At 40.3% G+C, this 144,179-nt stretch overlaps 3 protein-coding genes across 10 annotated transcripts in view; 1 reads left to right on the top strand and 2 right to left on the bottom strand.

Annotated features, from left to right (window-relative positions):
- The window catches only part of LOC137108666 (E3 ubiquitin-protein ligase Midline-1-like), a 45,927-nt gene extending 2,939 nt beyond the window's left edge, over positions 1–42,988 (bottom strand). Inside the window, exons 1-8 of one of the 4 annotated variants that reach the window (XM_067493531.1) lie at positions 42,805–42,988; positions 16,601–17,394; positions 9,200–9,280; positions 8,754–8,849; positions 5,666–5,773; positions 4,353–4,501; positions 3,542–3,669; positions 2,306–2,449 (exon numbers count right to left, since the gene is read on the bottom strand). In XM_067493531.1, the coding sequence (XP_067349632.1) occupies positions 2,306–2,449; positions 3,542–3,669; positions 4,353–4,501; positions 5,666–5,773; positions 8,754–8,849; positions 9,200–9,280; positions 16,601–17,326 (1,432 nt within the window). In that variant the 5' untranslated portion in view covers positions 17,327–17,394; positions 42,805–42,988. Of the gene's footprint in view, positions 1–2,305; positions 2,450–3,541; positions 3,670–4,352; positions 4,502–5,665; positions 5,774–8,753; positions 8,850–9,199; positions 9,281–16,600; positions 17,395–20,656; positions 20,799–27,939; positions 28,245–42,804 lie in introns of those variants that run through there. The other 3 variants (XM_067493530.1, XM_067493528.1, XM_067493529.1) reach the window with 3 other exon arrangements.
- A 24,369-nt stretch (positions 42,989–67,357) lies between these two features.
- Positions 67,358–128,689, bottom strand: LOC137108615 (rho GTPase-activating protein 6). Of its 4 annotated transcripts, XM_067493415.1 has the most exons (15): positions 127,965–128,689; positions 115,058–115,174; positions 85,414–85,573; positions 79,839–79,910; positions 77,604–77,743; positions 77,354–77,482; positions 77,073–77,268; positions 76,899–76,954; positions 74,976–75,126; positions 74,739–74,887; positions 71,782–71,961; positions 70,840–70,931; positions 70,486–70,736; positions 70,295–70,378; positions 67,358–69,897 (listed from the first exon to the last, which is right to left on the bottom strand). In XM_067493415.1, exons 1-15 carry the CDS (start codon positions 128,457–128,459, stop codon positions 69,326–69,328), a joined length of 2,844 nt encoding a protein of 947 aa, XP_067349516.1. In that variant the 5' UTR covers positions 128,460–128,689; the 3' UTR covers positions 67,358–69,325. The 4 variants fall into 4 exon arrangements, with proteins under 4 accessions (XP_067349516.1, XP_067349517.1, XP_067349519.1 ...); XM_067493416.1 differs by lacking the exon at positions 115,058–115,174 and having other exon boundaries at positions 127,965–128,688; XM_067493418.1 differs by lacking the exons at positions 115,058–115,174; positions 127,965–128,689 and adding an exon at positions 103,061–103,453.
- Positions 128,690–131,165: 2,476 nt separating this feature from the next.
- On the top strand, positions 131,166–141,710 carry LOC137108691 (MSL complex subunit 3-like). 2 transcript variants are annotated; one of them, XM_067493594.1, is made up of 14 exons: positions 131,168–131,395; positions 132,498–132,580; positions 132,722–132,817; positions 133,112–133,206; positions 133,285–133,382; positions 133,490–133,618; positions 133,813–133,970; positions 134,124–134,282; positions 134,411–134,646; positions 134,929–135,018; positions 135,334–135,443; positions 135,624–135,723; positions 135,927–136,011; positions 139,731–141,710. In XM_067493594.1, the coding sequence occupies exons 1-14, from the start codon at positions 131,297–131,299 to the stop codon at positions 139,828–139,830; spliced, it is 1,638 nt and encodes a 545-aa protein (XP_067349695.1). In that variant the 5' UTR covers positions 131,168–131,296; the 3' UTR covers positions 139,831–141,710. The 2 variants fall into 2 exon arrangements, with proteins under 2 accessions (XP_067349696.1, XP_067349695.1); XM_067493595.1 differs by lacking the exon at positions 134,929–135,018 and having other exon boundaries at positions 131,166–131,395.
- The last annotated feature ends 2,469 nt before the right edge of the window (positions 141,711–144,179 follow it).

Raw genomic sequence — 144,179 nt, 5'->3', positions numbered from 1 at the left:
AGGAAGTTCTGCTGCTTCTCTTTGTTGGCCACCCAGAAGTAAAGAGTGTTACACCATAATGAGTACCCCCAGATGTCCTTAAATGTTACATCATCTACATTCGTGTCCAAAAAAAAAACTGTCAGCTTCACCAAAATGTTAAGAACTCCACCCCTTAAGCCCTACGCTATTTTTATTCCATCTGAAGTAAGTAAAGGTTGAGTAAAGTAGCCTGTCCCCATCACATGACCAGATTAAAACTGAGAAATATGTTGGAGGCTCGATCATGGTGCCGCTCCAGATCTCCTCCAGATGACATCATCTGATCTCCTGATGATGAACAACTAACTCCCCCAGGTGACATCTTCCTGAGGAGAGAACTACCAGGGGGAGGTTTAAAAGCATTAATATACATAGAAACTAGGAAGTACATTGAAAATTGGAGTACTCGCCCTTTAAATATACAGTATATCCTACAATGTTAATTGATGTGTGTGTTTTTGTACAATAGGTAAATGGTGCTCCTGCTTGTAAACTTTAACACTGATAAAAATAATGCAGCATATTGCAGTATTATTTGATCAAGCTTGTGCATATTAAACAAATAAAGCACATAGCAATAATAGTGAAATATCTTCGCTATCATTGCCACACATCCCCCATAGGAAATATCATTTAGGAGGCTGTACTGCACAATAATGCATAAGAGTTAAGGATGTTGTTCTTTTGTTTTCATTACACCGACACTACATAAGGCTTTTCCTGTTCTTGCTTAGTGATTCATCCGAATTGGACCCGGGGGAATTTGCTTGCACGTGACCTACATGCCAACAGCAATATCTCTGACATTATCAGATGTGAAAACAGGAGGAGGGAAAAATCACAGCCCCTTGGTGATGAGAAGGAGACAGAAATGTGAGAGCAAAAAAGGGAAAGAAAGTGGTGAAAATAGTGTCAAGTCAGTTTAATCGCCGTAAGGTCTAAGAATGCTTTAAAATGTTAAGTATTAAAAATGCAGTGTCAAAGGTTTAACCTTGGGAAGATAGGAATGAAGCGAGGAAAGACTAAATTCAGAAAAACGTGAAGCAGAAAAAGAAAGGGAAAACCAAAAGGAAGGCAGAGGTACTTTGCTGTGAGGTAAACTTGTTTAACAAAAAACAAAAAATAAAAACTTCAAAAAACAACGGATGAAAGACAGAGAAGAGGCAGTTTGATTGAACGGGAGCAGGGAAGCCTCTCTTTAGATGCCCTGACCCCATTTTCCTTCTTGTAGTTGTTGCTCACTCATGTGTGCTCGTGATTTTCTGGGTCTTGTGTGCATGTCAGAGTGTACAGTAGGTCTGTTGCTGTCGAACAAGACATTGTGTCACTGAGAGTGTGTCTGGGATGCTGAATCATTTTCAGCTGTTAGATCTCCTGCTTCAGTGTCTCACCTCAACTTGAAATGCTTCGCATGTGTAGACAGAAGGGCTTTGTACTCATCTTTTGCTGACTCTTTTATGCACAATATGGATTCTCTGCTGTCATCATTTGATGTTTGGCCACATCTGAGGGTGATAATCGCATGAAGGCTAGAGGCTTCACTTCAGGAAGCTCCACCTCTACTTCACAATGACCTGAGCTTTTAGAGAAACCCTTCAACTCTCAGCTGCCTTAAAGGGCTAGTGGCCACAAGTGAAGTAGCGGGTTAAGCAGAGCAGGTATGTTGGTAAAATGTCTGCATAACTAAGACATTGCGAGCCATTGTTGAGATGCAGGATGGTGGATGGCAACCAGGGTTAAAGGATTTTAAATAGTTCAATTATTATTATAAAAATAGATCGGGCATAATTAGCACAGACTCTGTCTTCCTGTAATGTGAACGGGCTGATCTGTCTGAGTAAGTAGCTCATTGTTAAGGTAGATACGGATTGTTTCCGAGCTGTCCGACATATTGATTTATACATGTTTTATATAAAAATATTAATTGTAGCCCGAAACTGACCTAAAATGGACCCCAAGATTGGCCCCAAGCCAATGTGCATTCATTCATTTTCAAAAAATAGAAACCCGATCTAGGGTATAAATTACACAATGGTGGAAACAGTGTCCACTGTGGCCTCATCAGATCTTGGTAATAATAAAAATAATAATAATAATAAGGGTGGTCCTATGGGGTGGCCAGAGGGGCCATGGCCACTGTGTTTTCACTCTGAGCCATTTGAAACATTTTTTAATGACTTTTTAGGACCCTTTTCTAAATATTTGTGTCCCACCCACAGCTGCAGCTCAAACTCCCTTCTCCAAATGACTATAACTAACTTTCTTGCATGGCACATAGACTTACTGGCAATGTTAGACTGTCCAGTGAAGATGGCATACTGGAGCTCATAGGACACCACCGTAAATTCATCATCGGACGTCCAGTGGACAGTGATGGTGTCGTAGGAAGCCGTACACAACTCTTCTCTTATGCACGGAGCAGTTGGAGCTGCAAAGAATCAATAAAATGAACAGCAGTTCTGTTTAAATATAGCTGCAAATTACATTTGGAGTTTTTCAGAATGATATTCAATTATTCCAGCTGTTACAACAACCAGTATCCTCAATTAACCTTGTATGTGTTCATTTGGTTTAATTTAGGAGTGCAAAGAATTCATTACACACAGGACTGAAGATGTTCTTTCCAGTAGAGTGGTAGGTTGAGCATTAAAAGTAATGCAGAAAAGAAATAATAAAATATTGAGATTAAAAGCCGCTCAGATTATCACAGTGGTGCACGTAAATATCCCAGTCCTTTTAGCAGTATCCAATATGAGTTGTTACATAAGCAGAGAAGCCAGATTTTTACGCTTGAGTATTAACTCGTGCAAACTTTATAATCTTAGTTATTTTTGTTCTATGGAGATAATAATGAATTCAATCATTTTGCATTCAAGCCATGAAGCCTGGTAGAAAGAGAGATAAATAAACAAAAACACAAAGGTTAGGTTTAAATTGATTGTAAAGCTATTTCTGTCTTTTTCTGGGTCTGGCAGTCTCTCGTGAGCCTTTTCGTCATGAGTAGTGGAGTGATTTACTCTGATTCACTTAGTCAAAGGGCCTCCAGCAAAGCCCTTTTGCATCACAGAGAAAAAATATAAGAAAGCTATTTTTACAGACCTTCAAATCCACAACGTAAGAAGCCTTTCTTTTTGTTCCCATCGTGCTCCCAATTAATATATTGAGATTTTGATGGGTGCAAATGGGATGTCAGAAATTCATGTCGAAAATTAATTTAGGAGTGAATTGGTTGGGGTCCCTTTTTTTTCAGTGTTTTAAGACATTAGAAACATCAAAAGAAGAAAAATTAGAATTTAAAATTGGACTTGATATGTAACTAGAGGCGATGTTGGCATTTTATGATCAGCGAGAAGCTGTAATAAAAAGGCTATAGATCCACAAAAGGGATATTTAGTCTGTGATTTGTATGGTGCACATGAAATAAAATCTGAACTTTTAAAAATACTGGGTTGGGATTGTTCAGTGAATTGCTTCATGTTTTCAGTAAAGTCTTTCAATCTTTTCTGACAGACATGTTTACCAGTGAGGTAATCCAGATTCTCCAGCAGCTTTTTCTCTCTGGTGAAATCAAGTGCGAAGGTGTCGAAGGTGTCCGTCAGGTGTATCTCAGGGATCAGTACTTGGGTTGATGCAGTTGCCATGGAAACCCTAGGTCAGTATCAATCAAAACGGTACAGGGTTTCATACTCAAATGTTGCATTAAAACCCCTTAGATTAAGTGAAAAGCAAATTAACAGGAAGATGATGTTTTAAAGGGATATTGCCATTTTTTTGAAGCAGTGTGGATGTTAGATTCAAAAGCACTAGTAAACTGAATAATATGAATATTGGTAAGTTGTGTACTGTTAACATAAGTTTATATTGTTTTCTTTATAACACTAAATAACCGATGAGCATGATCAACAAAATCATTTTTAGATTAGCTGACTGTTTAAAATAGACGTGCTCTGCAGTATCAAATCAAATAAAATCACCTTTTTAATTAGTGAAGCTCTGCAGATAAGATTCTGATTGAAACTCTGCCTTTGTATGAAGGACTAAAGGATAATGACTTCTTTTTATATCACTAAGTTTCTCCTGAGGATGCACATGTTGGGCATCAGCTTTCTTTTTCCTAAAGTGCCAACTTCATTAGTCAGAGAGCTTTAGCAGGGAGTAGAAAAACACTAAGCTAAATGAAAGATAAAATCCCAGTCTTCTTGACTTTGCTATTGGGGAAGTCGAGCCTACAATGTTCTCAAATTCTTTCTCAGCATCACTTTGTTCAATCTTTAACCTCTGCTCGAAGCTAGACCTTAGCTTTCCTAGCTGAAGCGTGTGGGTTGTCTGACCTCTCGTTGATGCTCTTGGCGGTCTGCAGGAAGCGAGCGTGATCGGTTTCTTTTAATGTCTGGTCGGCCTGTGTGATGAGGGCTGAGGACCTCTCGATGCACTGCTTGCAGTTGGAGATCTGTTGGGCGAGCTTCCGAAGCCTTTGTGCCTGGGAAAAAAATGCCAGAAGAAATGAAGTCTGAAAACAATGCTGCTGTTAGGTAAAATAGTCAAACCAAAAAATGCACCAAAATGTCCTCATCCAGGTTAAGGTGCTTTTGATCATTATTATAATCTGAGCTGACAACAGGAAATTAACCAAAAAATACAAAGCTTTATGGGCGTAAGGAGATGGATGGTAACATTTACTCACTAAAGTTCAAATCACCATAGGCTTGGCTGATTCTGGCATCAGATTATAGCAAAGGACATGAACCCGTCCATCACGCTAAGCTAAAATTCCTGGAGGGTGATTTCTTTTCGCTTGTGCTTGTTTCTTGTTCTATGAGGTTATGTTACCTCGTTCTCTTGCAACTAACTATTTTTAAAGTAAGTAAAATTGGAAATTCCGACTCCTAGTTGTAAATTTAAACTAACATTTAAATTTGAATGCAACTGTGTTATATCTTTTACTTTTCCTGTGACTGTCAGTTTCACCCCCCCCCACCCACTCACTTTCGAAACCAGTAGAGATTTTAAGAGACAGATTGAGGCCAGGAGCTGGATTGAGGTCAAAGGACATCATCAGCTGCTTGGCTTGTGAACCAAAACAGTGTAATCACAGCTCAAATCCAGGACATAAGGGAACAAACCAACAACAAATAAAGAAACTGGACCTTGGAATAAAGGCATAGTTGTTGGTTATGATCACTACATCAAAAAAACTAAATGTGCAGAAATATGTGGCCTATACACAAATATCTTTTCTGATGCAGTTGAAAATGTTAAAAACCAATGTTATGTGAAAAGAAATCTCTATTTTCTTCCAAGTCTCATTAGACACAGCTAAAAAAAAAATTCATCTGGCTTTCAAGTACAAGTATTGCACCCTCCCATATGCTCTGGGATCTACTTTTGGCCAGTCGGACTGTTTTCACCGTCTGTTCAGAATTTGTTGGAGGGTTACAAGATGTGAGGTTTAGGCCAAATGGCTGTAATGAAGTATTGCATGTGACACAAAAAATTGAATTACTATGATTAAAGCTGGACAATGTAAGCGTAGCTAAATTAGCATTGGTATGTGCAAAATACTGTTTGTGGTGGTAAAAGAAAAATAACAAGTGAGAGTTTAAGGTTGGCTATACATTTTAGCCCCTCTGAGTGGTCACCTCACCTTCCCCTCCTTGATCTTGTTGCCAATGAGCTGCCTCCTTTGCTGAATAATTTCAATCAGGACATCACACTCCTCCATGAGCTTGCCCTCTTGGCGGCACGCGTTCACCTGATAACCAGTTCACACACAGTATTAGATAAAAGAAGAGAGTGATGGAGGCTCGGGATGAGGAACATAGAGAGGTGAATGGTTAGTGAATCCACCCCATGGCCACCATGGGACAGGATGTAATTGAATCTGAGTATGTGAAATTGTCCAAAATGATTGCAGACTAGACTTTCAGCTAATTCTTATTATCAGAAATCGCACTTATCTAATATCCATTAAATAGGTACAAGTTATGTCATATGATAAAATGCTTCACTTTAACAACATTTGACATTTTCCCATCTAAAGGTTTTACAGTGAGGCTCATCCTTCTAACCAATTAGAGCAGGCCAAGTCATGTGCATCACATGCTGACATGAAAAGGTACCTAACAGATATTGTATATATAAGACGTCCCATCAGAATGCCGCATGGCTCTAACAGTTGCCTGCTTACAGTTACCGTTGCTCTGAGGGGCTCTAAACTCAACTGCACAAGAAAAATGGCATCCAGTTCCATTCTCGGAGGTATTTGATTTACTTTTACAGCTGGACCCTTTACAGCCTGAGCAGGCTATAAAAGTTGTCCAAGCCCAATTAAAAGACTGCAGGTCCTAACATAATGTGTAATTTCTTCTTGTGGTCATTTCCTAGTGCTCCTTTCAGCACCTTGTAAAGTGTTTTCGTGCTGCAGCAAAGCGATAGCACCGGGAGCAATGAAAGGGAGTAAGTGTTGCCAAGCCAACAGGAGATTGGACACACACACACACACACACACACACACACACACACACACACACTGACAGGTGTTTTAATAATGACATCATGGCGAGTCATTTGCCTTTCCTGCACAGAACCAAACGAGCTGGAAAAGAATTTCCTCAATATCCTCAATGTTCGTTCCTAAACAGCAGAGTGTGGTTTTCTGGACCTTTGTTGCCAACAGAAACAATTTGCCACCCAGATTACATCTCAGTAGTAACTCTAAATGAAACCTGCTGAGCTAACTGGCTTAGCTTTGCTGTATGGAGTAGCTGTAGCTATGCTGGTGCATCTTTCTAACACAGCTAATTGGTTTTGTGGACATCACTGTGACAGCTTTTGGAAAGCTTGAGATTTAAAACTGTTTACGCTGTGAGGAGCTTGTATATTTGTATATTTGTACACCAATTAGTTCACTTACTGTACACAGATCTAAAACAATGGTTTTCAACAGAACTGCCGTTTAATTTAAACCAAATGGGTTGTTTTTTTTCTCTTGCCGATATTGTTTTAAAGGCCTAAGCTCTGATTTGTTTTCACATGATTCGTTTTCTGGCCATTTCTGAGCGTTAATCTCAAGCATTAAACATGAACAAAGATGACATGCCCCAGTATTGCTCATCTCTCTGGAACAGCCACCCACCCACACACAAACACACACACACATTCAGCTACTCAATCAAGAAGGAACAAGTTGACTAGGGTAAATTCTGATGATTTAGACCAGCCACTAGCCACATTATCATACACACACAGTTTGTGACCAAAGTGCATCACGTGCCATGCAAAGATGTGAAGCAACTAATGGCTTTGAGCAGAGGCATCTGGAGAATATGATCAGTATGACAGATTGCACCCTGGCAGAGATATTAAGTGATTCATTTAACCAAAGAAGTGCAGACACAAATGACTAAAACCCTTGGGGTTCTTCAAACTTTTGTAAACTTTCTGCAGATAACTTTTAGAGAACATATTTACTGACACTATGATACTAAGGACAGCAAATTTTTTCAGCATAAAGTCTAAAATTTTCTTCTCCAAATGTCTTGGATTCATTGTCTTTGTTGCAGTTTTATTATGCAAATGATAGCGGAACCAGCTGAAACAGGAAGCCTTGAATATGACACAGTGTGATGCATGATCTCTAAATTGTTGGCCCATTTTAACTACAGCACATACAGTGACTCACAGGAACTGCACGGTTGCCACTCGCGTCATTTTGAATTTCTCTCCTACAAGTGAAGCATGAAGGCACAGTTTATATACAACATCTGGAGTCTCAGAGATGTCAGAGAGACATCTCAGCAGAGCATCTCCAGAGAAGCCTTGAAAAAGATTAATTTGATTTTAAATATTCACAAAAGCTCCATCCGTGCACAGTATAGTTCTTCTCCTGTGTGAAACACTGTTTTTAGCCCTGTCACATTTACCTCTCTTGTGGGCAGCCACATGTGTGTGCATGTCAAAGAGCTTCATCGTTTCAGCTTTTTATATATTGATGCATCTATTTTTGGCTCATCACCAGATGAATTTCCATCTTCAACGTGGGCAATGTGACTTTTTTCACCTAAAGACAATGTGCTACCATTGTCCACTCCTCAAGCTATTTTTGAGCTTTTACAGTGTGTTGTGAAACCTCTTTAGTACTATACTGTATGTGTGACCATAATGCACAAGGGAGAAATAGGTCAAGCCTTTTTTCATTTTGCCCTGCGTGAGTGCATAATTTAATCATTTCAGACTTTTTTTTTTGAGTTGAGTGTTTACTTTTTTGAGTTATTTTGTGATGATTACAGGAACACGGCGCGTATTTTATTCTGATTTAAATTTCCTGCCCATCAGAATTTGCCCTGCAGCTTAGTTCAGAGTAAACAGCTTAGTATGATGAATGAAACAAAAACAAAATATGCACAAAGCACAAATAGCAACTAACAAATCCCAAGCCTCTTAACTACCTTTCACTCTACAGAAATACAGACAGGAAATAACATCTTTTATATTCTTTACCTGTGAGTTTTAGTACTAAAATATGTTAAAGCTAATGCTAAGCTAAAAGATAATGGTGTCAGTTTTAAATAAATGACTCACTGGGGAGTGGATAACTTGCTATAGTTAAACTGAAAAGCATTTTTTATATATAAAAAAGTACATTTTGCAATAAGATCTAAACACTTATGGAACGGTGACTAATCACAGAGGAGGCAGGACAAACAGCATGCTCACAGGGCAACTGCACTCACCTCTACATGTTGACAAGTCTGGATGAGTTTCCCCATAAGCGACTCCAGCTCGTTATTTCTTTTGATCAAATTGCTCAGGTTGGAGTCCAGTGCTTGCTGTAGCAAACATACAAAAACACAATACACAAGGGGAGAGAGAGAGAAAGAGAGAGAGAGAGAGTGAGGCTAGATTTAATATGCAGAGCAGAGATGACAAAAATAAAGGAGGATAAATATGCAATGGATCTTCCCCTTTAGAATTTTGTCTGTATACAAGCCAATAAAGAAGTTGCACCACAACCTCAGGTGGTACTTCATGAAACAAGAAATGTTTCACAGCAAGTGGAAACCAATAACCAAAACCACAACATCAGAAAAAAAAACGTTCAAAATGTTTTCTCTGAACTCCTCATCTTTAAAAGCATCCCAAGGAGTTGCAGTCATCTTCTGCCTTTTAGTCGACGTACCTCTGAACGTGGGTGACACCCCTCATCCCTGCACTGTCTCCTCATCCTGTCCCGTCCAAGGCTCCGACAGTGGATCCTACACTATAGGAGAAGACGAGAGTGGGACAGCCACTCCACTGAGCACCAAGCCATGCACAGACGCAGCCAAGCGGCAAATTAGGCATCAAAAGCTTTCCCCTATGAGAGCACGCAGCCAGCGCCCTCAGCTAACGAACCGGCAAACAGGTGACAGGACGTCAGCTCTGTCCCTTAAAGCCCCTCCCCCCTTTTTTTTTTTTCTATTTCTTCCCTCCCCCTTTTGGCTTCCATTTTTTCCTTCCTCTCATCCACCCGGGTACAAGCTGTCTACTTTAGTTCCAAGACCGTCATATTATTGCCAAACCAACCGTGCTTAAGCCGCTCTGATGCCACGTCTCGACTTTCCCCTTCAAAACGGTTTTCAGGATGAATTTAGGCACAGACTCACTGAGATTTTGTTCATGTCTCAAAAAATGGTGCATCAGAGCAGCAAGGCCAGAACAGCAGAATGTCAAAGATAGGTCCTCTGGAACACAGGTATCCAAATTCATGTTACATTTGGATAAGTCCTACTGCTTCAGCTCAGCAAATTCTAATTCAAACTGCTCGACTTTAAATGAAAACACCATGTTGGCTACATAGCAAGCTAAATGTGCTCAACATTTCAACTCGTTTTAGCCGCAGCATGAACAACGTCAGTTTCCGATGTGTTGAGGATTAAAAATGGAAAACCCCAGGGAATATTAAATAAGCCACAACAGTGAACACAGACAGACATTTGTGTGTATATGTGTATGTGTGTCTGTGTGCGTGTGTGTGTGTTGCAGGGGCACTGGAGGGTTTAATAGATGGCCTTAATACGGCAGTGACACACAAAAGCAAAAGCAACATAAAGGTCTACTCAGAGATGAATGCCATGCTGTTGTCCTATTATCATCCACAAAGATAAAAAACTAAAGCTCTGAAAAGAATAGTTTTGCCCACAGTATATACCAGTGTGTTGTATGAATCCACATACAGTAACATATTCAAGGAACTCTGACATGTACACAAGGGGAGCAGCGTAGATAAGTCAGGGATTTAAAGCGTGTGTGTCTGTTATTTGTGGCCAAATTTGGACGTGGTGAGGTTAACCCACATTTACAGCGTTCATGTTGCCAAGTCTTTATGTGCAGCTGCTGTGACTTACACTAGAGCCACAATGGTGCCCGTTTCTCCCTTATTTCTGTCTCTTCTAACACTCAAATATGAGTTTTGAAATGGGCAAACACAGTGGTTTGGTTAGAGTTAGGCACAAACACCTCAGCGATAATTGAGGTTAGGGTTAGGCACTACAAAAAAGATGTAAGGGTTGGTAAAAAAAAAAAATCTGTAGGTCCTTAAGGTAACGTCGCATGAAGTCAGAAAGGAAGTACAGAGTTCACTGAGCAAAATCAATTTACTAACCAAAACCACCGGTGCAAGTTCAAAGCACATTACTCAGATGCAGTACATATTTCTGTTTACTGTACTTGAGAATTAACCAGCTAACCTGGTTCCCAAGAGTTGCATATTGTAGCTGTAACGTATCTGCATGTATGTATGTTGTATGTACCGGGAAAATGGAGAAAAGCCGTAACAGCAAGGAAAGAACATGAACTCGACACAGAAAGGACACAGCCAGCAGGTGGATTCAGACCAGGAGCAGCAGCACTTGTGCATTGTAATCACTTTAGCTGGTTAATATTCATTCAATAATACAGTAACACTTTTTTAAAGGAGCTATTTTCCTAATGAGTTCTTAACTTGTGACACTTTGATGATATGAAATTGACTTATTTTACTGGATCAAATATAAAAATTTTCTTCCAAAATCTTTTTTTTTTTCACTATGGATGAGATGGCCCGTGCTTCGCCTTTAAAAATAAACTTATAATGACAAGGTGGTACGTTTCTAATCCACAGTGATGTTTATGCCACCAACAGAGAAAACTTTCCAAAGACTCAACAGTGGGAGACAAGTATAGTGAGATCACTAGAAATGTATAAATACACTTCTAAAAATGTGATTTGTTTTCCTCAACTGTGGTCAGCTGACAAAGTTAGAGCCAGATTTTGGGAGAGAAGAGCTGGTCTCATCCATCTGCTCTCAATCAGAGGCAGATCCTCTCTTTACCTCTCACCCACTAAGAATCCGCTCTTTGAAATAAAGTCAGACATTTCTTCTGCTTCCCATCGGCTTAAAAATTAAAGTTGTATGAATCCATATTTCATACAGTCTCACCATTATGTGGAAATCAGACTTTGTCATTATGGTGCACACGTGAGTGGACTAAATCACCCTGTTTGCAATGCTGATAAGCTGAGAATGTATGAAAAGGGGATCAAAACACACTCAACTGTAGGTGGAGAGAGGTAGGCAACTCAACTTCGGAGGAGCTACAACTTTTCAGGATTTACTCCGACACTGAGCAGGATTGTGTTCTCAGGAATTCTTGCTGAACTGCCAGAAATTCACTGCATTCTCCTTTCTGTTGGGTGTGTGTGCGTGCGTGTGTGTGCCTGTGTGTGTGAAGACAGATTAAGTCACTGAGACAAGAACAAAGGCGGATGCTTAACAGGAACAAAGAAAAAAAAGGAAACAGGAAGAGGAAGCAGAGGGATAGAGACGGTTCCACCCATCTTCAGACACATCTGGTGTCTTATTAGTAAGTCATCATGGTATTGTGGGATGTTTTTGCTTGGCACGCAACTTTTTAGCTATATTGGAAATATTGTTAATGTATGTGTATGTATCAGACTGGTAGAAACAGATGTTACTTCAAGAGGAAACACAGAGAGCCTCCACCGAAAGGCAAAGCACAGCAAAGGAGGAAGAAACTACAGCAAGCAGGAACATTGCACTGAGGACGACTAGGAAAAGGTGGAGTGTGTGAGCAACATTCCAGAAGTACAGAAGTAAATGTATGTAAATTATGACTTTTATTTACTTCATTTAAACTGGTCATGATGGTAAACTTTGCAAAATGTACTAATGCTTCAAAACACGGCACCAGGTGAATATCTATGTCACTTCCACCGTGGACTGAATGCTCCCTTACACAACAAACCACCCAAAAATGAATTATGGGAAAATAGGAAAAGGCTTTATTATGTAAGAGCTTTTTATTGTATGTATGGTCTGGAAATATACATTTTGTAAATTCCAGTCTATGAATTACCATCCTCATGGTCATGGTTGTTGAAGTAACAATGGATCACACGACTACTTGTCTATTGAAGTGTTGCACTTAGTGACAAATTCAATCACTGCACTTCCCTTAAACTTTACTTTACCAACCTTCTGAATGGAAAATGTTCTTTATGCTGATTTCACCTGGCCTAACTTTAAAGTTAGTGGTTCAGATTAGCAGGTGAAAACTGTCACAGTAATGGCAGGGACCCCAATGAGGAAGGGAGAGAGAAAGTGAATATGCAATATAAAAGATGAATTAGACAGCTGGATTTAAAAGTAAATATCGGGCTTATCGGAAAGGCTGTGAATCAGATGTAATGTTTAGTGTCTGCTCCTGTTTTATTGGGCATATTGACACTTGACAACCCCTAAGTATGTTGTTCTAACTCTAGAGGACAGCTGATTAAAGCCAATGGATTACTACATAAACACAACAAACTTGATTTGAAACCAGAGCTGGCGCACGTACACACACACACATACACACACACACACACACACACACACACACACACACACACTCTACAAAGCAGCTCCCATCTTTTATCCTCAAAGTACTTTCTCCTCAGACCCAGAGCCAAGGCCCTTAAAAGCTATTTCCAGCAGCCTTCTCTGTCAATTTCCTGTGACGGGGGTAATTTTATCTCTGGAAAAGGATGGGTGTTCCCACAATAACCTCCATGACTCTTATCAGACACAGCACCACTGCCATTGCAAGAAGAAAAAAAAGCTATTCCAATCATCTGATATTCTTTTTACTTCATGTGCACAGTGGGGATATCTCAAATTCTGGCAGATCAGGGCAAACAGTGATATGCATGAAATGGTGTGGAAGATGACCATAACTGTTTTGACTTGTCAGATTCCAAAATGAAAGAAAACCATCAGACAGACAGAAAGAGGGTGGGGGGGGGGGGGGGGGGGTAATGCCGGGGTTAACAGACTAAATTAGGCTGTTCGTGACTGTGCTGTATCTGCTTGTTTAAAAGTTTTCTCTCGTCATAAATTAAAAATTGAATGTGCTGCTTTGCATAAATATTGAAAGGCAGTTGTTTCTCATGGTAATTAACTTAGGTGGAGCATTTAGTTTATCTCCTACATCGTTTCGGTCAGTCAGGAATTTTTGCCTGTTAAAAGCTTCAACTTGATCTGGCAAAAAGAAAAAAAATGAAATGTGTAATTAACCATTCATCTAGCTGAGGGATAATTTCAAATATAGCTGAGAGTTTGCTTTGTCTAAGGGCCATAAAAAGTTTACAATGATGCTAACTTGTGTTATATAATCATAATTGAAGATGAGATTACGGTTTCTGTCAAGATTTGTTTGCTTATTAAGTGTGTGGGTTCAGTACACGCTGCCAAATCTTCACTGTTATTGAAGGTGCAGCAAAAGCAACACGACAGCAGACTGTGCTGATGATGAAACTAATTAGCAAATTTATTAAACAAATGAAACATGGTGAAGTTATTTTTAAGGATTTTTCTTTATTATCCACAAACCTTCATATTATATGAGGTTCTTTCCCTGTGCCCAGAGTATATAAAGTATTAATCTGCCATTTTAAAATCAAACCATCAAGAGCTTTGGGCCTTTATCAGGTGAGCATAAAATGTGCATTTGTCTTCTGTTCTTTAGGCACGAAGAGCTGCCTGTCTGTCTTCTGACTAGTGTAAAGATAGAGAGCGAATTGGGGGACTCTAGTGTATTTTTGTGCACACACGCGAGCCTTGGAGCGTGCTCGTGTGAGTGAGCATGCTGAAAAGTTAATGAAGCAGTCATACATGCCTGCAAATCCATAATATCCTCACAAAAAATTGTGTCACAAGATAGCTGAGAATGACATAAAAAGCAAAGAAGTGTACAAATAATTTCGATCCAACAGCACACGTAATACAATACATGTTGTGACCAATATGAGCGATTTGTGATGTGATGCCTCTGTCTGCAGCATGTTACGTGTGCAGCGTGTAGAGTCTCCCATGTGCCTCCCGCCAGAGTTGCGTTCGTGTCTGTGCCAGACATGCTCACCCACGCATCAGACGTGCTTTATTTACAAAGAGCACACAGAGAATCCTACAGGAACATAAAAAATACAACTATTGCAGTGGCAGTGTGGAAAATAGCCCTTTGGCTGTCAAAAGGTCACTCTTGGACTTGTGAAGTGGGCAGTTTCAGAAGGGAGAAAATGCAACACCTTTGGTCTGTCTGGATTTGGGGGCTGTTTATTTGAAACCAAATCTAACAGAAGCCTTTTTAATGCACATAAAGTGCAGATACTGCATGCAATTTGCTTGCATAGGCAATAATTTGCAACCCGTGTTAGAAGAAATCTGCTATAGCTTCTATTTTTCTGTTATAGCACATAATTAGCCTGTATAATAACTGCTGGGCGTGCTGACCTTTGGTGCGTTACATTCTCTTCCCGTATAAATGGAGGAAGAGGGGGAAAGTGGGAAGCATGATAATTAGATGATGCACTGACCTGTAACGTTCCTACTAATTGTACTTCTCTGCTTGAATTTGCTGAAACACACGAGATGAGACGGTACAAAGACGACAAAGAACTTCAAGCCCATCACTGGAGGCAGAATAGCTTGAAAGGTGGGTTAAACTGTGCCAACCAGTAGAAGAATTATAATGACAGAGAAGCGATGGACTACTTGCACATTTATGATGACCCTCAGGAACTAATTAATGTGTGGGATTTTCCTGGTGTAGAATAACTTTTGAGCTGCTAATTTAAAATTGGTCCGTAGCAGATCAGCACCTTTGCTTTCCTGAGTACCTCAAGTTATAACCAGTGTTTTTAGTTCAGGTTCTTTCATTAGGTAAAAATGCTTTTTGAGGATTTATTACAAACTACTTCACACGTGCACATGTGGAGCAAACCAAAAAAAAAAAAAACAAGACACCTGTTTCTCCCAGGATTTACACCATGGCAGTTCATTTAAGGGTAATCGCTCTCAGTGTGAGCACGCAGTGGGTGAAAACGTTCCCTGGGTAAATGACATTTTGGAAAACTTGTTACAGATTTTCTCTCGCATTGTTCTGCCAGAACATCTATAATGTAAAACTAATGTGCAAGACAATCAGCATGGTTGAAAAATGTTTTGATTGGCTGAATAATTGTTAGAAAAATGTCTAAATGGCCGAACGTGACCCCGATAAAACACAATGTGGAGTTTGGGAGTCACATAATGTATACAAGACAAACAAAGACAAATATTACTCTGCTAACAATAGCTCCCATGAGTTTAATACATTAATCATAATTTTAAGGCCTTTTTTGTTCCAAAGATATATTATTTACTTTTCAACATATCTTGTATCTTCTTTGACACATTTATGTTTTGAATGGTCAGTGAGGGTTTTTGTAAACTTTTGAGCTGTTTTTATATACTTTTAACAGCACTTTTATTGTTCTTGAGAACAGTGCTTTCACCAGCGTGTTTTAGATCTCGTACCAAACGTAGGAAACAAAATTCAGAATGTCACCCTATAAATTCTTTCTTTGTTTATATCTGTCTCTCTTTTGTACCCAACTTTATTGAAGGGCAATACTAAATGAGTGGAGAAGCCCTTTAGGAAAAGGGTTTATTTTTAAATGGACAACAGCATCCAGTGGACATTCCAGGTAAGTACTGTATTTGTGCATCACATGCTCAAAACACACACACACACACACACACACACGCTACACACACACACACATTCTGCCTCTGTGGCCATTACCAACACACTCTAATAGCCATGCTCAATTAAGCACACCTACACCCGGCAGGCAACTGGTGCTCGTTAACCTGCAACCTCATTGAAGACACCATGCCTCGTCACTAATGACACTCCCCATATTCACTGTGTGTGCGTGCCTCTGAAAACCCTCCCGGCACACTGGCATGGTGTAGTGATTATGCTAATTGCTTAATTATTCAGCGGAGATTATAAGTCAGCGTGAGATGATAAAATTTCACTTGATAATCGAGTTAGATACCTGGGTAAGGATAATAGGGATTTTCACACAGCAGAGCGGAATAAAATTAAAGTTAAAAAATTCATCATGTGTTAGAGAAAGGAGGGAATCTATAACCTTATCAAATTAATCAAACCTCTGAAATTGGCAGCAAGCTTGAATAAAACCAGACATACTGACGTAAACTTCTTCACTTACCCTGAGTTTTTCATAGCGGTCACTCAGTGCTGCCACCTGGTGGTCCCTGTGTCGTCCAACCAGTTTGCACAATGAGCAGATCAAGTGATCATCCGTCACACAGTACATGTTCACCTTCTCCTCCTCATGCTCCAGACACTGGAGACCTCTGAGGTGGCAGTCCGCCATGGGCTCGATAAGCCGGTGGCCTGTGAACGGCTTCTTGTTCGGGTGTGTGGCTCTGAGGCACTCCTCACAGTACGACACCTCGCACGTCACACACGTTTTGATGGCATCCTGTGGGGGGTCCTGCTCACAGAACTGGCACTGGACCGGTTCAGGTGGTGTACCTGGGCTGGACATAGCGGCACTGAGAGGGACCAGGGCCAACCGGTTACTTCCTTCTTCAACAGGTGAGTTGGGCCCACTGTGGGGGGCAGCAAGTGGCAGCGGTAGAGGGAGCCCAGCGGAAGAGGAGGCACGCTGAACTCTATCAATAATATTCTGCAAGGTCACGTTTCTCTTAAGTCCTTCAAGTCCACGCTCTGGACTCAGGGAAATGACATATCTACAAGTGGGGCACTGGAAGGCGCCAATGCTCTGAATGGATTCGTTGGTAGTGCAGTGGGAGACAAGGATGCGATGGGCACAGCCGAAGCACAGGCTGTGGGCGCAGGGGAGCAGAAGTGGGTCTTCGAAGAGCTCCAGGCAGATTGGGCAGGTCAGCTCTGATTCCAGAGTGTCCATTCTGCTCAGAGGAGGCCAGGCGGGACCAGGCGCAGCGTCAGCGAAATCCAGAAGAGCCGCACAGCTGTCTGCAGGCCGGACCAAGAGATAGATATAGGAAAACAAAGAAAGAGAGAGAAAGAAGGACAAGGATTTGTGATTAAATGGTGTGAAACAGCTTACATCTCACTGCTTTCTTGAGAGGGCTTATATCTCAATGCAACAGACCACTGAGTGTTAAGTGTTTGGGTCTGTGTGAAGACTGAAGTAAGCAAATAGAGGATATGTTAATAATTAGATCTTACAAAGACTAAACATCCAAATAAAAAGTTCACCATGTTTTTATCATCACATTTAGAGATGTGACAACATTTTGGCTGCAAAACTTCCACATCTGTCCACAGATACGCGTTGCATTTCAATTTTTTCTTTGACAAAAGCTGTTGATGGCACCAGAATATTAAACAGTAATGGGAGTGTCAACAGTTGACAGAAGATGCAAACCCTCTTTTTATTTTTCCTTTCTTTGTTAAAATAGCAGGGGGGGAACCAAACAAAGATGGAGATGTGATCATTCGTGTCACTTTTAAGTGAAATGATGGAATAATTAGGCATTGATGTCAAAAGACTTACAAAGGGAAACAAAAAGAAACAGACTAGAAAACAACCACCCAGGAGTGTCACATAATGCATAGTGCCGAACTTGACACACACACACACACAAACACACACACACACACACACACACACACAGTAATTGCAACAAATCTATTTTAGACGCTAGACTCATGATCTTCCAAGTTATGGTGTGAATGGCTGATCCATTTTCTGTGCACGATTGCAGAATGAAAATACACACACTGTCATTGTCTCCTTTTCTACTTCCTCAGTAAAAACAACATTAGAGGAATATCAAATTTGTCAAATTTGTCCATGTTGAACACATTAGTGCAAGTTGGGCAATTGTATTGGTAGTGGATACTATGTTATGACAGGTATAATTTCTTGACAACCAAAAGGAAATAGAAAAAATTAGCCTAACTTTGGTTTAACAAGAAGGTTAATCCAAGGTTGAATACACCTTTAGAAGACTATAACAGCTTTTTGGTAAAAAGCTGCCTACATTACCCACAATGCCACTTGATAACCAACAGTTTAGTCATCAGAAAAAAAAAAGTGGGCTACTGACTCATGGGGGGCTCACTTCCTCTGAAGCCCAAGTGAAATCACTTGAGGCCCTCCTGATTTTTGTAGCATGCTGCTGATAACCTGTAAACAGATCTGAAGTGTAAAATTAAGGAAGATTTTATAAACCAGACAATTCTAACAACTGTATCACCACAGTTATTAATTTTACTTGCACGATCCCTTTTACATAATTTGCAAACGCAGTGCAAATGTATGAAATTAAAAGGAGGAGCGCTGAAGAACTTATTTTTAGCTTGGAGTAGAATCACTTTAATGTGCCTGACATTTAGTTACCACTCAACATTGACGGGGTGGTTGTGGTGTGTTGTGGGCATTTGGTGCAGCAGCAGCTGCAGTCACAGCTGTACTCATTTGGTAATTAGGGCACATGTCCATTTATTCCACCAGCAGAGGAGCCAGATGCTGATTTAGATCTGATTCTATAAGCTGTCAGTATGTTTTCTTGGTACAAGAAAAGAATCACGTGTACAGCGGTGGTGGCGGATATGTGTCTGTGTGTGTACCTGCATCTTCCGACAACGGTAAACTTCATCACGAAGACTATTGTAAGAAGCAGATTTCAAAATAAAAGTCACAGATGTATCAGTGTTAATCTTGGACACATCTGTCGGTGATCAGGGCTTCAGTGGGAGATATACAGGTTCACAGAGGTGATGTTATTGCACTGAAAGCAGCACAGGGTATAGGCTTTGGAAAGGTTACCAACAAAAGTTAACTCTGAGCCTTTGACTCCAAGATAAACATTTAGCATCTCCATGCAAGCTTTGTTTTCTTCCTCTTTTCTCCATCTATGCAGTCAGCCTGAGGGCTGCTTAGAAAACATCAGTTTGTGGCAGCTAATGGGGATTTCACAATTGCTAGAAAATAAATTTTCCCTGCAAAAAATAAAACAACTAAACCTTTTGAGATTAGCTGGGATCTAAACAAACCCTTCAGGGAAATCATGGTAAGCTGACAAAGATATATATTACTGCATCAAAGAGAATTATTGCACAACTGCAATCAATTGATGCCTTTTTTTTTTTTTTTTTTTGCTAGGATTGCATTAAAGCACTGGGTTGAAACTAAATCATTTGGGTGGGTCCTGAAGGAAAAGCACCAGATGTGCAAAATAGCTTGTATCCTAATATGCACACTATTGACATGCAAACTAGTGCTACAAAAATGCTGAAAATATTATTTAAAATAACATTCCAACAACTCATCATGATAATAAAAAGGCTCGAATGATTCCTTTATTAAACAGGCAGGAATGATAACCACTGTTATCTCCACAGTGAGGTACTTTCAGCAGATGTCACTGTTTACTGGGCTTAAGGCTTGTGTACGTCCAGGTGGATGCCACACTCAGAATTTCCCTCCAATTCGTTCCCTACCCATCTTTATGCATAGTCTCCCCTTCATCATCTTAAAAAATGAAATAAATTTAATAAAGAGGGGGGAAAGCAAGTGCTGCAGATACGCTCTCCTCTCTTGAGCTCACTACAGTTGAAGCACTTGTGTTGCCTGTGATGTTTTGGGCCGGATAACATGTAAAGTGCAGCGCAGATCAGGTGAACAAGCAGTAAACGGAGAGAAAACTACTGAGATCGTAAGCAACAATAAAGAAAAGCAAACTGTTCACTGTAGGATCTGTTGAAGTTTATAGCTACAAAATCATTTTAAAAACCTTTGAGAATATTGTATTGGTGAGTAAGATATGTGTTTCATTTATTACTACATCTAATGAATAATCTTAGTTAATTTGCATGTACTTAAAGCTCTGTTTAAATGGCTCTTTGTTTGGCACATACACACTGTAATGGAGGTGTATGCTCAGTATTGAGCATGGCACATGATGTAGTGAATGGGGCTGCATTATGATAGCAAACTGTATTTTATTTTACTGTCTAGCTTTTGCACAAAGCTGTCAGGCAAGTGACAAACAGCAGACAGCATTTCAGACCTAAAAAAAAAAAAAAAAAAAAAAAAAAAAAACGAGGAGTTTCTGACACAGCTCGGAAAGTTGGACACTGATTGAGCTCTGACAGGTTTCTGTGTGACAGGAGCAAAACCTGGACGCACCAAAGGATAAAGAGGAGAAATACAGCACATTGTGACGAAGACAAACAAACACAAGCCTAATTGTGTGCTCACACATACATAGTCGCACGAATCCAGAGTGGCAGGTGAAAGGGGATGAAATGCCTCTCAGCACACCGTAGGTGACACTGTTGAACCAAGCATCGAGGTGACAAAGCATGTAGCAGAAGCCTGATGAGGAGGTAGAGTGGCGCTGAGGGAAAGGAGGGAAGCGGAACTAGGCGTGAGAATGGAGGACAGGGACATTATTGAGACTGGAGGAGGACACTGACAAAATCCAGGCACAGTTGTTTATTTTTCCCACCATCACTTTGTGCTGCATGACTGTCAGAGCTGCCACTGAGTGCGAACGGCCTGGCTGCTGTCTGCACCACTGAGAGATCAGTACCACCACTCTTCAGTGGGGGGCAATACAAAGCTGAGTAAGCGGTGGAAGAATCCTCCACGTTGTCATTCCTCTTTTTGTTGCGGCTTTTACATGTGAGCTGTGATTGGTGCTTCTTAGCCGAAAGAAACTATAATGTCATTTATTTCATAAGCGGACCACCCTTTGATTTAGTGTATGGCATTTATAATATAAAGTCAAGTCTAGCAATTGTGAATGTGTAGTTATTATTCCTCCATTCTTTTAATAGTTAATTTATGCAATAAAAGAAATGGCAGCAACTTGACTATAATGTTCATTGTAGCAGTTGTGTTCAGAAGCAACATTTTCAGTTGATGCCATGCAAATTTAAACTTTAAAAAGTGGGTATTTTGATCATATCTTTGCATTTTTTTGTCCATGTGACCTGCCATAATTTTTTATTAGATTTTCTGACCCACTATTTTTATTCCTACCTCTTCTTCTGCCTTGCTTTAGATCCAGCCATCTTTAACCAGATTAAGCACCTTAGGTGTGGGATACATTTGTTAATCTGTAGTAGAAATTCTCATCCTGCCATAATAAAAAAAACATTAACATTCCTTTGTCTTTTTATTTCATTCCTTGCAATTTTAAAATGGTTCTACCATTAGAAAATACTCCAGTTCCGCCGTATTTTGAGGGATACAAATGTCACCACTCTGATGGTTGGTGTTTTATTTTGAAACAAAAATCTTCTTATATGATCTGTAATGAATAAATGTCAGTGAGCAACATTTTATATGCGTTCAATTAGTATGATATTATATTGTAGTAATTTCATGGATGTGCCACCTTGGAAAACAAGCTCATAAAGGTTTTCAGAAATAAAAATCCTTCAACTTTTGATCTCTCTTCCTGTTTATATTTGGGCAGACTCTCCCATTAGTATCTGCTCTGCTTCTGAATCTTTCATCAACTTTGGCTCCAAGGAAGCTGTGGCATTCCCTTCCACTCATAGTTTAGGCTGCTGAAATTTTCATAGGAGCTCTTTCTGTATGTTTTCTAAAAACTGATTTGACAAGAGCACGATGTGAAGTGGCTCCTGTGCTTCTACATAATACATGGAGCCCCTGATAAGGCTGATGTTCGGTTATAATAGTTAATTATTGTGAGTCTTTATTTAGCAATAAAAGCCCTAGACATTCTTTAAACGCTGCTTCAGGGTAATTTTATTTAAGTTCTCTTACAGCAAAATGAATATTTTAGCTGCACCCCTGCTTAACAAATTAAGCTGAAAAAGTGATTCCAATGCAAAGTTTGCTCTCAGTAAATGACCAAATTTATATTAGGCATCCAAAAGCCTTTGCACCCCCCCCCCAAAAAAAAAACACGTTTGGATGGGTGGAGGGGTCCATTTGTTGACCTGACATAAGCGGCTGTGGCAGTCCACGGAGCAGAACCAAGAAGTAGGTCATCCCCATTGACCTGGCTCATATAATCAGCACATACTTCGTGAGTGTGTGTGTGTGTGTGTGTGTGTGTGTGTGTGTGAGTGTGTCTGCATGATTGTGCTGTTCCAATTCTCTCTTAACTCACAGGAGGCAGCAAATAGCAAACACACAGAGAAATGCTGGAAGCAAGTGAAAGAGGGCAAAACATCCGACGCTGAGCACAAACATGATGATATCTGCCTGTGGTCACATCTTCTGTCTGGACAATATTTCAAAAGGAAACAGCAGACTGTGAACAGACTAGTGTCTTGCTGAGTATCCACTACTACAATTTTAACTCTTAATTACAAACACAGCAACATCTTTGAACTCGTGTTTAAAATAACATCACCTACTTTCACAGTAGGGACACGGAGAAAGAACCAGTGCTCAATTATTCACATTTTTGTGAAAAACGAAATAAATTATTGACATTTATCTTGAATAATGGAACACAACCTCCACCTTTTTTATGTTTTTTTTTCTTTTCTCCTACCTCTCCTTTATTTCTCTTACAGCTAAGTTAATTTGACACCTTGTTTACCTCAAAGATTCCTCAAAGTGCAATTCACAAAAAAACGAATCTGCTCATCGCTGCAGTGTGCAGCACACGGTTTTAGATTAACCCTCGACCTCACAGAGTCGACTTGAACAAGATGTCTTTTAACGGCAATACTTTTCAAACCAAGGTCAAAAAAATTTAATCTGTGTTCTTTTGTTGTTGTTTTTTTAATAGAAAAATCTCCCACACAGTGTGAGTATGCAGCCATGCAGAATGAGCTAACGTGATCCCTTGTCACGTGAACCGTATGCTAAATATTTTCTAATAGCATTTCCTTGTGTGATATTTGTCTTGAGCACTACTCATAGGAAAGCGATAAATCTTGCAGTGCTTGTGTTGGAAGATGCTTATGCCAAAGAGTCAACGATACGCTGGCTGGGAGGTGTTGGCACTGGAAGCTCAGTAAGGACAGAAACGCGGACACACACGTGGGGGAAGACAAAGCTCCCCGCTCAACTCCCCTTCTTCTGTCCTGACAGTATGAAGCGCCATTCTCTGGGTCATTACCAACACTAACTGTTGCCCCACACATAATGTCTTTGTCTGATCCCAGACACCCTGGCACGTTGATCCGTAATCCGCTTCCTATCAGGCTGGCCGTGACCAATCAGGGCCTTTCATCTTTTTGAGTGGTCAGTCACACCTAACAGGATTGGCTGGTTGTACGTCTGGGATGCTGAAGCTATTAGTGAATGTAATAAAGGGTGGCGTTTGTTTGTGTGCGTGTGTGTTGCGGGGATCTGTCTGACATCTTGTATGACCCAGATCTGGTACAGTGATGTGAAATCCGATGTGATGTTTGGGGGGGCCGGAGATTATAGGGGAGAAAAACAATTCTGGTTTTGTCAAGGAAATATTTCGTCAGGGTTAATGTTCTTCAGGGTTAATGTTCTTCACACAGTGACCAGAATATGAGCGAAAACAAAATGAATTTTAGGGGCTGTACAAAAAATTATTTAAGTAATCTTTCTAATTGTTTAAAATATGGCTTCCTTTTCTTTGACTAATGTGAACCAATGTACACATTGTACAACACTGGGAGAGAGACTGCACTGTTGTCCTCCACTAAGTAAAACAAAAACAAAAATTTAAATTTTGGATGAGGGAAAACTTCTCCCATGCTTGCTGAAAAAGTGTGAGACTAGTCTAAGTGTATCCAAAAGAAATATTAATACTTAAAACTGAACAAGATGTACTTCAGGGCTACTTCTGTTTCACTTTTCTGTCTTTTCTTTATCTCACTCGAGCTCTTTATTTAATATTTTTATCATGACAAGAAAATAAAAATCTTGAAAATGTAATTTCTCTTGATGGTGCATTTAGCAGTGAGTCCATGTCAGGTATGCTTTCTTCTTCTAAGCCACTAAACGAGGAAATGCCTCCTTGCAAAACGCATGAATGTGCCACAGCCGACATGACAGTTATTCCCCAAAGATCTAAATTATGATTTAAGTTAGATTGGATAATAAAATGTTTTTCAAGAGAACTGGCAAATATGGGGCAATTTAGCGTATGCATGTATGAACAGGGCAATCGTGCAGCAAAGCATGATGCATCTGCATGGCTCATGCAACACCACTGAGAATGAGTCACACTGTGTGACAGAGGGGACATTCATGTGCACACTGGAAAACTATTGTCCTTATCAACGTTGTTTACTTCCTGTTTTATTGGTGCACTGCCTTTTAACTTTCATATTACAGACACTTACTAATTCACTTGTTTGTGGAAAACGACGAGCAGATTTTGTAAAGACAATAAAGTTTTTGCATAACACATACACATAAACAGCTATGATTGTTTTCTTAGGGTGAGTTTGCCTGGTGTTGTGTGCATCCACCTTAGTAGAAAAACTGCACATTCCAAAAATGACCCTGCTAACCTGCATCATGGTGGTTTAACGTATGGATTTCAGCTTTGAAATATGCTTAAAGTTGCAAATAGTATATATTATTTTGAACTATGACATTACAGTTCAAAGGGAGACTTTCAATGATCTGTGTTAATGTGGAATCAGAAGAGAAATGATATGTCTTAAGAAATCTGACATTGAAATTTTGAGAGCACTTTTTTTGTAGGGTTTTTTTCCCCTCCCAAAATGATGTGACCTGACTTTTAACATCTGCCAGTTTGAAGCAGATTATCGAAATCACGTGATGCATATCAGATGGCAGCAACATATCTTCACATTCACAACCTGAGCAGAAAAACAACTAAAACCAAGCCATGGCTCTCACCTGTGACAGGTTGTTTATCAGGTAGCATTTTTAAATAGTGCCAGTTTTGTTTTTCTATGAGTAAAACGGCAAAAGGTCATATTATATCAAATATTTGAACCGTTTGATTTGCAGGCCCTCGCACAGCCCTATGTGAAAAAGTAAGTGCACACTCACAAGATATTTACTGTGGTATAATTTTGCATATGATGCAGAATACAACTTGTGTATCATAAAACATTTAGTCTAAACACTAAGAAAATTATATATTTCAATAAGTTAACATACGTTTTAACATCTCCGCAATTATTTAGTGGAGCAACGCGATGTTTTACTGCTAGCATGCTGCAATGATGATGCATTTACAGTTTAATTTTCAAAATGTTTGGGTAATGTCACACTTTGGGTTTGTAAAGTAGCCTACTGTAGAGGCTCCTGACACCGGTAAAAAAAAATGTGAGTAACCACTTATCCTCTCCACAGGAATATACAAGCTGCCAAGTCTCACTGAACCGACTGAACCGACTGTGCTCATTGTCACAATTTCTGAAGTTTCCATGGCAACATTGCACTCTCATCTTATTCGGTTGGTGATTAAAGAACGCACTGGGGTGAATAAAATGAACTGAACTGGAATGGAAATAAGGGGGGGTGGTAAGAGGAGAGGGGGGGAAAAAAGTATTCCAGTCTCTTTGTCCTTTTTGAAGGATGTTTAGATAGCAATTAACAGTTTGGCCCTCAAGCGTATGAAGTTGGCGGCTGGTGACGCTTTGAAGATCAAATTAACCAGTTCAGAAGCGATAAGCCTCTCACGAATTATACCTCCCTGCTTTATCATATTAGCTGCGCTCTGGTGTGATAACGGAACGTTTTGGGGGACAACGTAGGTGGCTAATGCTATCAGCAACAAGCAACAAGGCTTTCCTGATCATGTTATCTCCTTGTGATTAAAGCAACACCACTCAAGCAGCTCCTTGTTTAGTTTTTTTGTTGTTTTTTAAAGATCAAGTTTGCATCTGTCTCTGCGTCCAAGTTTAAACAAACTGACAGATGTGTCCCACACAGGAAGAGACATGACAACACTGCCTTGGCTACATTTGTCTCCGCGGTTCCCACAGTCAGCCCTGATCTCACTGCTACAGTAAGATGCTTTTCTCAAGCCCGCCCCGGCTGACAATGCCATTGAAACATGTCAGGGGAAACAGGAAAAGAAACAGCAACAGTACTATTGTTCCTATATTGGTCGACATCGTGACAACTTCAGACGAAGCCTTTTTTTTTTTACTTCCTAGTCTCTACTTGTCAAAGCAATTATAGGATGTAAAAACTGCATAAAACATGTCACAAATTGAACTTTTTTTAGCACAATGCACCACACAAATAGGATTCCCACACTGATTGTAAGTCAACTTCAGATTCAAAGCATCGTCACACACTTGAAGGAGGAAAATATGTGAGGACGCTCCCACAAAAGTCACACCTGCTTATATTTGGTGCGAAATTAAAGTAATCTGCATTTACAGTGGCTCCTCCTTGAGATTCCCATTATCTGGCAGATCAAACATTAAACCTTCATTTCCTTGATTGCTGATGCCAGTAGCAGGTAAGACTAACCAGTTGTAGCACTGAGCCCATTTCAGACACCTGCCTCACACACACGCCTCCACACATTTGAGGCGCACGCACACATGCTCACATACGTAATAAACATGGCGCAGCACATAGCAGATGCCGCAAATATGGAACAACTTGACCTCTGGAAGGCTACAGAGGTGTACAAATGTGAATGATGGATAATAGCGTGGAGAGTGTATTCATAAAGATGCTACATACACTAAATTTAGAAGAGAAAAAAAAAACTGCCATCCAACTGTGTTCCATCCCCTGCAGCTGTCACTAAGTGCAAAAAACATCCAAATATCTTTTTAAAGCCAGTCATACTTTCACACACACGCACTCACATGCACTTCCAGTAGCGAAGTACACGCACACATTTAACGCATTCCTCACGGTACTGTCTCCTGTCTTTATGTGTCCTGCGCTTCAAGCAACCACCAAAACACACAGTGTCTCTTTTGAAAGTGGGTCACACAAAACAGACACTCACACGCAGCATAACCCCACCCACACGCACACAAACACGCACACAATTTAACAAGCTATTCAAAAGTCAACCTGTGAATTTCCAGTGCAACACGTACATCTCTCTCACTCTCACTCACACACAATAAAAGGCATCATATCCAACTCTGCTCTTTAATCCGAAACCATCTCTGCAGATCGTTGGAGATTAAAACGGAAAGTTTAAAGTTTAAGTAAAGCCAAAGTTGCTTAGAACTTAAATACTGACACACACCAGTAATACAACAACTCCTTCATAAACGTATATCACGAACCATATGGTTTTCATGTCAATTCAACAACTGTTCGTGCAGAAGTTTCTGCTCAACCATGATACAGATGGCTCCGCTCCACTCATTGGCTGAGTCCCGGAGCCACTGCTCTATCATTATCATTCCAGTAATGCTGGCACTCAATGCTTCCACTCCTCATTTCCACTGAGAATTCAGTCTGGGCTGAGGTGGAGAGTGAAAGCATGCGGGAATCCCCCAGAGACTCACACAGGCTAAAGTAAAGTACGAGTAACACACACACACAGTCTCCTAAAGAGCCTGGCCCCTTGTACAGTATGATCCCATCCCTTCCTCATCCTCCTTTTTTCCTCTTACCTTCCACATGATTAAAAAGCCATCATCCACAAACAAAGTGAAAAAAAAAAGAGGAAGATAGAGCCAGTGGGGGGAGAGAACGGAGGCTATATTCGACTCCCTGTCTCCTCGGTGGGACGCAGCAGCAGCAGCAGCAGCAGTGGCAGCGGTGGCACAAACAGGGGTGAGCAGCAAACTTGGGAGTCAGTGAGGATGTGGCTACGTCTCCGTGGCTGTGTCATCACCTCTCGTGACATGCTTCCTCCCCTGCCTGTGTAAGCATTTCCATCCTGACCCGGCAGAGTGGGAAAGAGAGAGAGAGGCAGAGAGAGGGAGAGCTGGGACAAACTAGTGCAGTGCCCCCCCCCCCCCCCCCCCCCAAACTCCACTCCCCCTGCTCTCTGTCCATCCCTCTCTGCCTGTTTCCCTGTATTCAAATCTGCCAGTGGGCTGCACTGCCTCGAAGTGGGCCAATCACTGAACCTCTGGGGGTGGAGTCCGGGCTGCCTGTGCGCAAGTTTGCAGTCAGATATGTGATAGAGAAATTCTTAATAAGTGTTTATGGATGCATGTTATTCTTGTTCATGCTTGCATGCATGGTCATATGTGGACGTGTAAATGCACAGGAGCGAAACTCAGCATTCAGCTTTTGTACAGTACAAACTCCAGTAATACTAAAAAATAGGAGAATATTTTCTACAGACACAAAATGTTATATATAAATATGTCTAAAAACAAATACTGTGAAAATCAGGTTTGTCTATATTTTTTAACAATTCCCAGCTGTTGTGATAGCCTTAAAAAGTTAACAATTCTTCACCACTGTCAGGCAAACTTGGAGGAAGGTTTGTGTTTGCATTAAAGGTTGTGTGGGACGTACATGTCCATTAAGTTTTTTAAACTTTGCTTTACCTTCACTTTCTAATTCTTCCTGATGACATAATTTAAAGGAGATTTTACATGACTGAGGGTTCATCAGTTCAGCAAGCTACTACAACCTTATGAGCAATTTTTTTGACATCATCTGAACCAGATGACATCAGCTGGAGGAGTTTTTTAAGCTAAAAGCAGAGATATTTTTCTTACATGAAAGGGAGTAAATCTAATGAAACAATATAAAGAGATATGATGAAATATTTGTACAATATAAAGAAAATGTTTCTATTCTGAACCTTTTAAATAAGGCCTCTCTGCATTAAAAATAAAAAAGCCCACTACTTTTGAATTTTCTTTGTACTAACTTTCATCCATCTCCACTTATTCAACCATGACACATCCTCAGCAGCAATGCAATTTTCTAATGTCTCCCTGCTGTCGCTCCTTCTCCTCCTCCACCTTGAAACTTCAGCTGTTTTGGCCGCAACTCATAAAAACAACCCTCCTTTTTTTTCCCCCTTTTTATGCGACCCACAAGGAAAGCGGCTTAAATTAATCTCCAAGATGCAAGTCAGTCATTTACCCTCCCACACACAAAGCCACACTGCCCTGCCATAACTGCAATCTTTGATCAAAAATCCACAGCATTCATCAGCTGTCTGCCTGCAAATGATATCTCGCCGTCATGTCTGCCACGTGCTCGCAGGCTGGCAACTGTGCATTATGAAAATCTGAATAAATGCAAGAGGAAAAAAGGAAAGCTAACAGCCAAAACCATTATTCAGATCTTCACCATCCATGTGATGTGGAAGCTTTAAAAGCCAGTTGTTCATTGGTAGCTAGAGCCTAAATAATAAAAATAATAAAACCCTTTGAGACCCCTGGGGGAATGAGTCCTACAGTTAGAAGTGCACACCATGGTTCTTAGTTCCCAAAGACTTATGGGTTTAATCCATCCTGTGTCTTGGACTGCAGGATAGTGGAGCAAGCAATGTTAAAAAGTTTTTATGCTTCGCATAAAATTCCTTGATTGGGTATGATTAGGGTCCAGAAAGAATGTCCAAAAACTGAAGGCACCACAGAAATGAAAAGCACTGATAGATGTCCATTAGATAAAGTGATTTACAGTTACTGTTGAAGTCAATTCAAATGGGTTCGTTAGTTTATGTGTAGTGTGATGAGATGGACTTAGGCATTAGTTTCACCAACAAAACATCTCGAACATAAACAAAAATTAAAAAAATCAAAACTTCAGCGATCAGGGTGATGTTTTACCTAAAATTACAGAAATATCCAATTTGAAAAATTTTCATTAGAAGCTATGTTAAGGGTGGTGGCATGTTTCATTAACAGTAGCATGCAACCATATGCTCATGTACAGTGTTTGGATTTGTGTGTGTGTGTGTGTGTGTGTGTGTGTGTGTGTGTGTGTGTGTGTGTGTGTGTGTGTGTGTGTGTGTGTGTGTGTGTGTGTGTGTGTGTGTGTGTGTGTGAGGCGCTGTGGTTGTTGGGGATTTTTCCCTGTGTGTTTCTAGTGGTTGGAGTAGGATCAGCCGAGGTGAAGTGGCAGCTAAAGAATGCTTTTCTGGAAAAGGACGAGGAAAGACTTTCCATCTCGGGTCAGTTCTCGGCAGCAACAGCAAAAGTCAAAACGTTCCCAACTTTCAGAGGGAAGCTGCAGGCACAAACAGCAGTAACTACAGCAAAGTCCTGCTTTTCAAACATTTAAGTTATATGATGTCTTAAGCTGCTTTTTAAAGGCTTAAAAAAGTATGTTGTCACAAGGTATGAATAAGAACACCAGGAATGGGTTTATGGACTTAATCTGAAATCTGAAAAATCTCAAATTTTAGTTTTATTAGGCAACTATTGCATCACTGTTGTTAGGCTAACAACGGTAAGCTTCTCTGTGTTTCTGACACGGTTCCCAACTTGTCTTATGCTGCAAATGTGATGTTAAACTCAGTTTGGCTGCGTGTGTTGCCCCTTAGGATACTGACTCTAAACGTGTCATTCCACTGATGCCACAGTGTAGATGTACAGTACAGTCATCGCACTGGCAGGTTTTCACTGATTTTTCTTTGACCTAAAGGTTAGCCAGTAGCACACAAACACACACGCGCACACACACTCTTTATTCATTTAAGTCTCAGCAGTAGCTGATGCTTTATCAACTGTCCTCCCTCTCAATACTGCAAAGTCGAGTGGCTGTTTTTCACCTTGAACTCTATGTTCCCATCTTGCCCCAGGTACTTGCAGTGTGTTGAAATGATACTGCGCGAATAGAGATGAAGGGGTGCTGTGACTTTAATTTGCCAGGCACAATAGATCTGTTTTGAAAATATTTCTGCACACACATTAGGAAAAATAAGCAATGATGACTCACATTAAAGACAAGCATAATAAATCTAATGAAAGATAGCTCAAGTATACTCAAAAATTGTACCTGTACACTGCTGAAGTGAAGTTTACCAGAGAGATGTTCTGAACATACCCACGTTTTTGTTAGGTCTTCTTCAAGGCTTTTGCTGGGTTGTAAAACAATCAAAGGAGGGACTCTGTAATTTACTTTTCCAAAAGCTGACCTCCACTTTAAGTTTAAAGGGGGTCTTATTTTTAAAACCCGGGAATGAGCGGAATGCAGCTGAGTCCTTCTATTCTCTCGGAGTGCGACCGTTACGGGGATAAAACGCAGCTGCGTTATGATTGAGCCCATGACTCTGTGGGGGATCCTGGAATTTGAAGTATTGATAACCACACATATGTGCAGATAGACATGTGACCACAACACTCCGGTCTTATAAATACTTATAAAGACTACGGTAACATGACATAAGGGCAAAGAAAGGCAAATGGACCCACTCAATAGTGGGTCCATTTGTCTTCCACAGGCACCTTTAGGATATACCCTTAGATATATAGCATCTAAAAGCCCTTCAGGTCTCTGATCACTATCTTGGACAGTGCATTAGATATGCATTCATACTGCATGACTCACAGAGAGGTTCTGTAAAGCTGCTCATACATACATTTGCTTTTAAGTGTGACTATTTCTTGCTCGTTGGCCTTGCCCCCTTTTTTTTAATTTAAGAGCCTCGTCACAGCTATGGCTCTTTTGCTAACAATGTCCAGCACATTTCTCCTTAAACTAACCTCCGACCTTCAAAAGTGAGTTCACATGCAGGCAGTAAAGGATTGGTTTCAATCAATGAAGAGAAAATATACAGCTGGTATCAGCAGTGCCGTGACACGAGAGCTGCTTTAAAGAAACATTTTGCATTAGGAGGAAAGTAAAGTAGGAAAGTGTTGTTTTGTTTGGTATTTTTTTCGTGGATATTAGAGTCTGTGAGCTATCTGTCTGTGTCAAGTGACATCAGTGCACAAACAGATCTAATCAGGGAGAGAAAGTAATACACAAAGAAGCCCTGAATAAAAAGAGTTTAGGAGAGAAGGTGGAGGAGGAGAGGGAGCACGATAAGAGATAGGGAGTGAAGGAGATAAAGAGGTCTAGGTGATAAAAGTAAAATGCAGCTGCACCATTTCCTCTAGATATTTTTTAATGTGCAGAGAAGATAAAATAACTCAATTCATATTGTTTGTGTAAATGCTCACATTTACAATGTGGATCAGCCGAGATGAAGTGTGTGTGTGTGTGTGTGTGTGTGTGTGTGTGTGTGTGTGTGTGTGTGTGTGTGTGTGTGTGTGTGTGTGTGTGTGTGTGTGTGTGTGTGTGTGTGTGTGTGTGTCAAATGTGACTGTGTATGTGAACTGACAGTCCGATCTGATAGAAACATTCCCTCAGGTGCTCCAAGAGACAGACCATGAGAGTCTCAAAAAGCAAAAAATAAAGAAAAGAACTTATCTTTGTGAGTCATATCTTGATTCTGCTGTTTGTGGTAATACATGAAGAGTGTGGCAACTGAGGTCAGTGTGAGCTGTAAAAATAAACTCTAAATCACTGGCAGTTTGTGAACATCCTTACCCTGCTGCCTCCTTTCAAGGAGGACATCAAAGTCATCTAGGAAGATGAAGAAAGAGTAGTTCTTGTGAACTTTATTCCCATACGCACCGGCACGCACACACACAAGACACACACACACACACATTAGATCAAACTTTATATTTAACCCTAAAACAAAGACTTAACCTTCATACAGCCACTTGAAGTTGCAAGAACCAGCAAAAACATCCTCACAACAATAGCACTGAACTAAGAGCTGTTCACACAACTATAGACACACACACACACACACACACACACACACACCATGATCTATTGCCTGAATATGACACGTTTCCCAGCAGCAACAGCTCGAGGTCGTTCCATGTCACACCAACAAAATTCACCGCAGCATCATCCTGACTAATGCAAATATCCCCATAAACACAGACAAGGACACACACATACACAAATGATTAAAACCACAAACACAAATCCGCATGCACAGACACACACATATATGTGTTTGCATGTGGATTTGTGTGTGTGCTTTTGATCATACACACACATATATGTGTGTGCGCGTAGATGCATGCATGCACACATAATCTCGTGCATATATACGGGTGTCAGGGTGCATCATCATTAGCTGTCAGCGGCCCCAGAGTGTCCTCAAACTGTCACGAAAGGAGACACGTCCCCACTGCTCACCCTCAACCCAAAGCAACACCAGCTGGCACACGGTGAGAACAGCGTGTAATCCCAGAGAAAACAGAGTCTGATTGTAAAAAAAAAAAAAAGTAAAAAAGATACCAGCATTGGTTTAAATGTTGTCTTCCAAACAAGTGTCAAGAGAGTTTGTGATGAAATGGTTTCAACTGGTTGTTCTACAAATCTAATCTAAGTTTAGTGCCTGAATTTTTTTATTTCAGTCTTAGCCTGGCATCCGTTTTACCACACTCTTTATTGTTTTTAGAGGCATCTGGTTCCAGACAAAAAAAAAAGGCGAGCGTCATCGAGATTGTCAGTTTTTAACCTCGGCTTGAAGCTGTAATTTGTTTGGGATCTAGGGTCTTTTTAGAATGATTGATCTGGACTAAAGGCTTTGAATAACCCTAACATAACAACCTTTTGCCTAAGGTCCAATTCCTACCAACATTACCAATCTCCGGCTAACATCTACTTTTTTCTGTTGTGGTTGGTAGTCGACATCTTTGTCTTCAATAAATATTTCTGATGGTTTTCCAGCTTCGAGCTGTTTTTAGTAGGAAAGCCAACAACATCTCTGACCTTTATGTCCATCTATGTCGTTCGTCCCTTTCTTCTTAAACAACCACAGTGATATTTAAAACAGTGCCCCCACGTACAGTAGGGAGGCAGGTGACACATTTTTTTGTTCTTAACCAGGGACTCGCAATCTGCAGCGGGTTAAGGCCCACTGGACTCCATCCACCCACCCCATCTCTTCAAGACAAACTGTTGTTGGTCTAAGTACAAGGTGATGGTGTAATGTTTACCTACAGCTGCTAAACATCACTTTGTCATTTTTGATTGCTGGTTCCAATGACCTATATAGCTCAATTTTATTGAGGGACAGTCTTGAAAGCTCTAATTTGATCTGTACACAAGGCAAAGTTAGTACTTAGCTGTGGGGGAACCAAACATTCCATAAAAGTTGCATGTGAAAAAAAAACTGAGCAAAAGAAAAGTTACTATTACACAAGGTACACTTCCCTATTGTCCTATTATGGATATGTACATGCATTATAGTCTGCACACCTTTCTATTGATAATACACTTGGACATGTATATTTGGAGATCAGTTGCACACATGTTTACTATGGAAGACGACGTCAACTCTGGACAGTTTAAAAAAAGTACATTTCTCTTTTGTTTGTTACTTTTGGAATTGTTATAGAAATAATTTTGACATATCTTCAAATGATTAAACAACTAGTCGGATAACATTTATACTGGGGGACGTCCACGCAGACACAAATTTGGACTGTCGCAGACTAAGGAGGTGATGAAATTTACATCGCAGACACAGAAGCTGACGTTGCTGCAGAAAGCATGAATTGGCATTAATGTGTCACCTCTACAGATCAGCAGAAGCTCGGTTCATGAAGTACAGGGGAAACTGTCAATATGATCAACAAAATGTCTTTGTGGATGTCCAACAAATTTGACACTTTCCCGTCTCTTCGCTGTTGTTGCTCTACCAGACTACGAGGTGCCGACAGTGGGTGATGACAGGTCAAATATACACATACGTGTGCACAGAAATTAAAAAGAAAAATATAGGCACAGATTCCGCTTAATTGTGGGCGCAGCTGCATAGCCAATGAATGTGAGTGAGACAGGCCTAGGACAACATATGCAAGTGTCCCAGATTTGATGTGAACATATCTCTTTGTTTACACTCCCATGAAAGAATCACATCTGAGTCACTGCACCGCTTCAGCATGTAATGTGAACACAGTCCAATTAGATGGAAAGTTACTTGCATGACCTTTTGGAACAAGTCGCTCCAATGTAGACTCAATCTTCTAAGCCTGAAAGTGCAACAGCTGGGACCCAAGTCCCGACTGTGGATAAATGCATTTATCATACTATACAGTGTTTTGAGTACAAAATAAAGTGCAACTCTGTCATGTTAGGGTCCCTGAAGGAGGTAATAGGAAATTCCATGTGAGGATGTTTGAGAAGCAAGTTGTTATTTTAAAGTCATATACTGCTGCTTTATATGAGCCTTCCCACTGAGAGAAAAATTGACTTTTTCCCAGGTGTGCTGAATGACGGCGTGAAGCATGAATAAGTTATAAGTGAGAGTCAGCCTCTCAGACCTCCCCTGCTCTCGCTCTGCAGTGTGTGTGTGTGTGTGTGTGTGTGTGTGTGTCTAATGGTTCATGTAATGCAGTGGTTAATGTACTATAGTCCATGTGTCAGTGAGAAAATATTCTGATTTATAGGCCTGCCATTACATGTGACACTAAGTGAACACACACACACACACACACAGGAGAAAGTGGAGACATCTCACTTTGCTCAGTGTATATAAACTCATATGCATCCTCTATGGCCATGAAAATAACCAGGGATGCAGACCATGCAGCAGTGGAAGCTGGAACATTAATCAAAGGACATGCATTTTGTATGAAGGTGGTGAGGGTGCTTTGTACAGTGAGGTGGCAGTGTGACTACAGTTAAAGACAGCAATGAATTATAAATTGAATAAGTGATGGTCTCAGTTGGATCATTAATGGTTTGAATTATTAATAAACTCTAATATGGGCTCTGGTGTAATTTTAATGATCTTAAACAAACGGGTTTCTTATTAAAAGGGAGAGAAATTTTTATTTCCTCACCTAAAAATTAAAACCCAACACTGGATTTTTGAATCTACTTTAATACCATTCATTTAGGAATATGTACACTATCATATGACAGAAGTGCAGCATGGCAGTTATGCATGTTTTGATAAATAAATTACGATGGCTGCAGTAAAAGCTCGTGGACGTTAAATGACCATAAATAAATGCACATGTAAGCCATTCATACAGTATAATGAGATGTGAGACTGTGAACTGGTTTGCACAATGTTTTAAAATGCATTTTGTGGACAACCGAGACACATCGCCGTTTACACCTGTGCACATGTGCTTCCAAGGTGTCCAGCAGAGCAGATCTTGAATTCAGTTTTTTTTTTTTTTTTCAGTCATGACACATTGTCCTTTCACTTCCTTGTCAGGGATGCATCAGGAAGGATTTTGTCCTGTAATATTGGAATGTAAACATATACAATTGCACAACACTGATGGCAGCTGCCATGCAGAGTGCTTGCCTGACCACCAGGAGCAATTTCAGTGTCTTTCAGTGCCCAACAACACTTTGACATCTAGACAGGAGGAACTGGAGATCAACAATCCCTAGACTGGTGGCAAATGTGTTTGACAGAAGAGTGGATTTCAATTCAGCAATTATGGGGATAAGCCTGAGATTTTTTTTTTTTTAAGTGGAGAGTCTGCAGGTATTACTTGACCATGCACTTTTTTCCATTATTAGATAGTTCACACTAGACAAAGACAACCACTAGGCCATCAGGATGTCCCCCTTTCTGTGGGTGTGTGTGTCTGTGTCATGTAGTCACATTTGATTTGCATCCATCTGTTATCTCTTCCTGCTTTTCCTGGAGGCTGGGTGAAAGTTACACAAGCAGGACAGATCGCTATTCTATCATCAGTCGGACGCAAAGAGACAGGCAGTCGTTCTCATTCATCACATGCAATCTTAAGGCTTCGAATGGTGGAGGAAACTGAAGCATTCAAAAGTAATTATGCAGATTCAAGCAGAACGTGGATTTGAAGCCAGGACCTTCTTGCTGGGAGGCGACAGGGCTAACCACTGTGCCAATTTGGATGTTCGGTAGCAAAAAATTAATCTGAATAATCACACTCCGCCACATTCAGAGTCCATGGCAAATCTAAAGTGCTTGAGAAAATCAGTTACTGACACATATCCAAAAAAAAAAGAAGTTCAAAAGGCAGATACAAATATCTATGTCACTTGTAATGCAGCGTTTGAATTGACAGACAGGCAGTTCTGACGGCACACAGAGGTGCATCCCAGGGGACAAAGCTTTTTAAAGCAAATGACATTTGCTTCCAACATGGTTGCTTGCCCTCTCTACGTGTCTTGTTTCTCTATCGCACTCGAGCTGTCCCCTCGGGCTGAGCCAACACCTCGTCTCTATTCTTCTAACACCAACTCTGATAAACAATGCCAGCTGCAGACACACAGGGCTCGTCTCCAACACACACACACACACTGACCTCAGAGTTTCAATCAATAAACCACCCACAGCACTTTTCCAAAGCTTAGAGAGACGGCGATTGTGGGACCGTCTGCCTGTATGTCGGTTTGTTGCCGCTTTCCAAAACAAGCAAGATAATCTATAAAGCAATTAATGATTTTGCATTACTCTGTTGGAATGCAAAGCTTTGTACACCTCAGCACATGTTATCTGGTGCACAATGGAATCCATTTTCAACAATGTGGCTGAACCATCTTTGGAAAGCCTGAATAAAGATGGTGGCAGATGCTTGAAGTTGACTACTTCATTGCACCATTAGCGATCCTATAGAGAGCCCCATTGGATGCACAGATACAGATACAATGCATCGACTTTGCCAAGCAAAGGCAGCGCAGTGACACAGCTAAGCTATTCAATAAGCTAAAGACAAAACAAGTTTCACTAGGGGCAACTTTTCCAAACTGTTTGGTGGACTGGGATTCTGGTGACTGCATATTCTTCTCTTAGATAATAATAAAGGCTGACTTCTTCACTTGGCAATTTACACGCCTCCTCCTGCTGGAAGTGTGTTTAGACAATATAATCTTTTGTTGTCATTACTTTATTGGTTGTCTTGGTAACAATGCATTTGTGCATAATGACTAAGATTATGTTTTCTCACTAGGAATGCTGGGTGTGCCACAATGTTTGGGTTTTGGTTCATTTTGTGACAGTGTTGGGAGACGTGGCATGAAACATCTTGACATAGTGACTGTAGTTCATTTCTTTTTTTCTTTTAGTCTCACCCCAAATCATATTATTCTAATGACTTAGAGTGAAGTTGCCGTCTTTGAGGATTTGCACGCACACTGCGCCTAGAAAAGCCGTGTGCCATAATTTTTCGCTTTTTTATCCCTGAGATCACACTTAGGAGTATGATGTAATAGCATGATACAGAGATAAAACTGCTCATTTACAGCCACACTTGGCATGTTGCACTACACTCTTCCAGCTCTGCGAATGGCCCTCCCAGCACTGCTCACCCCCTTTATGAATTCTCCACAAGGACACATTGATCCACTTTTGCTTGTAGGCCAGACACTGACTATGAGCTTCAGCTAATCAAAGAGCCAATTAATGCAGGCAGCACTATGCACCCAGAACTACAGTGTTAATCAATGACATACTAAGCTGCACAGGCACAAAGACTTTGTAAACTAGATGAAATTATCTTGTTTAATTACCTTCTGCTGGTATTCAAGAGGTCTTTTCTATAGTTTTCTATTCTGTTGACAATGTTTGATCAGTCCCAAGAGCTGTTGCAAGGATGAGTCTGTAGGATCAATGTCCATTCATTCGATTGTAATACTTCAGACATCCATTTACTTATGCATTGTCTTTACTTTACTCAGAGTCGCCTGGGGCAGCAGCATGGTGCGCTTAGTAAAAGCCCAATCTGCACAGAAAACTATTTATGTCACACAGTCTATATGCTGCAGACTATTTAACTCTATGATCATTCAAGATCCAAGTTATGTGTTAGTTTTTCCAACTATGGCTGAAATAAATGTCTGAACAATTCTTAAATACAGTTAGCCACCTCCAGTTAGCTCTAAAGCAAAAGGGTTTAGTTCTTGCTGTCACATACAACATCATATTGCAAGCATGAACAGCAAGAACAGTTAAAATGGGCCCCTGGGCACAGAGAGATAAAATGCCCCCATCCTTCTTGAATAGGACTTCCAGCACAAAAGGGCTCTGCCTCCAAATGAGGTCATCATATTATTTGTAATCATGTTGTGTCTTTTTTTCCATCCCTGTAGTCATTTTTGACTATTTTTAGTCATCACATGTGCCTTTTGCTAGTTTTCCACTGTTTGTGTTCGTTTCTTGTGTATTGCTGCTTCCTGTCAGTATGTTTTTGTTAATAATTCATCTATTTTTATTTCTTTGTGGTCATTTTCTACTGAGGGTTGCCATGCATCTCTCTTTGGTCATGTCTGTGGTTATTTTGGCTGAATAATTGTAAAACTGCTGTCCCTCTGTGTCATTTTAGGTCTTTGAACTAGCATGGTTTATCTCCTTAAATTTACTAGGAAGAATCTTTTCTGTTGTAATTAAAATATGTGTCAATTTACAATAAGTGGGAGTTCTCATAGAGGTAGTGCGACAAGGTTCCCAGCACGTTTAACAATAGTTTGACCCCACTATTGTCCATTCATGGCTGGCACAAACTACACACTGTAATGAGAGAAGTTGGATCGGCTTCATGGCCAAAGCTTCAGTCCGGCCAAAACTGTGTGTTCAGTAGAGACAGAAGAGAATGGGGCACTTGACTAGTTCACGCTTCATCTCCTCAGCAAGCATCTTTGCTTCTCTCAAGCTTTGTCATTGTGCAGATAAACATATAAGTGCCATGTTTGGTCACCCATAGAACAAACCAGCCTATTCACATAGTCCAGTGCCCCCAGGGTGCATAAAAGGGGGCCGTAGCAAATGAAATGCTTCTGCTTTCATTTACCAAATTTTCTTCAAACCCACCCCACTGTCTTTTTCTCTCTTTTCAAACTCCTTTTCTTGAGCTTTGGTTTAAGACAAGGAGATGGCAAAGAGCCAGAGTTCAGCTGTTGGGGAGATGAAACTTGCCAAGCTCTCGAGTCCTCAGCAGAGAGCTGGGATTTTATAGCTGGAATGTTGGGGGTTTGGCTGGGCATGAAAAAGATTGGACACACTGGCTCTCGCTGATGCCAAGGCCTCCAAGCTTGAGACCCTGCTGGGCTCCAAATATGGTGATAGAGGGTGAGAATAAATTTATGCATACTGGAAATAGCTGGAACTTCAAAGAGGAATGTGTTAAACCGCGTTTAGGTAATATTCTAATATTAAAATCATAAAATGTCTCTTTTCTACGCAAGAGGGGTTTATGTTTGCTCCAAAAGAAGCTGGTGCAGATACAGAACAGGTAGGTAGCATTAGTATTTAAGCTACAGCTGTCTAACAAGACAGTGTTACCTCCAGATACTCAAATATCTCTCCTTTTAATTCAGTGTCGGTCCATCTTTGGCTTTCTCTAACAGTTTTTTCACTGCTGACTAGCCACACATGAAGGCTCCAGGATAGTGTCATATGTCCAAACATTTCACTACGCACTTTTTTACTTCGTTTTACCTCATCGCAAGTAGCTCCAGGTATGCAACTGTCACGTCTTGCTCCATCCACCAACACCTCTCTCTCTGTATATGCCACAACTAATAAGGAGCTGAGCGTGTGGAATCCATAATGGGGAAGGGAGGCACTGTGAGACTACCTACAAATGTTTCCTTTTGCTTGGTTAGAAGTGAATAAAGTAAGGTTACATCCATCTTGAAGCAGTCTAGGAATCCTAATCTCCCAAAGCATTTTAAGTGCCTCAGGCCTCGTGAATAAAATAAAGGAATAAAAAAGGAAAACCTAAATACATGAAACTTGAGTCATTCTAGAAAAACATTAAAAAAAAAACAACACTATTTGTGTTAAATGCCATCTGTGTAAAATATGAGTTTCTGGTCAAATACATTCTATGATGCATCCACAGCAAAGGTATTCACTTTAAAACTGACTTTGCTCTCATACAAGGGAGCAAAGGCAAAGCAAGCAAAAGACGCAAAGTCTGGGAAGTCTGCCATGTTTGGTGAGACGTTAGTGCCAGGTAAGAAGGAAGAACGTTTTTAAGCATATATATCATTTATGCTGCTCAATCAGCCGTACAGTAACTGACACTGACTGCAGCAGCAACTAAATGATCTCATTTGGTTATTCATTGTTCAGCACAGTGTGTGTTCCTGCATGGTCCTTTTTCACTGACCAAACACTAGGAAGCATCAATGTAAACAGTTTGAAAACGCCACAGGGAGGTTTAAAGCAGCAATCAGTAACATAACCTACTAAAGAGTAGTGTAGGTAAACACACGTGTTCACTGTAAGTCAGCGTTCAGCTGTGCAAAGTTTTCTATAATTTATGGCAGTTTATAAACACTTTTTGCATTATTCACTGAAAATGTCAGTTACACTTCACGTCAGACACATTGCATTTCAGTGAAGCATGGCAGGGTGTTAAATGCTAAAACCTCACAGAAATTCATGCAGACCTAAAGGAATGAACTATTTATCACGCGAAGCTCAACTGCGCTTTTTAATCTTTCCAGAACAGTGAGGACATATTTGCATCCATTAAAACCCAGTGGTACATAACAGAGGAAGAATTTCAATCAAACATCTTCAGTTTGAGGGAGTAAAATGGAAAAAAAAATGCACAACACTGCATTACAAGAAAGTTTTTCTCAATCAAAACTGTTGCTTTTGGCAACAGTCGGGTTATGCACTCAATTCTTTAGTTACATTATTTAGCATTAGCAACTTTTGAAAGCTCATAGAACAACCTATAGTAGAAACTGTCCTAAAAGAAATTTCTAGAACGTCTTACAATCATCTAAAGACCTAAATTCAACTATGTTTTTAGAGTAAGTCCAAAAAACCAAGCCTTTTACACTGACTTTGTAAAACATCCAATTAATATGTGGGACATTGGTTTCCCCAAACAGACATGAGTCCAAACGAGCTATACTGTGTGTTCATCGGGTAAAATACATGTAGAGCAATGAATAAATTGGATGATATTTTGGCAGAAATAAACAAAGGCTTCCTGGGTACTTGCAGGACACCAAATGCAACAAGCAAATAGTAAAACACAAATATAATCTGTAGATTTGACATGCAATACATAACCAACCTGCCCTCAATTTCAGAAGGTTGAACTATATTTTCAGACTAAAAATCACAAATTTGTTGCACATTTGTAGTTTTATAGTTAATCTGCAATGGGAAGCAGGTTGTGTTGTGCGGTTGTGTTTGTCCTGATCCTTTCATGAATCCAGCCCATCATCTAAATGCAGTTAAATAAAGGTTTGATGGACCTATGAATTCTACCACAGACAAACATACAAAGCCAACACAAAGTCAGCGAACAATATGCTGAAATTCAAGGTAAGACCTGACACTAAATGACAGCAGCATACACGTGCATTCAGCTCCCACTCGTGGACCACATGGACCAATCGAGCCCCCTAAACACCCCCACCCCACTTCATTCTGACCCACTCCACCCCTTCCGATGTATTCCACTGTGCATGTGCTATGAGGGAAAAAAAAAACAAACGAAAGAAAAAAATCCCCTAAACCTATCGCTTCTAAAGTAATGGTCCCTGTTAAAGTGAGTTAAGCAACAAAAGGAGGCACTTACATTCAAGAGCCTCACATGGTCCTCCGACAGAGAATAAGAGAAACGTGCAAGGATTCCAGGCTGGGAAAACAACAGTGAGTTACCTTGATGAGAAAGAGAAAGAGGAGGAGAGAAAGTGAGGGAAACAGAGAGTGAGTAATGGAGATTGAAAGGTGAGAGAGAGAGGACGTTGATTCATGCATCCACACACCCAGCATACACACAAATCTAAACACTTAGTATCTTTTCTTGCATCTCCCTCCCTCCTCCTCCTCCTATCGCCCCCCCCCCCCCCCCTCTCACCCCCCTCCCAACCCCCAACCCAAGCCTTAAGGTTTTACTTGTCATGTGTTCAGACTCAGGCAAGCGTGAAGCGGAGGAAACCAGCGCTCCAAGTGCTTTGTCCAGCGGTTGGGAAACTCATGCTTCCATTACGTGGAACACTGAGCTTCTTGGCCCCTTCTGTATGTTTGATCCAGAGCAGATGGATATTGAGGCAAGAGACGATATCCAGCACCTTGACTTGTCTATCACACCTCCCTGGGATCTCATCCTGAATAAAACAAAAATAAAGCTGAATGCTCCCTGTGGAAAATGCAGATTAATCTCTTTCAAAGGTGTGTATTTAGTGTCCAAAACCAGTTGGCTTCAACTCTAATCTCTGATAAGTCAGTCCCAATGGGGGTAAAGAAAATCCCACAATGCATTCTGAATCCAGAGACACTCTTTACCTCAGTTCAAATAAATGAAGGACTCGTTGTGCAATCATTAGGTGATTACACAAGATATACTACTGCAGGTTTTTTTTATGTTCTCTCGCTTTAAGAGCTGATGCAAACTGCCTCAGTTCTTGGTAATGTTTAATTTTTTTTTTCTCTTTCTTCTTTGTGTTGCTTTTAACTTTTAGTTGTCACCCAAGGGAATAAAAGCAAAGAGCAAAGGGACCAGCAGATGTTTTCATACCCAAACTCCCCAATTTAACTTTAAACACTGTGATGAAACTTTTTTTTTTTTTTTTAATGACTGATACAAAGTATTTGCTTTGCTACAAGCCAGTGGTTATCCTTTAACTTTGCTCTTGGTGGGAAGGAAAAAATATGGCTTATGGGTTTAATCTTTCTTGCTTTTACAGGGTAAATGTATTGCAATACATTATAGAAGTCAAATAATACTTTTTTCAAATTAAAGAATGCACTTACTTGGGTCTAATGCCCTGTGCTCATTTTATTCATCTGCTGCTCATTTTAAACTAAGGCATTTACAGGTTTTTCCCTGTTTGGTGATGACATACTTTTGTATATACATAAACTAATGTACATAGATTACATAAAAACTGATTGCATGTATAAATAGACATAATTCACTACAAGGGAAAATTCACTTATGTCTTAAAACCAACAGTACAGCCAGTACAGTAGGGGAATAGAATATTAAGTAGAATATTCAGGGTTACACAGTGGGCTTAGTTGCTTGATTGACAGGAGTCTCACACTATAATGTTTAGCAGATCTGTTTACGCCAGCTCACCTTCAGTCAACATTTGGAGTTTTTTTGTAGCTCTGGCATCTGAAAAGATAAAAGCCTTAAAAGATTAAAAAATGTCAAATCTTTAAACATTTAGAAGTTTTGACTCATCCATTTGTGGCATACTGTTTCCTGTGATGACTGATAAGCTATCTGAGACTGACAATCAGGAAATATACAGATTTATCAACACAAACCAAAGCCAACCACATGAAATAAAACATAATACTAATAAGGAAAGCTAGTCAAATGCCCCGGATGACAGTTACAGCTGTTTAAACAGCTCTAACAACATGTTCAGCTGCTAAGTGATGAGGCCAGGCATGCGTAATCATCCATTTTAGTGCAAAAAAAAGCAGATCAAAGTGCATGCTACTAAGTTAGAACTATTTTAGCACTATTTTAAGGAGTGCAGTGAATGTAGAGCTACGTCTGTATCTTCTTACTCTCTTGCCTGTGGATAAATCGGGTGATAATCTCGATGTGCTAGCTTACCAAGGAAGTGGTAGGATAATCTTACAAACCACCCAGGAGAAGGTCTTTGGCTTTTCACGTGTTCTTTCAGTCAGATTTCACGCCTGCATCGGTTTTTGTGTTTTTGCTGTCAGGCTAACTCACTGAAAGGACTCTTCTGTGTACATTTATGTGATTAGAGCGATTGTTGTGCACTATATGTTACTGTACAAGACTGTAAGTGATCATTGAAGGGCCGAGACAATGTGCAGCGGTGCTCCCATGAGACATTTCAAAGCCGTATTGCTTTTGTGTTTGTGCGAGTTGCAGCTGTCTCAGCAGAGCTTAAACACCAATCCTAATGTGATCCAAGCCGAGCTCCGGCACTTTTTTTTTAACACTTTTATCCTTTGTTTGGTGCATTGGAACATATTATTAGTGTGTTTTACTTCAACACAGAGGTGAGGGGGACATTTGCTTTCATTTTATTACTGGTGTACCAGCTGTGACAAGCTGTGCTAGATTCAACTTTTGTTACATACAGTATCAACTTCTCCGATGGAAATGGTGGGAAAAATCTTTGCATAAAATCCTTGTGGGCATAATCACATTGTCACATCAACCTGTTGACCTAAATTCTGCCATCAATCGACGTTAATAATTTTAAATGATCTTTAAATCACCCACTTTGAATATCAACCACATTTATTGTGGACCATATAATTTTGGCTTTGTAAAGACCCTACTCGACCCCCTTGACTGCTGTTCATGGTTACAAAAATAAACAATGTACCAGGGTTTGGGCACGAAAAACAATAGTTTGGGTTAAAATAAGTGCTTAAAATGACAAACTATGGGGAAATAGGAGACTGCTGTCTACTGTTTCAAGCTTTGCATTTGGTTGAACCTTCTGGCCCGCAGATAGGTGCAGTTTTCCCTTAACAAGGTACAACTACGGGCACGATAACAACTGAAAATGACCATTTAAGGGGGTGATAACTTTCAAAATTCCTGTCTAAATGTAAACGATGTGGATTTAAGGAGAATTGCATCTAATTCTACACTACTATAACCAAGCTAAATCTGAACGATATGTTGGCTTGAAATGACTACTGCAAAATTCAAAGTGTAGAAATAGAGTAAAATGGAACTTTACTCACAGCCAAACTCACACTCAAACAATTTGATGGTGACCAGGGTGAACTGCACACATTTTTCTGTTCAGCTGCACAGAAATGTTTATCAAATTAAAACAGATGTAATATAAAAATGTACACGCTGATCTATATCAGATAAGACATATTTTCTTACAGATGCCAAAAGAAAGTGCAGTGCACAACTTTAAAAATAAACCTCTACCACTGCCGCCAGCCACACTAATTAAAAGTAGAATACAAGGAAACTAGTTTAATTACATCGTGTTTAGTGACCTCTGAGTACTGAAAGTACCTTACTGCCTCGAGGTGCAAACCTGCCTTAATGCACGTCTGGTTTATAACCTCCAGAATACATCAAAGTGGATTATTAATGGGATCAACCTGTTCCAAAGTTCTTATGCAGTGTCAGCTGGGATCAGCTCCAGCATCACCACAACCCGTAACAGGATAAAATGGTATAGTAAATGGATGGATGGGTGTTCCAAAGTATGATGTTAGTTTATTCCATAGCTGGAACACTGTGTACATAGATCCCAGCTGTGTGCTTCATGCAGTTTGAAAGTGAAACAAACAGGTCAAGGCTGCTTTTAAGTGAGCATCAGCAGCTTTTTCTCTGCTGAGTCTCCACAAGCAGGAGGTCAGCTGTGTACCAGAAGGGAATCACTGACACACATGCACTGTCTGCTGACCCATTTAGCCCATCTGTACCGCAAACAAAGTACAACCCTGGTATTTGGAGGTGATATAGACGGGCTTTGCAGGTCACTGTCATCAACTTTAAGGTATGTCCTAGCTACCATTTCTTGTCCTAAGTGACAGTCACACATCATTACACCTAATAGCAGGAGAAGAGCTGAATTTGGAGTCCATGACAAAGTAAAAAGAAAACATCAATGTGTTGGATGGCAACCGTTTGATAGAATATTTTATTAGCCTGACAGTGTTACTCTTAATCTGGATTTTAAAGGGAAGGTATAGGATCCGGATGTTTATATTGTCATTTTTTATGATTTCTTATGACAGAAATAAATAAATAGTTAGAGAACGTTTCTTTTGTATTTTCAGAGTCAGAGTCACATGGGTGACTGTAGAGCCACTGGAGCATTGTGGCCAGATGGCAGCTCAGATCAACAACAAAGGAAGTCAAAGTGGAAATTAAATATTTGCAAATGCATGTTTATGAAAAGCTGTGGGAACTAACACAGGGATGTTTTACATAATGTTTTCTAAAGAGGCAGATGGAAGTTGAGCCTGCGAACCCCCAGTTTCCTCACTTTCTTCTACAAAAAAAGTTCCATCTGTAAAGCAGAAGTCACAATGTCCCCAGGGGAAAATCCTAATAAGTATATTATGGTAGTAAAGGACAAATGAGTCAAATTTGAACATATTTAAACGACTGTGTTGCCTTTAGCCCATGTAATAGCAAATGGGTGACCTACTTACGCTTATGTCCAAAATATTTTGATGTTCATTGTATTAAAATAAAAAGCATTAACTCAATGATACAACAGTTTGTGATAACAGCATAGCAATTTTCACATTTACAGCTTTCGCAATTTGGATTCAGACTCCATCGCTACAGCAAAAGCTCTGTGTGAGAAAAAAATAACTGGTTTATTACATCTTGAATCTCACTTTTGTAGTTTTACTCATCATTGCTAATAATTGTGCAGAGTCCATTGCTGAGATCTGGGCGTATCACAACAGCAAACTTGGTTTCATAGAAATCTAGCCAACTAAGCCAAATCCACTAGGATTTAAAACGGACTTTGGTGAATTAGTGATGACTACAGTACTGGCAGGTCCGTAAATTATAAAAAAAAAAAAAAAATTTTGTGGCCTCATCACTGCCAATTACAGCTGGATTATTGCATTGCTCATTTAAACAGCTTATATATCTCCGTGTCCTGGCTTTTTGGTACTGTGGCTCTCACCCAATGTGCCAGTGCATTTTTCTCCACTGCCACTGCAATACTCCACAAAAGAAATGGGCATGTACACTGCCACAATCTGCCCCTTCCCTTAGCCTTCATAACTTCAGGCAATGCCTGTAGGCTTTAGAACATGTAGGGGAAAGGGCAAGTGTGTCGTGGACGCTTAATCTTCATGCCAGCTTTCCCCTGACCTTTGGACTGTCTTTAATTATCCTATGTGTGCTGTGCTAACAGTAGGCACCAAGACTTAGCTGTGAGAAGCAAACATGCGAGCTGACCTGGAAAAGGGACGCCTTTACTCTGACAAGCCCAGAGGGTGGACGAAAGGCTTGCAGGTCTTAAAGCACTGCCATATCGTTTCCATCAGCCCTGGCTGAATGTGCACAGAAGGGAATGTTAGCCTTTGCATATAGGAAAATAGCTGTTCTCCTGTATTGCTGTTCAACAAAAACTCTGCTTTTCCTATTAATAAATATATGTTCGATATAGTGAGCGAAGGAGCGAGAGGAAACCTACAAACCTCTGAGCATGCCCACAGCTCTCATTCTCATTAGATGTGGGATTAAATGTTCTCGAGGCTCTATTTTACGGGCTATTTCCCGCTGCTTCATCCTCTGAGCGTGCATGGTAATTTAATTAAGTCCACTGACTTTTCTAAAGGGCAACTGCTAGAACCAACACAATTATTAAAATGGGTGACTCCTCTGCTCTTTGTTGCTCTTTGTTCACTTGTGCTCACTTGAGTGGCTCAGCCCCACGGCCCTTGACTTAATTTCCATTCAAAAAAGTCAAATCTGGCCTCCTCCCACTAATTATTGGTAAAAATGTGCAAAGTAAATTGCACATGCAGAATTTAGCAAGTGGTGTTCTGTCAAAACTTTTGCTTACATGCAAGCAGCAGCTGCATTTGAAAAATTTTATTCTGCGCTATTAAGATTTTTTTTAAGGGGGCTCCATGACAACTAAAGTGGGAGAAATGTGGCCTGAACAAACGCGTGGTCCATGGGGAGTCTCCTTATCCCTCCCAAATGTCAGTGTTTAAACTGATGATGTCGCTTCCAAAAGGAGCGCATGTGTTTGGGATTTCTCTCTAAAGCTTTGGTTTAATAGCAGCCTGTCTGTGGCTCATAGATGGCTTAGAGGTCCCAGAGGACAGTTCAAAGTGTAACGAGGTTAATTAGCAAGAAGCACGACCCAGACTGAAGAGAAGTGCTCATAATATATGGTATAAAAGTTATAGGTATGGTAATTTTTAACTCACTAATTGAAGACTTCAGACGAAGAAGTATAAGACGTCAAACGATATATAGAAATGGGTTTTTCAAGGCCAGCGGCAGGATTTTATGGGGAGTGACTCTACTTACTGAAAGTCATATTGTTATACTCTATCTTCTTTGGAACCCAAGTGGAAATCCTGATAATAATCCAAAGAAACTTTAAAAAAAAAAAAAAAAAGAAGATCCTGCAGGCAAATTACAAAAAGAAAAAAAAAGAAAAGAAAAAATAAAAAAAGACTAGGCACCTCATTTACAAACAATCTAGCTGGAAATCCCTGCCCACACGCCCCTGACACACTCAGACACGCGCATCATTGAGTCCATAAGGGTTGTTTGAGGATACATTGGTCATGCTGCCACCAGTAGAAGGTCAGCGTCTAGAGGACAATTCCCCACGGCAGTGAAGAGAGAGGTTTTAAGGTCAAATGCAAAACAAGCACCCACACAGAGAGACACAAAGAAACTAAATAGAGTGTGTGGGTGGCGTGTGTGTGTGTGTGTGTGTGTGTGGTCAGTTATTAACACGAATCCAAACGATTTCATTTGTGCTCTTTTCCTGCTTGCATGGGTTCTTGCACAGCACTGCTAAAACATGTGAGATGCGTTGAAGGATTATAGGTCTCCCAGCCTCTCAGTGTAACCAACATCTGTTTTCCATTGCATGTCCTAAATTACATATCTCCTCACCTGCTTTTTGCATACAGTCAGATGTTGCACTTTTACACACATAAAGAACATATGTGGCCCCTTGGGAGGCCACTTCGTTTCAATGTTATTTCTTTGAAAGACAATTGATTCAGAGATGCTTGTTAAAGCACAAGACTAATTACAGTTTTAATTATTGTTATTGTATTTGCCCATTTGTTTTAATGCGTTGAACAGTGATTTGTTAAATAACAGCTCTTCCACATCTTCTAGTCATCTGCACTGAACAGGTAACCTTTTATTTCGGTAGTAATTCAAAAAGCCATTTCTATATTTGCTGCATCATCCACCTCTAAATTCCCAGTTGAGATCATGTTGAGAGCTTTTCAAATGAAAGAGCAAACCACATCATCCACTTCCCTGCATATATATTTCATGCTCTCGGATTCTTGTACTGTATTTCTACATCTGTATAAGTCTATATTTTTACTGTTACCAAGCAGGATTTCTGAACAATGCAGACTTTGGCTCTTAGAAGGCATTAAGGTCTGTTATATGAATCGGAAAGCTCACCCTTTAAGACGGAATGAAAACCTCTCGAAGGCCACATGGAATCTTAAAGCCTATTTCATTGACTTGTCTTTTTCTTTTCATTTGGTGAACGGCGCCGGACTGACTTAAAGGTCACACTCAGTGGGTGCACAACGGTTCACTTCTGGTTGTAGCTTGTTTGACTTGTTGTCTGAGTGTGAACATAGTTTGGAAAGTGAGTGTTTGTCCTTTTGGATGAGAGAGTCTTGTTTTTGACACCAAAAACAGTGGTGCAAAAACACTAAATATGTCCTGTTTTTAATAAATCAGACATTGCACTGCACTCAGGCACATCGATGCCTTAAAGTGTCATATGAAGTTCTTGTTATTACATTTTAAAAACACTCAAAGTAATTTGATGGCTATATCGTGTAAACTCGTTTATATCGTGTAAACTTGTATGCTACTTATGCCCGTCCAGTTATTCTCGATCTGTTTTTACTCCAGTGCTGGAAATTATACATTTGGATTTGATAGTGTCCTACTGTATCTAGTTTATACTCAGTGGACTTCAGCTTTGTATGGTGAAATATGATATTTGTCTTGCCATTGAATGGTGAGTTGTCACGCCTGCAGTTATGGTTTAATAGTTAACCTAATATCTACTGGCATAGTCATTATGAGGAAGACTTCGAGAAGTTGTGACATGTGGCCGTTGTAAATATTACAAATCCAAGATTTGCATTTGGTGACAAAATCTAGAGAAGTCCGACATCTCAAGTGTGTGTGTTGACCTCCATCGTTATCCAAAAATGATTCTTCATTGCAAAATCTTTGGGTTTGAAATGAAAGATAATTAAATAAAGGGCCCCCAATGCTCCAAATTTCCACAACATTCAGCAAGAAATAAGTAAGAGTCAACTCTGCATCTATAATATCCCTGGATCCCTGTGATTATGGAGATTCGATGCATGTGAAGCCAAATTGTTTTTCCGAATTTCTCCAACATGCATTTTGAAATTAAGAAACAAGCAGTGGGGAGGTGCGTCTGTCTGAAGCTAATCCAGGGTGCAGACCATGAAGAGAGGCAATTATTGGTTTTAGTGTCCGAATGGGCATTGTTGAAAATGCAATTAGTTAAAAAAATGACTAAATCTGTGCCTTAATTAAAATTACATTATTTTCTTCCACCTAAACATTCTTGTTCGCAGCCACCAAAAACACTGACCTTAAGAGATCTACAGTAAGACTGCTGGAAAAGTGCTTTTCTTGAACTCAATATGAGCTTTGGGAAGTTTTAAATCCTGTCAAATACTTAAAATTATCTAAATCGTGGCTGGAGGTCACTCAAAGGACAATTTATGCAAACCTATCCTGATATTAGCTCCAAGTTTGATGGAAATCCTCTTGCAAGTGTTGATTTAATGAGCTTAGAGATTGTGCTGCTGCCCTAGATAGGGGAATGTCTGGCAGATGGTGCACCCTGAACACACCACACTTTCTCCAGGCATGAAGTACGATATGCTGTTTCAACCGCCGATGAAGATGGCACACAAACGCACGCGCACGCAGGGGCATGTTTTCACGTCAGAGCAAGACATGGGCGGGCACATCTGGCCTGTTTGAAGCAAACACATAACTGAAGCAAACGTGAATTTGATGCTTAGATCTGCTTGTAAGGAGGAAAAACATCTGTTTGTTACCAAGGACCCACAACACAGAGGTTGTCATGCAAATCTTTTTCTCTCAAAGGTTAAGGAAAAATTAAAAAACCTACGGAGCAGCTGAAAGGTAACATCTTTTAGCAAAACCTTCTATCATGACCAGATTTCTATGCTCATGAGGACTCAATCTCTTTTTGGGAGTGATCCTAATATGAGATGGGTCCTTGGGCAAGATTTGAACACACACAAACCACCTTAGTCACTGTTTCCACTGGATTTCCAGGAGCCTGGGGCAATTTTACGCAGTTTTTGGGTGAGCTGATGCCAAACTGTCTTCATGTGCTCCAAGTTTCCAGTTTCATATTCTGACAACACATTAAATATGTGGGGAACATCATTAAATGTCATTAGTCAGTGTGTCTTATTACTGTATTTCCTACTTACTGAGGACACTGAGCAGAGGTAGCGTTGGTATTAACACTCTGACTTAGCCCGGCATTATAAATGTGAAACGGACTACAATTCTGAGATGTGACTGCCCTTTGTATAGCTGTTTGCTTGTCTGAAACAATGATTCACACAATGGCTGCTGGAGAAATTATTTTTAGCCGCAGGCATGGCAACATCAGATGGATGAACGGATCACCATCTAATTTGATTCAGACATTCTTGCATCTACTGTTGCACCAGTGGGTCATATTTTAAAATTGTTCAACAGAGTAATTTATCTCCTCAGTTGTCAGCTCCGTGGAGCATGATCTAGAAACCTGGCAAACGTGCACTGTAATTGTGTCTGAGATGGGTTTTGTCAGTATGTGTAATTTTGCTGAGTACAAACTTAGCACAAACACTAATTTGCATGGAAGTGCACATTGTGGGAGTCCACAGGTTCTGCTGCAACCTTTTAAACAGATACAGAATGATACAGCAAACTGGGGGTCTTGGGTAAAGAGCACACTGGACACAAATTGATGGCAGATGTTTACCCTTCACAACTCGAACCAAATGATCACTTTGGATTTCCATCAGCAATTGACAGACTGAATGTTTGACATGTTCAAAGCTACAGCATCCTCTGTCCATGGTCATGGTGAAAACAATAAGACAGTTTCTCTCTGTCGGGGCAGAGGAAAGGACTTCATTCTGATGCAGTCATTTCTAACTCAGTGAAAGACCACATATGTGCTTTGACACACCCTCCGACCGCACTCTAGATATTTCCACTCACTGGGGACTAACTGGACTTCAGGCAAACCTGAACAACCAGTGTGATATTACTCAACACTGATCATACAGCATTTGCTTTAATGAGTACAGTGCAAAATAATTCAGCAGGGCCCTTCTAGTACCGTCATCATCCACATACCTTTATGTCCTTATATGCAGCATCATTCAGGTATGACTGCTATCAACATTTTATCTTTCAGGTTCTTTTACAGTATATGCCAGATATTTTTGAAAAAAAAAAAAGCAATAAAATATAATACGAGAAGTGGTATGATGGGAGATATTGCTTGAAAGTAAAAGATATTACATTAAGTCTCAGGCTGCAGGCTGATGAGTAATTCAAAGCTATTTTACGTGAATTTACAGCCGATATATTAACTTGCTGGAATTCTCTGTTCCTCCTCTGCTCATTGATACACAGAGAGTTCTCCATATAAAGGGTATGCTGGTGTGCACGTTTGCCTAGAAAATCAGCCGAATTAGTTTTCTACCTGAAAATCTCTGGGTTAATTTATGCTTAAAACAAAGTTTTATTATATAGATGGAAAAGCAACTTGACTTCGGTTGCACTTCTCTAACTGAAGAGTTTGTGATTCACATTAACTCACCTCGTCCTTGTAAACCCACTGCCAAAGGCTCTTATCATCTATCATCCTTGTTCTTTCTCTGTAAGCCAACAGCAGAACACAAGCCGTGTATTATCTCTTTGTTCACAAGAAGAGCATTTACAGGGAAACTGGTTTATTTTTAGAAGAAATATAAACCAAAAACGTTTTGTGTTGATAGCTTGTTTTCATGAACAATGCTGAGAAATCCTAGAAGTGGTTGCAAATGTGCAGTGTTGCAAGGTTATAATAGTGCTTTTAACACAGGCATGACCACATGTTCCCATGCGTGTGACTACAGGGCTACTAAACTAAACGATACAAAACTGTTTGCCAGAAAGAAAAAAGGAACTGAATAAATTTACAACACAGTAAACTAAATTTAATGACGAAAGTTTTAATGTCCAAACTGTTTTGGTTTTGGTTTTGATTATGTTAAATACAGACTGTGGAGATGGAGTTGTTAACCATTATTAATTGTTGGAATTGGGACAGGTTCAAACTCTGGCTTTATAACATCTGGTTGCATAATGCTGTGTGTGCTGCACTGGATTGGGACCCTATAGAGTAATCCCTCCGTTCTGACCTGCTGGTGGCACTAGTTGCAAAGTATGAAGCTCACCAATGTGTTAGACCCACAGACAGACTTACTCTGCCGTCTCTATAGCCACACTACTATTGAGCTGTAGCTAAAAATAAAATAACAAAGGATCATATAAGAGATCATATCCCAGAGGAGCAAAATCCATGTTAGTTAGATGTGCCATAACCACAAAGCTCAAAGTAGATCACAAGTGCCTGTGGCTTCTATTTCTTACGGTTCACTAATTCATGAGAAATCCTGTTCGTGGTTCCAGTGAAAATGTGGAAAGAAGAAAAAAATATGAAAAGTAGAAGCTGGAAAATATGAAGAAAAGAAGATGGAAAAAGTAGGGAACAGATGACACACAGCTTGGCAATTAAAAATTAATATGCCCACTGTGATTGGCATGGGCTTAGCTCACCTGCTCTGTCACACTCATTTCCTGTTATAAAAAAATGGAACCATGATTACACCGGGCCATATGCAGAAATCCATTCAATACATTCTCACATAAGCGCATTTTTACTGCAGGCATTCACATTTTTGTGTGATTTCCTCAGGCTTCAGAAACACAAGTCGGGGCCGGGCTGTGGGACAATGAAAATGTCAGTAAGTTTCCACTTACTGAAGGAAACCAAAAACAGACACTTCCCCCTGGAAAGCAGCAGTGAATTCAGCAAGTCATGTGCTGGAATGTAAAAGGTTTTGTGGCGCTTTGTGGATGTATCTGATACGCTGGGCACAGACGGCGGGAGGAATTGGCAGACGTAGACGTAGAGGAGGAGGATAGAGAGAGCAGCTGAAAGAGTGGCGTACGGTTAAGCACAAGCCGTGTGTGTGTTTGATGGCTACCTAGATCATGTTATCAGTGTGTTTCTGTGCTTGTTAGCATTCTGAAACTACTGTTTTTGAACAGGTGTATAGAAAGATGAAGCTCATTGACTCTGATAGAGCAATGAGGACATGCAGCAGAGCAGAGGGGAGCAGACATGACAGCCAGTTACTCATATCCTGTAATTACAGCTTCGCCGTCCATTCACTTCTTTTCACCTCTTCTTCTATCATCCCTCCCGATTTTAACCCCCGACCTCTCACTTCCTCTCCTCCTCACACACTTCCTCTCCCTTCCCCTCATCTCCTGCTCTGTCAGCTGTCATTCCCATGCCACCCTTCCTTTCGCTTTGCCCTGCTCCTCCTGGAGAGATTTGTGCCACTTGACAATTGTTCTAACGCGTGGGAACTGCTCACTTGTTAGCTCACCCAGAGGGGCCAGTTCTGTTTTGTCACACAAATGTGTTCTCGCAAGGCAAATACTGAAAGAAATTCAAGCCGAGAGGGCAGATAACTCAGGGGTTGCTGGAACATTTAAGTTTGTAGCTAAAAACAAATATAATATTTCAACACGAAGGCCTATAATAATACAGTATGCATTAGAATTCATACTAATATCACTATAAAACATCTCAATGGAAAAAATAAACAAAAAAGCAATAGTTTACTTATCACATAGTTTACTGATCACATAAATAATGTGATCAATTTAAAACACAGGTTCACAGTTTTTCAAAATAAAAGAAAAGTCAGGTTGCTATGTTTGCTGTAATCATCCCTCCTGTAAGTGCAAGGCTTCTTAAAGCTTGTTCAATAGAAGTGACGAGAGTCTACATCCACAGTCCTTTTTTTGTGCAAAAATGTTCTAAAGTAGAAACCTTTCATTCACTTCAGAGAAATATGTTTTTTCACTGCAGGAATGTTGATTTCTGTAAAGGCCTGTATTAACAGGACCAATGTTACAGCAGTGTCCATATGGGAACAAAACACACTTGTGACAAATTAATAAACTTTTCCTTTGCCCAAGTTAGAATGGTGAACATTCTGACAGCAGCTGAATATAAACCATGAATTGTGATTCATCTACTACACTAAATATGTGTGATTTCTAAGGCAAATGTGATTTATGCCTTGTCTCGAAGTGTTGATCAACCTGACCTGATCAGATCTGAGGCTCACTCCCCTGACCTGAAGTGTGTCTTTTATTGTTTCGCGGTAATCTCAGGTTCTTGCAAAAAGGAAAAAGGAATAGACAAAGAAGAATCTTCATTCACCTCCCAAAAGTCAGGCAGCATCCAAACAACAACTTTTAAGTGGTGAATCAATATTTCACAAAGTCTTCTACGCTGTGCCCTGGGCTCCAGAAGGCCCTCACCAAACAATAGGATCCTGACCTGCATTATTCATCGTTCACTCCTTCACTTGCTCTCTGACTCAGTCATGGAGGACACAGGGGATTCAACTTTCCAACTAAACTTCAGATAAGAAAACCTTTCAAAAATCTACCTCTTTATCCTTGAATCTCTGCGGTATTTTAAGTCACCTTGTACCAGCCCTGATAATAAAAAACCAAGGTCAATAACACATTGCAAAATTTAAATGGGGAGCCACATTTGAGCCATGAGAGAAACTTTTCAGTTTGACTGAATGCCAATCAGTAGAGCAAACACCATCTTATTGGAAACTTTTTATACTCAAAAGGGATTTTGATGGCGAAGGAATCTCCTGTGGTGTGCATGAAAAAATTTCATTTGGCAATGGCTAAATCCAATTCTATCAATAGAGCATTAAAACATCCACCTAACATGAGAAACAGATACACACTGAAGTACTCACATCGCCTTCAAGTCTCGAGAAGGTGCAACTTGTTTATTACAAAACTGGCAGCCAGTTTTTAATCAACTTTTCAATCAACATTTAATGCTTCATGGCTTTACTCTCATGTCTTTTCGTAGTGGGCATTTAGGGACAGACTTTAAATAATGTGCATGTGCAAAGGGTGCTAACACAGGAGATAATCCTTAATCATTGTATTATCTCTGCTCCAGGCCATTACTGAGGCAGGCTACTTAATAGACCCTGAATTAGATATGGAGCTGATTGCACATTCATTATAAGTGAATGAATGCAGAGGGTGTCAATCACAGCATTCAAAGTGACTTTAAAGTGTTGATGTTTCCAGTAAATCACCATGCATTACATCGACATCACCTGTGGCTCCTTATCTACCTGAGTTATAACCTGTGGTGGCAACAGAGAACACACGTTTTTATCAAAGTGACTTACAAGTGAGGTACACACAAAAAACATCTAGGTAGATGTAGTAGCAAAAAATATTTACCCACCACTAAATTTCCCCTTCAACTTAAAGGAGAGGGAAAAAAAAAAACAAGTTTAAATACACTGGATTTATAAACCAGTCTATGATACCAATGTCAGCAGGCACGTTGGAGCTTGTGACCATGAGCATCCTGAGATACACAATCAAGATTAAATACACAAACCAAGCACAGGGACTTCAATAAAGAGGCCACAACAGTCAGTGTGGGTTAACTGCCATAACAGCCATTTAATAAAAACAAAACAATATTAAAATCCTAAAATTAAAAGGAAAAGAGTAAAGGCAAATAGTCATACTACAGCCGGGAGACCAACCACCCACTGGCAGGGGACTGGGAGTATCCTAAATGTGATGTAACCACGCAACAAACCAAAACCATATTAAATAAAAAGACAACAAACCATACAAACACAAAGCATGCAGTATAATGGTGAGTGAACTCCCAATATGACAGCCATACCCATAGGTGGAGGCCCCACCCCGCCGCAGTACTAGAAACCAAAAAAATAAAATAAAAAGTTAAAACTCAACCAAATCCAAAAACAACATGAATTAAAACCACAATGTACAACAATACTAAAATAAACAGCAGTCAGTGCTACGCCTGCAAACAAGCAAAGCACTGTTACAGAATGTGTAAGGAAATGAAGATACATTTTATATTTTTATATAAACATAAAGCTGCTCCACTCATTAACCTATAAAAGTTATGGCAGACCCACTTCAGTTATTAAACAGTACCTCAGGGCATTTAAGCACCTGCCTCCACTACATAAATCCAAATACAAAACACACAAATATAAAATGTAACTTACTAAAACCATAAGCAGATTGAGCAGCAGCCAGCTTCTCACACCTGCTTCACATTTCTCTCTTAATCAGTTTGCTGTTTCTCTCATTGGCCGCTGCTCCTCTATTGCCACCAGCCTCACCTGAGTCCTAGTATCTACCTGCCACAGTATTTCCATTCACTGTTTTTTTGGATTTTTTTTTCTGTCCCACTGTGTCTAAGCAGCACGGTAGAGACACAGGTCATGTTTTTGGATGTCTCAAGCTAATATTACTAGGCAAAATTCAATTATACATATCCTTAATTAGAGTTTTCAGTATTTAAAACTTCATTGAAGATGTCTTAAATGTACGTACTGCCTAGTCAAAATTCCCTTTGATATATCTACAAACACGTTACAGATATCTTGCGAAGGTATTTATCGATACCATTTTAACATAAAATGGGAAGAGTGACTATTCATAATTACATTTTCAATATCTCAAATGGCATTTTATATATTTCAAACAATTTGACCAGTCAAGATCCTAATTTGAGATATCTATACGCACATTGTAACTAGAAAGAATTACCGTTAATGATATCTAAAATAACATTTTGAATACTCACAATTTCTTTGCAGAATTGTGACTTGTTGAAATTCACTCACATCTCTCCCTCATGTGCTCCATCTCTCCTCATCCTGCTAACGAGGCGATGCTAAGCTAACTACTCCGCAACTTGGTGAAGGCCTTGGGGTCTAATAAGTGAATCCACTGAGAGAATACAGCTCCTATGGCACCCATACTTTCTCTCACTGGGGTAAAATAAATATGCATAAATACTGGTGTAACACTTTACCACACATCAATATTGTAGTTGGGTTATTACTGGTTGGTCCAGCTTCATTTTCAGCTCCTCTACTTCCCGTCGTTCCCCTTACTCCCGCTTCGTTCTTTTTTTGTTTTTCCCACCCACCTAACCTATAAACGTGAACGTGAAATAAACGTGAAATGGGTGTATATGTGTCTATATTCAACATTATACACTTGTAAACATTAATACATGTTAGATACTATAATCATTACGTAAACAATAAGGAGGGCACTACAGAGGTATTAAACTCAGTATACAACAGTAATGCAGAAATGCATTATGGGAAGTGAAGTACAGCATCAGGTCGTTTTGGCCTTTGCTGCATTAGTTTTTTCTCCCAGTGGAAAATGTAAGAAATTTATTAATACACCATGATGTCATTTTTCAACCAAAAGCCATTTTAGAGGATGTTGAGATTTTTTAAAAAATGGTTGTTTAGGAAGACAAGGGGATCTAATAAATTATGCTTTTGATCGGGGTTTATGGAAATGTAGGTTCCAATGTTTTTGGAGCATTTTTAAAACCCTCCTTTTTGGTGATGCAGTACTAAACCATCTGACTACCCCTTAAATTCTTTTTAGCACAATATTTCCGGAAAACTCGAACTGTCAACTACCAAATGCAAACCACGTAAAGCAGTGATAACACTAAACCAACATGGCAACACTTCCTTTCACTTACTTTCTTTATGGCTGAGTCTAGTTTTAAAAGTCACCGGGTGAAAGAGGGGTGACGTGACCTCAGTGGAGCTCTGCATGGCAGGACGCAGCATGAATAGAAGCCAGTCGTCCAAATAAACGGTCAGCTATGATGATGTGCCAGAGACCAACTACAGACAGCACCTCCTCACTATCACAGCTCTGCACACAGCATTGCCCTGAGGAGCATTCTACAGAAACCAGCTGGGAAAAAGTGCAGTTTGATGTTAAGTCCACAGAGATTTTCAATGGGTCCTTTTGGAGAATGTGTACTCAAGAAATCTGCAGAGAGAAAAGTAAAATAAAATGAAAATAATTCACAGCAGACCAAAAGAAAAAAAACAATGTAGGAACAGATGGAATCAAATGCATGAATCTCAGTGACACTGTAAGCATTTAAAACAGCAGCAAAAGTGCTTTTGGAAATTTGTGACAGTGCACAAGTGGCTCAGAGTAACTTAACTGAAATCTAAGCTCAGTCCTAAAGTGCAAAACTTATTTCTTCCAAATGAACCCAAACTAGAACCTTTTAAATTGTGAGGCTTTTTAAACGATGACACTCTCCTTCATTCACACCACTCGGCATTGCGCTAACTTGGCTTACTAATTTAACAGACTCTAAAGTGAACTCATCTGCAATTTATAATTCAAATGTTTTATTTAATTACTATCATTTATCCAAGTAAATTTATGAATGGCTGAACAAAATCTTTATTTCTTTTTCCCACATACAGTATATTCCACATACTGTTATGTACTGACGAGTGTACTGACACAGATTTATAGGATATGGACTTAGATTCCTCGAGGACGTCACATCTGGCAGTATATGTTTTTAAATGTTTTTATAAACATCTACTGTCTGCTTAAAGGCCATTGTTCACTATGCAAGGTGAAAGTAGGAGCTGAAACTATCCAAAAGAGGACAAATACTGTACAAATAAAAACTGAAAACTCAAAGTAGAAACAAAGTGACTTTTAGGTGGATGGTACAGTGACAAGATTAAGTTGAAATCACATTTGATTTTGTTACTCAGTGTTTTTATTTGATTTAAAATTGTTTCTGTATTTTAATCCACCCCACAGTCTTTTGCTGAACCTAATCCTGTTGTTTTTGTGCCTAAACCTAAGAACCACCAACACAATGACACATTTAGCTGGTTAGCAGTGCACAGAATAAAAAAGACGCCACACCAATAACATGTACATACATTGGGCTTAATACTCAATAAGCACCAACTAATCAAATACATTCAAATCCAATGTGTGACGAAGATCATAGTATGATCTTAAGTAAGTAGAAGTATTTAGAGCTCATTGCTATTTAACAAGGTCAAAAATTAAATTTCAGAGTCAGGAGTCAAATAATTTCCTACTCTCCTAGTATGTGATAAGCAAGCATTTTAGAAAGAAGCACTAGGCATCACGTTCCTCTTGACTGCAGGCTGTGTACGTGGTATTGGTGTTCAAGATATCAATCCGTTCTTCTGATTGTTGCAGCCTAACATGCCTGATTTTTAAAAAGTTAAAAAGTAATTTTGATGCATCTTGGAATGTTTTAAGATGTTTTCAATTCCCGCAGTTCACGTAGAATTCACAGGGGATTGGTTGAATTAATTGTTGTGATCGTAAGCGAGAGGGAGAAAGGTATGCATTCATTTAATAATTGTATTAATATTTACCTGATCACTGCATAAGTGATTGGTCCAATTAATTTTTTCAACTTATCTTTGTTGCAATGTCAAGCTGTTGTGTGTGTGTGTGTGTGTGTGTGTGTGTGTGTGTGTGTGTGTGTGTGTGTGTGTAGGTCACGTTCTTTACAAAATGAGACTACAGTTTCCAGCTCAGAAAACAATGAAGTTTGACCTTGTTAGAAATCCCGTTGAATGGAAATAACAAATTGACTGTGGCAATTTATCTGCCAGGGTTCTGTAACAGAACTGGGCCACGCTGTCAGTGGATTGGCTCATTAATTTCTACAAGTAGCTTCTGAGAAGGGTTGTGTGTGAGTGTGAGTGACAGAACATGTTTAGAGCATGTCTGTGCATCTCTGCTCCCGTCGGCAGATCAGTACATGTCATGGTTGCTTGGACAGTGCCCTCCTGTCACGTGGCTGAGGGATTCACACTCTCAATTTTTCAATAATCGGTTTTTGTTTCCTACCATTTCTCGGTTTGCTGTAACATTTCCATCATCCCTGTCATCTTCGTCCATGCTTTGGAAAGAAATTCAAAGATTTTAATCTTTTTGGGGTTTTGGATTTTTGTCAATTTACAGCAGTATTTTCCGTTTCTCTATTATGCTCTATTAGGTCTCATTCATATTCATGTTGCCTTTTGTTCATACAGTGTAAGTTAGCAGAACATGTCAAAAACTACAGCAGATGACTGGCTGCAAACCAAGGGCAAGTGGTGACATTTGTGCAATTACGGGAATAGAAATGGTTTAAGTGGATTCTCCAGGATTTTCAACATTCTGCATTTTCCTTTTGAACAAATCCCAGGGAAACCTCCAAACCAAAAACGAATTAGCTTGAATTTGCCACAGAGCTTCGCAATCAGTGTCAATCACACATACTCCAACCTGGAGTGGTACTTGTTAGTTCTCAAAAGCTACATCGAATTCACAGCTGAAATTAAAGCAGTTAGCCTTTTATTGAGGTGAAATTATGAGGAAGAGTATTAGCAACCAGTGAAGGCTACGTTCAGCATATAGGAAATAAAAGTACTTTTGTTTTTGGTCATTAAGAACATTTCAGAAAATCCTTCTGAGAACATGTGCAGTGGTGGTAAGTAATCAAAGCACAATGTATTTATTAATCCACCTGTCAGCACATAAATATATATTATTATTATTAAAAAAATTATACTTTTTATCTTTGTTATTATTTAATGTTGTCAAATTTTAAGAAATGTACTTAATCCTACTTGAGTAAAACTTTTGAAGTTGTATTTGACTAGTTAAATTATTTATTTATTTGTTTGCTATTTTACTTGAGTTTTGTTCGTGTACTTTTACCACCTCTGAACATTTGGGAGCATTCTCATATCTTTAACGTAATTTAGTTAAGTTTGCACATATAAAACCGCAGAAAAGAAAATACAGAAAAAAAAACAGAACTAATGGGACTGAAAAAGCAAAGAAGCCACAGGATTATACCATGGACCTCCTCAAACCTGTGAACAACAATAAATGGAATGAAACACAAGGTTTAAATTGGACACAAAAACATAGTTATGGTTAGATTTAGCCAGAAAAACAAGATTGTTAAGGTTAGAGGGAAAAAAATGAGATTTGGGTTAAAGTACACAACAATGGCTAAAGTAGAAACATTGAGTGAGTAGTAATAGCAAATGGGAAATGAACTGGTGTCTCTGAGTTTTCTCTCCAACCCATCCATCCAACACGGCCTCCTCCCAACAACGACTCTAACACCAGCTGTGGCACTCTCACCTCTAGATGTTACCCATTTTTAAACGTCCCTCTCGTAATAGCCGTGTCAGTAGATGGTAGGTGACCCACAGAACCATAACTATGCATGTGGCCACAGAAAAGGACCATTTAGTGGTATAATCAGAACAAATCAGCTGCATATTTACCACAATTATATATTTTGATTCTTTTTATTTTGAACTTTCTTTTCAATTGACAGGACAGTGAAGTCACGGGGATGGCTAACAATCGCACAACGGTAGAATGATATGATGCTCCCTCTTGATGCTGTTTGTTTTAATTTTCTCAGGCATGATGTGATTTATTCAACAGATTGGTTAGTTTCGCTCGGAAACCTCATTCAATTTTCCTAACTTTTCTATCTTCAGGCCAGTTTTTTGGACCGCAAGAAGCAACACGTGATGAGAGCGTACTGACTGTGCCTGCTAATGAGGACCTTGTGGGTAGGAATTCTTTTCAGGATGTGAGCGTGTGCGTGTGCGTGTGTGTGTGTTTGTGTGTGAGACCATGTGTTTCTGCATGTACAGGCAAAAGCAAAACTATTGTGCATACGTTAACCCAAATTGTGTTGCTCATAAAACATGTACTACACCTCCAAGGTCTCTCAGAAATGTGATAAAACAAACTCAAATCCACATTTTGTTTACTGCTACGCATGAATTCTTAACTTCCTCCAAGACTGGGGCCGAAATCTCAACACTGGCATTTGCAAGTGTCTCTGTGCGGATGAGTTTGTGCATACCTATTTGTGCATGTGTACTTTTCTGGCAAATTGTCTCTTAGCTTGGCCAACTGGATAGTGTTACTCCAGGCCAAGTCATTATCCATTGAAATAAAGCAGCTTTGTTTTGTTGTCATGGTCCACGAAATTCTATTTAAAATCAGGAACCCTTCCAGACGCCGACAAGAGTGGGGGACAAAAGAAAACAGAGAAGGCGCACTCGGAGAACAGTATGTGAAACAAACTCTGCCTTCACTGATTACAATTAATCAAAACCTCCTTGAGCAGAACACCACATGATCGTTTCAGACACCACTGACACACAGTGCACAGCAAACGCTTTAATTGGTGTGAAGGATGGGCACCGGGATGAGAGTGCGTTTCCTCGGATTGACAGGAGGAGAGCTAAGTGGAAAGTGGTAGCTAATAAAAATAAAAATAAAAAAAACGAAAAATGCATCTAACAGAGAGGTCTCTAGGTTGTTCTTATGGATGGAGTGTGTCTCTGATCTTCTGTGGTGCAACAAAACCTTCTGATTGTGTCCCAAAGTTCCCAGACTTTGCCAACTCTGGATTGGCTGCTAGCAGAATGGTTAAATTGACTTCATTCAGATTCCAACTACATTGCAATGAGAGAGAGCAAGTGTTCGTACTGCACATTGTCTCTATTTCAATTATTAGCTCTCTCCCATCTGTCAGTCACACACACTCTTAGTCCCCCCCTGCCCCCCCTCTCTCTCTCTTTCACACACACAAACACACACACACACACACACACACACACACACACACACACACACACACACACACACACACACACACACACACACATTTAGACGCCCAAATGTTCATTCATTACCTTTTCCAATATGTCTAATGGTCTGCTAGCAGTTAATTCCACTTCTCTGAGGGTGTGTAAGGTGATTTAATATGCTATCAGGCAGGGCTGAGGAGAATTGAAACCAAAAGCCATGAAATCTTTTTAATATCTCCTTTTTTCCTTTTCTTATTTTACTTTCCCACCTCCGCCACTCCCACCACCATTCCCTTTTCCCTTTCTCTCTCCATCCCAAAGGCATTAAACAGCTAATCTCACATTTATTTCTGTGCTTTTTAAATCTTTTTCAGCTTCAATTCATCACCTTCACAAACTCATTTTGTTAATTGGTTTGGAAGATGCACAATTAAAAAAGGAGAAGTATTTGCTCAACTGGCTGTGAGAGATACGACGTTTAAGGCTCTTGACAGACATCTAGTGGCACAACTGGGTCATTACACCCACTATATGTTGCTCATGCATGAACGAGCTGCCAAATAATCAAGAAAACACAAATATTAATGCAGTTGATAGTGTACTGGGCACGCAGCAGGCCACGGCTTCCAGATTCTAGTGTTTCCCTGCAGAAACATTGTATAATTCTTTCCACAAGAAGCTCCATTATTTGTTGGTTGTTGGTTATTTTATTAATACAGTCCTGCAAAAAGCAGGCTTCGGCACATCTACTGCTGATTTAGCATAAGCGTCATGCTCATCAAAACACTTTGTGGTTCATTTCATTCTCGCTGATCGTCAGGCCAAAAGATAAGAAGATAATAGTTTATCAGTTGTTTGTAATCATCTTCACCTCCAAAGAATTGTGGAATTGCTTTGGCCTCGTCCCTGCATATAAATTTTTCTGACTCATTTCACCTTTTTTCCATTGCTCACCAGATCACTGCTATTATTCTTTGCACCACTTCACTCGCAGACTTGTATTTTTCCAATGTAATAAGGGCTTTATGTACTATAGGCCGACCACTGTGGCCCACTCCATTGAGTGTCTGAAGGGGAGACTTTAAAACTGCTTTCTTATGCCTCACTTTGACATTTCCAGTCGGTTGACTTACTTTTTCTTTTTCTTCTTCTCTCAGACGTTGTGGCTCATGTTGCTTCAGTCACTGTTCTGCTGGGTGGTTTTGGACTGCAGCCTCCTATCTCCTAACAATCAGCAGTGCCTAAAGTATATGGCGCTTTGATCTTCCCTTGAACCCATGCAGAAGCAACATTTTGTGCCACCTCTTCATCTTGAAATGGTGGGGAATGTGTGTTTAAAATGGAAAAATTGAATTCAGCTGCAAAAATGTCATTAATTTTTCAAAATGAAAAAATACCTCTTTGGTGCATAATGAAAAACTTTGTGAAAAGTAATGTTTCATTTATCTTTTATGAACACAAAAACTGATTAGAGACTGCACTCTATGTGAGTAAGGAAGGAAGAGAGAGAGAGCTTGTGAATCCTTGAGTGGAAATTTACCTTGAGTAAACTGCACACACCACATAAGCAAAAAAAGTCCCAGGTTTTAGCGTCTTAAGCATTCAGGAGCACATGCAAGACTAAAATTGCTTAACTAAATGGGACCTTTTAAACTGGAAAAGCAATGGTGTTAGAAAGTATAACGAGAATGTCTAAAGAGTAGGGAATTGGGAAATAAGATTCCATAAACTCAAACTGCTCTTATGTGCAAACCACATAGTGATTTTACTGTCAGTGCTTTTTTTCAATGTAGAATCGTGATTTAGCCTGAAACTCCTAACATGGTACAGATGATGAATGGATGGATAACGATCCTACGCGTTAGTTATCTATACTGATTGCATCAAGTTTTGGACTCCACAAAACTCCAAAATGAAGCATAATGTCCAGTAGAGTTTTTGCCGGCCCACTATGATGTAATGCAATGTCACGAGCAAGGATCACACACTCAAATCTGATATGAAGACAACGTATCAAAAATGTAAATAGGAACTGTGATGGATGATGGAAAAGATATAGACTGGGCCGTAGTTTAATTAAGACACTTATGCAGTGAAGAACCGTGGGCCAGGACGTCTGTGATTTGGGGGAGGGCTTTGGGCAGGCTCAGCTATTGCTCTAGGTTGTACATAAAAAAAAAGTGAGAACGCTTTTAATAACTTCCACTATTTTTTATTTATTTATTTATTTTTTATCCTTTCGGCTTATCCCGTGAGTTCAGGGTCGCTACAGCGGACCATTGTCCGCATGTTGATTTGGCACAGTTTTTTTTACGCCCTTCCTGACACAACCCTCCCCAATTTCTACCGAGCTTGTGTCTGTATAATATTTTTTTCAATCGTATATAGCACACAGTGCTATGACATAATGCCCAGTAATGTTCTGTACTGTGTAATGTACGAATAATGGCTCAGGATTTTCTTGTGACAAACTCTTTCTATGTGTGCTGAAACACTGCCTTTGTCCAAATCACTGACTCCAACAGCAGGTGTAAACCTTATCATATTTAATTCCATTGCAGCATATTGATAATGACACACGGTACAAAAGCAATTACCTTGGCATTTCATTACAACTTGGACCCAGGAAACCCCACCGAATTAACAACAAATACAAAAACATGTAGCACTGAGTTCCTCTTTCATACTGATGTTGTCTTGGTTCAGAGACAGATAGACCATTTAATTTTTTTTCTTTTCCTTATTGAGTAAAAATTGTCATATTATATTTTTATATTACAACACTCAACAGAAAAAAGTACAAAATAATTCACACTTTTAAGAGCAAGACCAATGGCATGTGTATCTCCTCACAGAGATTTATACATTTTCACAAAAGGTGCATATAATGACAAAATCGGCTTCAAAATTGGAGGACAGATGGTTCCTATGGTAACGGTGAAGCGTGGGGAAGCAGCAGCTACAGCAACAGCAGTGCGCTAACACACATGCTTTGTCAATAGATGGAGCCACAACTCTTAGGATGATCCACTGTCCCACTTTAAGGAACTTAGAAGTGGCCAGAAAATAATAAACAATATTCTGCAGGAGGATGTCAAATTTAATAAAGTGTGTTTCCAAATGCAATGCTAAAGTCTCATATGAGAAAATATTACACCAGAAGTTGAGAAAATGTGAATTATTTGCCAGCAAATACCCACTTGAACGTGATGTTTGAGGAGGAGCTTGGACACTTTATTTTTAAATATATTCATATAAAAAAAGGGTGTGAAAACCAACTTTTTCAGCGCATCAATAACTAAGATAAGATGCATCCAACCTCTTAGACAAGTAATATGTCTGCACCCAGTGGGAGTATTCAGTCTAGCATGAGAGGTATAATAACATGGATCAGTCACATGTTTTTTTGCCCATACCATGAGCACACACTGACACACACTGACATTTAAAAACAAATCTACAAAGGCGTCATCGTAACGTTTGCTGGAGCATCATGATTTAGACACTTAATACATAGCTGTAAATATGATCCTGCACATTGCTGAATGAATTCATCTATGCTGAAATACCTGCCAGTGTCAACCACATCTGAATGAAATGAACACAAATGTACGATAAATATCATGAAGTTTAAAAAAAAAAAAACACAAGAGAGACTTTGGCACATTGTTCCTGCAGTGCAGCAGGTGGCGTGAGCACATACACAGTAAGCAAACTTCCAGCTAAGGGCTTTATCATTAGGTATTAAGCTTTTTGCCACAGTGAAGCATTTTACATTCAGTATTAAAGAAAGAAAACACCAACATCTGGACTGCCTGGTAAAGAGCTGACTTACTTTTAGGTAGACAAATTATACACTTCACATATTAATTTACATACTGTATATACTGTATAAGTATGTTTCTATATACAGCCAAATATAATCTGACGTTAAAAAGTAATTAAACATTTGATCTTGTGGCTGAACTACATTAACAGTACACACACACACACACACACACAGTCCACCTTTAGCAGCAATTACTAATGTTTACATCTTAGTGTCTAATGGTGAATAGTTTTTATAAAAGGTAAAAATGAGATTAAAATATATTAAACTAAAAAAAATTTGTTGCTTTCCAATCATTTTTAAGTGAGATATGAAGACTGAGCTCACTCGGAATAGAAATGTGGTCATGGGTTTTCTTTTGAGTTGTTTTTGAGGTATTTCTGGAGTTTTTTTTTTTTTTTTGAGACAAAGCATGTTGGATAGGAATAAACGCAAGTTTCCAACATCCTTACAAAACAAGAAATACTAGTGGCTCTTGGATGTATAAGGCAGCAGCTGCACACGTAAACAACAACACCAAGGCGCTAAGATGCAGGGGAAACTCAGAGGGTTCGTGTATAAGAGGAGATCCATGAAGGAAATAGAAGGCAGTCCAAGAGGGGGAAAATGAAGATGAAGAGAACTTTAGAGACATTGGTTGGCCAGCAGAGCGGAGTTCCCGGTGTCCAGATCACACCAGCGTCTCAGGCAGTGTGTCAGCATTGTCTGAGGACAGCAGTTCCCAGATCTGCCACCGATCCCTCTGCCATTCCTGCCACTCTGGGCTCTGCGGAATCATTTGAGCCTCTGTTGTTGAGGCTGAGTTACTCTGCTCCGCAGTGGGCCTCCCCAGCTGCACATACGGCCGCTGAGCCGGGTTGAGCTGTGGTGAACTTTGCGAACAAGCCAGTCGATGGTGGGGGTTATACGGGGGAGGAGAGCGGGCATCGTTAAGCGTAGCAGCGCCACCGTCGCCACTAAAGTTAGGGTTAACTCCATGTCTACTTGCTTGCTGGACGTCCTGTGTACTGTTGAGCTGTGATGTCACAGAGGAGTTGATGTTCATCTGCAGGCGTGTTTGCCCCTTCTCCACCTGGGGGCTGGCGCACACTCTGGTGACTCGGGGGTGGGGTCTGCACTCTGTCATGCTGGTTGGCGTCTGAGCCCCGTGTAGCGTTGTCTGCTGCCTGCCATCGCCGTGAGGTCCGTCGAGACCTTCCTGTGAGCTGCGGGAGCTTCCCTCTGACATGTTTCCATGGGAACCTAAAAACCATCAGTGAAATCTATTAGAGTTTAATCAATAACAAAGGCTGTAGTTACCAGTAGGAGGTGCTTGGCGCATGCATGTATTTAAAACCTCCTTCAGAATTATTTGTGTTGGCCTAAGTATTGCAATATTTGCACAATTTGGCAGCAGGCATCAAACAACATTTACACTTTTACTCATAAAGTGATGCATCATCACAAAAGTAGTGCAGCTTAATCCTGCATCAAAGAACTGCTGGTTTTCTGTCATCTATGCTCAATAATTAGGTGAATACATTCAATGACAGACTTGCAGACGAAAGTGTGATTTCAAAGGCTTTTATCACCAACACCACATATCAGGCACATAGTTCCCCTGCACATTAATTAGTAGCACTGATTTCAAACTGTCTACCTGTGTGTGCCTGGTCCTTGAGTGCTGGTTTCAGAGTGCTGTGCCACGTCCCCCAAATGTTAACATGCTCCTCTGATATAGTGTCTGATGGAAGCAAAAACACATGTAGTATGAACAGACTTTCTTTTGCATACGCAGCCAGTATTTTGTATTTTGGTGAAATTCCAATGTGTAAACATTGTGCAGCCCACCTTTGGTACCCCAAACCTCAGCTCCGGGCTCCCGGTTCCAGCCCGCCACCTGCCCAACCAGGGTGTACTGCTCTGGAACACGAAAAAGCTGCTCGCTGCCTGGGCTTCCTGGTTCTCCTCTCCGCTCACTCAGGACCGGGGAGTTGTTGTCATAAGGGGACAATTCACCGCTGGACACTTTGTTGGAGTCGCTGGAGGAACGGCGCTCGCTCAGCGTGAAGGGCTCCTCTGGCTGCAACAGGTCGGGACTCCTGTGGGGTGGAAAAAATGCTGATGAAAAAGGAAAGAAACTGAAATATAAGCACAACATTGCCTACTGTTGTGTGTGTGTTTGTGTGTGTGTATGTCACTCACTGGGATGCTTTTCTCCTCAGAAGGTAGTCCACTACATCTGGATCGGTCTCCAATAGACTCATCAAAACCTCATTTTGTAGATCAGGAGGCACCTACAACAACAACAACTTGAGTGAGATGCATGACGAAATCTACTAAATAGATTATGTATCACAGAGTAGAAAGTTGACATGTTTCCTTTTTAAATTATTCCAAAGGTCAGACACAGACAAAGCTTAAAACAACTATCAGATATCACTCATAGAACTTGAGCTTTCTACAAATCTGCTTTTACTCGCAGAAACTAAGCAAGTCAGTTAAATTTCACTGTATGCAATTAATAGCTCTTCATTTGGCTTGTTGCAAGACTGTAAGGCGGTGGCAGGTTACAAAACATTACGGCTTAAGGTTTCAGGGCTGAAATGACCAGAGGTGGGTGGCTGCACCGTTTGAAAAACCCGGGGAACAGAAATGGACGAAAGCAACTGATGAGGCGGTAATTCGTGTGAAATCATGACCCCTTCTGGCACAACGTGGAGGATTTCATACCCAAATATTCAGCTTTTATTATGAAAAAGAGTTCAAGTATCTAGGTGAAAAGTTCACGATGTTCATATCAGCTAACAGAAAAATTTTTACTCTTGTTGCATTTGTTCCCAAGAAGTTTATTTCTTAAGCAAAAAACACTTATCCATGTGTCATCTCTTACACTTTGCCTTATTTCTCACTTATTGTGTGTTTTTCCATCTCTTCTTTTTCTCTACTAAACCAGGCAGAGTCCTGTTGTTAACTAAAACACAACGAGACTGTCTGCTAAGCCAGGAGGGATTGTCTTACTTTAAGTCTGCAGGAATGTAGGCGGGAGAGTGTGCATGAGTGAGCTGTTTGTGTAGAAGGGGGCAGATGAATAGATGCAGGACTGAAGGGTGAAAGCTACAAACACCTGCAAGTTCAAACACTGACCATGAAGAGGCTCTGGTAGCAGGCGATCATCCTCTGCAGCACAGCGATGACGGCCGTGCTCTCCTCGGCCCTGGCCGAGCTCTGGACGGTGAACTCCTTGTCTGAGCTCTTCTGCTTGTGGAGCAGGTTGGGGCCAAAGATGGTGGCCAGGTTTAAAGACGTCATCTTGTTTCCTGTGAACTGTAATTAGAACAAAATGGCCCATTTTGAGACAAGACTTAATAGGCTGTGCAAACGTGTGGTTACCATGACTCCTGACTTCGAGCTGGGCTGTTACTCTGATGATCTGGGAGGTTGAGGTGGGGCCAAAATTGTGTAAGGCCTTAAAAGTAATACCACTAATTTTTAAATCTGGCCTTTTTTTTAAATATTGTTTGTAGAATATATTTCATAGTAGTACAAACCATAATTTAATATGGAGAGATGCAGTCAAAGGCTTCTGAGACCCAGGCTCAATGGAAATCCAGGTAACAATGAAGAGCATGGCTCATTCTTCTAACCCATAACAGGAGGCCAATTATTCCTGCTTGGCTGGTAAAGTTTGTAGCTTTTTGTACAGGCCTTAACACCGAGGCAACGGTCGGCTGTTGGTCAGGTGGACGATGACCATTCTGCAGCATGTTTGCACTAGTTGGACTCCAGTTGTGGCATTTTTGCTGATTCAGCAGGTTGAATCCTCAGCTTTGCCTTCGCCTCTTTGTGTTGAGTTCAAGTGCCACTTGATGGGCCAGAAAAGTGACATGAGGTGAAGCAAGAGCTGGAATTGTCAACACTAGTCCTTTGATGTCAATCGGCTTGGTGTGTTTCTGCACCAATTGAGCAGGGTGATTTAGAGTCAGCTACTGCTAACTTGGTTTCCAATCATGTAAAAAATAGATTACAAAGAATTGCAATGTGGCAAAACAATGGATGAGTTGTTTGAGCTGCTGCAAAGATGGGTAGGAATACAGTGTTTCACAGAAAATAACAGAGCAAAAGGGACTTGAGCTGTTTCTCAAAGTTCAGCTGGAAATCAAAAACCTAGGTTTCTGGAAACCAATATTGAGGCCAGTGAACCTAAATGCTTGTGGCCATGGCCAGGAGGTTTTGTTGTGATTTAACTAAAGCGATGTTTGAAACACCCAGACAATTATCTAATGGATGATGCCAAGATTTGAAAGTTCAAACATTTGCATAAAATCCCTGTTTAACGCTCAGATGTGTGAGCTGCGTTTTATTATGAAATCACAGATGTCACGGGTGATTTTACAAAGATCAAGATGAACCCATTTAGTAATTTAGCCCTTAAACACACACAAAAAAGATCTTTAAACGTCACTGCAAACAATCCGTGAGTGATCTGAAGACATCCATTGTCAGTTTTTTCATTTGGTTTTTTACCAGACTGAACACATAATCTAGAGATTTGTGAAAATATGTGTTAGTAATAGACCTATTGAGCCCTTCTTTGAGGAGTCATCAGGAAATGACCTCATGTTTTGCTGTGATTTCACGCTCTTTGGAGACACTTCCTCTCCTCCCTCCTTTCCTCCCTCACTCATCATCTCTCCCCTATCTCCTCCAGTTCCCCCCATCCTCTGGCTTTCCTTTCATGTTGATTTTCTCACTCGTCCATTCTCCGGATTTCTTGCCTCCTCTTCCGTCTCTGTTCTGAGCCAAAGATGGATAATGGATGGAATAACTGGGTTTTCTAAAAAGGTTTCTGCTTGAATCTGGTCGTGCTAAAACAACAACAAAAGCTACGGCCATGTGAAAGTTTAAACAACTATTCTTTTATGTGATAAATTCCTTTTTTTGTTTCTTTCCCAGTTTCCCCTCCCAGTCCCAAAAGAGAAACAGGATCCAAAAGCTGCCAGAAGTGTTGATTCGTTGTTCTACATTGAATGTGAAATTCTCTGACTTCCTCTCACAATCTCCCATGCAGATACTGGAGCCATAAAGTCGTGAAGAGGGAAAAAAAACACACACACACACACAAACACACACACGTCAAAGCAGACTCCATGCTTCTCATTCACACATACAGTACAGTACATACATCCATTGTACAAAGTGGTGACAAATTAAAACTCCAAACACACACACATACATACACATATGCATAAATGGCTCTAGGATCTGGGAATTACAGACCAAAGAGATACGGAAAGAACAGGTTATCATGATGTTGCTTCCTCTTTCCTGATCTCAGCTCCCTCTCTGTTTACTATCAAAGCCCTTTATTTTGAAAAGCATGGGGAGAATGCCAGCTAATTGCTGGAACATACAATTCAAAAGGTGGCATTAGGTGGCTTCCTGAAGATGTTGGATGGTTTTTCAACCAAAGATTGGCCACTAAATCACAAGGATTCTTAGTATCTACTCTATGGCACAATACTGGAATATAATCATTCCAATATGATTACAACCTTACAAAATTGATTTTACTTCGTCATCATTCTAAGCTGCCCTGGCGGGATATTTTTCAAGTTCAATACCCTCATGCGAGCTCCTTTTGTTGTTTGAGAAAGGTAGAGAAAGACTGACTTCATTTAGATTGGCCCAACTTACAGTGGGAATTTGTTCCCTGGCAATTTAGGCTTCTTTCCTTCAAGCAACAAAAAAGCTGAATGACTGCAGCCTCACAGAGGTCAGCTCAGGACTAAATGGAGCTATTTACACCATGACGGATGTGATAATCAACCGGAGGCTCTTTAGCAATCTTACATCAACGCTCGCACTGTTACAGGCTTGACAGGCACAGAGAAATGTGTGTACATACCAACCACGCAAACTGATTCCTATCACTTCGCTGGCAATTTCCTCCCAGTGAGTTGGAAATAGAAGGCAAACAAATTGCTAGTGACCTGCCCTGAGGCTTTTGCACACATCTAAAAGTTGATGTTTTGGACATTGTTATTTTCATTCATAGCTGCTTAATTCATGGATTTGATTCATTCCTGTTGAGAAAAACTCACCTCCTGTCCTTCTTTGTCTTGCCGGACGTGGGCATGGTCAGCCACGGTGGACAGAAACTCCAAAAGGCGATGGAGCGTATCACTGTTGCATGCTGGGAGTAGGTAGACCAGCAGCTGAGTAACAATCCGCTGCTCATCTGGGTCTAACACTGCAACACAGAGATCACGACGGCTTGGAGTGAAAAGGAGAAAGGAGAATAAAGGTGAGAGGGAAAAAAAATATATGTTGAAGCTTACATGTGGTGTTGATGAAGGCCGTATAAAGCTCCTTGGTGAGGAGAGGGTCGGGCATGTCTCTGAGGAACTCCTTCAGCAGAGCAGCTACATCATGAACGCTGTGGTCCTCATCCAGCTGGACGTCAACACCGCGATCAAACTCCTCGCGTAGCTGAAGGAGGGCAAACAACAAACGAGATGGCGAAGGAGAAAGAGAGGAAAGAGGGTTAAAAACATCATACCAATGGACAAGTTACGCACACACCCACACGGACTCACTTCCTGCTGGTCCTCCAAGTCACCTGGTAGACTCTGCAAGTAAACTAGTTTTACCAGTATGGCTCCTAATCTTAGACATCTGACCTTTGGTTGACTTCCAGAAAAATAGTATATCTACTGTTGGTCATGGTCATAGTGAGTGTAATAAAATCTTTTTTGACGGTAAGCTGGCGATGGTGACGATAAGAACTATTGTTGCACAAATACACAGATGATTAAATACATAAGTTCATTTAGTGAGTTTTGAAAAAAGAAAAGGTTTTATATAAAATATAATACAGAGGTACAGTGATTTATCTGACCACACAAGCGCACAACTTTTTTTGTGTTTATTTGAGCAAATATGTGTATTAATAGCAAAAATGTTTTTGTTTTTTTTCCTTTTTTTAAAAGCTGTTATACAAGAGGCATTTTCTTGTATGTGTTTTAAAGAATACAGCAGATTAATCTACTAAAAAAAAAACACTTTACAGGCTAAAATAAAACTAAATTTGCCTATGAAGAAGTAAAAGGCAAATAAAACAATGAGAAAAAAACCTTCATTCACTGTGTGTATTTGTACATGTGGGCCACGCCATCTGTTCTTAAAGGGGAGGTTCTGTTCTGAGATCAGATTTCACCTTCACTAGCTTCTCTCCATTGGCTTCCCATAAAATCTAGAATAGACCCTGCTTCTTACATATAAAGCTCTGAATGGTCAGGCTCCATCATATATAAAAGACCTCATAGCACCATATCATCCCAGTAGACCACTTCAATCTCAGAATGCAGGCCTACTTGTGGTTCCCAGATTTTCCAAAGGTAGAATGGGAGGCAGAGCCTTTAGCTATCAAGCTCCTCTCCTGTGGAACCAGCTCCCAGTTCAGATTCAGATAGCAGTCACCCTCTCTACTTTTAAGTCTAGGCTTAAAACCTTCCTCTTTAATAAAGCTTATAGTTAGTTATAGTCATGCTACTAAGGCTTAGACTGCTGGGGGACCCACCCCCCGATGCACTGATCTCCTTTCCTCCTCTTGTCCCTCTCTCCTCTCCTCTCACCCCACAATTGTCACTGCATGACATTAACTTTGTGTCTTCTTTCTCTTGTAGCTGTCCTTCTCTGTCTCCCTCTCTCTGTCCCTTTCTGCAAGTGTCCCCAGATTTGGAGCTGTGTTTCCAGTGTGCAGCTACTGGTCCTACAAACCCGCCCGATGTTTTGTTGTTGCTTTTTTTTGCTCTTTTCTTTTCTCTCTCCAGTTTCCACTAACCCCAACCGGTCAAGTCTGATGGCCGCTTACCCCGACTCTTCCGTTAAAGGGAGTTTTTCATCTCCACTGTTGTCTAATTTTTGGATTTTCTCTATACATCTTTATAGTTTTGATTTTATTCTGTAAAGTGCCTTGAGATGACTTTGTTGTGAATTGGCGCCATATAAATAAAGTTGAATTTAATTTAATTGCTTGTTGCTGTTGCCTTTCGTGGATGGAAACGTGTGTGAGAGAAGCAAAATTGTCTTTGTTTGTTTATGGGGAACTCTGTATGGTTTTGGCTGTTTTATGTATGTGGGTGCAAATGATGCACAATAAAATATTACGAAATGGTGCTTCTGTGTAAGACACAAGGGCTTGTTGAAAGACTTTGGTGTGAAATTGCAACCCCGATGAGGAGAAATGCAAGACCGCCCACCTGTCGCACTCTCTTCTTGGAGCTTCCCACTCTAAAGATCCCCACAGTCTGCAAACCTGAGTAGAAATGGAAAGAAAACTCTTTCACTAAAGTATGATGTAGCCATCTGTAGTACCCATTCCAAAGACTCTATATACTTATATGATGACTACTGTAGTAGAGCAAGCTGCTCACCGTATTTCTCGATGTGCTGGCAGCAGCTGTCCACCACCCGGGGGACCTGGCGGTAAATGGGATTGAGGCTCAGCCTTTTATCCCGTTGCTTCTCCTTTTTGCTTGGTGGCTCTGCTGGCAGAGAGAGCTGTAGAGCCTCGAGCAAGCGTGACTGGTTGTCATCCAGGTCTGTGATGGAATCCACCGACATTCCTCCCTGGAGGATAATCATGCATTTCAAACAAATTCAGCTGGATAAAACACAAAAACCTGGTTACTGGAACTATATTATTGAGTCTCACCCTCCTGCGTGCTCGTGGTGCAGCTTCAGGGGTGTTGGGTGATGTCGACTCATTTGCTGTCTCTGACGTGGAACTCAGTGAGGAGTTACTGCTGGATAACTCCTTATTGGATGGCCGCTTGGTAGCAAACTGCAAAACACAAGAACGAAAAGCAAACATTTGCATTCAGCCTTTTCTTGCTACACAACAAATGGAACAATTTGCACAGAAAAAATATCCCCAAGAATATGGATATAATGACTTTTGAGACCTGTAAGATGGACGAGACCAGGTCAGAGGAGTCCTTGTGCTCCTGATGGTCCTGGCGATAGCTGTCCTGACGCTGCCTGTGCGCTCTGTCATTAGTAATGACCTGGGATAGGGCTATACTGAAAGCCTGGGGTACGCATTCTGTAAAGGATACGGAGATAAGGTGGAAACAGGAGGGTGGAGGAGGAAACAGAAAAGAAAGGGGATGACAGCAAAAATAGAAAAAGAAACGGAAGTTTGTTCTAAATGAACTAAACAATAAAAGCAAACTCTTTTTTTTTTTTGACTTTGTGAACATGCAACAGAAACTTCAAACACATCTCTAATTAAAATCTTGGTGGAGCTTGCCTCTTACACACCCGTGATAAAAGCACCACAACACATGTTTACGATGACAGTTAAAGCTTTTACGCTACTATAAGTAAGTGCTACAGCTGTTTTCCAAAATAAGACATCACAGAAAAAAGTCTGCCATTGAATAACCACTAATTCTAGTGCCTCTGACCGAAATAACACAACTGTGACGACTCTCACCCACAATCCCTGTCATGTTCTTAGTGTATGTCACATTTACAAGCTGCTCAGGATTGACACAGATGTAAATATCCGCTTGCTCTTATTACTTTTTTCCATTCACCCTAATTTTAAAGTCCACCCAGAGGCAAAGTGAAGTTGGCAGAGACATCTTGAGTTTAAGCTAAATTTCAATCAGCAATTTGCAAATTTGTGTTGCCCTGCTGCTGATGGACTTGACAGTATTCAAAAGAATCACTGCAGAAAGAAATTATGCCATATAGGCTAAATGTGCAAGTATCTCCTAAAGAATGAGCCAGCAGCTAAGAGAAACCAGTCCAGCTGTTGGGAAAGAGTGTGCGTCTGTGTGAAGAAAAGAGGCTCGGGACGACAGAGAAAGAGAAGGCGAAACAACCACAAGTCGAGGCTTGTGGTTCATGGACAACATGACCACTAACACTGTGACACAACAAATTTGCTCTGCAGACTGCTACAGTGGTAATTGGGCTTATTTAACCCACACGTTCACAAACTCACACACACAAGCATGTGCAAGTACACAGTTTGGATCACATAATGTACAGAGCTTTGCCAGCATAATGCACCGCACTTCACAGTGTGTGCATTGCCAGACCACATGTAGCAAGCCTTGTCAGATTCCATATATCTACATTTTCCAAACCGAGAGCCAAAAGTGTTAAGTATTCCTTATGCACGTGCATTTAATCGTGTTTATATTAGTTGGATTTCTTCTTGGTCCATGCATGAAGCCTCCCACTCCCTCCATATCTTTTACACAAGACAATAAACATGACTCAATCTGGTAAGAAAGTTAAACTTAGGATCCATTTAAGTAGTTTAGACTATCAGTCCCATTGTGTAGTGGATAGGAAAACCCACATACACTCAGTTTTTACCATGAGCTCAAAGCATGTGTTCACAAATAAATTTTTGGGACTAAATGTGATGGGTAACCTGCCAATGTATCTACAGCTACAGTTGACACAGCTGTTGCCAAAGATTCTTAGTTCTGATTGGCCGAGGCATGTGCATTATTTTAAGACTGCACAGCTGGGAGATAGCATCATCATTCACTCAGACATCCACAGCTGTTTCCCCCACTTGCTGCAGCATTAGTACAAAGACACTGAGTTCTATTTTATTAGTATGTTTTTCCCAAGTAACAATAAAATGCAAAATGTTTATGCTGTTCTTTAAAGATTTTGTTTGTTTTTTTATTCACAGGATCTACAAAAATTATCAAGACATATCATCACATACACACTTGTATTGTATTATAGGTATAACGGTTCATTGGTGAAGCTCTGCACACACTGAATCCTACACTTCCCATGATGCAACCTTAGAAAAAACTGAATGACATCACGATAGTATCATCAGGGTTCATTTTTCACACACACTATTTTCATTCTTGCTGTACGTAAACCTTCACAAACTATGGCAGCAGATATGAAAAGAAAACAAGTTTGTGCATATCACTTTTGTATGAAAACCAAACTGCCAAACCCAGTGAACAAAAACTCCTCGTCCACCTGCCTGATGGATGGAGACCAGAGACTGGTCCTTTACCTAACTGGCATGGAGTGGTGCTAAAGAAAGACTGAAACAAGGGGAGAGAGACTGAGAGAGAGAGAGAGAGAGAGAGAAAGAAAACCATGTGAACTGGCAAAATGTCAGTCTCTTTTAAAATAACTCTGCATACCTTTGTCTTTACTCTTCTCTTTTGCTAGAGAGTCCAACTTCCTCCTCAGTGACTTTTTCCTCTTCTCTCCATCTGCACCAAAAGAAAGGGGGGGAAAAAAACAAGAAAATAAATTCTCTGAAAGCAATGGTCTCTATATCTGCTTCATCTAATCTGACTTATTATATCTAATAAGCTTATGTCAGGAATGCAGACACAAATTAACTACAGGGGAAAAGCTGTCTATGAACCTAAATCCATTTAACTGAACTGTCGGACAGCGTTGGCTACGGTATTAGTCAGCAGAAAAGATACCTGTCAAAACATACTGAATCACTTACATTGTTTATCTACACCGGCGAGTTAGGTTTAGGATTTTGTTACTTTAGATACTGGAAAATATTGTACTTTGCAAAGCCATACAAAGCACAATGTATACACCTTTGGCAGGATTTGCCTTGAAAAAAGATCTAAATATCATTATTACATAACCTAGATGACCTAACAATATTAGATAGGAGAAAACTAGAGAAAATTGTTTAAAAGATATAAAAGAATTATGTTGTCCCCCACTATGGGACATAGTACAACAGAGATGTCATTTTGTGTGTGCGTGCATGAGTGTTTTACATGCACGTTTTGGACTGGAGTCTTACAAAAGGAGGTAAGCTGCTCTCTCAGCTGTCAACATGATGAATGATTCCTGAATGTGCTGATTAATGACCAGGAAAAGCTGGAAACCATGACACACGCACCTTTAAAGTCTTACAAACTTTGTCTCATGCCAGGATGTTGGTTTGTGGAAACCTCAGCAATTTTAAAATCTATCATTTGGTCACGCTGCTGTTTGGATTTGGGAACCAAAACCAAACAGTATACATCAAGTCATTACAGAGAGAATCTTGATCTGCTGGTTTAGCAACCTGAATTTGAACCCCAGATGTTCCTGTCAGCTGTGTCAAATTAGTCACTTATGAGGCACAGGAAATTTTATCCAGCTCCCACAATACACCAGCCTCTCAGCACCCAAGCTCAGCGGGACATGACGTGAAATTTCATTGTTTATGGGAGAAAAATAGGTGCAAATCAGTGAGTGTGAAATAGAAGGACAAAGAAAGCAGATGTGATGGAGCGTGAGGGTGAGGACAAATAAAGGGAGAAGCAGAGATAGGAAATGGTTTGGATTTTTGACAGATGGCTCCCGAAGCTGTACGGAAATCCCCCAAACCTCCAAACTGCCCCGATGCAGCTCCCAACAAGTTGTGAAATGTTTGATGAAGGTTTGCTGCTTTTCTGTCGCATCACACCTTCATCCCATCCCTGTGCATTCTTCAAAAAAACTAGAAACATGACCCCTGGCCCTCGGATAAATATGAGAAACAGCAGGGCTGAAAAGTGTTTGTGTCAAAATTGCATTCACACACACACTCACACCCAGAGACACAGACACATACACACACTCTTACACAAGAGTTGAAATACTCCCCTTGCTAGCACATGGTGGCTGTCGGGAGCTCTGGAATTCATAAGCAACACAGACAAGTACGTATTAAATCATGGTGGGGAGAGGTTTAACCTTCGGCTGGAATGCAAGGCCCTGAATAATCCACTAGCTGCACTGTACCGCTGCTATGGCAGCCACCCCACTACTTTACAATGCAGTGATGACATGATGCACTCACTGTGCATAATGTGCACCTGTGCAGTAGAAAGTCCCAGGAAAATCCAGATTAAGAACTTAGATCTGTTTTGCTGTACTTTCTCACTATTACAATAACATTATATGCACCCAAAAAACTGCAATTGCAAATCTTGTAGTGCAAGAAACAAGTGTTGTCCAGATTATCTGAACTAACGTTTCCCAACCTGAGGATTCAGCTGAGAAATCTGTAAGGCCATGGAATTCTTAACTTTCTCAGGCCTCCAAGAACAATTCAAGTAAATAAATCTGAGTGGGAAAAATTTTTTGGCTAACTGATCACAACTAGAAGATATGCACCCCATGACAAGAAGCCATAAATAGACATGAATTTGTCACAAAGCAAAAGCGGTTGGCAGTGAATCATGTGAGTGCACCAAATCTGTGGCTACAAACAACTACCACAATTATGTAAACTAAACCGAGAAATCATGGTGTGGTCTTTATGAACAACATTTTACTGTTACCCTACTACCCTTCTTTACATTTACAGATAAGTTTGCCATTTTCTCATCGAGTTGTTTTCTTTTTAGCAATACGCTTGTGTTTCCAGGTTACAGCTTTTATGGTAAAGGATTAGAGCCGATTTTAAGTTTTCAAGATTCAAACAGCTTTATTGTTCCAACAGGGCAAGTCAACCAAGGCAATAAACAAGTCCAAACTATTGATCAATAAGTACAAAAGAACCCAGCTGGTGAAGTAAACATAAATGAAATTAAAAAAAAAAAATGAAATAAAAACAACACTTTTTGTCCATTTTGACCATTCAGCTCCCCTCCTTTTTACAGAAGGGGGATGAGTTGAACAGTTTAATGGCCACTGGGAGAAAGGATCTCCTGTGGTTTTCTATGGAGCACTTGACTGTGATCAGTCTCTGGGTGAAAGTGCTCCTCTGTGCAGCCAGCATGCAGTGGAGTGGGTGGGAGGGATTGTCCAGGATTGAAACGAGTTTGGACAATACTCTCCTCTCAGCCACAACATGCAGAGGGTCCAGCTTCTCCCCCAGAACAGAACCAGCCGCCCTTATTAGTTTTTCCAGTCTGTTACTGCCTGCCACCTTCATATTGCTGCCCCAGCAGACCACAGCATAGAAGATGGAGCTGGCTACCACGGACTCATAAACATCTGCCGTTGAAAGGACCTTAGTTTCCTTAGAAAATGCAGCCTTATCCATCTTTTCCTTTATTGATGCTGCATTAACTGACTAGTCCAGTTCATTGTCCAGATGGACACCCAGGTATTTGTATTCCAAAACTACTCCCACCTCCTATCTCCATATGTAGAGAGGATTGACAGGAGTCCCTGACTTCCTAAACTCCACCATAGGTTCCTTTGTTTTACTGATGTTGAGCTGGAGATTATTGTGCTCACATCAGTTAACAAAACTGTCAACCATTGATCGATACTCCATGATATCTCCACCCTGGATACATGCAACACCTGCATCACAAAGCTTCTGAAGGTGGCAGGACTCTGAGTTGTCAGAGGTACACAGGGTGAAATGAAAGGGACATTGACACTGTGACCTGCAGCACAGGTGCTTCCCAAGGCACAGTTCTGAAAAAAGTTAGTCCAAGGTACTCCAAAATCCAGGCAACAATGGAGTTTTCAACGAGCATGTTCTTTAATTTCTCCCCCAGCAGAACAGACTGCATTGTGTTAAAAGCACTGGAGAAGTCAAAGAACATAATCCTTACAGACCCCCCAGACTTGTCCAGGTGGGTGTAGATGTGTTGTAGCACGTGGGTGAGAGCATGAAGGGGTCTAGAGATGGTTTCACCAATGGTCCAGGACCAGTCTCTCCAAGACATTAATTATGTGGGAGGTTAGAGCCACATGTCTGTAGTCACTGGGGACACTGGGGCGGGACACTTTCGGTACTGGCATCAGGCATGATGTTTTCTATCCCACAGGCACCCCCTCCAGCTGCAGGCTCAGTACCCTGGGCCTGACATCAGGGCAGCCTTTGTGGGGTGAAGCCTGCATAGCTCTCTCCTCACCTGCTATGCTGAAATTATCATTTCTGCAGAGACAGGTGTTCGGGTTATGTAGGGGTGGTGAGATGTGGGCACCTGTGGTGAAGCTCCTTGGATATGAGGCACATCATATCTATTGAAATGGTGTTAAGACCATTAGCTCTATCCATACTCCCTTCTGTCTTCTGGCTGCTGGTCTTATATCCAGTCATGCTTTTCATGCCACTGCTCTGGTATCTTTCTGTTGGAGCCTCAGTTCGAGCTTCTTCCTGTAAGCCTCCTTCCCCTGTTTGATCTTTACAGCTGTCTCTGGACCTGCTTCATTGCTTGTCACCTGAACGCTGCCTTCTTCTCATTCAGGATGATTTTAATGTCTTTGGTGACCCATGGCTTGTTGCTTGGGGAGCAGCGGACAGGTTTTGTTAGTATACAGATGTCAACACAAAAGTTGTTGTAATGTCGTCACCTCTTCCAATCAGTGGTCTCAAAACATCCCTGCAGGGCATATGTGGCCCCCTCGGGGGGGGGGGGGGGGGCAGGCTGCATTTGAACCAGGAGTTTGTACACAGGTAGAAGGTTTCCTTAATATACTCACTTTTTTCTTACTTTAAAGTCAGAAACGCTTTAAAGTTTAAAGAGTAAACCCAAATTTATGCTTATGTATTAGTATTGCTTGCTTCTCTGAACTAGTTATAGTTTAGCCGCATTAGCATTTTCTTCTGCTTGATTAGTATATATTAGAGCTTTATCACTCATGTGATTTTATAATAGTGAGCACCTGTGGTGGGCAGAGCATAGCAGAGCAGAGAGGATGATGTCTGAGTAAGGCAGAGGCTTATGCTACCTCTAGGTTAAAGGGCAGCTTTACTGATTTTCAACTTACTTACTATGGTTCTTTTTTGGGTAGATGCATATACTTACATGTCAATGCTGTTTTTCTCTATATTAAAATATAGAGAACTCCTTCAGATGACATCATCAGGAGGAGTTTTTCAGTTCAGATGATGTCATCTGGAGGATGACCAAACCTACAAGCTCATTAATGTTTTCATCCAGCTATCACTATTTGAACTGAACATTCCTCCTGATGATGTCATCTGGTGGAGTATGTATATATGTCATCTATATCATCTATCTATAAATTGTGATACATGTGGACATTTTTAGCATGGGTGGACCTAGAGGTACACAAGCTTTTAATTTCAGCAGTTTCACTGGTCTGTCTGGATACATTTGTCTAATGTTGTAATTTTCCAAACCCTTAGCCAGTTAATGATGTGGTTTAAAAGACCAAAAAAAACAGTTTTCTGGCTTCATGCTAGGACCACACAGACAAATGTGCAGCCTGTTTTTGAACATCTAGGAATTTTTAAATGCGTGTAAAGTCCATAGTGCCTGCACTCAGCCGTGGCAGAAAGGTAGTCATATGTAATTAAGAGGATGGGGGGTCTACAGAAACCATGTCAGACAGGAAGCACCCGATCTTAATAAATTGGAGTCTACATCTGAATTTATGTGTTGTCACAACTTCCCCAAACAGAGGCCATACATGACTTCCTGTAAGTACACTTGGGATGACTTGAGGATGTGGTCAGGGGCCAGAGCGTCGGTGTCACGTAATGGGACGCTTAGCAAAGTGTCAGTAACTGTAGCAGTAACTGCTTACACAGCAACTCTGGGCCAAGAATATCAAATGGCTAGAGCATACCACTTTCCGGCATCAATAACGGAAGTGTGTTTCAGCAGTTAACAGACATAAGTGTCCTGGTCTTAAAAAAGCCTGATGTTATATGAGATGTATCGAAGCAGTAAATCCCACCCACTCACAGCTCACAAACATAAAGTAACATTGTTTAATTCATGTCCTGTGAGGACATTGAGTAAAAATACACAACATACACGTTCTGTTGCAACCCCGCACCTTTTGGCATGGTGATCTGACATCCCAGGTCATAGTCCTGATGTAAACGGTTGTAGGCCACTTCCTGCAGCCTGGCCCTCTCTAGCTCCGACAGGCTCTGGATGGCAACGGGTGTCAGGCGCACGCTCCGCCCTGACAGGCTGCTCCAGGTGAAATCACCCTGAGGGTAAACAAAGGTCAACACGAAGAGTGAGATAAGGCTTAGGACATGAAGATGAATGTAGATATAGTACGGTAGGTTTTCCTGTCATGTACTGAGCCCTCTGCTGATAAACAAATAAATAGTTTAGATGGGAAAAACGAGCAAGTAAGGACATCTTCTAGCACTAAAGGGGCTTTGTACTGCTCTCCACTGAGGTGTTGAAGAGGGGATGCAGGTTGTTTCGAGCCCGAGTACATAGAAAGTACTGTGCGTGTAGACACACGAATTAATGTTTGAACACGATGGAACTGAAGCGAACTGAATTGAATGTTTGAGTCATATGCATCTCTGGTCATGCATTTCTCTCAGTCTACTGGGAAAAGAGGTCAAGAAGAGAAAGAGGTTACAAAAAGAAGGGAGGGAGGAGATATAGGTACAATTATTATAATGCCTTATCCAGACAGAGGGCTTCCAAGTGGACTCTAATGTATCTGAGTTTACATGATCTTCCTGCAGACAATGCGAAAACATTTGCATCACAGTTTATGTCTTGAAAACATATAATTTCAACATCTTGCAGCTTGCTCTTCAAGTAATCTAGATATAGTAAACAGGTATCTCTGAGACAAACTGAAGATCTTATTTTGCTTTTCACCATTAATTCCCTTCTTCCTGCTGTCACCTCTTTGGTCATTTTACCCCAATCAGTGCAGTGGAGCGACAGAGCCATCATTCACCCATGAAAGCAAACAAGATGTGGACGCAGACAACCTGGAGAGCCACCTGATTGTGCTTGTGTGTGTGTGTGTGTGTGTGTGTGTGTGTGTGTGTGTGTGTGTGTGTGTGTGTGTGTGTGTGTGTGTGTGTGTGTGTGTGTGTGTGTGAACAAGCTTTATCCAGCCCAGCTGTTAGTTGTGTTTCTGTGTGTCTGTGTATGCCATTCCTTATCACTGGCGGAGGAAAACCCTCTTCCCTCCTCAAACGCAGCTTGATGAGTGCAAAAATGCACATGCCTCCGCACACCCACATAGACAACCACACACACACACACACACACTGCTAAATAAAAGACAAACTGTTGGAAAAGTTAAAATAAGAGGCCTCTCCTCAGCCGAGCCGGTTCTGCCCAGCAGGATTTGTGAAGGGGATGTATGAGCTTCAGCTCTTGAGTGTGTAGTAGAGGGAAACTGTGGAATGCTGAGAGAAAAGTGAAAGCGCAGAATAAGTCCTCGTATCACTGCTGTGCGGTGGCAATATTGACACTTTTTAAACTAAAAGTGGTCAAATTATGAGTCTACAAGTGGAAGAATTGCAAATAAGCAAATGACCAATAAAATTTGCCCCAAAAAAGGAAAACAAATAAAAGCTCTAAACAAGCCTCCAGTTAACGGAGCACAATACTGATTTAAGGCTTGTTTTGGCCTCAAAGACTTTTTGAGTCGCCAGCCAAGAATGCCTAGTCAGACATTCAAGCCTGGCCTTAAAAACAGCACACACACACACACACACACACACACACACACTGATCACCATGGTAAAAAAGTCATTTTAAGTTCAGGATTAAATTTTTAAGAGGAGAAATTCCCTTTTCTCCTCCTCCCCACTAAGAACCCTGCTCATTTTTCCCCTTTACAGATAATGACAGTCAGCCACTCTTACAGCATTTATCATAGTGAATGCAAACATGTCCACATGTGCACATTCTTTATCTTCTCATTGATATTCTCGGATGTTAAACTTAAAGGTAATCACAAGTTACTGGACTCCTATATACTCATACATACATACTGTACAACCACAGCATTTATGTTGGATCTCAGTATGACGTGGATGCTTAGCGATAGATGTTAACAGTGTTTGAATAGCCTGTATAGAGACAAATCTGCCACGCAGCTACTGTCACAATCCTTTAACTCCTAATGTTTGTCTCCAAAATATCAGTGGTTGCTAAGCCTTTACACAGCTGCCACCATCTGTTTTCCTCCTGTATTTATTAAGAACTATCAAACCCCCCACAGATGATGTTTGCTGGAATGGTCAGGCAGATCTAATCAGACAAGTTTAACAAATGGTATTTTCTGCCAGTTTGCTACACCTAATCCAATTTTGCATAAGCAAAAATAAATCAGTTATGAGCCACGTATGTGTTTTGCGAGAAAGCAGAAACGACAATGACACGTGGTATGAAAGAATGCAAAGATTAATTTAGATGAATAGTCCATCTTGGTGAGTTGTGTGTGTGTGTGTGTATTATACTGAAATTTATGTAAAGCCATATTGTGTTTTGCTGTCACTGTTGTTTGCGATCACGCATGAACGATTTGACACTGGAAAATCAAGTGTCTCTGCATGCAGTTAGATGACTAACGCTATTCGGACACACAGTTCAGTGCAGGGCAGCGTGTGGTTTCTGTTCTATTTCAGACAGGGACAAATGGCGCAAAAGCCACAGGCTAAAGAATATGTCAGTTCCCATGGCAACGCATACACAGAAAATCCAAAGAGCCAGGAAGTGAGTGAGAGAAACATTACTATGGTAACGCACCTGGAAGACAAAGACAGGCAGTGGGACACTTGTTGCTGTTGTGATGCACTACGTAAATCACAGCGAGTTCAAGGCGAACAACTTCACTGTGACGATGGCGATCGCGTCAAGCCAACTTAGCGACAGTGCACAAATCATTAAAGCAATACAGTATTTGGATGGGGGGGCACCGGGGGGGGGGGGGGGGGGGGGGGGGCTTCATGGCACTTCATGCCACTCTCTCTGGATCATTATCATTCCTGTTGCAGTATTGACAGCTCTGTGCTACACTGAAGAGAAAACAGTGTTTTGTCTCTCACACTAGACACACCAGTGTCACCATTATTTACTGTCCTCTTTCACCACGGTAACGCATTGACGAAAACAGCGTTATTCTTGGCCCACATCCGATCATATGTCTGTGACTGAACAGTATGACTGCGTGCAGTACAGTCTGTGTGTGTGTGTGTGTGTGTGTGTGTGTGTGTCAGAAACAGACCCCACAGGAAACAGTCCTCATACCTCAAACCTACACATGCACACATACACACAGATATTCACGCTGCCTTCAAGTGCAGCCGGAAATACCCTTATGAAAACATTACAAGAGTAAACACTAAACACGAGAAGGCTTGCTAAGCTGTAATGTACGAGTTGAGCAAGTAACAGGTTTTTCCAATAATGTGAAGATGCACAATCTTCTGTCCCTATCGTCATTTTATTACCTGCACTAGTTATTATAAACTCAATATAAGAGCTCATACAATGAAACAGACACAAAAAAGTGGTGTTTCAGAAGATCTGGATGCATGACAGGATGTGTTAGTCACCACAATTAATGCACCATAGTATTCATCTATTGATTTCCACATAGACAAGAAGTTATATAATATCTGCCTATGCATGCGTGATAAACATTTAGCCGCTCAAAGGAATTGATGTGTATCACATTTATGCACATCTGGTAATGACAAACCCATTCGGGTTGGCTTTGCATAAACTACGATCAAGTACATGTGGTGGTATTCCAGGTAGCAGAGGATGAGGAGGAGATCACCCATGAGGAATACCAACATTTAAGGGGCATCCCAAAATTATTCAAATTGCACTTTAGATTGTTTTCTTTCCATTTGTGTTGCAGCTGGCTTTACATGACCCATGAACAGAGCTTCTGTGCCACGACACTAACCTAGAGGAATGCACAAGTATTTTTCAAAACTTTTTTTTCCCTTTACAGGTTGGCGTCATGCATGCATGTAATAGATTTGTTTCACTGACCTGAAACCTCCTCAAGGTTCACATCTGTTTGTAATTACTGACCACCCTCACTAGCCAGCCAGTGCTCTTAGTGTGTGTATATTCCTGTTCATGTTTGTACGGGTAACTGTCGAAAATGTACAATTAATAGCCTTCCTCACCGGGCTGAGGTTGTCCCTGACACTGCCCCAGGGAAATTTGCTATGGATCGCTGTTATCCCCCTTTAGAGTGTTACATAACCCAGTGTGAAAATAAATCAGACAAGTAGATTGACACACATTGGGATTATCTTTGGCTGTGAGGTTATCACATTCCAGTATGGCAGGACATGCAGCACTGTTTGAGAAAACCTTTATGGCGCTTGCTATAAACTGCTACATTATTGTCATGCAATCCATTCCAATGTAAAAAATATGAGCAGTTGGTTTGATTAAATCAACGGAGTTAGTGTCTATTCGCAAGTGGAAGTGTTGTAACTGTTTAGTCCACTGCTAAAACTAATCACAATTCAATCATTAAAGTAATTTATACGATTTTAAACATGCAGAAGTGAACAATCTAACATCCAACACAGTCAGGACATTCTGACAACAGCTGTGATGTTAACTTAAGCTTATTGCATTCACTTTATTCTTTGTCTCAAAAGGAAGAATTACGCAACTTATTCCAACAATGCACATCATTATTTACTAAGCAGTTTATTTTACAATTTATGTACACCGTATAGGATTTATTTGATCACATTTTTTATCTTGACATATTAAATAAAATGTCTCTGGAACCAAATAATTCACTTTCATTGAGCAATAAAATATTCATGTACAAGACATTTTTCTGGCTCCACACATTAGTGAGACACAAAAAACACAAGATTTCATTTTCATTCAGAAAATTCCTTTTTCATCTTTGCATTTAATGAGTTGTTCCTGACTCAGTCCCAAGTATTAGCCACTTAAAGAGTATGTGCTGCAAAAACCCCCACCCATCCTCCCGCCCCCAAACATTGGCAGGGACATCTGAAGCTTCGGGTGAAATTTGCCTGTTACAAAGACAGATTAAAACGAAGGACCTGCAGCAATAATGAGGATCAACCTTAAAGACTTATGATCTTGCATAATGATTACGTAAGCTGCAGAGGCAAAGAAAATCAGGTACAATATCCACATGAGTTAATTATAGTTGAGGTAATGTGTTGTTTGCTTTGCCTCATAATTTAACTTGAGGTCGGCCCTTTTCATTTGGCGCACACATCTACTAATATTGGCACCTATAGACGAATTGTAGCACACCATTGGGAGTGATTCTTCACATCTGGGTTAATACTGAATGACTTTGCAACAGAATGAAACATAATAAATTGTGGAAATAAACACGTTTATTACTTTTTTTTGGCCTCCATTGGCTGTGCCATTGTCCAAGCCATTATATGTAAGCCCAGTATCTGATTACTAATCTTGTTCTGAATGTGCTGCTGTGTAAATTTCCATTACATTCACACAAACAAGCTTAACTTCTGGAGAACAGCCTGGTCAAGCATTTTGTGTTGTACATGCAGATTTGAATAACACAGATTTAAAATTGGACAGCAAGTAAATATGCATGAAGAATTGAAACTTTGATACCAATAATGTGAAACTGTGCACCCTCAATAAAGTTGAATGCATGACATGCTGGTTTCGTGTGTGTGTGCGTGTGTGTGGTATTGGCTCGTAGCACTCTGTGGATGGCAGTCTAACCACTGATTACATCCAAAAATCTGTCAGGGTATTTCTCAGCTGTCATTGGCAGACTGGGTTTATAGCAGAGACATTCTACTCTTGTTTGCAGCACTGAACTTTACACATAGTTAAGCCCAAGTATGTGTGTCTCTGCATGTGTGTGTGAGTGTGTGTGTGTGTGTTTGTGTGAAGAAGAAAATTGAGACATCTGAAGTCTTTACACAAGTTTCTAACCTTCTCCCCCCATAAATTACAGCCACTTTTGTTTTGCCTCTTACAAGCTGCCACAGCGTTTCAACAGAAAATACGACATGTTTGTCATACTTGTTGGTCTTGTGTGGTTCGATGTGGGAACTCTTCCTAAGCTGTGATGCCACACAAGTTCTGTATACGAGAGATTTGTGGGAGGTGAAACATTACAGTTTAGGTGTGAGAATCTACATTTACATGTCTACAATAATTCAGCTCCTGCTTCAGAGCCACTGCTCAAGTGAGGAGCAGCTTGAATGACACTGGTGAACAGTGACTGTAGATCAATTACAATGGTTTTGCAGTTCACAATAAGCTTTCTACCAAGGGAAATCAGGGTGAGCTAACATGCCAGCAACAGGTCCTCACCCCTACTTTGCCTTTCAAATCAGTGATTTGTTTACAAAGGAGAAACGGGAGAGACCTTCATGTGGCTCAGGAGGATCCACAAGTCAGACCATAAACACTGGCTTCTCTCTACAGCCGGACTTGTCCGTCTTTGTCTTGATATACTCATCATGCACATGGCGTTTGTGATTTTCTTTTCTGAATTCTGCCTCTCAGACCGTTAGAGTAACCTCAAGGCAGTAAAAGGGACTGTGTCCATACTACATTTTAAATCTAAAGCAGGTTTTTAGTGTGTAGAGTATTCGTGATGGAAAGGCTAGAGACCTGCAGACAGTACTCAGGGCTGACAAAACTACGCAACTACTATAATATATATCAAGTATCAGCTTTTTTTATCTGTTTTAAATTAATTATTGTATAAGTGCAAAATTATATAAATTTTCATAAGCACAGCTCTTAGATAGTAATTTTATTATTTACTGTATACAAATGAATGCAAAATCATTTCAATTCTCCACTATTGTTCATATCTTTTAACTATCACTAGTTCTTCTCCGCTTGTCCTCCAGCACACGCACACACACACGCACGCACACGCCACCAATCTGTCCAAGGAATGCTTGACTGCAGAGAGCAGCCAGCTGAGCTAATGAAGCTAGTTAATCATTACTAATCCTGTGTGAGAGTTAGTGCACTTTAAGTGATTATTGTGCGTGTGATTGTGTGTGTGCATATTGGAAGGCAAAGTGCGGGTCAGGTGCATTTTAGTCTAAATAAGTGGAAAAGTGCGTTGGTTGCTCCACTTCAACACTGACCAACTGATTGTGACCTAATGGCAGCAATTGAGACTGCCAAGTTGCCAAGTTGTTGACGTGCATGCAGGTGTGTGTGTGTGTGTGTGTGTGTGTGTGTGTGTGTGTGTGTGTGTGTGTGCGCGTGTCTGTGTGCATTAATGAGTCCCTCCAGGTTTCCATTTGTGTTGTGGAGTGAATTGAGACAAATTAAGGTCATAACTTCGATAATACTGTCAATGAGCAACATGACAACACCACAATTGAGTTATAATTTTAGTCCACAGAAACTTATGGCTCAAGAAATGAACGCATTATTTGCAAGGTAAAAACAATAACCTGTGTCGTTTTGAATATCTGTAATGCAGTCACTCTTCCTGTGTGTCCATCACAGGCAATATCAGATTCCAAACTGGTTAGTTTGAAGGGGAATTGTATGCCATCGCTACCACCAGTCCAGTAAGACAAACATGGATCGCTGTTGTGCATGTGTGTCCGATTACTGCGATGTCACATAGTTTTAAATACTGCAATATCCTGGATGTATACTGTGAAAATGTAAAGCTTTAATGTTTCCTTAGTCAAATTTAAACTTTGTGACCTGGTAGATGTGATTGATTGATTTTCTGACAATTAATTAAAAGTTTAACCTATTGTGGTGTCAGATAATTTGGTTTTAAATGGAACTAGTAACTAAGAGATCAACATCCTTATATAGGTAATATTGTGTCAATTTAACTTTTTTAAGCTAAACAAGAACTTAAATGTCCCGCGATTTGTCAAATTTTTGTGTGTGTGCAGTTCAGCTGTCGATCAGTCAAAAGAGTTGTTCAAGTACCCCCACGGGCATTGCGTTCCCATCAAACCCACTGCAGTCTGAACACTCAGCTCTGTGAGAACCAGGTCTCACACACACACAGAGACACACACATGCGCGCACAAAAACCACTCCCAGAAAAATAATATACCACTTCACGAACCCTGGAATTTCGGGAAAAAAAAAACATATTCAGAGATTAGGCCTGGCCTGCATGCTAAAAAATCTGTAACACATGGGTCTGGATATCAGATGTAAAGCAGGAATTTGACTTATTTTGCCACGACTCACCTTTTCTTAAAAAGCAAATCCCAATGTGAGGAACATGTGCTTTCCTGAACTTTCTTCAACATATGTGCTAACACACCTCCTACGGCCCTGTGAAGCTGTGAAATCCTTTTTTAATGATTGATGGAATATTTAAGGAACAAGTAGAAATTGTACATTAATACACACAAGCATCCATATAAAGATACACAATAACAGTAACGTATCAACCATAAACAGAGACTCTCTGTTCTATTGCTTTCTGTTGTCCAGACAGACACATGATGGCTATAAAGCTGGGGGGGGGGGGACCCTTTAATGTAAGAAAATAAGTGATACCACCCCAATCAAACAACCAAAAATATAATGGTTTCCAAATCTCTTAAGAAATGGCCTAAAGTACATAAACATTTCAAATTCAAATTCCAAGCAACTTGTCTTTTTTAAGAGCTTGAAAATTTTCTAAACTTATTGAATTGTCTGGCTGGACAAGTTTCAATTGCAGGGAGGTTTTGCAACCACGCGCTGGGCCTCCTCCCCTGCCTAAATAGATTGCCTCACTTAAAACAGCCATGAAAGTAAGCTTTACATGTGGAGGATGTGTTGCTCTCAGGAAGTGGGGTTCCAACTGTCATTAAAGATAAGTCCAACTTCTGACAGAATCATTTCAGAGGTGCATTCCAGAGCTGATACATGCAGTTGTGAAACAGTGTAATCTCAGCGCTTTGTTCTCACATTTCTTCATGTAGATCCAAACACCTACTATTATCACACACCAGGGCGTGAGTGCATGTACTTAACACCTCAGTCTCAGTATTTTGCACTGATATGTGCATGTGCAAGATTATGTGCCGATCCTATTAGGAAGTAGTTTATTTTTCACACCAGGGGCGAGGGCATGAGCCGAGAGAAGTACAACACATTCCCTGGATTTCCCTCTCTGTGCTTGTTCCCTTGTTTCAATTTAACACAGTGGGATCAGAGTAAAGTCACCATAAGACTCTTTATTTTCCACGTGGGTGCCGGTTAATCCTGTGAGGTAGTTACGGAGCAGGGATTACTGAAGTGCTGGTCTGCTCTACCGAATCTGGGTGATGTTGCTGATGAAAATGACAAGGGTTAAAGCAGCGCTGTGGTCACTTTATAAGACACATGGCAGCATTTACAGCCAAGTGCACAAGACATGCAAGCAAATGCACATATGGTTAGACAATTTGGAATCTACACGTGAAAAGAGTAAGGAAAACCTGCACACGTGCTTCATATACTGCAAAGGTCCTGAAAATTTTAAATTAAGTATTAAACCATAACAGCAGCATATCAATAGGATATCAAAAGACCAATTCATATGCCCCAGTGCTTTTCCTGCAGTGGAAGGTGGAGTTTGTATGATGAGTGGATATGTGCATTATCCAGAAAGCAACAGGAATTCTTCATCATTGGACAATTCCTATACAAATTCAAATATAGAAAATCTTCATTTGTCTTTTAAAAACTTGGGTACAAAAACAAATCTGACAGTAAATAATACAAGACTCCATTATATAATTTCACCAATATGACCATAACCTGACTATTCCTTAATTTGTAACCATTCAAGCCTAATAAACCACAGCATAAACCAGTATTCACTTCACAACAAGCGTAATGAAATCAGGGTGTAAAACCATCAGCCTTGTTCCAGTCCAGGACGTGTTAGTCAAGAGTAACTTCCTGGAGACCCACACCACAACCGCCACTGCCCAGCAGTGCTTTGTTCTCTTTGGACACTCACCGTGAATGTGTATATGTACTGTATATGAGTGTGTATGTGTACTACAGGTCATCTCTGGGTCAGCTGGTCTATTATTGATTTCCTAGGGGAAAGAGAATGAACATAACAGTCCAGCGCTGCTTGTCCTGCACAACATGGCAACCTTCAACTGACCGTGCACGTGTGTGTGTGTGTGTGTGTGTGTGTTTGTGTGTGTGCCAGTGAGGACCATTAACAGAAGGTGTTAACAGTAATAACGAAGTGCAGAATACTTTTTAAAAAAGGCTGATAAGCGCTAATGGGGTGTTTAATGAACACGGTAAACTACTTATCACCTTCCCACTGGCTCTGTTGCATGTGCTCAATCAAGACTCAAGCAACGTCTGCTTCTCACCGGGTCTGTTTAGTGTAGTAGGTCTGATTAGTGGTGAGAGTTGGGAAACTAGATCAACAAAGCCTGCACCACAAAAAGGTCCAGCAATGAAACATGATGACAGCAAAATCAGAGTCCTGTGCTGAAACATTGATATACACAGAGTACTTGCCTAAAATGTTTCTACAATGTAAGAAAATTTGTACTAGATATGATATTGAATAAAAATGATGAGATCGGAAGCAGGGCAGAGAAAAACCCTTCCCTCTTACATCTACTGTTTCATCTATATATCGACATGTTGTAGCGACTACTTATTATAGTGAAATGCATCTTTAGTTTACTTTAGTTTAATGCATCTTTTCCTGCCTCAGTCCAAAAACATACATGTTAGGTTAATTGGTGCCTCTACATTGCCCTGTCCTTCGACAGCTGGGAAAGATTCCAGTTTCGAGTGACCCTTAACATCGTTTACAGATAATGGATGGATGCGAACAGATCCAGGTAGACATTTGTACATCATGTCCATACTGTAGATGAGATCATTTCTGGTTCTCAGCCTTAGAGATACAGATGTACCAGACAGAGCTGCTGCTTCTTCACATCAAAAGGAGCTAGTTGAAGTGGTTTGGGCATCTTGTAGAAATGCCTCCTGGGGACCATTTATTGGAGGTCTTCCAGCTGGTAGGAGACCCCAGGATAGACCCAGAATGCTCTGGAGAGATTATATATTTCATCTGGTTTGCCAAAGGAGCTTAAAAACATTGCTGGGGAGGGAGACTTGAGAACCTTACTGAACTTGCTGCCAACGCCCTACTCCCTACTCTGGATAACTGGAAGATATTAGATAGATAGATAGATAAGATTTAAGAGAAAAACAAAAACCTGAGGTTTTAAATATTAGCTTACAATTCCCATTTGGAGAACTAATGGCTTGAATACCAATGTCAATATTCCAATTGATTCCACAAAAAATAAAAATAAAAATAAAAAAACACTGCTGTTTACTGTGGCTGCATGAAGCATGACGGTGCAGCTGTGCAGACATTAAAACCCTGCAAAGAAGAGCAGTTGATGGATGGTTATACATAAACGCATCCATCAATCAGTGTGTAAGAACACACACAATCACACACACATTAACTTTTTCCTTTTTACATACTCTCATTATTACTATAAACAGGCAGCAGAAGGTGATAAAGTAGTAAATGCGACTCTTTGCAACATTAGGGAGGAAATACATACAGTACCTAACACATCAGTTCAGCAGTTTTCATCTCTACACCATGTGATGTAAACAATAAAAATAGTCTCTTATTTATTCCTGCTATCAGTGCTGCTTTCATCAAATTCAATTTACTAATGTCCCAGTGAGAAAAGAGAGCAAACAAAGGGAGGAATGGGGGAATATTAATAGACTGGAAATAGTGTGTGTGTGTGTGTGTGTGTGTGTGTGTGTGTGTGTGTGTGTGTGCGTGTACGTGTGCGAGAATTGCCACAACATACTCGTTGATCCTCACATTCCAGTGGCAGCCTTGAGAGCAGCTAATTCAGTCGTATTCAAAGACCCCTTGAACTTCTGGTTCACACTTTTTAACCAGTCTATACACACACGCACAGAGTCACATGTTAAATGCATGCACACATTTGCTGGAAGCCTAAACCGCACATGGTATCTTCAATGCACCACACACACGTGTTCTTCCAGTCCCCCCCCCCCCCAAAAAAAAACAGTGTTAGTTCTTGCACCATCTGTGTTATTCCTCATTCTACTTGGAATTTTTCCTTCATCATTGCTGTCAGAGATGTCACTCAACTGGGAATCTGATTTCTGCCTTCCTGTCTATCAGCTCATCTGTAACTTATCAGCCAGAGCCTCTATCACTCCATCTGTCTCCATCTGTCTGTCTTTGGAGGTTTTTTTGCTCTACATGCTTTGCAAACAAAAAAACATGGTCAGTACATGGAGCAGCTTCAGGCAGGTCACGTAGACATGCACAGCCGCAAAAATCAGCTAATATATGACAGGGAGCCACTTATGCTTCATGTTCACATTTGCTTGTTGTCTTGTACGGCAATGTCCATAATGCAGTGAGTTAACCTGAATCCCCATATGCTGAATTGGCTTATGATGCTGTGGGATTTTCCCAAACTTTGCGTTGCAAGTTAATTTACATTTTTCCTGTCCTTTTTCCTGTCACACAGTATATTCTGCCAGGGGTCATTAGCCATTGTTGGACCTTTTTACTTATCACGAGAACCGATCGACGCAAACCAAGCTGTTCACTCTTCGAAGCTTTTCCGGGCATGTTGTTTTGGTTGTGTCTATTTCATTGCAGCGAATAGTTTCACTGCAAAAATAACTCATAAAAATAGCACAGCAAGTCGTGCACATGGCATTAGCGTAACTGGGAAACAGCGTGCGCATGTTGTGTAGAGAGACTTGTGAGACAAATGCAACAAGATGAGCGTGGGTTACACATCATCAGCTCGACAGTGTACAACGCCAGTAATGCTGACTAAGAGTGACAGGAGAGTGGATGTCTAATGGCAAAGGGTGTCAGTAACTCAAAAAACTGAGTTAAAGACACTAGTGTGATGTTCAGATGTCACTGTCATCAGTAAACTTGATTTTGAAGTGGATCTCTACAGTGTGAATGATAATAAACATATCTTTCAAGAATTCACTGACTCAGTCTCATGAAATGTTCTGTTACTTGAAACAAATGCATCCACATGCACCTTGTTAGACCTGACACTATTTGATGCACGCCCTTTGACCTCCAGGGTCACACTGAATCAGGAAAACAGATGGCTTTATGCTTGAGGGCATCCTGACTTTGTCTGACTTTCATGACAGTTATCAGCATTTATCTGCTGTGAAATGCAAACACACTGTTCTTGATACAAAAAAATAATAATAATAATAAAATTGGCTAGTGATGATGATGATGACTAGTTTTGCCTTTGCTGTGTTGCTACGGTCACCAAGAGAGCAACAGCTGTCAGAGGTGTTGAAAATCTAAGCAGGGATTTCTCCAACCGCTCAGCACAATCTGTTCCTATTATTTAACATCTAGTTCTCTTTTGCGTGCATGACTCATAAGTGGATGTGTCCATCCATACGTGGCTCCTTTTGAAATAGTGGATTGCAAAACTCTTGAAACCCAGAGAGGTACCTTTGATTGCTTTTATCTTGAATGCAGTTCATTGCATTGTTTTGCAGCAAAGGCAAATCAAGTAGAACATAATGTTACATTGCCTTAAAATTCCCAAACTATGATGTCATGCTTCTGCACCTCGCACATGGTGATTGACACCGTGCCCTTATGACTTTTACATAAACAGCCAAGGAACATGTCTAACCTTTTCTTGAACCTTCTGACCAACTCCCTTTAATTTTCCCTAAAGAAAGCAACACCTCTGGAAGAGATAATGAAGAAAACAGGAGCAAAGGCTTCGGCTGTAAATCAAAAATCTGAAGCACATACTTTGTTCCTGCCCTCTGGATGCACATCTCTTGCAGCAAACAGTGGATCGGGTCTTGCCAGGACTTTCTCCTCTGTATTTCCTCCGCTCTGTTTTCGCCTCAGCATTCGATCGTCTCCATAAAAAGACAAGACTTGAGGAGGGGCGGACTTCTCTTTCGCTGTTGATAATAAAACAAGTGCCTTTCCCTGACAGGGTGTAAGAAGAAAAACGAGGGATGGACGGTGTTGTCGTGACGAGCCAGAAGTGACGGCCGGGGAAAATGAAGAGGCAGCGTGTGGTTTCCCCTTTTCCTGGTATGCTTTAACTGGTCCTCCACATTAAACACCAGAGCAAGAATTTTGTAGTAAAATGAAAAAAGTCCATTCACTCTGCATCTGTGCAATATTGGTACAGTAACTGCACTCCTGCAAACAAAATGTCCACGCCCGCTAAGTTCTGCTTTGTCAAAATGTGTGCTTAGGAAAACTTGTGATCAATGTAAATAAATGCGCTGTGCTGATGACTAAGGAGCCTCTTGGACGGTTAATGCCACCCGCCCACACACGCATGCACACACACAGAAACACACACACAGACATGGATGAGCACAGCTGGTCGTTACAATCGCCTGTGCGCAAAAATACTTCTTTTGAAAAACAGCCAATCAGTCAAAATTAGTTCAATCATTTATTCTGTAAAACCTCTTTTTAATTTCCCACAAGAATTTGTGGCTTGTGCTGCCAGAGCTGTTTGTACTGCGAGTAGCAAGTGGGGTGGGTAAAACAAACACACCTACTATAATAGAACAAGATCCCATACTGTGTGTCATAAAGTCTTTGTTTGCAGCACTGTGAGCCAGACAAGTAGAAGAGGAGAAAATCTGCAGACAAAAGAGGGAAATTTGTTGCTTATCTAAACAAATAGCTACTCCTATGTTGACCAGGGTCCCTGGACCATTTTCGCTTTGCTCAATGAAACTAAAGTGAAGCAAGTGATAGTGAAAGAGATTAATCAGACATTCAATCAATAACAATTTATGTGCTGCTACTCTTTCATGCTCAGTCAAACGCCACCTTTAATCCAGTATAGTCTGAGCTGATTAACAAATCAATTGGAGATCCTTTGAATCAGAACCGTCAGTCATTTCAGTGCAGCACTGGATTCTTAAACAAATCCTTCATTTGAATGCTAGTCTGCTTTAGATTTTACAAGTTGTAACAGTCTGGCAACACTTGTAGACACTAAACAGAGTTTTAGGACAAAGACAATCATTATCTGACTATTGGCAAAAGCCTTGGTACTTGCTGGCTGCTCTCCAGGATTAGCTCACCCACATCAAACTGGTATTGTAAAACTTCCTTGTGCTCGTTCTGCGTTACTTCACATTGCACATGACATACAACTGACCCTCCGTCGAGAACATTCACCCTCAGTGAGATAAAGTCATCGTTGTAAGGGTTATACAGCTGTTCTTGCTGGTGCATATCATGCTCTATGCGTCCAGTATGTGCAGCATATTTAACTTCAGAAATAACAGGGTGTGTAAGCCACACACTGCACCACCAATATATGGAGAACTTGGCTTTCCAGAACAAACCCTGTTGAATAAACCTCATTTTAAAGCATCAAATGTGATTTGTTTGGAGCTACTTATAACCTGATGAGTCCTACATGACTCAAACTTCCCCACTAAGCTAATAATGATTCTTGCTGAATAGATGAGTTAAGAGCTCATCTACTGGTCAGGGAGAACAATTAAGTTGTTCTGGGGGCATTTTGGGGAAAAAAAATACTATCTCACTCACTTTAAAGTCCAACAATATAAACTGGAAGCACACCCAGCCTGCTGATAAACCATGACATTACCAATGATTTGTTCCTCCTGACATTTTCTTTGCAGGGGATGAATCTTCCCTATGTTAACTAAAAATGTTGGCCGGCGCATCATTTCTATGATCCTCAAATGCCATGTAAACCCGCAATCTGTACTACTGGATAGCAAATTCCTTACGAGACAAGAGCTGAGTAATCAGTAGTGTCTGTTACGTGTTATCCCTGACGGCATTTCATTAGCACCAGGCCCTGACGCCATAAGCAGAATACATCACACATCACTGCGAGTGGAACAAATCCACGGGGATTAAACATTTATGCACTGCCAGCCACGAGGTGCTGTTGTACATCTCTCTCACTTGCTTTCTGGATCTCTGTCTTCTCCGCTCCCTGTGTGTATCCAGTCTGGTAACCGAGAATCTGAAGTATTTATCCGTCCTGGCAGGAATGACTGAGATGAGAGCCTGCATTTGTTTATCATGGCGATCATTTTGAAGGGGCATAATCCTCCATTAACGCTGCTTCTTTGTCATAGTTCTACTGTATTCTTGTGCTAAGTTCAACTAAGTCTTGGGGATTTATGAGACAGCTCTGAGTAGCCTGGCTGACTGTTTACTAGTATTAGATTGTGATACACTGTCAGGACATAATTCTTATGACTTTACATGCTGCTTTTTGTAATAAAGCAAAGGTTTCTTGTTATCCTGAAGAAAAGATTTTGTTACATTTGTTTCAATGCGAAGTACAGTGCACTCACTTTTACACATTGGTTACAGTGCTGCACTCCAGCCTCACTGAGCCAGATTACTCGATTTTTACTGCTTGCTCACGCAATGCAGAGCATCTGCATGTTCGTAAGCCTACAGCAAACAAACATACTCACAGTGTGTCCTCATGCACAAGCTAGGCAACAACGAGAAGAAAATTATTGTTGAAAATATTACAAAAGGACACTTATCAACTTTTATTTCTCCATATAGGACATGCACTGTAGTGAAGAAGTACACTGCGCTCAAGTTGGCCAGTGCACTGAAGCCTTGTCAGCCTGTATTGGAAGGATTGTAGACCATCACTGTGGGCCATGTGGTGATGGCTTTGACACAAACTAGCCCTGCTACAAAGCACTATTCCAAACCACAGCGTGCTGCCAGCCCAGCCAAAGAAAACTGTATTGTTTTCCAATCAGTGCTTGTAGCTTTATGAGGGTTTTCAGCCACAGAGACATTGCCCCTAAAGAGGAGACAGACCGCTGGAGCAGTAAGCAGAGGATTCCTTACCATGGAGGAAAGGAGAAAGGGAAGAGATGGAAACAGAAGGAGGGGGGGGGCTGGCGGTCAGAGGGTGGATGATAAAGTATTAGCATGTGTGCACGTCCACTGCACAAACCACCTCCTTTCCCACATGTGAATGAACCTGTTCTGCAAGCAGCCTGTTGCTTCTCCGGACGGCTTTCTAATCCTGGTCTGAAATCTGCCAAATCATCAGAAATGTTCCAAATTGTCAAATATGAGCTCCCAGACGCTGAGGGTCTCTGTCTGCAGGTGAAGTTCTCATCAGAGCCCTCATCGGTGCTCATGGCTGTGGCCCATATCTGTGTGTTTTGACCTCATCTGGCAACCCGCTTTTGAGATGCAGATTGTCAAACACCAACACCTGTCAACAGCAGCAGCCATATGTTTGTGTGTCTTTCAGAGCAGAGGTCTCCTCTTGAAACCAGGAAACGTGTTGTCTTGTGTGTCTGCATGTGGATATGCCTCTTTGCACCTGTTTTTGCATATTGAGCCCCCTTGGGTCTGCTCAGTCTCACATTTCTGTTTGAGTTAGAATTTTTTTCATAACAAGAAAGAAAGATCATAGACACATCATGCAACACTGAAGTGTGAGGGAGGCTGTGACAGCATCATGATACAAGTAGGATTGTTCACTGAAACGAGAAGTTCACAGCAATTCGGAGACGTCACTTTTGTGCACTATTTCAGTTTCAGGCAGGAAGACAGAGAGGTTTCCGAGTCGACGGAGGAAATAAACACTTTCCTTAAACATTATCAGTGCACCTCTGAGTCGTTAGAATAAATTTATGACCAAAATATAACAGGTACTTACAAGATAGGAATTCTGCCTGTCGAGGAACACGGAGTCTCCCATGGTCCAGAATAATTATCCACATATAGTACACTCCAAAAATTAAAATCAACAAATGATATCCTGTTAGAGTAGAATATAAAAAGTCCAAAATTTGTGTGTTCGCGTCGGGAACAGAGCGCAGAAAGCAAGTTCTGCGCGAATCACTCAAATCTTCTCCCTACTCTGCATTAAACTAAGAGATTTTGTTCTTTAGTATAACTGCAAGTCACCACATAGTCTGCTTTTAACAGCCGATGTCTTTCCACCAGCCAGAAGCGCGTGTCTGAAAAGCACCCATGCCAGAAAGCACACAGTAGTGCGTAATGGGTAACGGATCCATACCGTGCGCTCCGTGGACACTGGAGAAGGCAGATGCTGAGCGAACCTAGGGGAGACTTGGAGAGCGGAGTCAAGTCAGAGGTGGTATGAAACAGGACGTCCTGTAGAGATTTTCAGAATAAAGGTAGCTTGGGCCTTTTTGCTGTTTGTTTTTATTTTCAAGAGGGAAAAAAAGACGTAAAATACCGAGACAGATTCAAGACACACGGCTTTTAATATAAAATAACCTCAAATATTTTTATAAAATAGTTATAATAACACAAGTGCCAGGTAAAAATATTGCTAGAGAACATTAAACAAAATTCTGAACAAGTTGGTGATAATGATGAAATAGCTTCCTTTTGTAATATTATCAACATGTGTTTTCATTTTTGCATTATTGCTACAAATTTAAGCAGTAAAAAAAAGTCAGTTTTATGAAATGTGGAATCCCTGTATTGAAATTTGTTTTTTATTTTGAAGGCAAGACCAAATATTTCCGGTGAAACCTCGCGTTTCTCTTGAAGTTTGACTCTAACAAAATCCACAGAGAAGGAGGGGCGGGGCACTGAAAGAGGAGGACTAGCGGTGGAAGAAGCTTTTGGTTATCAACAGCAGGGCTGCTCAAATGTTTTCATGTCAGTGACCTACAAATGGAGCTCCGAAGATGATAAGATTTGACTGAGGAAACCTGTTAGCATATAAGAGGTGGGAGGGGGTTGTGTTTGAATACAGAACTATAAGAGTAGGCGAGAAGCACAGGCTCAAACAAAGGAGATAATAAAGAAGGCACCATATCCATATCATCTGATATCCTACATGTATCAAGATTAAAACAAGTACTGATGTTGTCACAGAAATGATTGGGGTTTCAAGTCTGCACGGTGGTCACACTAAAAAAAAAACATTTACCTTGGCTCTTGGAAAAGTAATATTATGGAGACACAAGTTTCTTCCATCAGTGACAAACTGCTGCTGTGGACTTAATTATTGAAGAAAATCAATCACAGTGGAGAGAATGCACCAGAAGAACCACAAAACCACATCTCTGATTGACTGCTTCCATTGTAACAATCTGTAATAATTTTAATTTATGAGCATACCCCTTTTCAAATATCCTCTTAAAAGCAGTCATGAAAGTCCCGTGCACAACTGGAAGATTTGATAGAGAAAGAGGGGGCAAGGCTTGTCTGGGTTTGTGTAATACTTGATGTGGAACCAGCATTGGGCAATCCATGTCAAAAGGCTCAGAACTTATCCAGCCTCATGAAAAACAGAAGTATGCAAAACAAATATAGCACAGCGTGGTCTTATCAAGGACCCTGTGGTCAGGGAATATGAGCAGGCCTCATACACACTTAGTGAGTTAATTAAAATCATTTGCTTTGCTCCGCAGGAGTGGTTTTATTGAGAAAGATACAATCTAACCATGTTCTTTTCACTAATTTTATATCCAGTGTGTGTGATTCTGTGTGTGTGTAGTGTGTGTGTGTGTGTGTGTCTGTGTGTGTGTGTGTGTGTGTGTGTGTGTGTGTGTGTTTGGGGGGGGGGGGGGCACTGAATTCCTGCTTGCTTATCAAATAGTGCTACAACCATTTGAAAAATGCTGAGGAGGTACAAGGAAGACTTTTGGAGATAACAGATCAACTCCTGTGCTGTACTGAAAAGTGTGTTGCTCATTCAGGCATTATCAAAATCCAGCAGTGTTATAAAGTTACGGGCCACAGAAAACCTGTTCTTGCAGAGAATAGCTCTTTGATAAGCTGGCTCCTTATCAGATGTGGATCTTGCTTCAAACGTTTCAGATGTTGTATAAAACTGCTTTGAACAGAAAATTAAAAAAAAATAAAAAGCAGAAGCTGCAGAGAATTGTGTTAAGACTTGGACATGTACTACCTTTATGCACTTTTGACTTCTTGGACTTCCATTTTCAATATTTGTTTATTGTTTTTGCCAGCTTAGAGCCAGAGAGCCACCAGGGCCTATCCCACCATTGACATTTCTATCTGCATACATATCTTCTCTAAGCTCCACATGTTTTGAATGTGGAAGAATAAATGAAGACGGGAGGAACGTGCAAACACCACAACAGTGAGTTATTTTTGAATATGCCAGATAAAACTGAGAAACACAATGACGCTTAGTTGTGGTCACATTCCCGTGATGTAATCAGCAGCATGCATGTCATTTGGGGTACGAATTAAAATTGGTGTGAGGAAATCATTAACCTCAAGTGACTGATGTCTAAATCCTGAATATTAATGCATATATATAATTAATATCAATAATATTTAAGCTTTCTGGAAAGCAAGGTTTCGCAGAATGTCTTGTTAAAAACTGATACAAGCCACTTGTTTCCTTAAAAACTCTCTGAAAGTCAGTTGGGATGTTTGGAGCTGTGTTTTATGGTCCTGTAGGAGGAGCCGATTGTCTCCTAAAATGGCGTTTCAGTGGTCCCACTGTGACCATAGCTCGCTCTCACTCTCTCGCGTAAACACACCCACAGAGCCAGTGGGAGAGGGTGGGAGTGCTGTAGTAGAGGAAGTGCAAGAAGAAGAGGAGAAAGGAGAAGAAGAGAAAACACAACAACGTATGGATATGCTGTTGTACTGTACGTGCACGTTGCAGTTGACCTGAATCAGCTACTGCGGCACGTGACATCATGATATTGTACCTTTAGGCCACTGTGATGCGCCTGCATCTCTATCCATATTTCCCTGCAACTGGCCGTCACTTCTCACATCATCTTGAAATTATTAAAATGACAATTGATCATATCGTTTAAGATCATATATCTATTTCAAATGATTTTCTGCTGTTGAATTTGGCACAGCCTTGTGTTGACATATCACACCCCTACTCTTAAGTGTCGATCTGGAAGAAAAGCAGCTTGGAGTTTGGGCAGGAAAAGTGACAGTGAGGAGTATTTAAATCTGCATAATGATTTCTTTTCCGCCTGTAACTGGAATTGGACTGACTACTATGACCCCTCTGTGCTTACATTTTTATCTAAAGATGTAGTTCTTGTGATTTCCATTATTGTTTGACAGTTGACATATGAGGCCAGTCTGTTTTTCTATAGTGTAGCCTATACGCTAAAGACAAGCTGCACAATGCTGATGTTTACATCAGTCAGTGGGGTGGTGCAACACCCTCCTTCCAAAGGCCGGATGCCTGAGTTGTGAAATCACTCCATCGAGTGGAAAGTATTCTGTTAAAGTGCTTTAAGACGATCCAGTAAATGACAGAGAAAAATCCTACATAGCTTTCGATCTGTTTAATAAACACTGGCAAAATAGATGTCGCAAGACTGAGATCGAAGTGTTGAACTCACTCTCAGAGGATGCTGGATAAAAAGTTAAAGGTCGAGAATCATTATAGCTTATAATTCACAGTGACAGCTGGAAATGTTTCTCAATATGCAATCTATTGCATTTTTCCAAAGAGCTGCTGCCCAATCCCCATACCATCAACACAACATGGACAAATACAGGGATCCTTTCTTGTTATGTCATGCTATCAACTATGACAATGTTCTGTATGGGGTTTTTTTTTTTGGTTTGTTCCACTTGTGGCATGTGGCTGGAATTTTAGCATGCTAACATGCACAAGTAGCACATAATTACAACCATCTGCATACCAACATTGTAATTTTAAACACATTAGCATGACTCGTGGATGTATTATTAGAACTGGGTAGCAGATCAAAACATGGCGCCAAATCTCTGTTATGAGACAATAGGGCCCTTGGGCACAGACAGATAAAAGGTCCCCAACGCCTTGATCCCCCAGACTGACAGAGATATAAAACAACCGGCACATTTGAGGCTTTCACTTGGATTTTGTGTTTTTGGTCTCGTTTTGTTTTAATTTTTTGTCTCAATAGGATAGTTTTCAAATGATCGTGGTCATTTGAGCATTTACTGTAGTATTCTCTGTCTCTTTGTGGTCATTTTGTGTGTCTTCACTGAGCTAAGTGGATTTTTAACAAGAAATATTAACACTTAGGGGCCCCATAACTTAGGGGCCCCTAAGAACGTCAGCATTTTCGGGCCCATAGAGAATGCACACTGCAGCTCCACACCAACAATAACGGACATAAGATCACATAATCCTGCAGCGTTTCTTAATTTTAATTTTAAATAAAAAGACTGCTGAGCCAAATAATTGAAATAATTCTCTGTACAACCCAGCATCCCAAATAACAGATGGAGTCAATGGGACAGTGTGGAGGAAAAAAAATAGGACATCAAGAGCTGTTGTGAAACACTAGTGTTAGAGTGATCCTGACTGGCTGCCATGTTAGTGGTTGCAGCTAACCCTTCCAGTAGTCACTTCAGTCCAAATGTGTCTCTCAGAGGAATAAGAATCAAAACAATAGAGTTATTAGCAAAAGGTCCATGTTTTCTTGCTCATTAGCCTATGGGCTTTCAGTTTTATAACCTCTCTTTTAGATGAACTTTGACCTTGGCTTCTCAAAACAGATCAAAGAAGGAGCACAAGAGTAAAAAATGAGAGCAAGGGGAGAGGACGGGGCAGAGAGTGGTGAAAACTGGGCACATATAAACGAATTTACAGCAGGAGCAGCACAAAGCAGATCTGGGGGATGACCTCAGAACTAGGGAATGTGTGTGTGTGTGTGTGTGTGAGAGAGAGAGAGAGAGAGAGCGAGCAAGAGAGAGAAAGTACTTCCCCTCAAATTTGGGTTCACCCCTTCACTTGGGAGGCAAATGAAGTCACACTCGTACAAAACAAACAAACATTCTTAAATAATAATGTCTCCTCAAGGGTGTTGGACTCCAGAATCAAGCCTCATGAGCTGGAAAAGATGTTTTTTAAGAGAAGCCAATCACACAACAGGTAACAAACACAAGACTCTTTTTCACACACGCACACATACACGCACACACACACTAAAGTGTCGACAGCATGTGTCTGGTTTCAATCTAGACTCTTCTATCAACAGGCCAACCCCCCTTGTTCAAAATCTCCAAACTCTGTCCTGAGGGAAGAGAGGAGGCAGGTAAGTAGGTAAGTAAAGAATCTGGCTTCGTAGCCCAAACATAGATATATATAACCTTCACCACCACCCCACCATCATCAGACCAGGCACTGTGAGTGACATTTGATTGAAATTCAAAAATACACTTCACCCATATAGTACCAGCATGTGATTTCCTGTTCAGGTGTTATTCATGTCATCATCTGACTTTTAACGACGTCATCACAGGAAAAGACAGACAAGAAGTGTGTTAGTCTGTGCATATGTTTATCAGTCTGTCTCTCTGCTCATGTAAACATCTGCTGATCAGGCATTTCAGTCTTCTATCCATCTATCCATCTTCCTGCCTGCTGCTCTTTCAGCTTGTTTGTCTGAGCGCTTGGCTGGCAGCTTTTCCCCCCATGAATCCCTAAGTAATGCGGGGTAGGTTTTCCATTAGGTCAGTCCTTTGAAAAAAAAAAGGATTTATCACAATGAGTAGCTGGGAAATAGGGAGACCAACATATTTCTGGTCTTTCAGCGACAGCTCCATCACCTTAATATGCACATGTATGCACACACACACACAAACACACACACACACACACACACACACACACACACACACACACTGTCCTCTACCACCCACACCTCACTACCTTTTTTTTTTTTTTGCCAAAACAGTTGCCATGGTGTCTTGGCTGGACAGCACAATAACAAGGAGGTGTGTATTTGGGTGATAGTGTGTGTATTATGTGTGCCAGCATAATATGATGCACTCCTGTGGTCTGACAGTGGATTTTAAACCCTGTAATGTGACACTGATAGCTCAGAAACCAGCAATTATGTGTTTCACATGTGGCCAGACGTTTTTGTGTAATGCAAAGTCTGACAAATCTCAGTCCCCCTGTTATGGTTTTGCATACATGCAGCTGCCACCCCTGTGATTCAAAACAATTTTTATATCAAGCCAACCAGCTAAGAAAATACTGTAAAAAACACCGTGGGAAAATAAATGCAGAGAGTTCTGTGTTTTTATGCCATGTGCTGCATTTGCTGGCAGAAGGGATGCAGAAAATGACCTTAACTGGTTGCCATAGCACCAGAGTAAATGCGTCAGGATCATTATGGGAAACAAGGAGGGCAATGTGAGATTGCTCTCAAATAAGCTTAGATTTGGGATGAAGAGTTGCTGAACTGTCTCACTGTTTTTAGGAAATATTTCGACAACCTAAACTGTAACAATCTTGTCCAGTGTAATGTGCTTGCGTGAAGAATAATGATAATAAACACAAGTTAGATAGAAATTATACATTGATAAAACATTCAAAAATAGGAGTTGAATGTGTCAAGTGGACACTGAAAGACACTTTACAGTAAGGTGCATTGCTGCATTGTATTGAATGAATGAATGATTGTAGGAAAGTTTAAGTTGAGCTTTGGGTTCTGCTACAAGATCATTTGTCTCTCAGAGGAGATCTCTGTCCCTACACAGAGGAGAGAAACTACTTAAAGCCCGCATCACCTCCTCCAATCTGCACAATAATATTCAACAATGTTTGGATTTTGGAAGTCAAGTTTCACTGCTTGACTCTTTATCCGCACATTTTTCTGTATTCTGCAAATGTAAATGGAGGCGTTCCAGCAAATTTGGACACTTTTCTTTGATGAAAGGTGACTGTGCTTGGGAAAACACAAGCTCCATGCCTGCAATGATACATCAAGTGGCCCACAATTTAAAAAGTTTTTTTTTTAAACTTCTCATTTTGTCTTTTGTTTTTCTTTTGGCACTGACACAGTTCTGCCTGACGGAAGGTTTACACCAAATTTTGAGTAAACTAAGTGAACTAAGGAACCAGCTGCTGAGGAGTTTCTCTGACGCTTAGTGGACGGTTTGGAATATCTTGCACAAAGGAACGAAATGTCCACAGAATGATGTGACGTCAGTGCTTTGGCTTAGACTCCTGCAGCTGAAAGATAGCATGTCTCCCTGCACATTTATTCAAACACTTTGTGTGGATGAATCTGCCATTTTGGGTGTCTGAGTTCTTAAAGAACATTCTGGGACATTTTGAAGAGGCTTACTGAGTTAAAACACAGACAAACTCCACTTTCCTTTTGGGTTTTTAATATCCAAATGATGACCCAGGCTAGAAAAACAACCAGGCACAATGTGAGCCAATGTCGAGGATCCCCAGGGGCCCCGCAGCTTTTTGGTAACTTAATTAATTATAAACATATTACTTACTCATGAGGTCAAAACTGAGTTTAAATACCTTTATGATTCTAATTTATAAGTCAGGCTGGGAGCAGTATCTTTGTGGAGTCTCTGTTGGCAACTGATGAAAGCCAACATATCATTCAAAGCATAACCCCCCTCCCAAACTGCAATTTGTCATTTTTATAATTTTGTTATTCGTGGATTAGTCAAAAAGTCACTCTTCCTCTTTCCTATGTCCTTCTTCTATGCTAAGCTAACCATTTGCATCCTCAGACACGTTTCAGTAATGAGGATGGTTTACTGTAGATCTTCATGCACACGTGTTGTGAGGGGCAACTGGGGGGCCTAATTAGAAGTTGTTGCTCCTTGGCCACCTCACTATTCAACCCGGCCATGATGTCGATTCACAGGACTTTTCAAACATGATGATTTAATGATGTAATGTGATTTCTGGCCTTGTGCACACCAGAAATGTGAAATATTCTGAAACTGGTTAAGGGACTAGTTCAGGGTGCATTTGAAGGGTAAAACAAATGAGAGTGCATTCACACGTTGAGTCTGATAATGTAATCTATTAATAGTTCTCAAGTGACCCTGCCAAGAAACATTCAAGGGAAAGTCCCATACTGTAAGCAGGGAAAAGAAAAGTATAATTAACATCGTCACTAGAAATCAACTGAACTACAAAACTGGCAACAGTTTATCTTGAGCTGAATGACTCAAAACTCAATTTGAAAACGTAGTGCTGCAGACTTTTACAGCAAATTAACTTCAAATTGATTTGATTATTAAGAGAATTTTCAAGATATCTCTCCAAACAATCCAAACCCCTTTGAAGACTGCTGCCACACTCATTCAAAGCGTGAGTGCATGTCCAGTCACCTGCTTGCGTGCATATTGGTTTGCTTAATGTAGCCTGCGCTTTGTCTAATCAGGGTTTTTTTTTTTTATGCAAATTTTGCTTAAATGAAATCACCCAAACACCACAAACACAGAGGACACATTAGACAATATGGAACTAAATGAGCTGTTGCTATTCTGTTTTGTGTTTTTTTCATCCCCTGTCATAATCAGATCAACCTGGCAATAATTTCACTTGTTTCCAATGCAAATAAGCTTGATTCATACATTTTAATGTGTCCTGTGTTTCCCTAAGCTGGCACAGGACCTAGAGTAGCTTTCTGTGTTTATAGTGAGGCAGTTGAATATGACAAATCATCGTAGAAATATGTGAAAATACAAGATGCTGAGGGCTTACTAAACCCATTTCCCTCTCCTCGTCTTCCTTCCTGAAGTCATATACTTTTCTCGGCCACACCTAAACTTTTTATTCTTTGTATTTCACTCATCCCTTATTAATCTGTGTTTTCTAGCTTTGTGTTTTTTTGGTACAGTCCTTCTCCCCCTTTACCCCGATGTGCAAAATTTGCATGTGGAGGATGTTCATATATACAGTGTATGCCTGCATACGCGTGTGCATCCACAGCTCTGCAGGGACACTATGTACAGTATGTTTTTTGTAGCTGTCTACACACTCTACTTAATGAATTCGGCTGCTGCATGTGTGTGATCTCTGCAGCATGTAAGTCACCTGGCCCGAGGCATATCAAACCTTTATCAAAGTCAAACTGAGCAGCCTCAGTTCTTCTCAGCTCATGGTGTAAATATTTAGTCTGCAGGATAAACACAGCAGCCTTCTAGGAATGCTCCGTTCGCGAACAACAGCAACGTTTTTATCCTCCTACTGATAATATGGGTTCGAGACACAACTGTTGATTCATCGGAATATGCAGCATGCGTCGCTTTGAAGTTTTGCTGCTGCGCTATATGTGTCAGGTTTAAGTTGCACTTTCAAGTGGCTCTTTGAAAATTTCACGCATTATCGTATTGGTGTTTCTTTTTGGTTTCGTTGAATGATGCCATGAATCACGAGTCTGCAGTGATCTATCACAAATTACTGTTAATATAGCAGAATGGTAGAGAATGAAAAAGAAAGACACAATCCCTCCCTGTTACATTTTGCTCCGTATTGTTCTTTCGATATTTCATAAAAGACACACCGTTCAGGGAAATACTGTGGGATTATTATTATCTTTGAAGTGATGAAATGTGAATTTGTAGCAGCTTTAAAGCTAAGTGGTAGGTGATCATAAATATTGAGTAGATAAGCAGATTTGTCATCCACAGTAAATTAGTACAGCATAAAATACAGGCTGCTGTTCAGAACTCCTAGGAACTGTATCTCTACATCCACAGGTGTCTTTTTCAGAGATGGAGAAAACTTTTTGGACACGCTCTTTGAGGTTTCCTCTGTGTTTCTCCTGTTGACTTCTCTGTGTCCGAGTTTCTGTCGTGCTCCTGAAAACGTCACCATAGTAGGTCAGTGGAGCAGTGCTTCTATTAACTTTACCACCAGATTTGAATTAGCAGATCTTGCACAGAGCCACTGGAAACCCTGTTTATTGTATTTATCATGCTGCTTTCTATTTGTTTCTCCTGGTAGGATGCCTTTTCTTCTTTAAATTAGTTCAGCAGTGAACACAGTGTGGTGTAAGGTCCCATTCTCTATAGGAGCAGTGGACTTTTTACAACTAAATGTCACAAACACTCAGAAACAGATCATCAACTAGCTGATTTTACGCTCGGAGTTTGCAAAGTAAATGATATTCTGTGTGAGAGATTGTGATCATTATAAACTATAGAGCTCGTAAAAGGCTGGCATCATTCAACGTATTTCTTAATGAGCCCACACTCCTACTGGTCATTTAGAAGCTAATAAAGCATTTATTAGGTTCAGTACCATTTTGAATAACAACCATTCACTTCCAGAAATCGCTGGGTGCTTTAGATATTAGCAGACATTATTCCAACAGGCAGAACTAGAGAAGGCTATTTTCTGCTGTCACAGACTTCTGTATGTGGGACTAACTTAAAATAAAGTGCAGCTGTGTTTGCAATAATAAAGGAACATGCCACATGTGGTTAGGGAGTGAATATTAAGATCAGATATTTTCATGGACACTGTTGCCTCCTCCATCAACATGTTAACTTACTGTACCTACAGTCCCCCCCTACACACACACACACACACCTTCACACACACGTTCCTTTAAACTATCTTAGTTTTTTCACTTCCTGCAATGCTTCAGTGTGCTGCACTTGTAAATTGTTCAGCCGCTTCAACAATGTGTCCTAACACGGTTCCTTCCAACAGAACATTTTCACAGTTAGTTTAAACATTTACTTTGTCTGATTTGGATTTGACCACTAAAACATCTACATTTGGAAAAGCAGCATAAACGTCACATTTTCATGTGCGCACACACACAAAAGAAGAAGTGGAAGAAAGACAGAAGGTGGGGACAAATCCATCCCATCTCCTTTTCTCTCTCTGGAATGCAGCTGGAATCCAAGCTTGACTCCTCTGTTGGCTCCACTCACACTCCCACCATCATATCATGCTGCACACACACACACACGCACACGGACACACAGACACAAACACACACACACAGACACACACAAGCCATAGCACTTTGGGTCATTTAAACATTAGTGGTTGCCCGTTCTAACCTGTTCAGTTGGTATGTAGCCAAACACACACTCCTCTTGTTGTTTGAGTGTGTTAAAGTCAATTTGTTGAGGGAAAATATTCAAAAACTAGGTCTCAACAGTAAAGGAAGTGATTCCTTAATTATCAACCAGGTCTCACCTTTGGGCTGCCAATTTTGGTGAGTTTATGTAAAAGCCTGATGAAAGCATGATATGTTAAGAGGTTTCTTCGGTTAACTTGGGTTTACTAAGACTAAAACATTTGCAACCGGTGTAAGAAAAGCTGAATGACATCTGTGTGTCTGATTAGAGCAATTCATGATGCAGAGAGGCAGAAAAAGAATCTGAGTGATAATTGTGAGGAAGCCGTATTCCAATGAATACATTTCTTTTATATGCAGCTTAGTTGCAAATTGAGTTTAATCTGTTCTTTTAAATTAAAGTTTTAAGCTATTTAATTCCTTATTAACTGTTGGCATTAATTAAAATTTCTATTGATCCCTAATATATAAGATTATTGTTGCACTTGCTGCACCTACTCTGGAAGTCAAAAAAAATAATAATAAAAAAACTGAGAAAAAGATTTAAACCTAAGACAATTCAGGCATTTCCCCCTAAAACATGAAAAACATTCCACACATTTTTCTTGTGCTGCTCAGTTCCTCAACATTGGAAATGCTCCCTGTTAGTGACACCTTCAATCCCTGATGACATGATGTAGTCATGTCAGGAAAGTTATGAAGGATGCTTAAGGTGAATGATGCTTGGCACCTCTCTCTGCTCTTTTCTCGTGTATTTATGATTTCTTGTCGATGTTCCTCGCGTCTGGTGTTTCCATTTCAGAGAACTCGTTCTATAACTACGTCAGAGCCCATGGACACATAAACTATGTCCTAATGCTTACGTTCGAGAGGGATGCTTTCTTTGTTCTCACTCCTACAGCCGTGGTCAGCGCTGTGTTTACATCGCTGGCTTGTTGCCGTGGCAACAGACAGAACCTCACAGTCAGAACGAGGGGAGTCTGAAGAGATAGATTTAGAAATATTAGAAAAATTATTTGTAGTTTTTATATGCAGTTGCATTACACTACACAGAACTCGTGATCCACTTCTTTGCTGCCTGCACCAAGCTGATGTTTTACCTGTAATACAGTATATCTTGATAGTTAATAACCAAATTTATATTTGATTAAGGTCAGGGCAACCTTTAAAAGTGCACACACTATAGGAACCATACTACAGCCTGTAAACACAATTGGTGAACCAAATCTAACATCTATTCTTACTGTCCAGCATGTTGCCTCTACTGTCAACAGAGACAGAAATGGAAAGATTTAATAACGTCATAAAGCCAAAAGGCATGAAGACATGCAGGTTAAACATTCAAAATACACACACACACACACACACACACACACACACACTGTATGACTGTGGTAACTCATTTCAGAGCCTATTAAATCTCCATTAACACACAGCCTCCCTGCTAGCCAGAGCTAATCCAACCCAGGTGTGTGTGAGTGTGTATACATTTGCGAGTGGTTTTGTTCCATCCCTTCAGTGCTCCTCCATTCTCTCAGTCTTTCTCTTGCTTTCTTTCCACTCTCTGTGTCTCATTCTCCCTGCATCTCCGTTTCATATCTCTGCTGCTACGCCAGAGGTTCCCTTTTCCCACGCTCTCTCTTAAACCTGGCAGCTCTGCAACAGCAAACCTTCTCCAATTAGATCAAATTAAGGCAATTGCAGCTCTCAGTGGGAAACTAGACTGACACAACTTATTGCTAATCTTATTGAGCCCAGTCATCTCCATAGTTGACTATAGTTTGAAGAAGACAGCTGAAGTTTTCTCCTCTTTGGATCGATTCGTCTCCCTTCATCAGGTTAGGGGCCCTCATTGATGCTTAACGTGGATATAATGGGCCCCTGAGCTGCCACATGCCTTCCATGGGTTTTCTATTCAAAATGTCTGACAGTAAGAGAGAAAAGGAGACAGCTTCAACAGACAAAGCATCTGCTTCTTATTCAGAGCGTCTGAATTGTGAAGGTGATGCACAGTGAAAACAAGATACAAAGTAGACACAGAGGTACTGTATAGGAGATAAAAAATGAAAGCCTTTATCTTAAAAGCAATATAAAAGGTTTTCTTTCGTCATAGAGGTGATGACTATGATGCATCTTCTTCTGTTTATTGCAAAATTAAAGTTACTGTTAGGAACAGGGAAAACCCTTCCTGAGCTGGCATTAGACTTAGCTGCTCATGTGCTAGAACAATCATTTGTATAAACAGTGGGGAAAAAAATCATTTACTAGAACATGTAATTAAAAACACTTTTTTCGTCATAATTGCAAAACTAGTCCACAACACTGGACTTGTGAACCTTGTGGGGACCAGTTGCTCTCAAAAACTAAAATCCAATGCACTCACTCACTCTAACACACACTTACACATTGGTGTTCTGGGAAGGTACTCTGCAGGAGAGAGTAGGATCTCTGCTTGGAAGTGACGCTGTTCCCTACTAAAGCAGTACAAAACACATATTATTATGCTTGTGAGTGTGCATGTGTGTGTGTCTCTGTGTGTGGATATGTGGGTGTTGATGACGGTAAAACCTTGCCCGACTGGAGATCTCTCGTGACAATGATTTGCAAGTGTGTTATAATAATACAGGTTTGCATTTAACAGGACATTTTAAAAGTTAAATGGCATAAACACTAAGAAGGGAGTGGTAATGCAGTTTGACTGAATAAAAGCTCTGCAGCCCAAAACTGGTCTAGTAAGGTTTATATGTGACCTGATTGTCAGCTAAGGTTTCAAAGGACTGTTGTTGGGTTGGTCTTCCTGTCCGATGCATTTTAAACAGTTTTATTTGGCCCCAGAGCTGTGAAATATGTCCTGGCTGCAGCTGGTATCAGCTTTTGTAATGTTTATATAAGATACTTATGACACAAAGAGACTGAGAAGACAGATGTGTGCAGCTGTGAGTGGCCACAATGCAGCCCACCCACATTTTTACTGTTATTCATATGTGTGTGTGTGTGTGTGTGTGTGTGTGTGTGTGTGTGTGTGTGTGTGTGTGTGTGTGTGTGTGTGTGTGTGTGTGTCCAGTAGCCACAAAGATTGTTTGGAAACTGACTGGTGCCCTCTGCTGGCAAAATCAACCAGGTACATTCAAGACTTTAAATCTGCACTTTTAACCGAAGCATTTTAACAAGTATCCGCAAGATGTTGAAAACCTTTATTATTAAATAATTTAATGATATGTCTAAATATAATTAATTTATAACTTCATTATGTTTGATTATATTAAACTTCACATTGTAAAGCATTCGGGAGAAAACAACATAATTTTGACTTCAGCATCATGGAAGAGTTTTATTATGCACTTGTATTTACATAGTATGACACTTTTTATCGTGTAGAATATAAACCAGCACAGTGTAACAACCATACTGTTTATGTAGTGATAAATACGGGACAGTGAGGAAAGAAGTGAAGTAAGATGGTAGTGGTGTCATTTGAAGATGTATGACGGAAAAAGACATGTATTTTGTAACGCGGGCCCCCTTCATTTTATTATTTGGATGATATAAATGTAAACTATTTTGACGGAAGTTGTCTACTTAAAAATTTAGCACAGTGACGTGTTGTAAATATTTTCCTGAAGCCGCTCTTAGTAAGTCCACTAGGTGTCATTATGACACGCTAATTTACTCTCAGCCCTCTCATGAAGTTGTCTCTCTGATAAGCCTATTTTCCTCACACTGCCACTACAAAGTTTGCATTAGTTTACTGATGTGTGTGTTGCTTAGTTTACTGATGCTCCACCCACACACTCAAACCATCATATCATGCTGCACACACACATATACACACACACACACACACACACACACACACACACACACACACACACACAGACAAACACACACACACCAGTTCTCCTCAACGTATATGCACGAGCTGCACAATCCGAAACACTCACACAGAGACACACCTCTGTGTCGATCCATTCCTCCACTGAGCTATTTTTCTATTTATAGCTGCAGAGCCCTGACTGGGTGTGGGATGCCTGCCGTCTCATTCTGCTTTGCTTCCCTACTGTTTGACAGAATTGGGAGGGGCGCTGAGAGGTCCTCTGGTTAAATCACTTTGCTTTCCAGGGCCTGGAGTCATATTTACATGTATCTTAGGATGACAAGGATTTGTTTTAACAGAGGCTGTGGAGACAGGCAGCCACAAAAGCCTGACATCTGGCTAATTCTGTGCTTGACACCAGTTCAAATCATGTTAGGTTCAATAGTAAGCATAGTATAGCTGTGTCAGTTGGGGATCTGTTTTAACATGACTTAACTTCTAATCTTTCCACCCTACTGACCCCTTGACCCTTGCAGCAGATGTATGCAGCAACACGACTCCTCAGTTTGTCACTTTAATGAGGTTGCAGCAGCATGCATGTTTCTCCACTGCATTTTCAGACTGAACAGAAATGCAAATATATTAGCACTGTGCACTGTTATACAGCTGAGTGACAAACTCGTGCTGTCATGGATAAACTATGAAAGAACAGCCAGTTGAATCCACCCACAGTGTGGCTCAGCTGCTTGAGTTCAATGTTAGTAGGAGCTCATAATGGTGACATTTGTAAACCCAAAAATGAGGGCCGAGGAGAGAGTAGAAGAGATAATACCCTGGAAAGGAGATGATTCACTTTCAAGTATCTTTCCACCTGTGTACTGATGTTTTCATGTTTTGAATTTTGTACAAACACAGTTTTGTAGTTTAGTTAAGTGGTAAAGAGAAACATTCAAATTCATCCTCTGTAAATATCTGCAGACTAACTTAAGGCTTAAGACATAAAGTAAGGTTAAAACATCAAAACTACATCAGCAATTGTCTGTAAAGTTTTTACACAGCAGTTGGAAAGATAACACTGATTTATCCGCCCGTAGCTCCTCAGGCAGGTCAGTTCAAAGATGCCTTCATGACTGAGAGTAAATTGCTGAATGCTGTAGGCTTTGGAAGGGCAGAGCTGGACCTGTTCAACAAACTGAGGCTGTTATGTCAGCCAGCTTCAGGTTTCCTCAAAAGCAAAATCAAGCTGGTGTGATCTCATGTTTTTATTTCAGTTGTTGCATTTAACTTGTGCTGGAGATCATGTCAGTCCAAATGAGAAGGAGAATATAGGCAGCATATCTGCAAAAGTGACAGGAGTGAGCTCATGGTAAGAAACATGAAATCAAGCAGGCGAGGGAAGGGTGGGTGAAGAGGAGAGGAGTAGGAGGAGTACGAGAGGAGCCCTCTTTCAGCAGGAGCCCTGGGGCCTCGGCGTGAAGCTCTGACCTGGAATTCCAAATAAATAATTCCCTGAACCGCCACACCGAAAGAAGCCGTAGTAACACACAAAAACGCATGAATGCAACAAGACAAATGCACAATTTTCTCCTAAATCATGACTTATTTAAATTAGTTTCTTTAAGTATTTGTTTTTTTTTTAAAGGTAAGGTCAGGTACACATACTTGTGCAAAGTTGCATACATAGGTATTAATTTTCAAAGCTTGGAGTAACCTAAATCCTGTATGTGGGAGCAGGAATGCTCAGTTAATCCTTATTAACTACAGCATGAGTCCGTTTCATGCAGTAATAAATAGGCACGCATGGGAGACATGACACTGAGGTCGACTATACTGCAGTATACACAAATAAATAAGCAACTAGACGAAAATGTGCAAGAATTCAGAGTTTGGAAACAGCAAAGAACATTTCACAATATATTTGTGATGCCCGTAGGCAATGTGCCCTTAGCTGAACTCGGTAGTTCATTCAAACACAAACCAGAGCATGATTAAAATCAAGAGTAAAATTGGATTTTATTCCTTTGGGTCATTTTTAAGCGGCAGGACAGGAAATGAACATGTAGTGTCCTCTTAATATTCCTCACAAACATACTGTACATGCACTGTACGTACACACAGACACTAAGCCTATATTTATAACCCTGAAACACTTTTTGATGTCCTGCAAGAGCAGCACATTTGGTAGATTTATTTTGGTAGTTTTTGGCATCTGCTGTGTTAAACTATGCTCACCAAAAGGAGGGCAGGGAGTATTTCTACAAAAGAGATTAATTGTTTAGATTGATTGATTGATTGATTGTATAGTTAACTGAAAAATCTTTCTGTCTTCCCTAATACTGTGCATCCGAGCCAAAGTCATGTTGGACATGTGGCGTTGTGTTAGTTTGTGTTCTCTGTGCCAAGTCTGTTTTTTTTTTTTCTCTAATTGATGCAATTGTAATCTAATTGTATCAAATAATTGTTTTAATTAGCATTTCCTGCATTTTTACCCCTTTTTTTTTTTTTGTACAAAGAGAAATTTTGTCTTTGCCATTTCTTACAAAATCTTTTTCTGTTTCTGCTCCAAGATTACACAAAGAGGAGTTTGTTTTGAGAGGTTGTGAAACTTTTTCACCCAGTGCGAGTATCATATCACCAGAGTTTATGCTGATTGAGACAAATACAGAAATGGGAAGTTGTAAATTCAACACACCATGACAGATGTAGGAGGATCTTGTCCCTGATTTCCCTGTGGCCTATGACAAACCACATTAGAAAGAACATTAGTGGACACAGGGGTCACAGTAATACACACACAGAAATACGCAAGGGGACAGACATTTTTGCCTTCAAGACTCAGAAGTGCTCAATTAGATCATCCACCCACTTGCCTTTGAATTGTCTCCCACATGCTTGAATCCATGCACACAAAAAGTAACTCGAAACCACTGCATTCTCGCTTGGCGTGGAGCTTTTAATCGGCAACAGACAGAGAGAATCTGGCTGCGGAAATTAATGTTTATTTTTCGGCTGTCTCTATTTCAAGCTGCTCTCCTTTCCTCCACTGTTGAGAAAACCTCCCAAAGGAGGTTGTGAGATTGCTAAACTAAAACACTGCCAAGCGGGCCCTGTTGTTTCATATGGTTCTTCTCAACACAATATCAAGCAGACTTGTCAAAAGATTGTCCTGTGAGGTATCGGTCTTTGCACACCACAATGTTTTGTTTTTACCACATGTTTTATAGTACATTAGTGTTTCTGTCAGGCACCAGTTCAATTTCATTGTAATAAAATGTTGATGTCAGATCCTCTTAGGTTCTAAGCTGCATTTCATACTACGAGCTCTTCTATGCAAATGTGTCTCATTACCCAAGGGCACAAAGAAACATAGCTCTACAGCACACATTTAGAAAATGACACTGATCTGCTGCTTTGTTTTAAGCAAACTCTGTGCAGAAATGACACGAAACATATTATTACGGTTGTTATTACAGTCGTAAATGAAATATTCTCACTCTCAGTGAACTTAGTGGCTGTTGTTTTGCCTAAAGGCACCAGCATGTCCAGAAACAGACATGGATGTGACTATGCTGCACACTATTTTCCCACAATACAATGTAAACCAAATGTAGTTCACACACGAGAACATTTCTGCTATAATTGAGCTCTGCAACAAGGGCGACAAAAAACATGATATTTAAGATTTCTTGACTTTCATGGCTGAAGTAATGTTTGCATATATGCTGTGTTGGGGATGTGTCTTCTCTTTTTAGCAAGTAAAACAGTGCAAAGCAATCCAACCCTAAAATATCTATCTATCCATTCTTAAAAAAGAAAAATCGAATTTCATAGTTCTAAATGGCCCCTTCCCATTCACCCATTCACACTCACACACCGGTGTCTGTGGCAAACGTGTGAGGTGTTTGCCTGAGCCACTGGGACCAACTTAGGGTTCAGTATCTTGCAATGACACTTCGACACATAGCCAGGAGGGACCGGGAAGTAGTATAAGATAGTAAAAAAAAAAGACTACGTTAATTATGTAACTAACTAACTAACTAACTTCCAGGAGTGGAAAGTAACTAATTACATTTACTTAAAAATTGTATTTAACTCCAGTTTGAGGAAATTGCATTTTACTTAATTTAAATACATTTCAGAGGGAACTTATTTTTACTCCAGTTTATTTATTTGACAGCTTTACTTACGAGGTACTTTACAAAATCATGTATCGATATTATTATTGAAAAATTAATCATTTCAGTTCTGTGTGCAATGACTACTTAAACAGGCAATTTTTAAAATATGTATTATACATTATATTAGTATTTTAATATGTTGACACCTAAAGGTTATTCTCTGAATGACTCATGAATAAATGAATGAATTTGATAATGGAAAGTTATTTTACATCAGTTGAATCAACTTAAGTAAAATTAGCTGGACCAAGTTAAATGCTAGTGTTAAATTAAATAAACTTTAAATTAAGTACATAAAGTTGGAAGAAAGAAAAAGAATTGTTTGAGGCTGAAACAAAGCAATTTAATGTGAGAAAATGCTTTAATTGACTTAATCAGTTAATAAAAAAAGGTCTTTTAATGAATTACAATGAATGAAAAACATAATCAAGGAAGTTGCACAGCGATAGTCTCATATTTGGGGGGGTCAAATGTGAAATTTCCCAGTGTTCCACTGTAGTACAAAGTGAATAACAAAAGGGGTCACAGTCATTGTGAGGTATGTAATACAGCACGATCATGTACAAGAGCACAGCTGTGGAGTGTTGCAGTGATGCTATCAGTGAGTGAACTATAAATCAAAATGTTCACGGTAGCCTATCTGCTGAGACATCACAAATCACCATTACTGTCAAATACAGTAGATGTCAGCTGACATTTTTATTTCTAACATTTTCAAATGACCCCGTGTTTCCGAAACCTCCCAGGAAAGCAGAAAGCATTCTGGTGTAACAGTCAGGCCTATTAACATTTTAAGGACTATAATCAAACTACAGTCCCTTGCAGACCCACATACAGAACTGTACACAACTCCAGAGCCCCTCCCAGGAGAGGAACTGCATGCTGCACATCAACTATACCATGACCAGGGATGTTTAGAGAGAAGAAACACAGATTTGATTTAACTTTTTTGCTGGAAATCCCAAATATTAACCAATATTTAACCTAATGAGGGGAAAGCGCAGATTTGAGCTGATGTGACATCAGACTTTGAGTTTAACTGTGCATAGATTCAAATCAGAAACTCCTCGTGGAAGCCATGAAAATCAGCCTGTATTTCATCATGTTTCAGTGTTTTGACAGAGGCCCTTGCACCAGCGTGATGACATCGTTTACTATATCTGACTCCTTGATCTACATTACGGACCACTAGTTCTTCAGTCTTGCTCCAGTGGTATTGTTTGGCGAAACCTCCCCCAAACAAATTCGATTTACATTTATACATTGCATGGATTTATTTTTAAAATTGTTTTATTTTTACATTTTTTTTGGTACAAGCATTCCACAGATGTCCAACCATTAACTATACCCTCTAACGGGTTGTTCCTCCGTTGCTGCCTCCTCACTTTGAGGGAACTTAGGGAGGAAATAGGGAGGAAAAGGCGAAATAGATAGCAGATAGGTTCACAAGTTCAAGCCTCTCTGTTTGATGGAGCATGTTCAAAGAGAGAAAATTTTTTGAAACAGGGACGAATGCATATCCACAGTTTAAAAAGCTGGTATGTGTCCATTTTGTGTTTCTTCTTGGTTTAGGAACTTCATTAATTTTGATTAACCGATGACAGCATGTGGTTGATTTGTCTTGTGTAATTCACACCATAAACAGTCGTAAACATAAGGAGCAGCTCAGTTGCTTCAGAAAACATTGGAGGCAGTTTCGGAATTAATTGTTTCGGACAAATGAAACATTATGCCAGCTGCTTGACAGATGTTTCTGCAAGATGAGTTGGCTTGAGACATAAATGTTTTTTTAATGAAATATTTCACATTCTATGTGGGGGATACTATCAAAACATATAAGAGTAATGTCACATGAAATGTTCCACTCAGTAGCCAGCAAACTGTCTCAAATGGATTTGGGTTGTTAGTGACAATTGTGTTTTATTAATAACATGGGAGATTGGTGTAAATGTTACCTTTAAAGGAGAGACTTTCACTATTTGTCTTTTATTGGAAGTGCAGACGAGTTTTAGCACACCATCTTTGAACAGGTGAATATTAACTGGACCAGTTCACCTTCTTTCAAAGTAGCAATTCTTTCTATTTCTTTAAATTCTTCTTTTCATATTCTTTTCTTTAATGTTTAATGTAAGGGTTAATTCTATATTGACAAAAGAGTTTCTTTACACAGGTGACTGCATTTTATAGAAGGTGATGCACATGATCCAGCTGGAGGAAGCTGGTTGTTGGGACAAATGCCTCAGCGTGACTCCACAATGAAAAGAAAAACAAGATCCCACAGTCACGCTAGCAGCTCCGAGGCATCAGAGGATGTGATGTTGACATCTCTCAACAGTTAACATGGCGTGACATCAGCTTCACCTTGAGCTCCGGGCAAAAATGTGTGTGTCGTAATGTTTGATGTAATATGTGAAGATGCTTTAATCTGATCACTAATCACTGAATGTCTGTACCAATTTGTGTGCCATAATTTTAGCAAAGCAAACAGTGCACGCTGAGCCTACCTCTAAGTTTATTTCTCTGCTTCTCTGAAGTCAGTACACTGACATAGTTCAGCAGAGATGCATAAACATAAATCAGTGTGGGGACATTCAAAGACTTAGAAGAACGGTAACAACTACATGCAAGCAACTGTAATTATAAATGTTCATTTTCCAAATAAAGATGATTGCTTTCAATTTTACTAAATTCCAAAAGTTAATCTTCCAAATTCCCAGTTGTCATAACCTGATTTGATTGTTGTTGTGTGTGCAGTAATGTCCATCTATTATCTTTGGTGTCACTGAGACAATTAAGGTTTTGCACACTTACAGCAACTTATGAAGTATGAAGTATTTATAAGGATTTACAGTTATTTTTTCACTGTAACTCTGCTAGGTGTTAAACTGTGGGTATAATGTTTTGATACAGTTGTGAAGACAGAGAACCACTGTTACTGCTTCAAATAATCATCACTCATTTAGTAGAAATAATTCAGTTCAGTTGTCGCCCCTGTGAATACCAGGCAATAATTTTGATCGGTTTTCTTCACTTAGTCTTTTTGCCAAAGCGTAACTGTAAGTGGGCCTAAAAATAGATTTTACAGCGTCAACATTCTGGCGCCCCATAAACATCCAGGATTAAATTACCCGGCCACTGTTTCCTCTCTCACAGCCTTTGTGCATGTGCATCTGTGTGTGTGTGTGTACATACGTATGTGAGTAAGGTATAGAAACACTGTGTATGTTCAATGTGCTAAACGTGCTAAACATGCAGAATGTGTTTACAGCATCAACATTGGAGCCAATCGTATTACAAGACTAAATGCTACCATGAATACCATCGTCTTGTAATTACACAGGGAGTCCGCTTTGGCCTTTTTCTATATCGTCATTCTTTCAACATCACTAGGCCAAAAGCAATCGTAGGCGACTTACACTAACTCTTTATGTCTTTATGTCTAAGACTAATCTGCACAAGTTTTCATAAACACACACGCACACCAACAAACTCCACGGTGCTCTTAGCTCAATAAGATGTGTGTGCATTGAATGAATTATGGTACATTATATAATCTATTCCACTGCAGTGATGGAAAATAACCCTCATGATGTCATAGTGATGTCACCGGGGTTGTCATTTATACATTTTACAATCTGGATGTAGATACAGGGCTGTTAACAAGGCACAAAAGCTTCATGGTAGACTTTATCCAGTTGCATTATGGGTAATGTAAAATCCTGTGTTGCTTGATCATATTATGGACTAAAGGTCTGTATATTTCAACCTTTGCTCTTTTGGTCTGGACATTGTTTTAGTAATTTGTTTCTCAAAAGCATTGGTATATTATGATCACATACTTTACATCCATTTTCAACAGCATGTGTAATCTAAATAACCTTTTTTTTTGGCTGCTTTGCCAAGGAGTAAATTAAATTTCTAAATGAAAATTAAATGAATACAAAGTTTCAACATGGAAAACACACTCCCAGGGATTTGGCAAAGTTAGAGGAAAGAGGGGGGGAAAATATAGCTGGCAAAGCAAACTGGAGATAGTCAAATAGTGTTGTAACTGACAAAGTGAACAGTCGTTCCTGCTGAGTCTGAGACAGAAGTTCCTCAGATAAACGTACACTTCAGATCTTTCATCACACCTGACAGGTAGAGCCCAACTTCATCAGACCAACTAAAACAATGCTGTGTGTTATATGACACCTCCCATCGGTAACTAAAAGAGAGATAGAGCATCTTGCATGGGTGGGAAAAAATGACGTGGTCATATGATGCACACTTTAATATAAATAATTCCTTGTTATGTTCTGTTTGCATTTATAGAACACATGCTTCTGTACATTACCAACATAAAGTCTTCATTTACACTTCATTTTAGGACTTTACTTCACACCCAACAGTGTGTGAAACAGTCCCTGCAGACCGGCAAACATTTCTTGGCTCAGTATTTTTAAAAACACTCTGAGGTGCAATAACTTCGTGCTCCAGATTGTACTAATGACTCCAAACTGATGGCCTGATGTTATCCTCAGTGGGCCATAGCTGGAAGGAAAAACAGCATGGAAAATCTGAGAGAGGAAGAGAGCAAGGCAAAGAGAGTGTGGATGCATGTGTGAGTGTGTGTGTATGTTTGTAAGAGAGAGAAGTTACTGGTGCTGGAGCTGTTCTTTGTAATAGGAAATGATGGGAGGGTTGTTTGGGGGCAGCATGGTTTTAACCCTGTGACCGCTCCCAGTCGTGAGAACCAAGTCCCTGGCCATGTGTCTCTAAGACCCTCACATCAGCACAAACACACACACACACTGTCAGTGCAACTAGACAAGCAAAACACATGTAAACCAAGGCAGAGCAAGAACGAATGAGTCCACAAAAGAAGCAGGAAAATTAGCATACCTTTCCACTAGTGCATGTGGACTGGTGCCAATTATGCAGCCTATAAAGCCCCCCCCCCAACTTAAAATAAGTCGCTCAAGTATGTTTAAGTAAAGATTTCAAACACTACCTGCTCCTTATTCACATTTAATTAAAAGCCTTTATGAAGACAAAAGCCTAACCAGGCCAGTGAAGACAACAACAGCAGCAGAAAGGATTGTCTGTGCACTTCACTGCACCTTTTGTTGGAAATATTTAATCCTTAAAAGTGCCATAAGAGCTTCTTTAGCTTTCCTATAGACGTACTTTTGTGTATACACAGCATTGACCAGTCAGGAAAAACGAAAATCCAGGTGGGACAATTGGAGTAGTTCTGCTTGTCCCCTTCCCCCACTTGATAACCAATGCACCCTTGGGCGAGACCAGGACAACTGCTCAAGCTGTAGGCAGTTGTGTATTGGTTTCATTCTGGGAGGCTACCAGGTGCAGATGTCAGACTCAGGTCAACACACCTTCTTCAAAACCCACAATTATTATAGCGAAGCTCAAGTTTAAGATGCACAGAAAAGAATGAAATGTGTTTCTTCTGCTGATCTTTAAGCAGATGTGTTTTCTGCTTTGCTTATGACAGAAATAAACTGTGCGTAAACTCCGCTGATTTACTTTTTTTTCATTCCTGCAGGAGCTGTCATATAGACTCATACATGTCTACCAACATCCAGCATTACAAAGCATATAAAAGTGATAGAAATATATGAAAGGTGTAAACAGTTAGCCAGCCTCATGATGTCCATGTACGCATTATTCCGCTAAATCGCTTAAAAAGTGGCCTCTGCTGTTATTCTATCACTGGTTCACTGAATTCAAACATCAAAACGTGAAAGCTGCACAGCAATCAGTGTGACAAAAGTTTACCTCGGATTTCCACACAACATAAGCGTGAGAACTGGACGGCTGCACTTTCTTCTGTAGCCACCTCCGCGGAGAGAACAGCGCGCCTGTGCTGCCGGACGGCACGGCACAGGATCCCCTCACCAGAAATGGTAAATCCCCGGCAGTATTCCTTTTGGCACGCTTCACTATATCATAGTCGAAATGAAAGTTGGAGGATGGAGAAAGATCCAAGGGTATAGAGGGAGAGGAGAGGGACGGGGTTATGGGCTCCTTTAGCGTCGGAATCTTGGTGCGTAACGCTGGTTTCACAGCCAAGCGCTCCGGGGACGCACCTGCGTCCACAGCCCCCGCTGCAGAAAACGTTACTCCGCTCGCTTCATCGAGTCCGGTGCCACAGTGTCTTATGATAGCCGGATCCAGGCTGCGGGTTTGGCGTAGCCTCCGTTTGGTTATGGCTTTGGAGGCTGGAGAGGAGCAGGAGAAGACACTGTTGAGAAGTCCTTGAGCGGCAGACATATCTCCTTGTTTTGGATCTCACATCGGCACAGCTCAAAAGTTTTTCATTAAAGCTCCAAATACAAGGGTGGACTTTGATGTCTCCCCATCAAAAGGGGGCTGCAGGGGCCAGCGGGTGAAAAGCTGGAATGCGCTGCATTTTGCAACGTAGAAACAAAGCAAGTCAAATCTGCCTTTCCTCTACAGTGTCCCTCTGCGCGTTGGTCATTGGCAAGCTGGAGCTGGAGTGGAGCGAGAAGCCCGTGTGAGGGGTGCGTGTGCATGAGAGTGGGAGGGGGTTCAAAAAGAATAACTCTATTTGCCTTTTCCACACCATTTCTACGCTAACAAGTTTGTTTTTGGCTGCCTTGCCCTGTGCTATTATACTCCATTTCTATAACTAATAAGCTCATTCTTATACGAGTAATCGTGGTGACAATAATAGGACAGGCAGAAGGTCAGGCATACAGACAGATATGATTTAACCAGGGATGAAAATAGGCCCATTAATCCTTGTCTCCCATTAATCCACCTCCCTGTCTGAGGATAATAGGCCTATCGCTGAAGCCTGCTGTGTGCTATTATTAACCAAACAATAAATGAGCCATAATTAATAACTAAAAGCCTTTTTTTATCCACCTGTGCATGAAGCTAGAACATGTGTTACAGGAGCTCAGTAACTTCAGTCGGTTTAGATGGCTGTGTGACTATTTGGAGGAAGTGTGGGTGAATGAAAGACACAAGGAGGCCAAAAGAGAAGGACATGGACTATGTGTGGCCCAATGTGTGAAAGTATGGGAAAAATGAAGAGACAGCAGGAGTCTGGAGAGGACGGTGCCCACCAGCTGATAAAGGAGTTTTGAAGCTGTGCTGCATGACACACACACACACACACACACACACAACACAGCATGACATGACACTGATAAGAGCTGAGATAGACTCGACCCTTCTAAAAACAGTCTGCTGGGAAAAAAAGAATGACACGGACTGAGTGAAAACACACAAGCAGGAATTATAGAAAGCAAACCTAGTGTTTATTAGTTTATCAAGAATAAAAAGTGTAGGGAACAATGCCAGCACTTGATAATTTTTGCCCTAAACTCCCATTTTGTATGGTAGCCAAAGTCAACGATAAGCAAGAGTGCAAAATGCAGAAGATTTTAAAGATATGTGGCAAAAAAAAATCACAGTATGACCCTTGCAGCATCTTCTTCACTTTGCTGCCTTCAAGCTGTTAATCATGTGCTAAAAACAGACTTGCAGGTCTCTAAAGTTACTAATGTGCCAACATTTAATCTGAAACAGCAATCTCTAGACTTGACTGTCAAAATACATCAGACACAGCAAAAGGGAAGGAGAGTAAATCCACAGGGCCACACTACGGCCGGTCAAGTTTGGTGTTTAATACACATTGTCCATATTTGGTATACAATAGTAGAGCAGTGCTGCCTGAAACCATTTTAAGCAAAATGAGTCTTGATTCAGTTACAGCTGCAGAGATTTCACTTTCCTGTGCAGGGGATCAGTGGGAATTTGGGAATTTCTTTGTCTGATCCTGCTGGACAGATATGAATGAAAAGGTTAAAGGTTAGGTATGAAAGGAATCACATTACTGGCATGAAAGGAATAAGTGATTTCTGCAAATATGTCTCCCCATGCAGTATATTGTTGATAATTAACAATCAACATAATTTTTTCCTCTTGCCATCTTGATCCAAGTTGCTCAGTTATGCCATGCAGTGAGTCTATGTGGAAGCATCTACATTTGTCACATTTAATTTGTGACCCACCTGTATGTGTTGCAAAAGGTCTATGTATTACTAGGAGGCTATACTTTATTTTCTTATAATTGTATTATATTCTGATCCATTTATTTACCCAGTTCCCTTTGATAAAAGATCTGTTTTCCAAGGCAGTCTAGGATAAGAGAGCTAGATAGTTCTCTTTCTTTTTTACATCTAAATCTGGAAATTTTAAGGATATAAGATGGAAAATGTGGATTAATAATTTAGTTAAATCTTATGTTTGATGTGTAATGGTTGGAGCCCTGTAAAGAAATTAGGTACTTCAGCTTCAGCTTGGAAATCATTCATCACGTCACACATACACATGGTCCACATAGATATACTAGTAGTATTTCATGCTAATGTGCAGCAATTAACCAACAGAAAATCAGTGTTGTGGTCATTTAATATGATAAATGGGTTGGTGACTCTTACGTAGACTGATGTGATCTTATACTGACCTCTGTTGGCCAGGGTTTGTATTCGCACGACGCGTCTGTGAGAGACCATTTTCAAACTTGTCATGTTGCCTTCATCGCTACGGGAATGTGTAGGGTCGAAAATCTCAATACATAAACGACCCAAAAAGCAACAAAACTGCCCACAGGACGAGGTTGCATGTATAGAGTAATGCACAGTTGATATAATATAGCAACATAATTTTCAGACACGTTTCCATGTTACATAATTATAATCTTTGCACTGATTGCAGCAATATTACGCGTATTATTACACATGAACATAAAATTGTCATTCACTTTTTAAATATCGTGGCGTGGATCAAAATATATTCTTATAATTTACATACCAAATGTGTTGCTCAACTTCAAGCGTAGTTTTTGTACTAATGCGTTTGGAGAACAATTTTAACACATCGACGTGACCATGGTAGTAAAGTGAAAAATTACGAGGAGTCATTGAAGGCAGCTCCATTCATCCCGCAACAGCGCCATCCTTCCATAGCGTGTTTCGGTGGGAGACCCCTCACAGGAAAGTGTTAGGCAAGGAAAGGGTTAAGGAGTTTATAGGGTCCGGATCGATGCTTCCTCTCCCACACGTCGCCATGAACAAATGAGTTCGCGGGGAATTAAATATCAATTTCACAAAGGAGAAAGAGTCCTGTGCTTTGAACCCGACCCTTCGAAGGCTAAAGTGTTGTATGACGCTAAGGTAACGTTTTATATAAGCCGATGTAGACTAGCCAGTCGGTGTTTCCACTCTCTAAACGAGTAATTTATACTGGAAAAGCAGGGTTGTTTCAGTAACAAGAAGGCTGACTTAAATGAATCGACAGTGAACAGCACTTGGGCCTTAAAACAATAACGTTAGCTGTTAACACTGTTTCTTACATGGTTTCCGGGTACGTTGGATTACACGTTTCTTCCCCAAGCGCACGATTTACGAATAGTTAGTAAAACAACCGGTTCATTTTGTAGGTGTTAGTTTATTTCAAAGCCGCTGCTTTGGTGAGGCATTACAGCTGTAACTATCACCAATGCCTGTATTGACGTTATTTGACATATGGTTGCATAATACTTCATTAAACATGTGGTTATCACCCAATGAGCTTTGTCAACACATAATAAACAAACGCATCCGCTAACTTGATCGGCGTTAATATACACACAGTTGGACTGCGTACGTTATCGCTGACTAGCTGTTTGAATTCGTTTTCTTGCAAAACGTTGAACTGTTTCAAGCAGACACAATGTCCCGAGTGCGTTTTAAGTGTATTTCTTTTGTCGACTAAGTGTGTAATATTATTTTCACCTGCGGGCTAGTTGGCTAACTCTGCACGCTAGCTAACGGTAATATGAGTGTGTTTACATCCTCGCACTCTGGCTTTGCTTTGGCTAACCTGGGTTAGCTAACAGTTAGCATTCAGTGGTTGTGCATTGAAGACAAGCTTTAGGTCTCTTAGTTACTTAACCAAAGGTAATACTTAAGTTGTAAAAGTCCTGCACTCAACATTTTCCCAATAACACATAGCAAAACTTATCAACCGTACACTATTAAGAAATCTTGTTGGGATCACTAGTTTAGTAGTTTGTTTTTATTGGGAGTAAAAACGTTGTGTGTGCGTGTGTGTATGTATTATATATGTTTTAAAATATAAGAGTCTAAAGATATTACATTAGAAAAAATATAACTACTAAAATTCTAAATAAATGACAACTTATTTCAGTTAATACATTGAGTGAATTGACTGATATTGTAATCGAAAAGGAAGTTTGGGCACGACTCAGCTTATTGTTGTTTACTCCCTTTACAGGTCATTGATGTCTTGATAGGTACAGATGAACATGGAAGAAGAATCCCAAAGTACCTGATTCACTTCAATGGTTGGAACAGGAGGTAACTTTAATTCTACCTTGAACTACATCCCATTCATTGTTGGAAAATGTTGTGTTCATCAACTTGTGCAATGATATATGTATATACTACTGATATTAAAGCGTGCATGCTCATCTTGTTATAATGTCTGTGTTTGTGTAGCTGGGACCGTTGGGCTGCAGAGGATCATGTCCTAAGGGACACTGACGAAAACCGTAAATTGCAACGTAAACTGGCTCGCAAAGCTCTAGGTCGCATGTAAGTTTGGTTAATAACATTTGGTTAATAATTTGTGAAATGAATCCTAAAAGTATATGTATTTTTCTATCAGATACTTTTGTAAATTAAGCAAGCCAGCAATTTAGCTCAGTTTTTTTCAAGTGATTCATAAATTGCATAAGTAACTTCCACTGCAAGTCTAGTTTACTGTGTCTCTTTTCCATCACAACAAGTTTTGCATTTGACCTTTATTTTGTTTTGTGTATCTAAAGGTAATATTTGTACTGATAGCAGGTGTGTGTGTGTGTGTCTTGTTTCCGATTTTGGTGGTAGGAAGAGAAAGGGATGGGCGAAGAGGCGTCGTCGTCAGTCTGGTACTAAATCTTCTTTGAAGACTCTCCCAAAGGAGGACGACAGTGATGACGCAAGTGAGAAAACTCTAAATTTGCTTTTTTGCTCCCAGCCTTCCTTAGTAATTAAATTAATCCCTCTATATTTGTCTCTAGGTTTGATTTCATCATCAGACAGCAGTCAAGGGGACGATTCTGACCCTGAATCTTCAAATAGTGGCGACAGCACCTTTTCTGAGGATATAGGCAAAATGGTGATGTGTATGATTTTTGTTTCCTGTCTAAAGGTTCAGTGAGAAAACTCCATTCTGTTAGTTTCCGTAGACCAAGCTCCTAACAGTTCATGTGATGTCTCTTTCAGAGGGTTGAACCAGACATTAATGTGAAGAGGGAATGCGAGGAGAAAGTTGTCCATGTCGACATCAACTTTCCAGATATTCTGAAGAAGAAACTGGAAGATGATTGCTTTTACATCAACAAAAGGAAGAAGGTAGACAAAGCAGCTTTTATTTGAAAATATAACATTTTTTATTAATATTTTAAAAAATACTCTTATTCTTTGCAGATCAGTTATATGCATTCACTGTTGACCCCTCTGGTTGTGCATCATAGCAAGAAATGGAAGCTTGCCCATATTGAATTGACTTGAAGATTGTCCATAATTGACCTTTCTTTTCTTTCTAGCTGGTGATGGTTCCCTGTCAGACGAATGTTGTGCACATCCTGGAGTCCTACGTAAAGCACTTTGCCATCAACAAAGCATTTATGGCCAATGAGAGGTACCGGCGGCAACAGAACACCAACCAGAGCAGCAGTCCCCAGCCAATTCCTCCAGAGAAGAGGCAAGTCTGCTGAAAATGATGGTCAAAATGAGATTAAATTATTAAATTCATATTGGGACAAACTGTAATTTAATTTTCTAGATTCTTTCTACCAACAACCATAATACATTATGAATATTTATTGATCCTGTGTGATTTTTCTATTGTTTTAAGTGAGGAACTCTGTAAGGAAATGGTTGATGGACTGAGAATCACGTTTGACTTCACCTTACCCATGATCCTTCTCTACCCCTCTGAACAAGCTCAGTTCAAAAAGGTCAGCTCCACCAGGCTCTTTCTTTCCATGAGTGAAAGCTCCCCCTGCTCCAGCAAGTAAGTGAGCCATGTAACTCAACTCATGTTCTCTAGCATAAACTACTGCTTAGCTGGCATATATTGCATTAGACTGTTGTGCACTAACTTTGATTTATAAAACTTATTCCTTGTCTTTGTTTTTAAAGTGCCCAGCGGGAGCGCAGCCCGAGCCCACTGGGACACAACCCCCCTACCCCACAGTCCACAGACAGCCAGCCAGCACTAAGCGATGTTTCTACCACCACTCCCACTGCTCCAGCCCCCACATCAAAGCGCCGTCGGCACCCAGATATGGACTGTATTTCATACCAGTCCCAGTCACTCAGACGTTCCACCAGGAACACGTCTGGAGGTGACCGGCCAGCTGAAGGAAGCAGTGGAGGTAATCAGATTTGACTTGATTTGAAATTGATCTGACAATGCATTATCCATAACTGAAAAGAACAAACAGCTTGAGCTTTTCAGAGTTTGTCCCCTGACTGTGCATCTTAACAGCAGGTGGGGTTGTGCTAGAGGTTCTCCTTCTAATGCATTTCATATAAAAAGATCATATACATATTTGAAGATGTATTAGTCATTCGTGAAGTCTTTATTCTGTTCAATTAGACATTGCAACACAGATATGAACTTATAAACTTTAAATACGGTATTTGTAATAATCCAGGTGGAGGCAGTGCCACAGCATCCCCTCAGCTCAAACGTCGCATGGTTGACACCACATCCCAACCCAAGTTTTTTCTCAACCTCGACAAAAGTAAGCAGATGCTTTATTAAAATAATTACACAACAATGTTACTCCAACTGTAACATTTAACCTAATGTAGAATCTAGTGTCCAGTGAAAATTGGTTCTGTTAGTAATAGCTCATTCGGCCCAGTAGATGATGCTGTCCTACTTCTTTCCACATTCAGTCCCCTCTTAAGCTCTTAAGTACAAAACAAAGAACTGTGATGTCTGGATGCTGTATATTACCTGCATTACTTCTTGCTTTATCTTCTTAACCATACTCAGACTGAAGCTACACATCAGCAACAGGTTTATCTATAAATATGTTGTTTTTCCTACCCAGAAACCCCAGTTCACAGTGGCTCATCTTCCCCATTGCCCTTGACGCCAAACAAAGAACAAAGTGGTCCTTTCTATGGCCTGGAGAGCCGGAGAAACAATGAGCTTAATGAGGTGATGCAACTGTGTCTTGCTAAAGGGCATAAGGGGTAGTTACATAAATGATTCCCTCGTTACAGGGAGAGAATTTAGTAATCTGTTTGAAATCGGGTACCCTGAAATTCTTAAAGCAAGAAAAAACTTTGCAATGTCAGAGTTTCTGCTGAATATCTTTTCCTTTACTCTGTCAACCAGGTCTTAAGCTGGAAGCTGACTCCTGATAACTACCCTCTGAATGATCAGCCTCCTCCACCTTCCTATCTGTATGGCTCACAGCACCTCTTGCGACTTTTCGGTTGGTGTTTCTGTTCATTTTATTATTTTAAAACAACTGGTTCACTCATCAATAATTCTCTTATACGTGATTTCTGTTGCTTCTTTGTGGTTTGGTGGGGTGTAGATTTTTTTTCTATTTGTATAATAATAATCATCACATTTTTTATCATCTTTTTGTGGGGTTCTTTCTGTTCTCATCCTCATTGTCTTTATTTGTTCCAGTCAAGCTTCCTGAGATTCTGGGAAAGATGCAGATCCCTGAAAGGAATCTTCGAGCCCTAGTCAAACATTTGGAACTCTTTCTCAGGTAAATGGTTATGGTAAATGCCTTTATACCCAAGCACTATTTAAAGTGGGTGGAGGCAAGAGAGAGACAGAAACTTACTAATATTACTAAATAATGGTTTTTAAGTTGCTTCAAACTATATTAATGGGCAGTCAATCGTTCACTGACCCAAGACTGTTTCATTGAATCACAGAAAAATGATATAGAATTCTCACCCCCTTCTTTAAAAATGGAAAGTGCCATTAAGTGGACACAAATTGTGTGAAATCATGCACAATTTACCCTGAGGACAAATCATTAACAGGATGCAGTGCTGCATTCAATTAACAGGACATCAAACACTTCAAGTTCCAACTTGCTAATAACCACCACGATCCATTAACCAGCGTTTGACCTAGCTTAGTGTTAGGCAAAAAATACAACTCCTGCCAACTCAGCACCAGCACTTAACAGCTCAAGCTTAACATTTTATGGCTTCCACACCAATGTATGTTTGGTTACATGCTTTACTGTAGCAGTAGATTCAAAGATGGAGGACAACAACCAAATTTACACAAAGACAAAGTGATCTTCCAGATATTATTAATTTATATATTATACGGCTACTGCCATTGATCGATGCAATCAATGACATCAATGCTAAGAATTAATAAATATTAACATTTTAAACAGATGCATCTTTTTTTTTTATGCCATTGACAAATAAACCCTGGGCATTTACTGGGCATACAATATGTAACCACTGCTCATAAATAAATTGAAATAACCAATATGTTTCTAACATCACTGTAGAAATGTTGAAAAGGAGTATCAGTGTCAAGTAGGCAAGGAAACTATGGCTTATATTTCTGTACTTCTGCCTTCCCTTTTTACAGTCCCTGGATCCTTATAACACCGAGCGATCAGTCTACATCTCACTTATGCTAAACAGGGCTTGAAACAAACATGCTCATTGCTTTTAAGCTAAATACTTCCACAACCACTGAGATAGCAAATCAGGAAAAATGTATCTTCAGTTAAAACCATAACCTGTCAAATAAAACGGCACAAATCAGCAACTAATTTGGTTATAATTATGATTGGTTATTATTTTAGTTGTTTATTGTGTTAGTTAAAAGAACTCATCATCTTCGAACCAGTTTTCAATTAGCTTGATAGACCACAACTACTGGAATTAGCATTGTGCACCTCGGATTTTTAAAAAGGAGACATGCAATGTTTGGGGTGAATGAAAGAAGTAGGAGACAAAGGAGAGATGAAGTCACGACAGAAATACAACGATCAGGTAATTTAATGATATATGGAGCCTGTTGGCTCAGTGGTAGAGCGTTGAGTTGGGATGCAGAAAGCTGCGGGTCAGAATCCCACCCAGCCACCAAGGGCCACCTTGGTACCTGTCCTGAGCCTGGATAAAGAAAAATGGGAGGGTTGGGGCAGGAGGGGCATCCGGTGTAAAAACCTTTTGCCCTGAAGGGACAAGCAGTTGGTCTTTTGAGGAAAGGAAGGAAATATTACATGAATGCATTGAATGGATCCAACTAAAAAGTTCTTAGTTTCAATAGACTTTTTCTATGTTTTTATTCAGGATCTGTTGCTCAAATCTAAAAAAAACACACACAAAAAAACATATGGGCTATATCTCATAATTGGTATTTGATGCAACTGCATTTGTGATTTTAGTACATTAAGGCCGTATTGTACTTATAAATTTATAGACAATTGTGTCCATGCGCTGGTCGTTCTGGCCGGGAGCTCGGGGTCAAACTCCTGCTTTTGTGTTGAGACATTTCATTCTTTAACATGTTCCTGCAGCTGTCTGGTCTTTCCGAGCACACCGGTAGCAATACTTTTTAAAAATGAATTGTTTAGGTGAATTGACTACTCGGTATAACATAGATAAATAGACAAAAAAAATTGTTGTTATTTGCTGCCCTAACCAAAATAACCCAGAAACGCTAAAACAAGAGGGCAAGAAAGCCTGAATGAGAACACGAGAGTGGTGGGGAAGAACCGATGGAGTGAGAAAGAGCATGTGTTAAAGGGAGAGAGATGAGTGGGCGTTACACAAACATGGGAGTCTAATCTTTAAATCCTCCCTAGCGATCTTCAGTTCAGCTGGTCCCAAACCTGGGGGATTTAGGTCCTCTCATTCTCTAATCAAACATTTGCAGTACTGCAATTTGCCACCAAGCAGTGCCATAGAGCAATATTGAACTCATGGACTGGGCAAAGGAACAAACCTGAGTGTGTGAGCCGCCAAAAACAAACTGTAGCTCAGTATTTGTTGCCACAAAAACATGAGGTGGTGTTCTAAAAAGCCAGAGCTGCATTGTGCAGGCATGACTGTGACGCTTCATGTAAATGTATAATACAGAACTCTTTTCTGCAGCATTTCCATTCAGCAAAGCATCTTCTGGGCAAAAAATATTTTAATTCACTTCAGTGGCACTGGACTGCAACTCACTGGTGCATCTCTTTTAGGAACATTTATCTGCAACATTGCAGCAGTGGATGCAAAGGAAAGTGCTCGAAAGGGAATTATTTTTGCCTTTTGTAGCTCTGTAATGAATTGTATACTCTTAAGACTAAAAGTATTTTAACACCTCCATTTTGTCCTATTAGTTAATATATCCAATGTGGAGCAGATTCAGCAGGACATTGGACAAGGACTAAAAGACTGGTGTCTTTTGGGAAAGCCTTGATGCTTTTTACTCTGAAATCAACCTCATGGCAGATTGTGCCGAGCCGGCAAAAACTGATTGATGACGGGGAGACTGAAGTGCAGTGCATTCTGGGATTTGGCCACAGCTGATCTCTCACTCTCCCTTTCTCCACAAAAATGATTATGATTAAGTGTGGGTCTGTGCACTTGTGTAAGCACACGTTATGCAGAATTACAATGTGTATGCCTAAAGCGGCTTGTCTTGCATTATTACTGATCTAACAGCAATAAAGATTAGCACAAGCCAAAATTTCTGTCACCAAAGGGCGAGAAAAAGAAACATCTTTGAATTAATAAATATGCATTGAAACTGTTTCTGTGCCTTGTAATGACTCTCTTTAAATCTGCTTTTTTATTTATTTATTTTTTTTTAGTGAAGAATTGGCACCAGTAAAGTTGCTCACTGTGGGGTACTTGCATATTTCCCTATTTGTGCCATTGGGTTATCTTGTTTGTTATTGGTTGTCGAAGCTCTTTTAAGTTCTCCTCTGATGAGGATAATTTGTTTGCATTGAGATTAGGAAGGCCGGTGGAGCTAAGATGAGATGGCAAGATTTAGAGGATTTGGCCGAGTAGTGGATACTAAGAAGATTTCGGATTAGTTTTCCCCGCTACTGATTAGTTAGGAGGAGGGGGGGGGGATTTTTCACTCTTTCCCTCAGTGACTGATGGTCAGTCATTCTTATGTTCTCTTCTGTCATAGTGGATGGTTCTGTGGTGGTGGTATGGGAATGAATGAGGGGGCTTTGCCTCTGGCATATATACCCCCTGGGCTCAGGGCAGGGGGTCTAGGATTTATCTAAAATGAGCCAGGAATATCTAGGAAAAGCAGAAGTCAAAGTGAAGTGGGAAGTGACATTTAGTCACGTAAGCCTATCACGACTGTGCTGTTTGTCATGAAACAGCTTGTGTTGAATATGTAATGTTAACCGAGGGCTACTGAACTTTGTCGGAGTCACAGTATCTCATAAGCTTTGCTTCTCTTGTACTTCTTTTTCCCACCCGTCCCCTCTCTTAGGTTTCTGGCCGAATTCCATGAGGATTTTTTTCCTGAGTCTGCGTATGTGTCAGCATCAGAAGCCCACTACAGCATGAAACAACCGAGGCCAGTTTACTGAAGAAGATGATGGCCATGGTGCTGTCTCTACTCTGGCTCTACCCCTTCAGCTTGTCTAGACTGACCTGTGTGTGCTCATGTACAGAGGAATAATAGCAGCAGTTTTGTGATGTCCTGGACTTTCATTTCTTCTCTTTTGGCCTAACATTAGTCCTGCCATTGACTTGTGGAACTGGTTGCTTTCATCATGCCACTAACCCTCACCCATACTCTTGTTTCTTGTACTGTCCTGCATGAAGCCACCTGGCACTGCTTTGCATCCTATTACTGCTCCAAGACATGTGCTTATGTGTGTGCTTATGTAGACCCTGTTGAGTAAGTCCCCAATGCCAATCATCATTAATTTCTACTTTTTGGATACCTGGCCTACACATTTTAAGACCAACCCAAGGGCGGACAGTTCTCTGACCTCTCAGACATTAAAGGTTTGCCAAAACAAAACCTCTGTAAATCACTCCGGTGTGGAAGCAGACTCAATCAGTGCTTTTTGGCAAAGCCCCTTTTTTTGGCTTGTGTATATAGAGGGGTAAGGGACACAGATAGAAAAGGTCTGTGTTCTTGTTTTACCTGTCCAGTAAACATAATTTGGATGCTCTTTAGGACACTTTATGCTTTTTTTTGCAAGCTTGGCCTCTCTTTATGTAGTGATTTCCTGTAAGCGCATCTCATCCAGAGCTGCCAGTGATCTTCCAGATATAATTCCTCCAAAGCTACAGTAGGATCGGCTCTTTCTATTCTGGGGATGTGCTTTCGCTGAGCAGCTCCAATTTGCTGACTGTTAAGATACTTTTATTCAGAATTGTTGTTTTTCCGCTGGACTTTTCTCTAGGATTACAGTTTTTGTATGTTTAATGTCAGAGAGATTGTATTTTCTACTTGCTCTGTCTTGCTCTTTATGTTGTTCCGTGCACGTCCGATGTCTCTCAGCTTTGTATTTGCCTTTCTGTTAATACGTCGCAGTAGTGTGTCTGTAAAAAGTTTCCTTGTTAAAGGGACTCTTCATTTAATAGGTAAAATACTGTTAGTATTTGCAAATATTAATTTTTTAATTTTTTTTAGACAAGCTTAGTTCAGTGAGTACCAGAATAATTTGTCGTCTTTATCTCTTTATAAAGTCGTCTTTATCTCATTTATGTGATTTACACTATAACAGCCCAAAAACATTTGCTAAAAATTTCATTAGAGATAATACTGGTATTAACACATGCTTACCATTAAATCTTTATACTTTCATCTCTGTAAGCAAAGTGACCTGGTTACAATCAGTATGTTATTCATTGTTCTTTGTACTGTTGTACAGTACATGACCCAAACGTGATTAATTGTTAATACACATTAACTTAGTTCTTTTTGGAACATATCTATAAATGGCTTTGTATAAATAATAAATAATTTACTCTTGTAATATTGTTGACTGTTAGACTATCTTGTTGTTGCTTTTTTTTTTTTCGGTATGTTCATAGTTTAAATAAACCCTGTCAGCTTATGTACATATGCACAAAGTACCACAAGTCTTTGCTTGTACTGCTCCTGCCAGTTTTGTGTCAGCTTTAAAATGTGTTATACAGTTTCGAATAATATGTGTTTATTTCTGTGACTTTTCTTGGCTTTATACTTCTCAGCTTAAGGTGAATCATCTGGCAATATGAAAATGGATAATTAGAACTTAAATGTAGCTAAGAAACTTAATCACTACATTGACCTTGCATGTCGCTGGACATTAGCTGAATAAAACCTACACCGCTACAGTTTGACATTTTGAATCTGCTGCTCTTCCAAACAAGGCTGTTTTTCTTTTAGTATCTATTGCTTCTCTTTTATTTAAATTCAAAAGTTAGTAACTTGATACAAATTGCAACAATAAAAGCTAAAATGGTGGAACAGTTTTGCCATCAATGTGGTTTGGGTGTCCTTACACAGCACAGTGTGGAGGGACTCCCTTACACTGGGGACAAAGATATGTGAGGTCACAGCTGAATCTGAAATGTTGTCATATTTGACTGGCACCTGCTCAGTGACGTTAACAAGTTTCAGGTCATGGATTACAGTCCTGTCGGTGGTTGTCCTCTTGCAGCAGTCAAGAGCACTGTGCCTATTAAAAGTGAGATGTGTGAGGAACCGAGACACCTGAGGACTGTAAAACATTCACACTGCTTTTGAGCGTCACTGTTCAAAACAAGCCAAGCACTTCTGTCCTCAAAATTAATTGAACAGACTTATTTATTGAAATTATGCTGGTCTCTAGGTTCTTTGTGTACTTCATGAGAACCCCCACTAGCATTCCTGTACACTCTTTTTAGGGTGTATTCATCAGAGCTTCTTAGCAGATACCAGAAGATTCAGGTCTTGTGGAGTCAGTGCTTTAACAGGTGGCAGAGTGGGACCTGCAAAATATTAGGCAGGTGGATTTAATGGAATGCTGGAATCAGCTTATATGTTCAGGTTGACATAATTCAAATATAAGGTAAGGCTTTGTTCATCTAGATTCTGCTAATGTGATCATGATCATAATGTTTTTTATGCATAACTAAAGTTGCTGTTGCACATATACACAAAAAGCCAAACTTAAAGGGGATGCAAAGCCTCTTCTATGTACAGTATAGCATCTTTGCTCTCTGCAGGAGTCCAGTCTTAGTCTATTTCCACTGTACCTTTGGGAAGCTGGCTATCCTGGCCTCACCACGTAAGGGTCCTAATGGGTTTCAGTGGTAAGTCCTAATCTTATTTGGGCTGGGTCAGACTTTTTGTAATGAACTGCTTATCAGTGCAACCCAAGACGGCACTCTCTTGTCTGCTGCTATCATGTGGCCACAAAAACCAGCAGTTCAAGCCTCTTCATGCATCTCAAATCGATTTCCCATTCCGCACCATCTCTATCCACTTACCACATGATTCAATTATTGGGGGGAAAAATGGGATGTAATGAGCTATCACCTCATGAGTGCTGCTGCCCGCACCTTTCACCTGATTCTGCTGCTGCTTTTGTTTCGTGTTCCAACTCCTTCCATCTGCAGCAGTGCAGTGCTATCTTTTTACACCACTCTCCAGTCTCATTTTTGGTTGGTCCAATTGTTCTCTCTTACCGTCTTCCCATCCTTACCGCCATCTCTTTTGTCTAATGGGCCCTCCCTCTTGGTCTTTTGTATTTCCGTTCTTCTCCTTAGTCTCCAGTTCTCTACTTATATTGAAAACAGCAAGAGACTTGTGGCCAGTGTTATCTATTTTCTGTTCTGCTTCCTTTCCACTTTTCATTCGTTAAAAACAGTCTTTCACACATCCATCTTCTTTTCCAATCTGCATCCAAGACGCAAACGCTCCGTTTCCATTCTTGCACCATGGACCTATGCATTGGATTGCAAGAGGTGAACGTGGACACCAGTCCTTCTGCCTCGTCCGATTCTTCTTGGACATCATTTGACCTTAGCACTGACCTCACATCAGTGAGCTCTGACCATGTCTTGACTCCTGTAACAGCACCTACTAGCTGTAAACCTTTCATTGACTCAAAGACATCTACAGTCAAGGTCTCTGCTAACATGCGAACCAGGAAGGCTGCATGGAGAGAGACGTCTTTTCTTGGAAATGATGAGTAAGTGTATCATTGTAATAACTAGAGTATTCATTGAGGACATGAGTAGAATTTTACAACAATTATACATGAAGCGGTTAAAAATTACGTGCTCATATTCCGAGTGTTTACCGGAACATAGTAGTGCATGGTTGCACATTTTGCATATGAAATATGACATATGATGTAAATGTAATGTTTTTTAAGTCTACAGCCTTGTTGGGATCTTGGTGAGACCACACTTAGAGACTGCAGGGTTAAAGTACAGCTCAGACAGATATGGAGTCTCAGTAGAGAAAAGTATTGGATAAAGTGAATTTTGACTGAATGATGGATTGGCTGGTGCTAAAAGGTGTAGTTGTTCAGTAGTTATGATACATTGTGTAGTAACTATTAATATCTATGTCAAACTCGATGCTGTTACATGTAGTAAATTCTTTGTAGAGATCCTTCACTTGAAATATAAAACCCCCTGCTAGTGTTACAAGAAAAGTCGTCAGTATGTTTCATGATCTGGAGACCTTGAAAGTATGAGATTTCAGGATTATCCATTCAGCAGACGTCGAGATATTTAATTCTGGACCAAAGTAATAGCCTGAGCAAGGACGAAGATTCATTGTGTGTACGTACATATCCCACTTTGATTTGTAATATCCCTTTCAGACTGATGAAATCAGTTCCCAAATACAGCATGATGGATATTATTCCCACATTCTCATTAAAATCAAATCAGTAGATTGAATCTGAATCTTCTTGTAGATCACTGATGTAGACTAGAATGG

This window comes from Channa argus, chromosome 23 (genome assembly GCF_033026475.1).
Source record: "Channa argus isolate prfri chromosome 23, Channa argus male v1.0, whole genome shotgun sequence".
In the NCBI taxonomy this organism is placed as follows: domain Eukaryota; kingdom Metazoa; phylum Chordata; class Actinopteri; order Anabantiformes; family Channidae; genus Channa; species Channa argus.
Note: the sequence above shows the minus strand (reverse complement) of the source record. Positions and strands in the feature narration are given on the sequence as shown.

What these genes read in the sequence shown, in the direction of transcription:
- LOC137108691 (XM_067493594.1), top strand. Translation starts at nt 131,297, where the DNA reads ATGAGTTCGCGGGGAATTAAATATCAATTTCACAAAGGAGAAAGAGTC. An exon ending in CTGAGGATATAGGCAAAATG is followed by an intron (nt 133,383 to 133,489) that starts GTGATGTGTATG and finishes TGTCTCTTTCAG; the next exon opens with AGGGTTGAACCAGACATTAA. An exon ending in CCAATTCCTCCAGAGAAGAG is followed by an intron (nt 133,971 to 134,123) that starts GCAAGTCTGCTG and finishes TATTGTTTTAAG; the next exon opens with TGAGGAACTCTGTAAGGAAA.
- LOC137108615 (XM_067493415.1), bottom strand. Translation starts at nt 128,459, where the DNA reads ATGTCTGCCGCTCAAGGACTTCTCAACAGTGTCTTCTCCTGCTCCTCT. An exon ending in CCAAGAAGAGAGTGCGACAG is followed by an intron (nt 75,127 to 76,898) that starts GTGGGCGGTCTT and finishes GCCCTCCTTCAG; the next exon opens with CTACGCGAGGAGTTTGATCG. An exon ending in TGAGGTTTGGGGTACCAAAG is followed by an intron (nt 70,379 to 70,485) that starts GTGGGCTGCACA and finishes TGCTTCCATCAG; the next exon opens with ACACTATATCAGAGGAGCAT.